The sequence below is a fragment of the Rhamphochromis sp. 'chilingali' genome (assembly GCF_963969265.1).
Source record: "Rhamphochromis sp. 'chilingali' genome assembly, chromosome: 15".
NCBI lineage: Eukaryota > Metazoa > Chordata > Actinopteri > Cichliformes > Cichlidae > Rhamphochromis > Rhamphochromis sp. 'chilingali'.
Window position 1 is genome coordinate 23,523,004 of NC_137942.1, and position 141,660 is coordinate 23,664,663.

Here is a 141,660-nt window from a genome sequence, read left to right on the forward strand (position 1 = left end):
ATGATGGTTCCTCGTCTCCCTCCTCTTTCTTGGGTTTCTGCTGCCTGAGGTATTCACTGAGCACTCGGTCAGTTGGGGCCATCTTCCCAATGTATTCTTGGATGTTCCTTGTCTCATCCTGGACTGTGGTGCTGACACTCACCAGTCCCCGGCCCCCTTCCTTCCGCTTAGCGTACAGCCTCAGGGTGCTGGACTTGGGGTGAAACCCTCCATGCATGGTCAGGAGCTTTCTTGTCTTTATGTCAGTGGCTTCTATCTCCTCCCTTGGCCAGCTTATTACCCCAGCAGGGTACCTGATCACGGGCAGGGCGTATGTGTTGATGGCCCGGATCTTGTTCTTACCATTCAGCTGACTCCTCAAGACTTGCCTGACCCTCTGCAGGTACTTGGTGGTTGCAGCCTTTCTAGCGGCCTCTTCATGGTTCCCATTTGCCTGCGGGATCCCCAGGTACTTGTAACTGTCCTCTATGTCTGCAATGTTGCCTTCTGGTAGTTCAATCCCCTCAGTTCTGACTACCTTCCCTCTCTTTGTTACCATCCGACTACACTTCTCCAGTCCGAACGACATTCCAATGTCATTGCTGTATAGCCTGGTAGTGTGGATCAGTGAATCGATGTCTCGTTCACTCTTGGCATACAGCTTGATGTCATCCATGTACAGGAGGTGGCTGACAACTGCTCCGTTCCGTAGTCGGTATCCGTAGCCAGTCTTGTTAATGATCTCACTGAGGGGGTTCAGGCCTATGCAGAACAGCAGTGGGGACAGAGCATCTCCTTGGTAGATCCCGCACTTGATGGTGACTTGTGCTATGGGCTTGGAGTTGGCCTCTAGTGTTGTACGCCACATCCCCATTGAGTTCCTGATGAAGGCTCTTAGGGTCCCATTGATCTTGTACAATTCTAGGCATTCCAGTATCCAGCTGTGGGGCATTGAGTCATAGGCCTTCTTGTAATCAATCCAGGCAGTGCACAGGTTGGTCAGTCTGGTCTTGCAGTCTCGGCTGATTGTTCTGTCTACCAGTAGCTGGTGTTTTACGCCTCTGGTATTCTTGCCAATTCCTTTCTGTGTCCCGCTCATGTATTGACCCATGTGCCTGTTCATCTTAGCCGATATGATGCCTGACAGGAGCTTCCATGTAGTACTGAGGCAGGTTATTGGTCGGTAGTTGGAGGGGACCGGTCCCTTCTTGGGGTCCTTGGGGATCAGGACCGTCCGGCCTTCAGTTAGCCATTCCGGGTGTCTCTCGTTAACTAGCAGCTGGTTCATTTGTGCTGCCAGACGCTCGTGGAGTGCAGTCAGCTTCTTCAGCCAGTAGGCGTGAACCATGTCGGGCCCTGGTGCTGTCCAACTCTTCATACTGGAGACCCTTTCTTGGATATCTGCCACTGTGATGGTTACTGGACCCTGTTCAGGGAGGTCGCTGTGGTCAGCCCTCAGATCCTCTAGCCACTGAGCATTGCCGTTATGGGTTGCATCCTTCTCCCATATGCTCTTCCAGTATTGCTCCGTCTCCAGCCTTGGTGGTGCTGTTCTCTTATTGTTCCCTTGCCACTGAGAGTACACCTTTGCTGGTTCTGTGGAGAACAGCTGGTTTATTCTCCTGCCTTCTATCTCTCTGGTGTACCTCCTCAAGCGGCTGGCCAAGGCTGTGAGTCTTTGCTTGGCAGTTTCCAAGGCCTCAGGTATGGACAGCTTGCTGTATTTCTTAGGCACCTTATTTGTCGCACCTTTCTGCAACTCCGTTAGTTGGCTAACCTCCCTCCGTGCTACTTTGATCTTGCCCTCTAGCCTCCTTCTCCATGGAGGGTACTGCCCCTTGTCGCTGTTCAACTTGTAGCCAAGCATCTCACTGATCACTGTTGCCGTATTGTAGATCAGCTTGTTAGTGTCGGTAATCGTGGTTGTAGGTATTGCCCGTAGTGCTGCATTAACATCATCTAGCAGACCTTCTGAGGGAACTTCACGTAATCTTGGTAACCGGCTACGCGGGATCCAGGTTTCAAGCTTGGCCATGATCCTATTTTTCAGGTCAGTTCCTCTCGCACTCAACGATCCTTCTCCTATCGCACTTGGGGCTATGTACCCAATCTCGGGTGGGGGTGATGATATCTCCCCCCTGACCTGGCGTCCTGACTCCTCCTTGCCGTAGCATTTGTGTTGTACCTCGTCAATCTCTAGCTGTGAGAGCAGTCCCTTCTTTCGAATGTTGGAACACTGAGCTACTAGTTGTTTCGCCGTCATTATATATATATATATATATATATATATATATATATATATATATATATATATATATATATATATATATACACACACATATATATAAATACAGAGACAATATAAATAAAATATACGAAGGGGATAAATAGAATAAATAGGAATAAAAATAAAAATACAAGTGAATTGCACATTTCAAGTATTGAGTCTATTGCACCGTTGACTATTTACAAAAGTATTGCACAAAAGGTATTGCACAGTGAGGTGAAGAGGCACTACAGCTTAGTTGTTCCCCCCTCCTTTGTCCTCCTGTTTCCCCTCCCTCTCCCCTCCAGGGAGGAGTTAAACAGTCTGATGGCGTGTGGGACAAAGGAGTTTTTAAGTCTGTTAGTTCTTGTCTTTGGGAGAATGTGTATGTATATATATATATATATATATATATATATATATATATATATATATATATATATATATATATATATATATATATATATATATATACATACTGTTCTCCACAATAGAGAAAAATTACAGAAAGTTCTTTCTTGATTGCATTAAAATTGAGTGCATCAGTTTTCATCTTTTAATATTAATTAAATGTTTATTTGTTTGTCAATTTTAATCCATCCTTCCAATAAAATTTATTAGAAAAAAGTGACACTTGGACAAAAAATTATGCTACATGCATTCACAATTTTAACATGAAACAGCAACCAATCCTCCAGACAGAATTCCAGAATCAGCAGTTTAGTATGAAAGAAAGAAAAGTATGAAAGAAAAAGTATATCTTTGGCTTAGATTTTTTAAAAATAGCCACAGCTGATGCTTGTCCAGGGTCTCTCTGGAGGGTAATTCCAGAGTTTTAGTGCAATGATAGCAAATGCATGAGCTCCATTTGAAATAAGCTTTAAATGCGGGATGCATATCCACCACATTTGCAGGCGCGAGACCATTTAAGGCTTGAAACACAAATAGTGCCAATTTATACCTGATTCTGTAACGTACAAAAAGCCTTCCAACACCGGAGTGATGTGAGCTCTCTTTTTTTGTCCCAGTCAGTAATGTGGCTGCAGCATTTTGGATAAGAAATGACTGACTAGCTCCGGTGTACAGTGCATTACATTACCCGTGTTTAGATACAACAGACATATATATAAAACCCTTTTCCAAATCAAGTTTAAGAAAAAGTTCTTTGTCTGGAGATTGCTGTTACCACAGCAAAATAGTGAAAACACAAAATTGAAAAACATCACCTTTTTGAACTTTAAGACCTCAGTACTACACAGGTATCAGCTATAACCTTATTTCAATATAGATTCATAGTATTAAATTTATTATTATTATTATTAAATAAATAAATTAAAAATAAATAAATGTTGTGTCTTTGTGATTTTAATAAATTAAAACTGAATTGAAATTAAGGCACAATTTCTTAAAAATATAATTCGACGGACAATGTTATTAATTCAAAATAAAAGCGTAAAAAAACACTAAAAACTGACCCGGATATACTGTATGAATAGCAGACTAGACTATTTGTTTCCGGTTTCCACTATCGAGTCTGACCCCCGGCTAGAGCAGAGGTCTGCTTCCCCCAGAAGACAAACTATCTTTGGTCCTTTTTTCCTGAGAAGTAGGTGGCTTAGATTTGTTTTGTTGTGTCTTTGTGTGGCTCGTTTATCCTCGCTCGCACAAACGTTTCAATGACCATATTTTGTCCATAAAGCTGGCTGAAAGTAAGGTCAGCGCTTGCTTCGGCAGCTAGTTAGCGTGTTGTGCTACAAAGAGATGTGACTTGATCCAGCCATTTTCTAAAGACTAGTGAGCCTCGGTATGTAACACGGCAACGCTTTCTTTTCGCTGATGAAACGATCCCATAACATGTGCCAGAAAACAGACTGCGAGCTTTAGTGTTTGCTTGGTTAGGTTTACACAGAGGCTAACGTGGCAGTCTGAGCTGACGCTGCAGCTGTGTTTTTACAGCGTGTGGCATGTTTGGTTTTCCACTTTAAAGGTTGGATTTTTACACGGATGAAGCCATTTCTAACTATCACTTCAGTCCTCTAATCATCTACCCTGTGCTCACCCTTTGCACAGGAGCAAGGGTATCCCCCTCCTCTCCATGTGTGATCCCTGATGGGCAGCTGGTCTCGCAGTGCGGTGCTGGAGCTCTACAGGGCGCTGCTCCGGGCAGGCCGACACCTTCAGTACACAGACCGGAATTACTATCGCCGCGCCGTGGCTCGCGAGTTTCGCCGCTGCCAGGCACTGACGGTCCCAGAAGATAAGGAGGAGGCCCTGAAAAGGGGCCGGTTCTTTCTCAGCAGCCGACTGGGTGGGCTTATGTAGGAGGAAGGGGATCAGGGGCCATCAGGTGGTGGGTTAAAGGTTGTCCGAAGGTACATCTTCCAGGTGGGTTTACACGTAAAACGTCAGGAGTAAACAGACATTCTTTGTAATGGTTTAGTTTGTAGGAAGTGATGTAAACAAGATCACATGGTGATGAGCTATCCACTGATTTCTTGGCTCTTCCCACCCTAGGCATCCTGACTCCACTTCTTTTTCTTTTTTTTTTTCCCAGTGCCAGGATGGCGGGGGTGAACGGAGACCGAAAAGGAAAGAAGGATGATAATGGGATTGGAACAGCTATTGACTTCATGCTTTCAAATGCCAAACTTGTGCTGGGGGTGGGAGGGGCAGCCATGCTTGGCATTGCAACACTAGCCGTCAAAAGAGTGAGTACTATCATGAAAAGTGTGTGTGTGTGTGTGGTGCGGGGGTGGACTAACTAATACCAATACAATGAATTTTATGTGCAGATGTATGATCGTGCCATAAGTGCTCCCACCAGCCCCACAAAGATGGAGCAGACAGGAAAGAGAAGCTGGGAGGAGCCTGCCTGGATGGGGTCGTCCCCGAGGGTTTTAAACCATGACATGAAGTCCACAGTTAGCAGGTCACTGCAGTCTCTGCCCACTTCTTCACATGCTTTTGAACCAGGTGAGGGGAAGCAAATTGTCCTTTAATTTATAACTTATATATGAGGTAGACTATCGGCCAGCTCTCATCTTTTTTTAAATGTTTTTGTATAATCTGCTGACAGACAGCCTGTTTGGAGGATTCTTGCTCTTCCTTTACAGTGGGTGCTGGCTCGTTTAAGTTTAGATACCCAGCTGTTTTATACTAATCTTTAATTGTAATGTTATAGAAACTGTAGAAGCCCCTTCAGTTAGTCTTCGTAGATTTAGTTCTGTCATATTAGAATATTTAGGGAACATAACCGTGCCACTCCCATCCTATTACACTTTTACCCATCGCTTCCTCCTGAAAGCGCAGATGAGGAAATCTCACAAAATCCTGCTGCACTTATTAAAACAATGCATCTGTAACTTGTTTTCTTCCCAGACTGTCTGCGAAGGGCTGTGGGTCGAGCTGCTGTGGGAAGAAGCGATGCCACCCGGTCGGATATGATGCGGGCCCGGATGCGTCTGTCTTTGCAAGAACACCTGTGGGAATTCTACCAAAATAATGTCAACATCCCTGCTGAGGAGCAGGCCATGGCCAGGAGGGCGGCGCTGGACATCTGCGCTGAGCTCAGAGTGTTTCTTCATGCCAAACTGCCTGACATGCCGCTCAGAGAGATGTACCTCAGTGGCAGTCTGTACGATGACCTTCAGGTAAGAGCGCTTATTTTTGGGATTGTTTTTTTCATAATGACACATTCATTTAATTGGAAACCATTCTCCCCTGTTCTGCCTCCAAGGTTGTAACAGCCGACCACGCCCAGCTCATGGTGCCTCTTGTCTTGGAGAAGAATCTGTGGTCGTCCATCCCCGGAGAGGACACGATCATGAATGTCCCAGGTTTCTGGCTTGTCCGTAGGGAGAATTTGGAATATTTCCCTCGGAGCAGCAGCTATTGGGACCGATGCATGGTCGGAGGTTATCTCTCCCCGAAATCAGTGCTTGAAGTCTTTGAGAAGCTTGTTGCAGGTTCTATTAACTGGCCAGCTATAGGGAGTGTCCTCGACTATATCATCCGTCCTGTGGTTCCCGCCGAAACGCTGACTCTGGAGGTACAGTACGAGACGGACAGGAAGCTGTATGTGGACTTCTTGCCTTTGCTCGTGATGGAGGATGGAACCTCACTGATTGCCAAACCGCACCGGTTTGCTGCAGAGCGCCACGAAAACCTGTGGCGGCAGAGCTTCCGCGTGGCCGAGACCGCGCGGCTCAGGGCACTAGATCAGGAGGATGGCGGCTGCCGCTGCACCTGCCTCAAAGTGGCGAAGGCTGTGTGCAAGCTCAACCCTGCCCTTCACAAGCTCAACTCCAGCCAGCTCACTAATACCATCCTGTTGCTCAGTGAAAAAGAAGGTGACTGGACTCAGGAAGCGCTGGCCGACCGCTTCCTTCAGCTGCTACGAGCGCTAGTGGGGCACTTGGAGGCTGGGAAGCTGCCGTGTGCCCTTAGCCCTAAAGTGAACTTGTTTTGTGAGCTGACTGATCAAGAAGTGGACGAGCTAGGGTATACCCTCTACTGTGCGCTGTCTGATCCCGGGGGACTGCTGAGAACTGCAGCACAGCCACCACACCTCTGAATGGTAACGCTGAGCTGTGACGAGGTTGAGGGAATAAAAACATGTGCATGGAATAATCCTCTCTTGTGCAACACATGCTCTCTTGATTAGTCATGGCCTCCTCTACATGCAGAGGCCCGTACACACAGTAGCAGTTACTCAAATGTTGGGGATATGTTAACATTAAAGACGTATCGTTGTGATCCAAATATTATTTTGATCTCAGAGAACAGAGGTGGTTTTTTGGTGCTGATGGCTCTCACTAAGGCCATTGTGTTAATGAAGTTAAGAATGGATGCACCATTATGGTCGAGTGTTGAGTTCCTGCAGAAGACTTGAAATGTGTTACACTTGAAGTCCAGTGTTTTAGGAATACAGACGTGTCCGATGCAGGTCAGGGTTACATGAACCGATTGCTAACTCAGTTTTTGGGATTTGATTCAAAGAACAGAGTGTAATGCTGCGTGTGTGTATGCCAACTCAAAAGTTAATAAATCGTTAATCATCCTGAATGACATCTGCGAGGAATCTTCATTAATACAGTGGCTGCTTTTTATTGTATGCTTTACGTTACCTCGGGTATGTGAAAACAGTCATTAAGTGTGTGTTTGGAACGTCTGCTGTTTGCATGTGTTAATATGGAACAGGTTTAAATACAGAGTTGTATGTCCATGTCTTGCTCCACACCGTTCAACCAAGGTAACTGATTTAAAGTTTACTATAAATAGAAAGAGGACATTTCTGGGTAGTCGCTGGTTGATGAAATTCCCCAAAAGGAGAAGTAAAAAAGAGGATTCATGTGATGATTGAATACAAAGTTGCTCTTTGTTTGCTTTTGCTCATCTCCAGACTCATGTTTGCTGCTTTAATCCACAGGTCTGATATGCTTTAATCCTAATTTTGTTCATTTTCTCTCATTACTAGTGTCCTGCTGTAAATTTGGAACAACGTTAGGCATTCAGGAGGACTGAAAGCGCTGTATCTCTTGGCCTTTGCTTTAATTTCCTGCTATTGCTCTAAACTATATCCAGTATGTGTTGCATTCACTTGCTCCATCTGGGCCTCCGTGTCTTTAGTAGCAGGATGGTTCTTTTGTGTTGGCAGTTTTTCCGCCGTTGTCCTCGTGCAATTTGAGAGTTAAAGAACAACAAACATGGTTTTAACCCGCAGGGGGTTTTGTTTGTCCTTTTGGTGTATTAGTCTCAGTATTAACTGAAGCCTCAGATCACAGTCAGAGTAGAGCCTGTTGTCTTTGTGTGCTTGCATATAAACCCTGATTAACTTGTCGGTGCCAGTCTGTTGTGTAAGTTGCCAGACACAGATTAGAGCAGCGCAAGTCCACATCAAGCAGGTCAAGAGGACGACTACTGTTTATCAGTACTGCCGCTGTGACACATAACAGATCTGTGTGCCTGTCAGATCGTCCTATATTTGACTAGATTACAGGTGCTAATGTTTTGGCTCATGATCTGATGCACAGGGATCTACCCATAGATCTTCAGTTATGTAACAGCAGCTGTAATAGCCAGGGTTTCTAAAGTGAAATTATTCTATCAGTTCATGGTCAGGTGACCGGTAGAGTAACTATTATAGCTGCCTCACTGACAAGTAGTCTCAAAAACAGTATTCAAAATATGTCATCCAAATAATCACATGACCGCTGTCTGCTGTCACTTTTAGCCTTAGAGTGAAGAAAATGCAGTGATATGGAGTAAGTGTCCCCTCAGTCCCCATCCCACTATTTGTATTGTGTACATAATGGAGGGGTCGTTTATAGTTCCGTTATGCGTCGAGTTAATAACCACTTGTGATGATGATGATGATAACAGTAACGGGGGGGGGAAATAAATATTTTTGTATTTATTGTACATTTGTAACCAAAAAGAGCGTCATATTTATTTGCACTGATGCAGGTTCAACATGTAATGTACTCCTTGTTGTGCTTCATTAAGTGCTTTGATCTGGATGTGTGGACAAAAAAATGACTACAGTAGATCTTCTTTCTCTGCAAATTAAGTGTCTTCCTTTGCTGACCTAGTTTATGCTATAAACAACTAGGGGAGTCACTGTGCCACATTTGTAATGTTGTAAACAAAACCCAAAGTAGATCACTACCTCTACCTTGTGGAGTGCATATTAGCCATAAACCATGTTGCATGCTATGTACTTTTCCCAGCTGTTTTTTTTTTGTTTTGTTTTGTTTTTTTCCCCCCCAAGCTGAACATTGAACAGTGCAGCTCTTTGTATACTACATTAAAAATGAAAATGACATTCTGCACCCTGTTGTTTTTGACTTAAAGCATATTGTGGTTCCACACTGATGGGTTACAACTAATAAACATGTCTCCCAAAAAAAGTGACAAAATATTTATTTATTTTAAAGTTTTATTTTGTCAAAAGTCAGTAATCAAATTCAAAAATGCATGTTACACAAATCCTCATATACACTGTATGGACAACAGCAGTGGGCCCCACCTTAAAGCATGGTGCTGTAATAGGATGGCTACCATTGCAACAAGGCAGCCTGGGGAATTCTTTCCTCCTAAATATTCTACAATCAGTTATAAGCGGTATTGCAAAGTGGAAATGTTTAGATACCTCAGAAAACAAGCCACAAAGAGTCAAACCATATAAAATTATAGGATGGGGTCACTGACAGCATTAAAGTTGCCATTGCTCTCCTGGCTCCGTAACTGTAGAGGTCCAAACCTCTGCTGGCGTTAACATGGGCACCAAAATTGTATGTTGGGAGCTTCATGGCATGGATTTCCAGCCGCTCCTGCAGGAGTAATGTGTAGGTAGCCCAGTACTTTTGTTCATATTATTGTGCTTTTTGTGTACAAAAGGTGTCGCACACTTCAAATCACACAAATTTAAACCATCCAAAGACATTGAAATGCACAGGTTTGCATAGTATTCTATAAAATATATGTTAAAGCTAAAAAAATCAAAAGTATTTAAACAGAGAAGTGTAAAAAATGGGTTGTAGTAGTCCCTTTGTTCACATCACTCCTTTGATTTGTGGTCATTAATGTAGCGTCCCTATTAGCTCACTGCAAATCATTTGGTGATAAATGAAAACCTCGTTTCTGCATGCAAATGTCAGATATCTCTGCAAATCAAATAAAGCAAGACTGTCGATGAAACTTTGCATTGCGGGACTTTTAAAGTGAAATTACTGTTAAAAAGGAGAAGTGCAGTATATCTTAAACTTTCATTGTCTACTTGGTAGGGGCGAACCCCACGCGATCAGCATTCCTGTCGAACACTGTGTAGTACTTCCCAATGAATACATCTCCCAGGATCCAGAGGGGTCCTGCAGGAGGTGGGATATCCATGGCCATAAAGCCTGACAGACAGATAGTCACACCCAGCTGAGACTCCTGCAAACAAGGGGAAAGATTTTACTCCTTACCCTCAGCAATCATCATCTTTGACCTCACTACCACTAAAGGACATGTGACAACTGATGATTGTTTCTTACAGTTTTTGGGCAATAATTACAAAAACTGTCATTAGATTTTATTATGACTTAAAAACACCACTTCTTATTGGTTTAAGTCAATACCTTCACGACATAATCCTCTCCGGTCAAGTTGAACGTCTTTCCTCCAATGTCGAAAGAGATAACGGGGAGAGTTGGAATCTTATTACACTCGATCAAGGCCTGAAGGGGACAGAAAATGTATGTCAAAATTAAGTTAAAAATCAAGGTGGAAAGATGCAGTGGGTGGCTTGTAATTACACACTCATCTTTACCTCTCCCATGAGCAGGGGGATCGCTCCAATGGCTTTCTGCAGTGCCTTGACTTCCTCCTTAGGACCCGTAATTAGGGACGTCCCTGTGTCAACGATAGCCTGGCAACCGGCTTTGCAAAGAGTCAGCTGGTTGCCAACATCAACTCTGTGGGGACGGTAAGAAGGAACCAGCATGGTGGGACCAAGAAAGAAGGGGCATGAGCTTATGTTCACTATCTGCTGTTCACCACACATTTAAACCCAACTTTCATCCGCCTACACATCCAACTGGCAAATCTCACATATGTCACACTGCTTATACTGCTTTAACTTACGCACAGCTGCTGCCCCTCTGCAAACTGTGTTGCTACCCACCTGCACCCTTCTATTCCCTATACCCTTAATGCATTTAATGTGCTCAGATCCACACTATGGAAACATATATTTCTGTAGGCAGAAATAATAACAATCTAACCTAATCTAATCTGAAATGTTTTTTTCCTGCATGCACGCTCACTTTGACGTCACGGATAGTATCCATGACAAACAGGGAACAGAAAGTCTGTCATGTGTCATGTGGACTATTCAACTTTTAAGAACAAAGCCACTCAGGTTCCTTCTCACCTGTTCATCCCGATCTGCCAGTAGGCCTTTCGTGTCACATTAACATAGTGCAGGTCTCCAGTGTAGTACTGCGGGTCTGTCCCTCCCAGCGTCAGCTCCCCTCCTACTTCTGCGGTCGGGTCTCTGGTGGAAGGTAAAAGTAAAAAGAAGCCATCGTGTTAGCAAAAAACACCAAACACATTTTCACAGCTGACTTCTCCACACAGTTTAAATAATACAGCAGTGTAAGGCTAAACTGTCAATTGCATACCAACCTGCTAATGTAGAAAGAGAAAATGTTCTGGGGGAGTAGCTTGGCAGCCATGGCCGTGTCAAACACCGGCATGACATCAGCTACAGATATTGAGGGGTAGCCCATGCCCAGCACCCCATCGAATCGCGCAAGGGCAAACGTGATCCCGGGCTGCTTCACCGCTTCTCCAAACTGCTGCCCAGGCACAGACAGACCTGCAACCTGCAATCCATGCCAAAGGAATAAGAGGGAATGGTTAATACACAATAAATGCTTCGAAGGAATGCCAGGAATGGTGTGATCACCAAAACTGAGAAATGCAGTCAAACAAAGAGCTTAGTGATAGTGACTGAGTGTTTCTCAAACTCACAGTGACAGTGTCCCCACTGATGAAGCCAGACAAGCTGCCCCTGCCATACTGGATGGAGAACTCTGTGCCATTCTTGACATATGTGCTCGACTTCTTTGAGTTGTAGCGGTGATGAAACCCTGATAAGAGAAAACCATCAATCATACTTAAAATTCATGGATTTGTTGGACTTCATACTCCTGCATACATGGGGAGCTGCCCAGTGAGCTGCTCCCAGGCCCCTGAGGGGCCCCTGCCATTATCCACCACATATGCTGTCAAATCTAAATGAGGATGTGGTTCCAATAAGTCAATAGCACTCTGTCTCTGACTGTTGAGTGCTATGTAAAAACCACAGTGTATTTTCATAAAATCTTGTGGAAAGGTGGTGCACAGGGCAGAGAAAGAACCCATCAAACTTTGGCATTAAAGTTACTAAAAGCTTTTGAATCTGAAGTCCTTTTTTCAAAAATGACAAATAAATAAATATTCAAACTCACAGCAGGCAATATCCAACACGGAGCAGTGAATGGAGGGGACCCACAGGTTGGAGGAGCCAGTGTCAAACAGCACAGTGAAGTTCTGTGGTGGGGTGCCAATACTTATAATCCCATAGTACTGAGACTAAGGAGACAAAACCGGGAAACAATGCAGTACCGACAAAGTTAAGCAGGATCGTGCAGGAGTTACTGCCAATATAACAGTTTGTCTTTCAGCTGTACTAGTTCTCAGCACAAAATTAATCTTAGCATTAATCTCAGACTTTTTTTTCCATCCCCCAAGTTATTTCAAATACAGGGCAAAGAAGAAAAGGGTGGGAAAACATGTGTTATCACAGGTGCTTAAGTCTAATATTTACTTAATTTAAAATCTCTCTCTCACAGGTTAAAATATGCGATTGACCCTTGAATAAGACCTGCACACTAACATTAGGTGTATTTACGTTCATGCATGAACTGTTAATTTGTAACTTTTAACTGAAGTGTCCTGCAGGTGATACATACATCCAAGAAGTTGGTCAGCCTTTCCACGGGCAGCTGTGGGGATGGAGCGCTGTCCGGTGATCCGGTGCTCTTCGCCAAAGCCCGCAGCTCATCCACGGACAACCCATTATCGCTCATCAGGCGGCGCAGGCTCCTTGTTTTATAAAGAGGAACTCTGCCATAACAAAACGAGATTTAATTAAAGGATGCGCGCGCGAGTTACGCGCGCAAAGATGCAGCTTCCTGGTGCTGTCCACACGGAAACCCTTCTCACACTGAAGCCTCTCAAGTGGACAAAACTGGCAGTAAATAATATTTTTAAGTACACCTGCGACAGGTGCTGCCTCAGACCGGAAAGGACAACAGCACGCGAGCATTCATGAATCCTTATTTAAAGTCAGAGGGACGGATAGCAATAGTAGCACGCGCAAGTTACATCACTACTGGCAGATAAATGTTATTTACCTCAGGATGGCGGTGCATTGTGCTAGCAGCAGCACCCCGGCCACACAAAATATCTGCAGTCGACTCATTTCTGACCTCCAGAGTAAAAGTCCACTTAATTTCCGAGACTAATGGACGCAGAAACGCGGAACCGTCTACTTCAACTGACGCACTAAAGCTGAGTGAAAGTACTTCGATAACATCCGCTCTCACTCGGCTTTGTCCGCTCTGCGGCTCCGCGGTTGGAGGGCAATAATGAAAAGGAAGCTGCCATTGGTTGAAGAGTGCGGCCGTCACTCAGAGCTACAAACAGGCGCACTAGGTGTGTGACGGGTCACGAGTTCTACTCTGCTCACTGCGCATTGCACAGATGTGTTAAAATAATGGAAAACGTCCCACAAAAAGCTCGGTGAATAATCTGTAAACATGCAGTTTGTTACTGGCTGTTGGTGAAAGGCTACTTTTGATGAGGCTCCTCAAACACAGACCTGACTAAATAGAGTTAGAGAGATGTGTGTGTCAATTGAGTTTCAAAAACATGGGCTCCTGCTGCAGTTTCATCTTTGGTAAAGGCACTGGTGTTTATAAGATAGTTGGTTTTTATAAATGCTTGACATGGCGAGTAGTATTCAGCCTGTGGTTTTTGATAAAATAGGGAAGTAACCAAGCCACGAGGACTCGATTTTTTTTCTTCTGCTGCTTTTAGAAAGTCATTCCACAGTGTCCAAATGACTGACCGCTGCTTTTAGAAGCTCACCATTTAAAGTCCTACTCAAATATGAATATGCACACTTTTGGCTTGTTTTCACTTAGGACTGTTACCTCACAGTTGAAATTGTTGGTTGGATACACTGTTTTAGGTATGTTCAAATATATTAAACATCCATGTAATTATTGGAGTAAAAGGGTAGCATTATTAGACACTTATCCCTACTGTTTATATAGGCAGGGATGTGATGATGTGTGGTGCCCAACAGCACGTCATATGACAGATAATTATATAACAAAATGGAAGTAGCTGTAATCTGTGATCTAAACCCGAGTCCTAAGGTGAACAGTCCAAAAACCAGTGGAGGCTGGGAAATGTGCAGGAGACAAAGAGACCTCATCCAGAGACAACTCAATATAAAAAGGGAAACACAGAACACCAACCACTTTATTAGGTACACCTCACTAGTATCAGTTTGGACCCCCTTTTGCGTTAACTTAATTTTTCATGCATTCAACAAGGTGCTGGAAACCTTCCTCAGAGATTCTGGTCTATATTAACATGACAGCATCACACAGTTGCTGCAGATTTACCAGCTGTATGTCCGTGATGTGAATTTCCCATTCCACTATAAACCAAAGATGTGCTATTGGATTAATATCTAGTGACAGCTGAGGCCATTTAAGTACAGTGAATTCATTGTCATGTTCAAGAAACCAGTTTGTGATGATTTGATTTGAGCTTCATGACAGATATTCAGCTGGAAACAGACATCAGATGATCGATACACTGTGTTGAAGAAGGGATGGACATGGTCAGCACACTACTCAGGCTGTTCAGTTTAACTGATGCTCAGTTGGTGTTGTGGGCCTCAAAGTGTGCCAAGAAAATATTCCCAACGTCAAAAGGTAAACCACCGAGCTTGAAGGCTAAACCGCCCACAGGGGCGAGCGGGGAATTTATATATATATATGATTCAGCTCTCGCCCCGGCGGGCGGTCTATCCTTCAATCTCAGGTCCTCTACCAGAGTTGTGGGAGCTTGAGGGTCCTGCGTAGTATCTTAGCTGTTCCTAGGACTGCGCTCTTCGGGACAGAGATCTTTGATGTTGTTCCTGGGATCTGCCGGAGCCACTCGCCTAGTTTGGGAGTTACCGCACCTAGTGCTCCGATTACCACCCTCCACATTTTTTCACACTCTTCTCTGAGCCTTGGTATTTCTCGAGCTTCTCGTGTTCCTTCTTCCTGATGTTGCTGTCATTTGGAACCGCTACATCGATCACTACGGTCGTCTTCTTCTGTTTGTCTACCACCACTATGTCCGGTTGGTTAGCCACCATCATTTTGTCCATCTGTATCTGAAAGACCCACAGGATCTTAGGTCGGTCATTCTCCAAACTGGCAGAAATCTGAGAGATCCCATGATGAAGCATGAGAAACAGTTGCTGTCAAAGCAGGTGCACAGCTGGCCTGTCAAACAAGTTTTAGATTAAATCCCCTGCACAGACAAGTGTGTTATCGACTGACAGGTATACAGGCATGGAAAAAAAAAAAAAAACTAAAATGGCCAACACACACACACACACAAACGGGTTTGAAAGTTGTCTTTAGGTTACTATCCAATTTTTCATCTGTCTAGAAACTGGATCCACCCACATATTTGCGCCTCCATCATGACGCTGGTGGGAGGAGCAGGCACTGTGGCGCGACAGGTGCTACCAGTACAGCATCCAGTGTGTTAAAATCCTTTAACACACTGGAGTCATGAAGGAAAATACAAGGAATAGCAGATAAAGTTACCTTCTAAACGGGAGCACGGTGGTAAGAATGGCCTTTTCTTGTGTTTATTTATTTTATTTTTATAGAATTAAAAGAATATTCTATAGAAAATATTAATATTATAGAACATTAAAAGGCCTAAAAGCTACATAATGTTACAAAGAAAATGTCACCATCACCAAGAGTTTGAGCATGAGTTGAAGAGCTATCACCTATATGCTGCAGCTTATACAGTTAAATACTCAGTTTAGTGTAAGATATAATAGATATAGTAAAACATAACTGGATCCCATGTTCCAATTATGTTTTGGAACATAATTGTTCATTCAAAGAAGATCTCACACATCTTTTTAACCAGACTGCAGATGTGTTTGCAGGTGTCGCACGCTTCCTGTAAAGGCTTCTGTTAGGAAAGACACATTCGTTTTTATCAGCGATGCAAGTCACACATAAGCTAACTTGTCATTGCATTCTAGGCATGTATTGTTTTTTCCTTGCACGAGTCTGATCATTTAACTGCATAACCCAACTTTTCTGCTATAACCCATGAGAAAACAAAACAAGTATTTATAGTCTAGCTGAGGAAGACAGTATAAAAGTATTAAATAATTACAGGAAAGCCGCGGTTTGCTGCAATTTGTCTGTAAAGATGGCCAGTTGCAAGTAGAGATTGCATTGGACTGGACTTGAAAATAGCTTTGCCTGAAACAGAGCTAATAAAGTCAGAGAAAATCATCTAAAATAATGTCTAATGCCATTATTAACGGCAGTGTCAGGTGTGGCTGAACATCAGGTCCTTAAAAATATGACATAACAAACTTTTTCATCTCTAATCTTGACACGTGTCTTTAAGATTCTTGCTAAATCTAGAATGAAGGCCTTCAGTGGTTCACTGCTGTTCTTATAAGTGTGTTTTCCTGAGATATCAACAAACCAATAATCCTGGAGAGGGCCATAAGTGCATAACTGGCCCATGATAGCTGCTAAAATCCAATCCATAGACAGCCACATCATATGCACATGTGTAGTCTTATATGTTGTAGAGGTGGAGCTGGGGAAAGGAAGGTATTAAGTTCGGTTTTTGAAAGATTGTCAGGAGATAAAATGTATAGAAACTGAACTTAAAAAAAAAAAAGGTAAAAAAAAAAATCCCTTCCTAGCAGTTCCTGGTTAACAGAAGAATTTCTTGTAACATCTAATTATGAGTTGTGTTTTCCTGACAAATCAACTAAACAAATAGGCATTCTTTTTCCCTTATCAAAAATAATGAGTTTTTTTTTTTTTTTTTCATTTCTGTCACACTTTAAACCCCAAAGTCATCCAGTCCCTGAAGGACAAATGACACAATGGAGTCAGCCAGCTCAGATGAAATCCAACAGCCTATCTACGAAGACCCGAACGCTTTACTGGTAAAAACTGATTCACATTAACCTCCTGCGTCCATGAACTGCTGAGTCTTTATTTTTTGGGTGTTCACACTTCTAATTTAAACATTGTATCTATTCTCTAGAAGAATTCTGAACATTTATAGCAGTATAAAAAAATGGAATTTTAGGCCTTGTATGTGAATAAACAAATCTTTCAGCTTTCCTTTAATTAAGCTCAATATTTTTGTAATTAAACTGTTGCTTGTACAGAATGCAATGATTTGCAAATCCTGTGAACCCATATTTTATTCACAAGAGGGCAAACTATCATGCTGCTGTCTTCTCTGAGGCAAAGTGGAAAACCTTTTTGTGGTCAGACGAATAGAAATTTGGAATTCTTTATGGATAACGTGGATGCCGTGTTCCCCAGACTGAAGAGGAACAGAACCATCCGCCTTGTTATCAGCACTCAGTTCAACAGTCTGCATTTCTAACGGGTTGCATTAGTGCCTATGGCATTGGCAGTCTGCACGTTTAGAAGGACAGCGTCGATGCTGAACGGGATGCACAGGTTTTAGAGCAACATATGCTCCCATCCAGAGTTTCCATGACATTTCAGCAGATAATGCTGAGCCACACATTGCATCTAATAGTGTACCATGACTTAGTAGTAGAAGAGTCCTGGTTGTGAACTTGCCTGCCTACAGTCAGACAACGTTTCATTCCCAAAAGTCTAGCAGACGTTTATGAAGAAGAGGAGCTGGTAAAAAACATGGCGCAATTTTTTTCTTAAAAATGGTATATTTCTCTGTTTAGACAGTTTTAAACAGTTTGAAAACAATTTGACTTTATGAGATTTCTCAATCATTGCATTCTGCATTTATTTGCATTTTACACAGGGTCCCTGCTTGTTTGGCACTGGAGTAGCAGATAACAAAATGCTAATTGCCTGCTATTTTTGACAGCCTGATGACACACATGAAGCTCAACCAGAAATTAAAGTCAAGCCTGTACCAGCACCCAGGTTGAAATTATATCAACAAACCAATAGCACCAGTAACAAAGCTGAGTCCTCCAATAAGGCTGGAAGCATAGCACCTACTGCGGTAAGTTGAGCTCTGTTTTTTTCACTTAATCACATATTGGCTCATAAAGATAGCAGATACTAATAAGTATGTATTGATTCATTTCCTCTTTTTTGTGACCAGACTTCCAGTGGATCCCCTGTGGGCTATAAGAGGCCTCAGCCTGCTCGCCCTGCTCCCAAACCACCAACCGATACTAAAAAAAATGCTGAAAAACCAGCAATCGCAGAAAGCGCTTCAAATGCTCATTCACCCGTGATGGTAGAAAAGTACTTTTATCTTTAGAAAGAATACTTGGGGAACTATGCGTCCTTGTGGGTTTTGTGACAAGGAAGCTAATGCCTTTTCATGGTTGTTAGACAAGCTCCATGAACATAAGACAAAAACACAAACTAAATGTGGACTTCTCAGAGTTGTGCTGATGTATTATATATAACAGGTCAGTGTTAAAACCACAGACCATATAGAAGAAAAGGTGTAGCCATTGTGACATCAGTCACTAGTTTTATTTTACTCCAGCTGGGGCCAGAATTGATCAAGATAGATATCATGCAGTGCTGGTAAAGACCAAAAACTCAGCTGGGAGGTGTTTAATGAGGTCACTGAACAAGCAAGCATCTATTTCTGTACATTTTCATGCCTTTTTGGAACCACATTAGTCACCACATGCAGGCTCCTAGAAAGACTGAAAGTTTAAGATACCATGAGTTGTATTCACTTTTCAAACTCACGGCCAAGCCTAACTTTTACATTCATTCTGTGCTAGTTACAAGAATCCAGAAAGTCACAGGAATAACTAATGGAGAACACAATCTGCATTTGATCAGGCCAAACCTTTGTTCCATTTAGTCCTTTTCTCGCTATCCCTTTGTGAATTTGGTAATGTCTTTGAATGTTTATCCTGTTCAAAGGTCCTCTTCTTCAATACGTCTCTGATATGATCCATAGCTGACTCAATGACTGGAAGCTTAAATTTTTAACCTGAAAGTTTTTCCTAATGCTCTTCCACAGCATTCCCACATAATCACTGTCTATTTGTAGATGTATTCTGTGATGACATTTAGAGTTTGTGGAGATGTCAATGGAAAATTGTACTTAGTAGTCAGTATAAGCTTTCAATGATATAAGTTTGCATGTGATAGAATACTGCATAATAACCTTTTGATGACTTAGACTGTTGTTCACTACAAGACTTGTTCTTCTCACAGCGATAATAAGAGCTGAACAAGCGGTTTCACTCCCTACCAGGAAGTGGAGAGAACATTTTTATCTTCACTCCCTAACAAGAAGAGGGGCCGCGTCCTTCAGAATCACACACACACATACACCTAACATACACAACCACATATGCACCTGCTCACGTATCAACATTCCACTGAACAAATGTATTCACTGTTGTATTATTCTTGTGTATAAATAAAGACAAGTGCAAGAACAGAGCGCACATCACAGGGCCCCCACTCTGATGTGAGCGCTCTCTGACCGCCCTTGCAAGTAAAAACTGCAGCGTGTGTTTCTCCACTCTCTGACTCTCCGCTGAAGAAGTGTCTTTTAGAATAAATCTCTTGACAGGAGACTGTATCTTTTTAATTCAAATGCTCTGACTGACTTTGATATTCCTGCCAGTCCAGAAAATTGTTTGAATTTATTGTAAATGCTACATGTATAATTTGCAATTTATTTTTCTGCCACAGACTCCAGATCTACACATTGAACAGGCTCCTCCTCCCCCTCCTCAGCCTCATCGTTTTCCAGCTTCCCACAGCAGTTATGGCCAGATGAGTTCATCAGCGAGTCAAAGATACGAGGTAAGGGCTCCATCGTCATCAAGATATTTCCCTCAGGTCATAAACGTAGAGTCAGACTTCTCTTCAACATCTGAATGTGCAATATATTATTTTCTAAGCTGGCGTTAAATTGTTATTAGAACAAAAATACATGCATGGAACCTGAATCTTTGTTGAATCAAATAGTATTATGCATTTTCATTTTCTTTCTTTCTTTCTTTCTTTTTTTTTAAAGAACACATCAGATCATCAATCCAGGCCTCCCTCTGCAGGCTCCACACATCTAACTCTTGTTTTTCCAGCTCTTTCTCAGGAATCACCAAACGTAAGTGAGCAAACTAAACTGCAAACTTAAAGTGATGCACTACAGAGAACGCTTCTCTGAGCTTCTCTGAACCTATACAAGCAAACATAGCGTTTTCACCGGTTTATAGATCTGTTCTTCATCTCCCTCCTGCTCCCCCATGCAGCTCTACGGCAGCCCATTAAATGTATGGGAACATTTTTGAAATTTAGCACAACAGTTGGTGACCGTCCCCTGATTAATTTCTCCAAGTTTCGTGTCAGTATCTTGAGCTACCAGCCAAAGCTGGTCAAAGCTGGACCTGTATTTAAACACATCCCTTTTGAAGCAAACGAGTTTCAGTTTGACTAAATTCGAATGAATAAGGTGGAGACACCCTCACACAGGAAATGAGATTATATTTCAGCAACTGTTTACATCTCTTGCCACAAAACTTTGTTTCTTGATCACTGGCTACAGTTGCCACGTCAACTTTGACCAGCTAAACTGCCTGGCTATTCACTGTTGCTTGCAACTATAGTCGAGATAATATTTTACCAGAGTTTTAGTAATATTGTGGCAATGTTGGTCCAACCCAGCAGTAAACAGCAGGAATACTCAGCTCTGTAAAATGTTGGACTACACTCAGATTTTTGTTCATACTCAAGCACATCATGCAACTACAACTTGAGAGGAAGTAGGTCGTTGATTCTCAGACCACAAACCGGACTAACAAACTTTTCTTTTCATCTCATCTCCAGGAATCCCCCAGCAGCAGCACTATCTCAGGGAGAAACTCTTCGCCTTTACGAGTATGAGAGTTGGTCCTTGGATGCACGCCATCACAGCGATTAACAGTGCAGAAAAGCATGCGCTCATCATTAAGAGATGGAATGACAGATAATAAAGACTTTACACCACACTTATATTACGTGTCGAGCACTGACAAGCACACTTTATCAAGGTCAACCCACAAAGGGAATTTTTGGGATTATTTTTAAGCATTAAGATTAGTAATAAAAATATTTCTTGTCTGTAAAAAACCTAATATGCCACTGGTTCCAGAAACGACTTCCTGATCCAACCTGTTCCATTTATTACTTTTGAAAAATGCTTTTTTATTTCCATTAGATCTGTTTTTATTCCCTTTTCTGGATTTGGTTTTGTCTTTGGAGGATTAATCTGTTGAAAGATCTGCTTCTGGTTAAATGCTAAATAAATGTGTAATTTGCACTTTATTTTTTGCCACAGAATCCAGATCTGCATATTAAACAGCCTCCTCCTCCCCCTCCTCGGCCTCATCGTTTTCAAAGTCCCCCCCAATATTATGAAACACAGTCTTCAGCGAGTCAGAGATACGAGGTAAGTGCTCCATGCTCGACAAGATATTTCCCTCATGTCATAAATGTAAAGACAGACTTCTCTGAGACATCTGAATGTGAATTGTAATATTTTCTAAGCTGGAGCTAAATAAGTATTACAATAAGAGGACATAAATAGGACCTGACTCTCTCTAGTTAAAATAGTATTATATGAAATATTTGTCTTATGTTAACTTTTTGTGTGTGACTAGAACAAGCCAGAATGTCAGTCCCCACCTTCCCCTGCAGGCTCCACACATCTAACTCCTGTCTCACAGGCTCGTTCTCAAGAATCACTGAACGTCACTGGAAACAACTACAATACACGGGTAAACTGCAAATTAAAAGTCATGCAATATGGATACAGACTTCTCTCGGGTTTCACAAACTAATGCTACACAGTGTTTATATGTTTTTACATTATCTCCCTCCTGCTCTACCATGCAGGTCCATAGCAGCTCACATATTTTTTTGTGAGTTAAAATTTCTGAAATTTGTCACAACAGCTGGTGACGGTCCACTGATTAACTTGTCCAAGTTTCAAGTCTGTACGTTGAGTTACCAGCTGATCGCTTTTAAAAAATATCTCTATGCTTCATCACGCTATAAAGTCACAGTTTTTTATTGAATTTCATAAGCCACAAATTCTTTTTCAAGCATTTACATTCAAGGCAACCGGCCTCTTTGAAGAAGTGGGCTTTCTTTCATGATCTGTACTGTTGAAAGGCCTGCCAGTCCTGAACACCAAGTCATTTTAAAACTAAGGCACTTGGATTTTATATCTAGTAGTATATATAAAATCTTCTTAAAAACGAAAGGTTTCTCCCACGCTAAGTCCAGATGAACAGAATCAACCTTTTTGGGACTACACAGACTTATCTCCCTAATCTGGACCCATTGTATAACATCAGTGACATAAATGTATAAACCCTGACATAAGAGGAAAAATCAGTTGAATTGGATTTCTCCTCTGTGTACCACGTCTGTGACTAGCAATAACACAACTGCGAGAGCCAAGCGGCTTTCACGGCTGGAAAATTTCCACAGCAGAGTCACCTGTGAAACTCATGGGAATAATAATGATCTTGAAGTTGATTATAACAATTTCCTGCTATGGAAATGGCTTATTTTATTTACCTGAACTGGAGTATTCCTGTTATAGGAAAGCTGACAACCAAAATATTATGTCCATTACAGAACACACCACCACAGCTTCCGCTGAACCCACCATCATCACATTCAGTGTCTGGAGGATCAGTGCACTCTGAGACACCTCGGTACCTCGAGATCCTTCAGGATGATTCAGATGAGTTGGTGAGAGAGACAGCGCGCTCTGCAGTTATACGACACGCACGCTTTATAATATACACATTTGGTTACTGTTATGGTAAAAAGGACATGGATGTAAGTCAGTTCATTGTTTTTACAAATGACAAGTTGGTGTTTGCAGACAAATGCATGACAAAGATCAGGGTTTTCCTGTAAAGTCTACCTGATCTTTTATCTAACTGTGATTTAGTACAATGTGATCTTTCCCTCGTCAGCGAGTGTTTTTCATATAAAAATGATCTGTTTTCCTCAGGACCTCAGCGGGCTATTGACCTGGTTCAACAGAATGATAAGTAAGGAAAAAATTTGTTTCATAATTGCCTTGAAAAAAGGCATTTTTATTCTTTCTTTTATTCCAAGAAGTAGTAATTAATGTAAAAAACATGAAAAAGATTTGTGAAAAATGATCCTTGCTAACACAGAGCATTATTATATTGTTATGTCCAGTTTATTGTATTCATTTCTGTGCAATCATTTCAGCGTCCTCTGATTCGTCTTTGTCACTCTATAGAGTGACAAAGAGGATGAAATGAGGTAACCAAAAACATGAAAATCTGCATAAGCGTGATGATGGAAGTCAGCGAGATAAGCTGTTGTGTACCTAATTACATGAGCTACAACTTTGTGTCTCTTCTGTCACTGCTCTTTGAAGCTCAATCAGTCAGAGATCCATGAATGTTGCAAAGGCTTGGCATCTCTACAATCTTCTAATGAGTAAACGAAAAGAAGACCTGCAGAAGATCATCACAGATTTCCATTCCATCTGTGAGAAGCTAAACAAGATCAAGAAGAACAACAAAAACATGGGTATTGCCGGAGGGACCACGGCTTCTGTGGGAGGGGTAGCTGCAGTGGTGGGGATCGTCCTAGCTCCGGTGACCATGGGTGCCTCGCTGATTGCGACAGCTGTCGGCGCTGGCATGATTGCATCTGCTGGAGGTATGGGCGCTCACGCCGCTATAGTCAGCAAGAAGATGGTGACGAGGACGGCAGTTGAGAAACTGGTAAATGACTACATGGAAGGTGTCGCTGATCTGGAACGCTGTCTAGATTATATTATCTTCACAGTGATGGAGCTGCGAAGGCACGGCATTGCTAGGTTAAAGAGTGCAGGCGCTCATCTGGATGCGGTGAGGATGTTATACATATTATGTGATGGAAAAAGCAACACAGACATTCATGGGGGGAGAGCTGCACAACCAGGTGGGACGTCATCTGAGAAATTACTTCAAGCTTTTACCAAGGAAATGGATCTTTATTTTACAGAAAAGAATGGTCAGAAGCTGAAGAAGTCAAATAAGAGCATTTTTTCGGGTAAAGTTTGCCTGCTGGTTGATGGTCTACAGGAAGGACTGGATCATCTGATTGACATGTGGAAAAAGTTATCTTGAATCAAAGACCACTGTGTTTGTCCTTTGTGTGTGTGTGTGTGTGTGTGTGTGTGTGTGTGTGTGTGTGTGTGTGTGTCAGTGTGACAGAGATGTGAAGTGTGTTTGACTTGACTCCTTTTTGATTGATTTGAAAGTTCCTGTACATTTACATCACTGTAAAAATGGAAATGCTTATGTTGGAGTCACTACTGAAGTCCTGATAACAATTATGATTAAATATATAAATTAACAAAAGTTACTCTTGTATGCATTTAATCGTGTGGTATCAATAAACAGTACTGCATCACCTGCAAAGTTGAGTATCAGTAATTACTTTTTATTTTTTTAGGACACCAGTCAGCGACAGTGGCTGCAGTGCAGAATACAAACAATGGCAGAAATCATAAGGTTATGCTGCAGAAGGATATCACACTCCTTGCTTTAGCTTTAGCTTCACAACATACACCTTGTTTTCTTCACCTCGCTACACCTGTGTTATGGTATAAAAAAAAGATGAATGTTTGACTCATTAAGCGCAGCACTCCCTCAGAATTCGGATAATCTCAAGGATCTTGGGGTTATTCAAAGAACCTTGTTCACCTTGTAGTTTTCTTACGGAACCTTTAATAGCTCAATTTAGGAAAAATAAAAAGGTTACTGGAGGAACCTCTATTAATGCTTGAGGGGCTCCTGCAGGAACCTTATTAAAATGCTTCCATCAAGATCCTTTTATAAAGTTCAGTGCAGGACTAACTGATGCTGAAGAGGCTGATAGTTGTATAGTTGTAATCATTCAAAATATAACAATTTCAAATCTCAATATTTTCATAATATAGATCACATGTGCATTATAGTGCCAAAAGCATTCACTTATCCATTGGATCACTGAATTCAGGTGATCCAGTCACTTTCATTTTCATAGGTGTATAAAATCAAGCACCCAGGCATGCAGACTGCTTCTTCAAACATTTGCTCTGTTTGCAAATGTAATTATGGTGTTGGGTCGTTTTTCAGGAGTTGGGTTCAGCCCCTTAGTTCCAGTGAAAGGAACCCTTAATGTTTCAGCACACCAAGAGATTTTTGACAATTTCATACTCCGACTTTGTGGGAACAGTTTGGGGATGCTCCTTTCCATAACTGCGCACCAGTGTACAAAGCAAGGCCCACAGAGACACGGATGAGCAAGTTTTTGTGGGATATCAAACGGGAGATATCACATGGAACCCTACAGATTAAGAATGGGAAGTCACTCAAGTTCATATACATGAGAAGGCAGATGAGTAAATACTTTTGGCAATATAGAGTACCTTTTATGCTGACATAATGCTTAACAGTTTACTAGCTTTAGGTGGCACACTTAGTTGAATGTTATGAGAAGAAAAGCATTGTCATTAACACCAGTCAGACCAGATAATTAATCATAAACGTCCCACCTGTGGGACCTACACCTTGTGGTGAACACTGTGTGGAATGAGCATGTGCAATCACATAGACACACAGATACAGACTAATGCAATCTAGCACAAACAGAGTGAGGAACTGCTTTTCCACTGAGCTGTGGCCTCCAGCAACCCTCACCCAATCCCACATACACTATAATAACCGTCAGGACTGTTATTACACTCTATAATCACTCCCTCTGGCATAATGATGTTTTTTTTTTATTTATTTGTTTTGGGGTTTTTTGTTACTATTTATTCTTTTTTGATGGGTATAGGAGGGATGCCAGTGGCACTTGTGTAACAACAGCACAGTTCATCCTTTTCAATTCTGTTAAAAAATTAACCACCCAAAAGTAGTTCTTTGAAAAAACCTTCCTGTTAGAGGAAACTTTATAATAAAGCTATTGCTATGTTATTATAACAATTAGTCAGTTAGTCGCTATCTATACAGATAAATGGCAGTTACGCTTATATATATTGAAAGATGTGGTATTAATAAATACTGCGTCACTTTCAGAAGTTTATTTTCAGTGACTACTTTTTCAGACAGACAGCAGACAGTGGGTGTGACGCGGATTGATAATGTGGGCACGGCGGATGCATATTGCCACTCCTTGCATCAGCTCTATATCGCGAACTGCTCACAACTATCGCCATTTTCCCTCCTGCGGAACAGACAACGAGCAGATATTGTTGGACACCGCGCTATTTGCCGAAATGGCAGTGTGAAATTGTGCCGCGACCCAGCAGCAGCCAGCAAAACAGTGCATCCAGCCAGTGCACTGAGTCACTTCTAATTCAGCAAAAATGTCGTAAGTATTATTTTTTAACATACCAGCTGTCGGGGACAACCGTCTGGCCTGGGAGCCGGTCTGACGAGTCTGCTGTTATGTTTTTAAATATATATATATATATATATATATATATATATATATATATATATATATATATATATATATATATACCATACAGTTATTTAATAGAACGCTAAACACCTTTATTTGAAACTATTAAATCAAATGACGACAAAACTGAAGTGACGCAACACGTGTTACTGTCACGATTTGTAACATTTGACGCAGTTTTCGCAAATAAGCTCGTAACATTGTATCTGTGAAAACGCTAAACCCTCTCTCACGCTGATTAATCAAACTTGTGTTCTCATGCCGGCCTCCGAGCGCCAACGTGGCACTCAGAAAATGGTTCGTTTCCTCTTTGTGTCAAAATGGCGGCTCGCTGCAGGCGGACTGAGAACAAAAGTGTAGCTGTTTTGTTTTTTTGTGGGGAGGGAGACGGACTCTTTGACCTCGCTTGCTAGCAGACTTACGTCAGAGTCATAAGACTGGGAGCTGCGCGGAAACACGTGATAGATCACTGGTATTGCAGTCTTGGGGGCAGTGTTGGTAAAAATTAAAAGAATTTGACTCAGGATGATTTTGTTTATACTTGGAACTTTCTTTTCTGTAATAAATGTGAAGTGTGTGTGTGTGTGTGTGTGTGTGTGTGTCTAAAATGGTGTTCAGGCATTCAAAAACATTTGTTCATCTTTCTGTCTTCAGGTCCTACGTGGAAACCCTCAGCACTGCTGCATTCGACAGCATAATAGAATTCGAAGCTACCCTAGCATTGTCACGCTCCCCATTTGTGACCAACAACAGCCATTATGACCATGATGATGACCAGCTCACAGTTTGGCCAGGAAGACATGGAGGCCCTTCTCTGGGGGCCTTCCTCTCCCATGGCTGACGCCATGGACTCGCTGTTTTTCCGCCCTGACAAAGAACAACAGAAAGGAGGAGGAAGCTTGGAGGGGGATGCTGAACCTGCTTCCCCCCTCACCTCCTCATCGCTGTCGTCTTCCTCTTCTCCTCCGCCCTTCTACTCCCCTCCTCCCTCTCCGCCGGCCCTCCTCCTCCATGGGGACAAAGTCGGGATGGAGTCTGATCTGCTCTTCCCTTTATTGGCCCACCCAGGTCAGCTGACGTGTAGCCAGGCGCTCTCAGGTGACGGCAAAGGTAACGACTTACTGTTGAGTAACACCTAAAAGTTCGGACACCTGATGTCAGAGTGTAACGAAGTATAAATTAATAGCTCATTCATGTTTTGCTTGCTCTGCCTCCACAGAGGATGCGCTCAGTGACTTGGACTGGATGGCCGAGAAGGTGGATCTTAGTGACCTTGACCTGGACTCGCTGATTGGCTCCTGCAGTCCTGCTGAAGAGTCTCACAGCTCTCCAGAAGACCTCCTGGCCTCCTTTGATTGCCCCATGGAGCTCGACTCCCTCCCCCTGCCAGCTCTCTCAACTCCTGTGCTCATGGATCCTCCCTCTGCTTCTCTTTCAAGTACACCGCCCCCTTCATCTTCCACTGTCTGTTCAGATACTGCTGTCATCACTGTGGATGATCCTGAATCCTGCATCGATGGGCAGGAGGTTCCTTCTTCTCCACTTTGTATCCCAGAGCCTCAAGAGGAGCTCGAAATCAAATCAGAGCCTACCTCCCCAGACCCTGAATCCCCCGTAGTAGAGTCTCCCTCCTCCCCTACCTTTACCCTGGACCTTGGCAGTGAAGTGGATGTGTCAGAGAGTGAGGTGAAGCCAGTGGTAGCCACTGTGGTCCCTCAGGTCCCAAAGCTTGTACTCTCACTCTCACCAACTCGCATCGTCCTCGTGCTTGCCCCGAAAAAGGAAGTCGGGATCACCACGGCCACCACGTCAAAGGTCATTTGTTGCTCCCCACCATCCTCCCCTCCAAAAACACCCTCCAGAAGCAGACCCTACCCGGAACCAAATTACAAAGCTAGTCCGCCCTCTCCTAGCACCACCAGTGTCAAGGTCAAGTCCCCACGCGGTGCAGGTGGACCTGAACGTGCAGCTGTGAGGCCTCCAAAAGACAAAAAACAGAAGAAGATGGAGCAGAACAAAACTGCTGCCACGCGCTACAGACAGAAGAAGAGAGCGGAGAAGGACGCCCTCGCTGACGAGCACGTGCTGTTGGAGAGGAAGAACCTAGAGCTGGCAGAGAAGGCCGAATCTATGGCCAGAGAGATCGAGTATCTCAAAGAACTGATGGAGGAAGTTCGAATGGCAAGGCTCAAGAAGGGTCTGAGTGCTGACCCCTAGTGGCAGGACCTAGCAGTGACTGATCATGCGTGATAGGAAGTGATGACTAGAAAGTGGGCTCAGTGGGTTTTATTTTTTTGAAAATGAATAACAGTATAGTTGAAGCTGCATCTGCACTGCATGACTTGGATGCACAAGAAAAGAAGTGTTTGTCAGATGATCACCTTTTATGTATCCAACACTGGTATTAAATATTGAATAGTCACGTAGAAGTAGAAGCAAGTAGTTGAAAATTAAGTAATCTTCTCCCAGTATAAACATATTTTATGTATGTATTTGCGTGTATTTGGACCTTGGTAACCTAGGAACTGACTTTTTAACTTTCAACTTGTCTATATTATATCACAACCAGACTACATGTATTCTCTCAATAAAGAGTAATAAAGTGCTTAAATGAATTGTGGCAGTTTTTCTTTTTGCATGATGTTGACAAGAGAATGCTTTAACATTAACCAGATGTTGAGTAGGAACTGGTGTTGGTTTCTGAGAATTCTTTCGTTAGTGTTTAATAAGTTTGACCTGAGTCTGAAGCATGAAAGTAATGTGGATGAATACTACAAATATTATCTGTTATCTAACTCCAAACAAGGCTGGTCGCTATCTCAGGGTTTTCTTTGAAGCAGAACTGAAGATAATGGGGCCCGCCTGATGGTCATGTTGTCAAAACGCATGATTATTCAAGTGACAGTCATGTGAAGTTAATTCTATTTATAAGTTTATAAAAACATCTGGGTGCTGCTTTATTTCCCAGTGCATAACAACACGTTTGATTGGGCAGATTTCTCTACACTGGATACTCTTAATGATACAACCCCAAAAGATGTAATAGTATGTTCAGTCCCTCTGCAGCTCATTAAGGTGGTTCAAAAGTTTATGCTGGTCATGAAATTGAGCATATTTTTATTTGTGCCAGTGTACAGGAGAGGGGGAGAAAAAAAAGTGAGAGTGCTGACTGGTGCTGACCTAGGCACAACTCGAATAATGTTACCCAACAGAAATGTGTGCATTCATCCTACGACGGGACCTAGGTGTGCGCTCTGTAATTGGCCTGGGCTCGTTTCCAGATAGCTCAGGGACTATTTACCATACCTCTCTGGACAAGCGCCAAAGTCACAGCAGTTCAGCACTAATAGGCAAAATATTCCTTACAGGCAAAAACCTTTGCTAACTTTGTGTAAATGCCCTCATTTTTCAAGAGTGAAGCAAGAATTATTAGACTCTCTTTTTGTCTGCCAATGCAAAACAGATCTGAAATTACCTTTTTTGCATTATTTTTTGAATAATCTCCTTTCCCAGTAATGCAAATATTACTCAAGTTGAAACAAACCGTTTCAGAGCTCATTTTTATCTGCCTTCATCTTCACATGCAGTATTTTGCTTACTACACTGCCACCTAGTGATGCTATCACCACACTACCAGATCCTCTCAGAGGTAAAACAGTGAGATCTTTTGTCTTCAAAGACAGGATTTGCATTTTTATTGAAATGACAGTTAAATAATAAGACGAAAGCCAAAAATACACAACAATATATCCATATCTTTTATTATCATTGTCTCAGGATGAACAAAGTACTGATGTTGCAATCTCCACATAAAGAGGGACCACAGAAAGGGACGTCACTTTGGCTACAGTAAAGTGGTAGAACTTACACAGTGCAAAAATGCTTCACTAAGAGCCTAAAATGGTACATTATTTTACACTGTTTACTACACTTTTGATATACTGAGGTGGTTTGGGACTCGCGGGACGTCCTCGTATTAAAATGTGAAAGTCATGCGTGTCACACTTAAGTGCTGCCGGTGGCCTATGTGGCTAGATGAAGCACAGAGGTTGCTGAAGCGTTGAGAGGGAGCAGTGCTGCGGTTTCATTTACAGGCTACATCATTTGTAGAAAATTCCATTTTACAGCATGGCAGTGCTATCGGTCACATATTATGTATTTGTTTTTATTTCAGAGGGTGAATTCTATTTTATCCCCTCCTTTTTCTTCTTTTCTTTTTTTTGCAGCTGTAAAGGTAGAAGGATGTGATGTGATACCAAAGAAATCGCTTATTCAAGCAAGAAGAACGAAGTGAGGTTGCCTTCAGCTCTATAGGCACTCATTTTTCCACATGCTATGTCTTAACATGCCTCTGATGGCTGTATATATTTATATATATATGTATGTATTTTTCTTTAAACTACTGATGTTTGATAGCTCAAGGATGTAGAAAAAGTTACAAGGTATTAAGAGCCCTATGAGAGCTTGAGTGGTTCATGAGGTTATGCTGTTTCTGTAGCATGCGAAAGCTTGATGTAGCCTATAGGATACTGCCCTGCTGCTACTGCTGCAGGGTGTGCTCCTGCTGTCTCGCTTTGATGCTGAGGCACGTAGCTGAATCTGCCTTGTCAATACACGCACTGAGTGCATGACCATAAGCAGCCAAGCAGAGCTGGCCCGGGTGCTCCACGGGGATCTGAGGCTGCGCTAAGTTTCGACACAGCCTTCTTTAAACTGTCTTCCCAGCTCCTCTTGAACATGAATGCAGAGGTGTGATAAAAATGACTTGCGCTTTTTAGCTGGTTCTTAAAGACTCACTCCCTTTAAGCTCCCGGTAAACTAAAACAAACACTCGGAGAAAGCCCCAAATTTGGATTAACATGTGACTCACGTCCACATTTAAGCAATCAACATTAATCTGCGTCTCTGTGGCTGTGCCAGATTTTGCCCCTTTTTAAATTAATCCAACTCAGACTCCCTGAGCAGCAGAGACGAATGCATTTTTAACGGAGATCATTTCAGTCTCACTAATGTGAGAGGCAAGCGTTACCTCCTGTTTTTAACATCTGAAGGTTGTGCGTGCACTTCCAGCACACTTTGTCCATGTTTGGATTTGGTATTAAGTAGCTTGCTTTCACTTGAGCTTTTTTCTTTTGCTTGTAAATCCTTTCTGATTCAAACTGATTGACATCAGAGGGAACAATCTTCCAAAACTTGCTAATGACACATGTGATCCCACCCTCAAATCTGACATTGCAGTTTTTTTTGTTTTGTTTTTTTAAACGTGTAGCTTTTTTGGTTTGGATTTTGCCGTTTTTTTGCAACACGTAATACAAAGTTGATCAGTGCGGACGGAATAAAGATTTACAAAGATTAGCAGCAGCTGACTTCTGTGGACATGCTCGCAGGCTCGGCGTGTGTTTTTGAGCTCAGGTCGCTCGAAGCAGGACATCTCTCCTGCTGTTCGGCATGAGGAGCTCGTCTTAAACGTCTCACTCTCCAGACCTACTCATCTGAACCCTTTGTTGTCCCTGAAACTCTTGAGAGTTAGAGAGGGATATCTCAATGAGATTTTAGTTTTATGAGGTGATGTTCATGCCCCGTTAAAAGGCTCACAAGGAGGAAAAAGACTTTTCCCTTTAGTCTGATTGTGTCACTGTAGCTGGCATCCCCGGCAGTCGTCCTCCGGTTCGGTGTTGTCAGAGGAGTAGGAGCTCTCCTCGCTCACTGTCAAATGCAACATCATTTTATTAGTGTGCATAATTTTCATAAGCAGATCAGCTGTGTACATATGTGTTTTTCAACTGCAACACGAGACAAAAGCCACTGAACATTAGCTATCGTTGCAAAATATATAGAAAAAAAGGACTTACACCACTCTGTCTGTATGGGAAGGAAGGCCTTGTCGCCGTTCTCTCTGATCATCTCTTCAATCTTGTCCAGCAGGACCGACACACTCCTGTCTTTGCCAGGCGTCTTACTGTCCAGTACGTGGTAATAGTTCCCACAGTATTCCAACAGTCTCTGCAACTCGCGTCCGCCTCTGAGGATGTGCTCCTCAATGGGCGTGCGTCCCAGCCAGTCACCACAGCTGAACAGCACCATGGTGTGGAGGCACGCGCTGTCGCCAAACAGAGTCTCTATGTGCGCCACAAGCGTTCGCCGCTTCCTGGCGGTGAGGGACGAGACGACGGGGAGGACCAGCAGCAGGGTGTGGGGTCCGGGCCGCAGGAGGGCAGCCCCGCGCTGGGACTCCTGGCGGATTCGCTTAGGGGTTCGCCTCACCGAGAACCAGTCCCAGCCCGGCGTGTCTACAATAGTGACCCGACGACCAGACACGAGCGCCTGCCGCCTGAGGCACAGCTCTGTCTCTTGTCCTGATTCAAAGTAGCGGCGGCCCAGGATGCAGTTCCCCACAGAGCTTTTTCCAACACCCTTCCAACCCAGCAACAGCAACCTCAGTTCTAAACAGAATGACGAGGACAGGATGAGAAATAGAAGAGTAGTCAGATAAACAAAGCGGAGAGAATGAAAACACTCTGAATAAAAAGCAACGCAAGCTCAACAGGAATGAGTAAGCAATTTGCTACAACACCATTTCGTGGGGTGGGGGTGGTTGGGGGGGGGGGGGGGGTTGTTTTCCCTAGGGTAGAATCGTGACACATGTGAATTCAACTCTCCTTCACCACATGACTCACTCAATTACACACCTCAGCACACACAAACGCTCATACCTCTGGGAGGTCCTCCGATCATCTGCTCCCTCTGTCGAGCGTGCTCCTCCATCCTCATCCTTTCTTCCTCCAGAGCTCTCCGGGCCTGTTCTTCCTCCAGTAAAATCAGCTCATTCACCTCAAAGTACCATCCTGCATTAAAGCACCCATAAATTATTCACCGAACTGTTGTGTGTCAGCTCTTAATACACATTAAATAAACAAGCACGAGTGAGGAGGGGGGAATATTAATGCACATTGCACATCTGGCTCTGTTACGATTATATCCAGGGTTTGAAGCCACATATAAAGCCTTTCAAGCCTTTTCATGGGAAGTCCATGTTTATTTTCAGCAACATCCCAGAATGCTGCTGGCAGAGACCGGTGTTAAATGCACCCGACTGCAGTTCTGACCACAAACATTTGTGGTATTGTGAACAAAATACAACAAAGGAAACTCTGAACAATAAAACGACGGCAGTTCCTTCCTCAAACATAAACACCACAGGATACAGGTGAAATAATCTGTGTCGTCTTTTATTTGTGTCGCTGGCTTCAACATTAATATAAATTCATGAAAAAACAAAACATAAACGTGTTTCATTTCCAGCATTTGAGATGTTTCCCTACTGTTTTTAATTAAAACTAGAATTAAAACGCTTCTCATCTCATGAACTCTACATGGTCTTTACTTTAATAAATCCAGCCAAACCTTGGTTGTCAGTGATCATTTCCTCCACTTTTTCCATCAGCTCGGGTACTTGTGTGTTTTCTTCTGTTTCTTTTCGAGTGTTATCAAAGGCGTGGTACCTGCAGGGGGGAAACCAGCTTTAAAAGGAGCATGACATTCAATTTATTTAGAACTACATAACAACTGCAGCATACAGTTTCCTTTTGCCCTGAAAGAAACTTTCCACAGTTTTCAAAAATGTCAGAATTGTTGTCTTACTGACAGCGTTGCTGTTGGTTGGTGACAAAACTGAACTGAAAATCAGGAACCTTTAGATCTTGAACCTTACATTCACTATAAGCTAAGCAGTCTCTGGTGCTGCCAGTTTGATGTTTAACACCAACTAAGCAATCCAGTGTGAACAGATGCAGACGTTTTAGCATGGCACTCTTCTATGTGGAGAGTTAAAAATCCACCATGAAGTAGTGACTAATCCACCCTGAAGCTTCATACACTCAGTTTTATTGTTATTGAAGCTTGCAGCCAAAGTTGACTGAAATGATACTGCTGGAGATGTTATCAGATTTGCACAACTGTTTTTTCCATAGGCAGCATGTTCAGCGTAAATCAGGTTTGAAGCACAACATCTGCAGCCGTTTCCCTTTGGGTTATCTATCAAACTCCTGCTGCACAGTCTAAACATTGAGTATCTTTTGAGAAACCAGAGGAGACATTGGGAAAAACGGGAAGATAGCAAACTGACGTTATACCTGCTTCCACATCTCTCCACCAGCCATTGCAAGGCCTCTCCAGTGTTTGCTATGTGCTCCTCAATAAAAAAACCCTTGGGCAGCTTGTCTATCCCGGTGAACAGGACCATGGAGTACCTCCAGGTCCCTCCCCCGAGGGCGCCGAGCTGCTCCTCCGCAGCCCTCCGCTCAGTCTCGGTGAAGGGCTGGGTGACCGACACCACCAGAAGGATAGCGTGCGGTCCCGGAGGGCAGAGAATGGCCCCCATGCACGGGCCCTCGCTGTCCAGACTCGGCGGCGGGCGGCGTGGGCTGTCTGACTCGGCCCCCGCGTTGTCGTTGTTGTCAGCTTCGGCGTCGTCGGCTGGGTCGGCCGGGATGGCCCACGGCGGGGTGTCGACCACGGTGACACGGCGGCCGTAGATCTCAGTGTGGCCCACGTTGCTGTGTGTAGTCTCCGTCCCACCATCAAAGACTTCATCTCCCAGGATGGTGTTGGCAGTGGAGGTCTTACCGGACCGTGGACCCCCGAGGAGCAGCAATCTGCGCTCTGGGGGATGGCGGGCCCGGGGCTCTCCTGTTGTAACACAGTGACATCAGAACGCTGCTTCTCTACTGAATTTGAGTACTCAAAGCGCTTTCTTACAACCCACTCTCACACACACAAGTGCTTTTTTTTTTTTTTTTTTTTTTTTTTTATAATTGGACATTCTCTCTCACACACACACACACACACACACACACACACACACACAGGTCGTTTCATATGTAAAAGTGAATTTTGCCAAACTGCTTAAAATACTTTTGTAAATTGCCTTTTTTTTTCTTAAAGAAATCTACCAGATCATGTGTAATTTTCATTGCAATATTAATCGCATTTAAATTAAAAGGGGATGGCAGTGAAACTTCTGGCGCTGTGATGTCTCTCTCGCGTTCTCGGGAAGTCCGAACTCCCGTGTGAACTTACGAAATACAGACTATCAAGTAAGGACTAGCGTACTCGATTATTGAGAAACAGCCATAATCTGATGGATGCATCAGAGGCAACTCGGGGTTCAGCATCTTGTCCAAAGGTGAAGGAGCCAGGGATCAAACCTAGGTAGAGGTATATACTTTTAACATTCTGTCTGAATAGATTTTGGATCTTAATTTGTTTAAACCCACTATTGAGTCTTCCTACTGTGTTTTGGAGATTGCTGCACCTCTGCATCCTTCACACTGCAATGCAATTCTACATTCCCCCCTTCTTTCCTGGCCTCCCTCCTTCCATTCCCTCTCTGCTCTCATCTTATCTGAGAAGCTTGCTACCTTATATCTCATCTCTTTCCCTGGCTCCTCGTTCATTCGCGTCTCTGTCCCGCTTTGGCTGATCTCCCAGCATCCCTCATCTTTTTATCTGTCCTCAGATTTCAGAAAAACAGAGGCAGACACACCACTCTGTCATGTGAACAAAAACATGACGCACTCTGAGTTTTGATTCTTCTTTTTTTCAAAGGCATCAGAGAAGTATTTGAATATCCAGAAGATGCTCAGAGGAGTGATGCGTGCTCCATGAGGAGGAGGTGGTGGAGGAGAGTATGAGATGCAGTGAGAAGTTTATTGATTAATGATGCTCACTGACTTTCCATGTATGCCACCAATCACAGAAGTTGACACGAGCAACAGTTTCCACCTCCAGCCGACGTTTGAGAAAGGATGCTGCTGTTAAAGTAAAGGTGATGATGTCGAGCTCGCTGTGAGGTGTCTGGCAAAATATTAAAAAGCCACTTACCGGTGTCAGAGGCAGAGGACACAGCAGCCATCTTGTGTGTAGAACCTCTGGCTTCCTCCTCCTCAGCCCCCCTCCTCCGTCTCCGTCTCACCTCCACGGTGCCTTCCTTTTTCGTGCCTCTTCAGAAAGCCACGGATGCGGAGCTCAAATGCTTCCCTGCTCTTGCTTTCACTCTAACCCTCATTCTGCTGCAGTGTAGTCACTCTATCTTCAGTTTCCTGCCCCTGCCTCTCTTCATTTCCTCATACTTAAACCTCTCCCTTCCTTCTTTTTTGTAATCTGTTTTCTTTCACACCCCCTTCACCTCACCGTGGCTCTTCCTAGTCTTTTTCTTTATGGATACATACATATATATATCCCCTCCGCTCCCAGTCCTCCTCCCCTTCCAGTACTCCTTTCTTTTGTCTTCTTTATCTGTCCGAGCTGAGGGAAAAGATTGTGCAATGCAGGAGACTGGAAGCCAAATCCACCCCTTCAGCAGCTGCTCCAATAAGATGTCTGTTCATTTTTTTGAGAGAAAACAGAGGAAGCTGTGCCTCCCACTCGCTTGTATCAGACGGCAGCAGCAGCAGCAGCAGCAGCAGTGTGGCACTGTATGCAGACTGCAGTCAGGTGGACAGACGGAAAGATGGATAGACAGAGAGAGAGAGTCAGTACTTTGTGCTCGGCTTACAGCTGGATGTGCTCCCCAGATGTTGCATCATGCATGAACACAGCTATTCATAATATATATGACGCCTCTAGACATGAGAGTATTGTGCGAGGCAGGAAGGGGGATTTATGCTGCATGAATACATTTAAATGTGATACAAGAAACGGCTTACATAATAAGTAAGAGCTTCTATAAATAGCAGATGACTGTAAGACGCTGTCCGATCGCTTTGGAGTCAAATCTTCGCCTCCTTAGAGTGGATACTGCCTGAAGAATACGACACGTTTAGCAGAAAAGTCATCCTGAATGTCTGAGCTCATCCTTGGCTCCTTACCAGTTGAATTATGTCCGCTATATGGGGAGGTACGTTCAGGGAACCTAGGGAAATCACGGAAGTCAGAAGGTTAAAAAAGAAGAAGCAACATTTGCTGTGTAGATTTTAAAGACGTGGGTGACAGTGCTAATATGACTCCAAACTCTTCGCTGACGTACTCGTGTTTATTGCAGCGATCATAACACGTTTTAAACGTTTTGTTGACGTATTTTCATGTATCGAGGCAAAGTTAGCGCTTCGACGTCCCAGCGTTTTTGAAGTCTGTACAGTCACGTCACACATTAAAAAAAGGACACCTTCCACTTGACCACGTGATCCTACCAGAAGTCGGCTGTTTAAAGGATGGTGATGTTCAAAGCATGAGATTAAAAGTGAACAGAGGACATTCAGACCCTGTTTTTTTTAAACAAACAAACAAAAAACAATTATTATAATGTGGGGAGAAGGATTTATCTCCATATCTGTAATCTGGGTCGAAGTAGGCCATAGATGGATGAAGGGGACTGACCTGTCTGGAGCAATAAACACTATAAGGTGAGCTCGTATTTAAGGAAATAAGAAAATGGGTTGGGATTTTCACTTTTTACAGATGGTGAAGTAATTTACTAAGAAATTTAGAGTTTGCTTACTGAAACTGTTGTCACGGTCCGGGTGCGCTGCTGGTAAATTACCACTGAGTTCTATATTCTTCGATGTCCGCCTCTGGGCGGAGCTGTGACCTCCTCACCTGTCCAACTCACCTGGAGCTAATCTGGGGCAATCTACTGAGGGTATTCAAGACCAGTTTTCCTGTCTCTTCGTCAGCTTACCCGGGTAGGTAACAGGCTCTCACGACTCATGTGCGCCCAAATCTATGTACTTACCTTTTCTTCCTTGTGCTACAGCTCTCTGGTTCCGCCACTCGGACACCGGATCACACTCACTGGATTAGTCGCCCAGCTTCACGCTCCCTCTCCCGGCAAAGATTTTCAATAGCGATGGCCAAATGAAGCTATCTGAAGCATTAGAACTTATGTTGAAAACCTGTTCATTACTTGAAGCTTTTCACACACAGTCGTGTTTGGTGACATCTGTTGGCCAAAAATATGAAGAGCCGCTGGAATCTACAGCAATAATGAACTGCTTTCTTATTGATTGCCTACATTACAGAGCTGACAGCTTCTGTTTGATATCATGCGATATCTAAATTATGTTATGTCTATTCTAATAATAACTAATTTTGTATAATATGCTATAACTTCTATAATTATAACTATATGTATCGTCAGTAGCGGTTTTTGATACGGGCGACACGGGCGGTTGCCCGGGGCGGCATCATGGTGGGGGGCGGCATCATGGTGGGGGGCGGCATCACGGGCATCGGCAAAAAAAAAAAAAAAGAAAAAAAAAAGATTACCCGTACTCATGCTGCCCCGATATCATGCCAGCGCATATCGGGAATGTCGAAGACACCGATTGGGTTTCCATCAACCATTTGCTGGGAGTAAGGGCGCCCTCGGTTTGCGAGGTGCGCCTGCTGCTTGCTGCACAGGGAGGAGAAGGCGGGGCGGCGGGGGATTCTCTGGCTGGCTGGAGCTGCATCTAATAACCAACTCGCAAAATAAAACAAAATAAAAACAAACCAACAAACATGAAAACACCAGACATTATGATGCAGGCTTATAATTTGCACCGATGTTTTTGGGTTTTTTTTCAAAATTCTATACGCAAAAAGTGAGCGCGGTGCGCCTGCTCGCTGCTGAAGTCAAAGTAAACTTTGTTATCTCTGCTCAACCCGTTCGCTCTGCAACTGCTACATACAGTTCAGTATATGGAGAGACGAGACGACGTGGCTCCAGTTACAGCAGTGCAAGTAAACAAACAATAAATATGAGAAGAGTAAGAAAATAAATATACACTTTAGGACCAGGGGTAAAGGGATCAATAACAATTTAAAATTTATAATTTACAGTTTGATGATTTAAAGCAAGGGCGTAGATTTGGCATGGACGGAAGGGACATGTCCCCACCAATAATTTGATCTCTTCGAGTAAAGAAAAACAAACCGGATAAAAAGAAAAAAAAAACGATCTGTCAACGTTTCATTCACCCAGCGGTGCAGAAAGACTTAAATTACGATCTCTACTGGAGTCCTACCTCATGTGACAAATATGGCCAATGTGATTGGCTGTGCCTTTCAGGGAGCTCTGTTTAGTTTTAGCAGCTGCAAGCCTGCGCTGCGAGGACCTGCAAGGAGGAGAGGAGGATGACAGCAAAAACGAAGAACCTGGATATAAGAAAGTATTTTTCAAAGAAACCTGTAAGTCACTTAAAGTCAAGTTCACTCATAAAATGTGTCCGTCATAATAACGTTACAGGCTACGCTAGGCTTTGGCCCACATCAGTCTAAAATTGTATGTAACAATGAATAACGTGTTTTGGAAACTAACTGCACAACAGTTAGTTTCCAATCCAAGCTCATAAATCCAAGTTCTCTCAGTCTCCCAGAGTAGCATTTCTAATTTTGATTGAAACTGTCAGAGAAAACGGCAGCCTCGAGCAAGCCAGGATATTAGTTTACAGAGGCTGTTAAAATTATATGCCTAACGTTAAAATGTAAAATGCTTAAAGGTAAAATGCTGTATGCCATGTCCACCACGAGAGACTGGACAGTATAGATGTAAAACCAATATGCCAGCAGTTTATCTCAGTTAACGAGAGGAGAAGGCATGTGTTTGGCTCCTTCACATAGTGGACATTGAGTTGTGTGGGGCACCAGTAATCCATGGCTGTTGCTGTAACAGTAGTTCATGTTTAGAATGAAAAATCCCAGCTCACTGATTTGATCGGGGCAATTATGGAAGCCCGTTTCCGCCACTAAAAAAAAAAAAAAAAAAAAAAGGATCCATAACTTAAAATTTCGAGTTATTTTCTCGAAATTTCGACATATTAACTCAAAATTTTGAGAAAAGCAACTCGAAATTTCGAGTTAGCGCTGCCAATCAGTAATCTACGTGAATGACGTCATTTCCATGTTACCCGGAAGCTGAAGCCCTCAGCTACAAATGCTACAGCTAAGCTACCGGTATTACATCCAGTCGTGAATGCACAGATTGCTGAGTGTTTTCAGTCTGGCTTCACAAATGATGAAATCCCTGTGTTATTAGCTGAATCACATGGTGTTACTATCAGCAAACATACTTTAATTTGTTGGGATCCGTTTTTGAGTGCGCGGTCCTGCGCCATATGCTTCCGGGTAACAAGAAAGCGACCTCATTCACGTATATTTTTGATTGGCAGAGCTAACTCGAAATTTTGAGAAAAGTAACTCGAAATTTCGAGTTATATTTCTCGAAATTTCGAGATAATAACTCGAAATTTCGAGTTATGGATACTAGCTTTTTTTTTTTTTTTTTTAGTGGCGGAAACGGGCTTCCATAGGGCAATAGTGCCTAAAATGTTGCATAATTTTGCTGCGAGATCTTTTACTTTGTGGTAATCTTAGAGTAGTTTTATAGACAAAAACCACCAGGTCATTCACTGTTCCCTTAGTGCTAATGTATCAGAGATGTTTGTGTACTATAACTGAAGTAATGTTGTTAAAGTCATATTCTTTTATTGTCATGACTGTATTTGAAGCTATTTTTATATGATACCTGATTTATATGGAATATGGCTGAAGTAAACTAAAGTCTAAAATTCTTAGTCATTTGTTTAATAGTAATTTAACATTATATAATTCACACAAAACTATGAATTGTAATTTTAAATGGTTTAAAAGCATGTAGACTAGCATATGTAGGCAAGTATATTTCTCCTTTTTTTAAAAATCAAGAAGCAAAGACAAAAAGGAAAAAAACAAAAACAAAAAAAACAGGGCAGGGTTTGGTGGTTGAATCATCCGTCCCCACCAATGCCAAAACCAAATCTACGCCCTCGATTTAAAGTCTCACACACAATCCGTCGAAAGGGGAGGGGGGCCTGCTTCTTCCAAATAGAGCACATTTCATTCATAATGTTGTAAATCCAAGCCCATTATGGATTTGTGATTTGAACCCTGGGTTGTGCGAAATCCCAGAAATAAACCCTAGACAAAGCAAATCTGTGAACTAAGGTCTAGGTCTGTTAGGTTATGTTGTGGTGATCCTCGGGTTGGGGGATGGGTGTTCATACTGGAGTGCAAAATTAAAACCAATGGAAGATGGACAAGAAAAGTTCTGAAGTAAAGTCTGCAACCTTTATAGAGCCCTATCAAGTCTCTTGGTCTTAACATACTGTTAGTATACAATAAAAAGAAATTGTGTATAAGTCAGAAAACATTTGGCAGTTCCAGAGTTGCATTTTATTAAAATAATAACAGAAAAAAAATTAAGGAACCCTGTATATAGCCTATACAACAAACAAAAATATAATGAAAAATCAAAAAATAAAATATATGAAATTGCATTTTTTGTGAGTGATTTAATATTAGATAAATGCAGCTGATAATCACAGATTTTTCACGAGTCTTATATGCTTGGGACAGCGCAACTACTTGCTGCCTTTCCTCTTCCTCCCATACACTGCAGACCTCACGTAGACAGCACATAATGATCAAAACTGGAGAAAAGGCAAGCAGACAGGCGTCTGGGCCAGCTCTGTCCTCGATTGTCTGCCACACACACACACACACACACACACACACACACACACACACACACACACACACACACACACACAAAATTTGGTCTCCAATTTAGTGAGCCTGACCTCCAGAGCTGCAAATATGCAACATGCCTTACAAGTGTTATTACCTAACAAGGCAGAGAAGTAGCAAAAGATCTGACACACTGATGAAAATACAGGAGCAACAAGTGAAGAAGCCACTGGCTCAACAACATAAGCTAGCAAATTCAAAAGGACAAAGTGAATGAATACCGTGAATATAATTACCAGGTGATTCAACGAATTTGACTTTTTGCTGGCAATGTGGACCAAGCTCTCATAACGTGCCAGAATATCTTTTGGAGCGACCTCAGAGCTGTGGCATCACTCGGCATCATTTCATGGACTCGCCATAAACAGCTGTGAGAGCTTGTCAGCTTGGTGCTGAGGCCACAAAGAAGAAGCAGAGCCGTTTCACATAGAGAAGTCTACGAGATCAAAGGCTGACTTGTTGGCAAAAAACTGGATTTAAATGACATGAAATAACACTGAGGTGTTATTTTCGCAGTCTAGTAGGGGCCGGTAATACAACTGAGGCTGTTTGCTATCAGCTTAGCAATGCAAGTCACTGTGTGACTTTTACCCAAACATCCTTTTCATTAACAGAAGAGCCAATACTGCAAATACATGTATTTATAATAAAACATGTATTTACATAAAAACGTATTTGCATTTGTAACTGTTGATAAATATCTTAAAAGTAAAGAACTGTATTATCAAGAGTCAAAAAGCTCCACATAAAAAGTTGTAAGCAGCTTATAAGTAAACTCTGAAAATGAATGAAACCCTGCAGGAAATGGTTCAGAATTCATTCTGTAACTACAAGCACTTTTGTTTTGCCAACTCTAAACTTTACGAGTTGCTTGTAGGAACTCTTCCTGTTTGTCATCATGTCTCTGTGTTCAATGTTCTCCTCCTCAGGCTCTGGGTCTGCCCATCACTGATGTTCAGATTGCAGAGATGGAGAGCCATGCAGAGGACATTGACTTTGCCGTGGCGGCTGAAGAAGAGCGAAAGCTGAGGCACGATGTCATGGCGCACGTCCACACCTTTGCACACTGCTGCCCCACAGCTGCTCCCATCATCCACCTCGGAGCTACGTCATGCTATGTGGGAGACAATACTGTAAGTATGACTATTGCATAAATAAACCCAGCAGTGATGAGTTTTGACTCTTTAAAGCTTCTCATGTTTGTCGTTTCTGTTCTTCAGGATCTCATTGCATTGCGTGATGGCTTCAACATCCTCTTGCCTAAGGTGAGACTCACCTGTTTGTCCAGAAATTCTATGAAAACAGTGCAAATGAATATATTAATATCAAACAAGCTTGTCGGCTAGTTTGTTTTTACAGTGAGTCCATTAATATTAAAAAAAAAAAAAAAAAAAAAAAAAACCTAACAGGACATTTTCAATGAATTCATGAAAAATTATATTTAAAGATTACAGGACAGGCATTGCAACATATTGGTTACATTTATTATGCATCTTCACTGCTTCTGGGAGCTAAAGATCAAAGCTGGCTGTTTGTAGCCCACGATGTAAAATAAGTTTGACACCCTGATTTGCATCATTAAAGGCTTGTTTTTCCTGCAGCTGGCCAGAGTCATCGACCGGCTGGCAAACTTTGCAGAGGAATACGCCGACCTCCCCACGCTCGGCTTTACACACTTCCAGTGAGTCCGACTGCAGCTGCAGTGTTTTCATAGGCCTTCATCAGACTGATGGAGCTGTCTAACTTTGATGTCAAAGGTGCACAAGGTGAGGAAATGTCTACATTTAGTGGTGGTTAAAGAAACTTGGGTCTTGAGCTCAGGATTTTCAAAAAGCTGATGTAACTGAGTCTAAACTTTATACTGTCGTCTGCTGTAGATCTGCACAGACATCCGTCTGCTGGCCAACCTAAAAGAGATCGAGGAACCTTTTAAGGAGCAGATTGGTACGTTCGCTCATTCAAAAGCACTTTTTCACCTGTTAAACTGTGCCTCAGCCTAAAGCTTTGCCCGCTCCTCTTCCAGGTTCCAGTGCTATGCCCTACAAGAGGAACCCCATGCGTGCAGAACGCTGCTGTAGCTTGGCTTGACATCTGATTGCGTTGATGGCCGACCCCCTGCAGACTGCCTCAGTGCAGTGGCTGGAGAGGACACTGGATGATAGCGCCAACAGGTCAGCCAACACAGACACACTTACACTGCTGTGAATTTGGTATGATGCAGTTCTCCTCTGTGAAGTAGATATCACATCAGTGTGGAAGCGTACAATAAATAGTAGTGAACAATGATTCTCAGTTACGAGTGTTGCTTCTGCATCATCAAGGTCTTCTTGTTAAAAAAATTTAAGACTTGAGAGGAACAAAGAATCCTATAACTGAGAGAACAAAAGCTTAACATTTTCCAATTGTATGGTAGTATGGAAGTAGTCAATTTGTTAGTTAAACATAACGTAAAAATAGCTGAAATATTAAATAAAGTTGAATAGTTCAATAGTTAAAAAAAAAAAAAAAAAGATAAACCAAGGTGAAACAGTTGTGTGTTCACTGCTAAATTAGTGCTAATATGATTTCCTTGCTCGCTAGTCTCAGTAACCGTGAATCGGTCCGCCGGGGTTTCCGCCCTTGGCCACTGCCCGGAAAACACTGCACCTGAGTCCTAAGGTGCCTCCTGCAGGTGGTGGACCTACAGAAGAGTGGGTCCATTTTTCCTCTTCGGGGTGTGCCCAGCCGGGCCCCATGGGCCAAAGCCCGGTCATGAGACACTTGCCCTCTGGCACCCTCCCCAGGACTGACTCCCAGGTTGGGGCTCCGGTAACCCTACCCTGGGCAGGGTGAACTCTTCCCTATATTTTTCCACTCATTGCCGTCAGCCGGACAAGGGTGGAGTGCCAGGGTCAGGGATGAGTTACTGCCCAAAGTGGAGGAGTTTAAGTATCTTGGGGTCTTGTTCACTAGTGACGGGAGAGGGGAGCAGGAGATTGACAAACGGATTGGTGCTGCAGTGATGTGGGAGCTGTAGCGGTCACATTACCAGCTACCATTTCTAAGGGTGGTTGGTCTCTCCCTTAGAGATAGGGTGAGTAGTGCGGCCATCCAGGAGGGGCTCAGAGAAGAGCCGCTGCTCCTCCACATTGAAAGGAGCCAGTTGAGGTGGTTCGGGCATCTGACTAGGATGCCTCCTGGGCGAGGTGTTCTGGGCATCTCCCACCATGAGGACGCCCTGGGGCAGACCCAGGACACACTGGAGAAATTATATCTCTGAGCTGCCTAAGAATAAGCTGGAGGAGGTAGCTGTGGAGAGGGAGGTCTGTGTTTCTCTGCTTAGGCTTCTACCCCCATGACCCGGCCCCGGATAAGTGGAAGAAGATTGATGGATGATTTTCCTGTTAGAAGAAGAAGTAGCTTAATTTAACAGGCCTATGGTTTTTGCCCACAGTAGCTTTTATGGAGTGCCACCGTGACTGCCCACTTTTATAGGGACTCTGGTTTTAAAAGTTAACATGGAAATCACATATTGAACATGTTTAAAAAAAAAAAAAAAAAAAAAAAAAAAGTTGGCTAAAAGTATTTATATCCTGGGTAATGTTAGATATATATTAGATTACAAGACAATGAGAATATTATATTTTTCATTGTTTCTACCCTATCTGAGCTATTGTGTTGAAGTATGGGGGAATACATACATGACTAATATGAAAGCATTATACTTATTACAGAAGAGAGCACTTCGAATTATGCATAATGTTAAATATAGAGAACACTAATAATTTGTTTATAAAATCGAAATTGTTAAAACTAGAAGACATAGTGAAATTACAGACTAACTATTATGTTTAGGGCAAAAAATAAACACTACCTCTTAAGTTAAAGTTTATTTGTATTGTGTTCAGAAAATGGGGACGGCAGAAGGAAGTTTTATTTTAAGCACCGGTTTGCTTGAACCACACAAAGGCAAATGTGTCCAACAGTCATAGGAATTCTCTCAGTGATCATCTTAAGTGTTGTATAAATGTTTCTCAATTTAAAATCTGCTATAAGAATAAAATGATAAACCAATATGAAGAAGTTGAAAAGAATAGAATTTAATTGTAGAAAAATGATCCTTTTAGTTTGATATTTAGTGGTATTGCTCATTGTTGAGTATATTGTTCTGTTTGCTTTGTTTTGTTATGTGCAGAAAATTGTCATAGTGTAATTTTGGTTGCCTACTTGTATTATCACAGATAGGGGGCAGGTATCAATAAGAATTTATTCTTCTTCCTGCTCCTTTTCATGCATGGAAACAGTGTTACTTTAATTGAAAGGAAGGTTGTGTATGGGAATGCATTACTGCTGTACCATGTGTGAAACAAAACAAAAAAAAAAAAAAAAAAAAAAAAAAAAAGTGGATTTCTCCTTCATATTTTCCACTGACACTTCAGGAAATCTTCCAGAGTTTTAGGCTTTGAACCAAGCCAAATAGCTAAGACATAAATCATGGCCATAAAGCAACAAAAGAGAAAACCTAAAGGGAAAAAAGAAAATAAATCAACAGTAAAAGACTATGGCTGTATCCCAATTCAGGGTCTGCAGCCTTAAAGTACGTATTTCAAGGCCGATTACGTCACAGCGGCGCGCCGAAGGCTGTCCCAATTAAAAGGCTGCTCGAAATGCGGCCCTGAAATGAGTCCTTCATTTCCCTGAATTTTAAGGCTGTGGCAGTGTAGACTTCGTGGCCCAACATATCCCAGAATGCATAGCACGGCGATGGGTGTGGATAAATTTGCAGAAAAAAAAAAAAAAAAAAAAACAAACTGCGGATGAGGGGCGGCCAAAGAGTACACTTTAAGTACTGAATATTATATACCTTATGTGCAAATGTTTAATAACGAAGAACATTAAACATTACTGTTGGCCACATGTCAGCAAAGTTATGTGACATTAGTGACGTTTGTACTAACTTGGTTTTAAAGCCTTTAAAATATACGCCGTTCAATAGCTGAGCTTAATCTTACAGAGAATGATCAAAGCTCATGTAGAAACAAATAAACAAATGAACAAAAGATTCTCCTTCATTTCTGTCAAACAAAGCTATGACACGTTTCCAGTGGTTCGTATCATGGTTGCTAGGCAACCTGAGCAGCGCAACAGAGGCTTTTTTTTTTTCTTTATTGACAAACAACAGTATCAGCGCAAAGGAGGCTAGACCGTCCCATTACACAAGCCTCGCACTTCCGGCCTTAGCGGTCTTTGAGTACGCGGCCCTTGAGGATGGTTGAGGCTGCGTACTTTAAGGCTGCAGACCCTGAATTGGGATACAGCCCATGTACATAATTGCGTTAATGGTTAAAGAACTACACATCCTACAATGCATTGCACATTGTTACCCAGGATTCAGTGGTTGAGTAAAAAGCTGTTACTTGTGATTACTGATGGTTTCTTTCCTCTCTTCTCTGCCTTGCTCCTGTGAAGGAGGATCTCCCTGCCCGAGTCCTTCCTGACAGCAGACATCGTCCTCAGCACGCTGCAGAACATCACAGAGGGTCTTGTGGTCTACCCCAAAGTCATTGAGAGACACATCCGCAATGAGCTGCCCTTCATGGCCACAGAGAACATTATTATGGCGATAGTGAAGGCAGGAGGCAACAGACAGGTAGGAGAGAATACCCTGTGAGTCAGAATGGACACAATAATTTGAACATAACTGGATGAATGCATTTTTGCTTAATCAGGAGAGATGGTTTACTGGGCAGAAAATGCCAGTGGTAACCAGAAATTCAGATGACTGAAATGAGATCATCTTACTGACTAGTAACCAGTGTTTTGACCATTTAAATGAAGAAGCTGATTACCAATAACCAGACCTGACATGGAGACCCAACAACATGGCTGTTAAAGTCAGCTCCACCTTAATGTTTCTGTGTTTTCCTGTGTCTCTGTTAGGTTTTGTATTGTTCATTGTCATTTATGCTTAGAAATATTTAACCATATATGCTTAAAGGTATATAATCAATTGTGTAGTGATAGGACTGATCTTTAGCAGGCTGTAAAGGCTTGGTGTGTATTCCACACTAGAATGCACACCCACAGTCTAGGAACATCAGAGAGGTCCTATCTTCTTTGTTGATATATGGTATAGCAAACACACGTATATCTCTTTAAGTATAAGAGCCTTTTGTTTAGATAGATCTGCTAGACGCCTGGCACCAGCTTTGGGGAGTCTTCACAGGGTCACATCTTGACCTCACACAAATCACACACACAGGCAAAGTACTCTTTGCCTGTGTTAATGAACCTATGCATATTCATGTAACCTCAATAAAAGGGCAGTGTTACGGGAGAACGGACGAGAGCAACTGGGGTCAAGCGAAGGAACGGCGCCTGTCCGGTCTCTCCCATGCACGAGAAACATGAAGAACTTTGCCTACCCGTGTCTTGCTTTGCTGTGTAATTATATTGTCTTCAACGTTCCAGCGGATAGGTTCAAGCTACAAACCTATCAGTCTCCTTCAGGAGTGCCATGAGAAAATCTGTGTTCTCTCCCAAGAGTCAGCAGCTGTGGTTAAACAGGAAGGTGGAGACAATGACCTGCTGGCCAGAATCCAGCGAGACCCCTACTTTGCACCCATTCTAGGGCAGCTGGATGCTTTGCTGGACCCCAAGACCTTTATTGGGCGTGCTCCACAACAGGTACAGCATGAACAGCCTTATTTTTGTTCAGTCTGACCACAGATGAATGTTTTCATCTAAGCCACAGCTCCCCTATTACTGCAGCTGTGCCTGCTGCCCCGCTTGGCGACGGTGACGACTGTTAAGAAACTAATGGTGTAAAATGTATTTTCTTCTTCCTGCTCCTCTCCTCCAGGTGTCAAAATTCCTGGCTGAAGTACGCCCCCTACTGGAGCCATTACAGCGCTGAATTGACAGCCTCTGTGTAACATGAGGCTGATATGGTGCTTTGAACATATATATGCTTTTGGCTGGGTGAAAAAAAAATAAAAATAAATTATGCTATGTCTATTGTAAAGTCAGTCCCTTCATTCACATCATTATATTGGTTTGCAATTATCTTAGTAATATAATTCATGAATGTCTTCACTTAAACCTAACACTGATGTTATGAAGCGTGCACATAACAGCATTGTGTGGTTTTTCAAAAATTGTTTCTTTAATATTAATTATGTTTCTCTTACTTTGAGTTACCTGGTTTGGGGAGGTGGCTGTTTTCTGTCTGGGCAAAAGGTGTTGCCAAGGGCTGAGGACTTTGTAAACACCTGTTCAGCAGGACCAACCAAGTGCTTGTGAGAAACGGGGGTGTTTTGTGTTTACTTACGTTATTCTGTGCTTAGTTAGTATTGGTGTTTGTTTATGTTTCTCCCTATTGTGTGTAAATGGTTTGGCCAAACCACTATAAAAGCTACCCTCCTGCGTCTTTGTGTTTAGGTCCGTTTGTGACTGAAGTTGTGTGATTACGTTTCTGTAAATTACTTTTTGTAGAGTTACATTTAGTTAACCTCTTTTATGGGCCAGGGGTCTGTTCTTCATACCTCGCTTACTACATCCAAGATCAAATCATCGCGCCAACTTTGAGCTCGCTATTCCGGTTCTCCGAACACACCTGTTGTTGACGATTAGTATAGCTGGATGAAGTAATGTGAGATCACTGGGTGGCTTAAAAGTGGCTACGCATCGATAGTAGAAACATTGATCGGCAACCCTTTGATTGGTCGGCAAAAATGTCGAAGGAGCGCGCTCAGTATTTTTCGGCAGCAGAGCAAGAACTCTTGATTGAGGGATTTCAGGAGTTTCAGAGTTCAATTAAAACGCAAGGGAACACTGCAAAGGCTGCAAAAGCAAGGAGAGAGGGCTGGCAGAAAGTTGCTGACAAATTAAACTCTTAAGTAATTTATTATATTACATTATGTCATATTATATTACATTATATCCTCTTTCACATTAGAGCCACAACAGGACCCACTAGAACATGGGAACAAGTAAAAGTGAAATATAAGAATATTCTACAGAATGGTAATATTTATCACTTATATTGCTTTTAGTCTCTTGAAAAGAGTCCCTGAAATAATCTGTTTGTTTGTTTATAACAGCAACCAAGAAAAGGGCAGAGCAAAAAAAAGACAGGTGGTGGTCCTGCACCCCCTCGTCAACAAGTTGGTTAAGTAAATAATACCCTCACGGGAATATCGATATCTCTCTATGAGCACACTGTCGCGCTGAGCTAAAGGATCCTGTCTATCCCGCAATGTACGCTGAATTCTGAAAACTCTCCTTATCAATCTTGCACCTTCCGCAATGGGTGGCTCGCGTAAACGGACAGGACATGGCTGCGACAGGCTTCCCAAATCCACCTTCGCTTTTATAGCCGTGGTCTCTCATCTTGATTACACGAAGTAATTTACTATTACTACTCTAAAATATGAATTACATCTGAAATAATCAAATACATGTACTATTAATCATTCTATTACATTTCCCTTTTTTTAGGAAATGACCTGTATGTATCTGTATGAAATCAATAAAAGAATCAAATACTGCATTATCTTTAGTTACATTGATAATATTTATTTATGGAAAAACAGTGGAAAAATATCGCTGTTGCTTTCGTATAAATGAAGCGGACATACCCGAGTGGCCGCGATCTAATCCTGTTTACATAAAGTAAACCTGCTCCCGAGCAAGTTTACGCTTACGGCTTTGTTGCTATGGCAGCAAGTCTTGGATCGCTTCGGGGAACCGAACGATCCAAGATCACGCGAAATCGTCAACAATCATATCCAGCTAAATTACTTAGCGAGGTACGAAGAACGCACCCCTGCTAATTATATTTTAAACTTCGTCTTTTTAAACTTTTTGGGGAGTTTTCCAGTCACCCAAGAGTTACGAGGCGCAGAATCATCGACAATGATAACCACATCCCCAGGAATGAAGTTCCGTCCGATTCTCTGCCACTTCTGACACTCCAAAAATCACCAAAGAAGCTGGAGAAGATATCGCTGTGAGAGCTGTGGTGACCCTCTTTGAGCCTGTACTCTCCATACATGTCATACAGTTTCCCTTTTCTCCTTATCTGAGAGGACCTCATAGGCTGCCCCCAAATCTGCAAACTTGTCCAGGGCTTGCGGGTCGTCTTGGTTTCTGTCGGGGTGTAACTGCAAAGCCAGCTTTCTGTAGGCCTTCTTGATGTCCCTGATTAATGCACTCTTGTATTCATTTGCATCAACAGCATTAACTAAAACGGCCATTTTAATCTCTGGATCATTTAAAGAGATCTTTCCAAAATCAAGGTTCACTGGCCAATTAATTTCTGGTTCAGCAAGAAACTTTGGCCCTGACAACCAGGAATCATCCTTGACAAACTTCTGTTTAAGGCTGTGAGGTTCTTTTCATTTGGAAGGAAAGATAAGCGCAGACAGAGTCCGGAGAGGTGTCCAAAAAGTGATTTATTAAACACACACTTATTATACAGTGTGGGGAGCCGGTCCTCTCCTCTCTGCCCCGTTACAGAAAGCTTTATAGCCATTATGACGTCAGGAGAATTCCTGGACCTCCTCAGCACAACAACACTCTCCCAGGCTTGAAACCAAATGTTTCCCATCATCGGTATCTGGGAACATAACCAATTGTGTAGACGAATGTGCAGTTTTGTGAGATTGTAGGTCCAAGCCAACGAAAGTTGACTGTCCTCAAATGACTTCGGCCTGCCTGGACCTGCAGGTCCGCTGGTGCTATTTGCATGATAGAGTATTATATCTAAAAGGTGTTTTATTCTGCGTGCTCTGGCAGATTTACTAAATGATAAATGATAATATTGATAATAAACTGATGATAAGTGATGCAGACTAATGAAGTACTGATGAAATAATGACAGTGCATATGAATGCTTGCTGTTCTACAGCCTTCCTATTATTTGGCATTTTTACCTGATTGCACCTAAAAGGTAAACCAATGTTGTAATGACCATCAACCAACTTAACAGAGTCCATCACTGACTTCATAAACTGCTGATCTTCTCTAGACAAAGCAAACTGCTCATCCTGAATACATTCTGGAAAATCAGCCTTTATTTGACGTTCCCACAGCTCATCCAATCTTGCCACGGAAATCCTATTGACACTCACATCAAAAATGTCAGTCTTACGATCCTCTCTGAGAGGACCAGCATAGTTTTTACTGCATAGGGACCTCCATCCTGACTTCTAACAACATCCCATGGCTCTAAAGCCTTGGGCACATTGGTCCTGATCAACAGGTCTACCCCAGAATTTATCTCCAGTATCTTAATATAGCGCAAATGTGGCCATCTATCGAGATCTTCCTGTCGGGGAATATTACATTGATGAACAGGCATGCTTTTCTGAGTAAATAAGTCAGGCAAGTCACAGTAGTGATCTAAATCCAAACCAGCTACTTCCAAATCTGAAACAACATAACTACTGACCATTTTCTCCTGACCCATTGTCCGCAAAAGAACGCCAGTTTTCCTTCCTGAAAGATTCAGCCTATTCATGAGCCCTTCAGTACAAAATGAAGCTGAACTCCCAGGATCTAGAAAAGCATAGGTTATCAGTGACTGATTACCTTTCTTGGCCTTCACTAACTGGTATTATGGACAGAGCACTATTTTGCTCACCAGCCCCAGTAACGCCACTGCTTTGCGCAGCACATGAAGGACCTTCATCTGGTGGTTCTCCCCCTCCTACAGTTTGCACTGAAACACTTTCCCTCTGCTTGGAGTGGATATGTAAGAGTGTGGGGTGTTTCTGTTTACAGACTTTACACAAGAGACGTTTCCTACAGTCCTTGCTTCTGTGCCCAATGCGCAGACAACCATAACACACACCATTCTCTTTCAAAAAAGATAATCTTTCACAGTGCAACTTTCTTTCAAACAAAGGACAAATCCAACATATGCCCTGCTCCACAAAACAAGCAAACCTTGGTCACAACTGAACCACTCTCTCGCCTCAATGCTGGCTCAATCTTCCCTTCCACCTTGGCCACTGTAGTAGCAAAACTACTCCGCTTAGCCTTAGGGTAAAACTGAGACTTAACATTCCTCGCCTCTTTTCTGATGGCTGGAGGATCCTGTATATCTCTAAACAATGGGTCACTTGCGATCTTAACTTGCCTTTCGACAAACTCAACAACATCGCAAAAAACCACTTTACGTTGAATCCTCTCCTGCAGATTGCACACAACATTCCTCCACTTATCCCTGAGCTTATAAGGCAACTTTTTATAACTGCTTGCATATTAGTTGAAGTTGAATTCTATTCTATTAGCAGAGACATCCAACTCATGCAAGGACTCAACGTCTCCCATTGCATTACAACATTGCCTTAATAAAAACCCATATCCCTGCAAAGCCTTCACATCATCAGATTTTATAGGTGGCCATTTATTGACCCTTTCAATGTAGGCAGCAGCAATTTTCAGCGAATTGCCAAAGTTTTCCTGGAGCAAAGATTTAGCTTTAGCATATCCATACTCAACAGGCATATACTGACAGCTTCTGACCATTTCTCTTGGATGGCCTCTAGTATATTGCTTGAGAAAATATAAACAATCCTTAGCACTGTGAGCTTGACTCTCCACCATGTGCTCAAACGCTCTCATAAATGTTTGATATTGCAAAGGATCACCATCAAAGAATTGAATGTCACGCCTTGGTAGCAAAAACAGACAGCTGCTCAGCCAATAAAGTTGTAATTTCATTTTGTTTCTTCAAAACTGACTAGATGATCATGACCCTCACCACCTTGCACTGTATGTGTAAGAGGTTTTGATTGTGCGTGAGACTGCGACATCATCCGATTAGTTGAAACTGCACCTGGAAATACTTGATGTAACTCCATCTCTGACTTTTCCAACAAAACGACCTTAGGCTGAGAAATATTTTTTAACCTTGGGCCTTACATCCAATACATGCGCTTGATGATCACTTGCATCAACACCCTGATATGGCTGCTCTGGTAACACAGGTTTGAACGTAGGAGCGTTAGGATTTAAAATGCCTAAACTCCTGTTCTCGTTCTAAATACGAATTCATTCCATCAGATTTACCATTAACAGCACTTGAGACTCGGGACATTTCAGAAGCTTTTAAAACATTCACCTTTGCTGCTGAGGCTGCTATTTCAGTTTCTAAGTCAAGAAGCTCCTTTCTTTTCTTAAGCTGCATTTCTTGTTCTTCCAAAGCATGCTTTTCTTTCAACAACCTCTGTCGAACAAGAAGGGCAGCCATGTCAGCTTCTGCCATTATGCGTGCTGACAAGGCAGATGAAACCATTGAGCCACTGAGTGATGATTTACTTTTCCTACAACTTCTGGTTCCAACATTAGAGATGCTTTCACTTGGATTAACATCATCTATCACAGCACCTTTACCAACATTCCCGGCGTGCCTAGAAGCACCAGAACCATTTCCAGCAGGTAATACATCAGAAGACTCAACACCAGGTGGATTTATATGTGGCAAATCAAGCTCAGACACCTGATTTTTACTCTGAGGGTTTCCCTTTGCATCATGAAGCCATTTCTTTATCTCTCCCATAAACTCAGTATTATGTGCTCGCACACTTATAAACCAAGCAGTTTGTTTTTCTTGAGGAAGCAAAGGAAGCAAGGTTTCATGCAGACGAGTTGCCTCATTAAGCAACACAGACAAATTCTCTAACTGAGCCTGAACAGTGGAAACGTTATCCTCAGATTGCTTTAATTCTTTAATAATCTTTATGACCTTTTTAATTTTATTAATCTTAGTGTGACGTTCTGTTTGAAGCCTTTCAATCTGATTCTCCAAAGCCTTAGTAGTTGGTTTCGGCTGTCTTTTCTTTCCATCCACATCACCACATTGTATTAATTGGTGTGTCTCCATTTTTTTTCAAAACAATACAAAATCCAAATGCTGAACTGCACCTATGCCACACAGCTTCATTCCAACACATCAACTTGATGACATTCCCTTCAATAAACCTTGGACACACAATTAACAGGAGCAATATCCCCCACTATCTGCCTATTAAACCTAACTAACTCAACCTAGTCTTCCGTACATACTAGCGGTGGGTATTTATGTACCTCCATACCGTCAGCTGTGAGGAAGACAAACTGTCTTAAACACAAACTGCGGCGGTACTCCCAAGCCAATGGCTTCAGCCGCCTGATGCACAATAACTAGAAAGTAAATCAGTACAACGCCTTGTGCAGCTGTACTGCTGAAACCTAACAGGGGAATAAGACTCCTGAAAGAAATCTGTTTTGTGTAGCCAAAGGCTTAATCTAAAAGCTGCGTGGACAAAGGCAACAGCAAATTATAAAACTCTCATCAATAAAACTCATCTATATATAAATAATCCAATAAAACCTACAAACTTTTCTGTTGACAATTTGTTGCGGCTCCTCCAACCTATGGCCGCGGCAGGCTAAACGTGAGGACACAGATGACGCGCAACAATAAACACATAAAATACACTTCTGTACCATTTGCTCCTTTTATTCCACATGCAACTGTCCAATATACAAATCATTGCCTGGGATTAACTATTAAACAAATGCACAGACTGCACAAACAAATAACTGCAACTCACCAATAACTGCACTAACTACTATGCCAAATTACAACTTGGTCTATGGCATCAATTAGTGCACAAATATACAAAAACCATCAAGTTACAGTTAAAATACATCAAAACAATTCAAGCTGCGGTGAACAGAAAGTTTTGCCTCATGCTCACCCTACCTTTCTGCTCATCAACATCAGGTGCTGTGAACAGGTGAGTGCAACCACATTTATCATCTACCACACCCATGAGACACGCCCCACACCCGTGCACCAATACAGTGAGTCCATTTAAACCAACCCACTTAGTCAAAAAAGGAACAACTCATATGGCTCCTACAAAATATATATATATATATATATATATATATATATATATATATATATATATATATATATATATATATATATATATATATATATATATATATATATGTTATAGTAGTGAGCTTGAACTCTGGGTCAAAGATTCAAGTTGCAGTTATTTATATTTCCTATCACCTTAAATCTTCACTCAAAGACAAGTATCTTTGACAGTGTATATATAGATGTATTATATATGAGAGACAAATATTGTTCATTTAATATGTTGGCATTATTACATTTGGCTCAATGCTTACATACATGTGTAAAAAGGAAAATGTACGAGCTGTGAAAACTGTTTCTGATAGAATGAAGAGTAGTCTGATATATTAAATATTCCTTTATTGGGTGAGAAAATCAGACCATGTCATAACTGCTTTAAGTCATCTGGGCAGAAAGTATACAAACACATAACATCCTTATAGAATATGATGTAACACTATAGATCAACTTACCTCAGAATATATAAAGCATATAAACAATTACAGCAATATGATGCAACAAACACAGCAGTGCTACTAATCCAAAATACTCAAAGCTTCATAGAACTGAAACAAACATTTATTTTTAGGTCCATTCTGCTGCTGATACATACTTTAGGTTTCTGAATGTTAAACTTGTTGCTGCCTTTCATAGTGCGTAACTTGAAGGCCCTGAGTACTTTCTCCCACACTGAAAACACTGGAATAATAAAATATTTTGAACATTACCTAATGAGACTGATTCAGGACAGGCAATTAGTTATTTTTAACTTTTCTAGCAGTCCTTCACAAACAGGGAACAGTCTGTCTATTCTCTCCATCTGTCAGCAGCTGCTGACTCTTCCTCCTCCTCTTCCTCACACACTGCTGAGTTTGTCCTGGTGGATCATCAGGGGTGCAAAGCCTCACAGATGATGTGCAGCAGTGTGTCCCTCAGTCTGTCTGCAGTTGTCACACATGGAAATCAAATGTGTGAGAAGCTGCAGGATTCAAACACAAGTGTAACTTATAAATACATGTTCATACTTTTATTACACAATCAGAAAGAAAGACAAAGAGAGAGAGTGCAGGACAGACAGACAGGTGACAGTCTCAGGTGTACACTGCTACAAAACAGCACGAGAGAAGGAGGATTTAGTGTTTGTGTTATTACGAGTGCTAAACAAGAAGAGTTCCCAGATGGTACAGTGGACACATGTGTGACTCCTGTGATTAAAGCATCTTTCTTTCAGCTTCACGAGTGAACCGCCAGCTCGTTCAAACACACGTTAAAGTCCGTTTGGCTCGACACCACCGAACAGAGGCAGCAATATAACAAAGCTAACATTAACAGTGCAGTGAATCCTGCTTGTGCCGTGATATTCAGGACAAGTAGCGGTTTTTGTTACGCGCGACACGGGCGGTTTCCTGGGGCGGCATCATGGTGGGGGGCGGTATCACGGGCATCGGCAAAAAATAAATAAATAAAAAAAATTACTCGTACTTATGCTGCCCCGACATCATGCCAGCGCATATTGGGAATGTTGTAGGCACCGATTGGGTTTCCATCAACCATTTGCTGGGAGTAAGGGCGCCCTCCGTTTGCGAGGTGCGCCTGCTGCTTGCTGCACAGGGAGGAGAGGGCGGGGCGGCGGGGGATTCTCCGGCTGGCTGGAGCAGCATCTAATAACCAACTCGCAAAATAAAACAAAATTAAAACAAACCAACAAACATGAAAACACCAGACATTATGATGCAGGCTTATAATTTGCACCGATGTTTTTTCAAAATTCTATATGCGAAAAGTGAGCGCGAGAGCCCTCGGTTCTTCCAAATAGAGCACATTTCATTCATAATGTTGTAAATCCAAGTCCATTATGGATTCATGATTTGAACCCTGGGTTGTACAAAACCCCAGAAATAAACCCTAGACAAAGCAAATCTGTGAACTAAGGTCTAGGTCTGTTAGGTTATGTTGTGGTGACCCTCGGGTTGGGGGATGGGTGTTCATACTGGAGTGCAAAATTAAAACCAATGGAAGATGGACAAGAAAAGTTCAAAGCCATCAGGTGCTCAGTTTAGAAAAAAGAGAAAAGAAGAGGAGGAGAAACGAGCAAAAGATACAGGTAAGCAGATGTGTCATTGGATAATGGCAGGTCATCCTGAAACAATGAGAATCAGAGGGAGTGTTTGCCCAGGGCGCCAAACAGGCTAGGACCGCCACTGGTATCAAACGCTTTGCAGAAATCTACAAATAAGATAAAGCTATCATCCCTACACAAATCTGCATAATCAATTAGGTCAAAAACAAGTCTAATGTTGTTGGATATGTGTCTGTTAGCCATAAAGAAAGTTTCATCAATAATATCATTCAAAACAGCTTTCAGTCTTTTGGCAAAGATCTGAGCTAGGATCTTATAATCATTATTAAGGAGGCAAATTGGCCTCCAATTGTCAATATAAGTGGGATCTTTCTTTGGCTTTGGGATTAGGGTTAACAGACCTTGTGATAAAGTGGGGGGAAGAGACTGATTTATAAGACTTTCAATGTATACATAAGAAGAAATGGAGCCAGTTGATCTGCAAAAGCAATGTAAAATTCAGAGGTTAAGCCATCGGTTCCTGGGGATTTATTAAGTTTAAGACGTTGAATAGCGGGCAGCACTTCACCAATAGATATCGGCCTATCACAGAAACTCAACTGATCTTCTGTTACTGTTCGCACATCAGGGATTTGTTCCATAAAGTTCAGACCAGCACTCTCATCAAACTCTGACTTGTATAAATCTTTATAAAAATTGGAGCAATAGGTGGAGACTTTTCGGGGGTCATCAGTTATAATACCGTCAATATTAAGTCTCCGAACAGAACTAAGTTTAGAATGAGATTTCTCTAATTTAACAAAGTAGGATGAGTGTTGTTCACCTTCTTCTAATCCTCTTCTCCTTGATCTCACAAAGGCTCCCTCTGCTTTCAGTTTATAGATATCATTTAACTTACTCTGTTGCAAAGCTAAGTCAGTTTTATCTTCTTCAGATAGGTTTTCTGGTGGGATCTGAGTGAGAGCAGATATCCTAGGAATTACATTAATTTCTTCATTTTTTCTTTGTTTTGCTGCAGATGAGCCATGCTCTCTTAAATATTTACCGGCTTCAAATTTAAAGACTTCCCAATTTTGACAGCAGAGATGACTGGTTAGGGCTTTATCCCAGAAACGTTTGATTAATGACAAAATATCTTCAATCACTTTTTCATGTTTTAGAAGGGAATTATTAAGTTTCCAGTAGCAGCTCAGTGATACCGCTTTGTGGTCCGTGAGTGGAGTTGGCATTATATTGGATATAACATTATTCCTATTTAAGCAATCAGATATTAACCAGAAGTCAATACGGGATTTAGAAGAGTTGGATTTGTTACTCCATGTAAATAGTCTGCCTTTAGGGTTTTTAATTCTCCAAATGTCTATTAAATGAAATTTTTGCATAAATGTATTTAAACAACAGGACAGAGAGTTATTTGAGCTAGGTGGCCATCTGTCTAGTGAAGGATCTGGAGCAATGTTAAAATCGCCTCCAACTAATAACAGGAGATTAGGATATTTGGATAACCAGAACAAAAAGCGTGTTTCAAGGGCATCCAATAACAAGTCATTATGAGACTTAGAATTAAAACCATACACACTGGCAAGAAGAAGAAGTGTACCATCAATGTTGACTATCATAGTGTCCTTCTGAGTCCATTTCAGAGTGCATAACGTTCCCATTAAATTTGTTCTTCAGAGTAATAACTCCTGTCAGTCAGTGGCATCAGTTCAGGACTTTTGCTGCGGTTGTAGTCATGTTCGGCAGTCACGGCATTCTTGGGGCTGGTTTTGGAGCCAGCTACACCCGTGTTTCTCTCCATTTCCTTGGTTGCTCCTTTGGTTAGACTTTTAAATTTCATGGGTGTTTCTTTTTCCTTCCTTTTGCTACCCTGAGTTGTTGGAAACCTCGCTGAGGTAACAAAGCTTTCCTGCTGTTAGCTGAGCTATCGCTTTGCAAAGAGGCTAGGGTCGCGAAAAAGTTCTTTGAAGTATGGTTCAGGAAGCCATTAGTTAGAAGTGCCGCATACGTGTACTGAATAAGATCAGTAGGATAACTCACTTGTGATTCAGAGAAAAAAACGACGGCTGAAAGGGAAGTAAAACTGCAAAATCCTGCTTAGCCACGGAGAAGAGCGTCTACCTCGGTCACCATCTTGGCCCCTCCCCAATACAACTGTAAGTTGGTACAACTACTCAGAGGAAGAGGAAGAAGGAGCGGGGCGGGGGGAAAGAAGTAGTGATGTGCGGATCGATTCTGAAATATCGATTCCTCCGATACCAATCCATACTTGCTTCATGCCCTGGGGGACGGGGCTGTGGCTCCCCCACACCCTCTAGCACATAGGTGTCAAACTCTGGCCCGCGGGCCAAATTTGGCCCGCAGCCTAATTACATTTGGCCCGCGAAGCCATACAAAATTACTATTAGAGCTGGCCTGCCAGTATTATACAGTGCATGTACTGCTAATACTACAATTCCCAGAAAACTGTTGTTGTTGTGGTGCGTCAGTCATGACAGGACCCATTAGCACCCTCTCCTCTGTTGACCATAGTCATAGCAACCATGCAAATACTGCCATGCTACCTATCCCAAAAGGGAAAAAAGAAATGCAGAAAACAGGAGCTTTCAGGACAGGTGGGAGAATATGATAAAATTTGATAAATGATAAAATGATATATACATATATACATATGCATATACATTTTTTATTTAAGAAATGAATTCCACTGATGTGTTATTTAATTGGAATTTTGATTTTGCATGTGTGCAATATTAAGTTATATATACATTTATATAAGTTATATATATTGTTTAGTATTAAGCTTTGCTTGTTCCATATTCAGTTTTTCAGCAAAACTTGTTTGAGTCCATAAGAAAAGATTCCTTGTTATATTTGGAGGAAGATTTTTTTTCAATAAATATTAATGTTAGCCCTCGACTTTGATCCAGTTTTGAATTTTGGCCCACTGTGTATTTGCAAAACCCGGTATTTGAGTTTGACACCCCTGCTCTAGCAGATCATTACATGAAGGAGCCTTTTAAAAACAAGCGCATCCATGCTCACAGGTGTACACACGGGTGCTCACACACCCTTTTTGGCTCCTACCCCAAAGCCCATGCGCTGTCGATTTTACGTGCTGCACAATAATGTTTAATATTTAGTATTTACTGTTATTTTCCCATGTTATATTCGTGATGTTGTTTATTGTATTGCTCTCGTTTTCTTCTGCTTGTTTTCTTTTTTCTTTCTCAACAGGTGACCCAGGTGATTGATATATGTATTTTTGTTGTCTGCTTATTTAGTTGGTTTTTGTTTTTTTTGCCCTTTATCCCTGTCCCTCTTCTCCACTGTTTTTTCCCCCTCTTCCTTTCTCCCTTTTCTTTTCCTCATTCAAGTCTGTCCCGTATCTAGCAAGTGAAAATGAAAAATAAATAAAATAAACAATAAAAGGTGAAACAAATACACCATTACAGCAAGGCTGGGATGGTCAATTTGGTAAAGTAAATCCGTTGGGCATCTTTCTTTGCCTTTAGACAATAATTCTGATGGCAAAAGAACCAAACGGGACAGGCAAAAAAAAAAAGAAAAGAAAAAGATACTAATAACGATTAGAGGGGTTGTTGACTCCTCCTCGATGTACAAGACCGTTTTCTTTTAGAGTTTCTGTCTGTCGACAGTTTTCTGCTACTGAGAAAACCTGTTGGAAAAGTAGCTCAAAAACTGAAGAAAAACTCTTTACTTTGGTCTGAGAAGGAGTGGCTGCACAAAACCAAAATACCTCACCGGGGTGTTTTAATGGTTTAAGTAGGACCGAGTTCTGAATATGTGCGCGGTGCTCTTTTCACTAAGGGATATTATTTTTTTAAACACATACAAGGATGTAGCTTGCCTCCACCAAGCGCTATATAAATGCAATCCGTTATTAGTCGGATAATCTTAAAGGTTTTTTATTGCGTCTGTAATATAAGAAAGCAAAATAAATCCGCTATTGTAAAAGCACACAAAACCAAAATTACCTCATCCGAGGGTGTTTTAATAAAATCATTCGGGGCTGATTTCTGAATATGTGTGTCACGGTCTGGCTGGCAGACGGTGGGGATGTGGGGAAAGGAGGACCCAAAACGCAGAATCTGCGATGCAAACAGTGCTCTTTATTTACAGTGAAAAGCTGTAAACACAATAACTCCCCGTTGCACGAGCACAGACGGAAGCACACACACGGGGTTGTGTGCGTGCTTCCGTCTGTGCTCGTGCTCCCCGCTGTTGTGTTTCCGCACACCCCGTGCGTGCTGCCTTTCTGGACCACTCTTCCTCCTGCAGGGAAACCGTAGAAGCAGCCGTCAACACTAACCCTCGGCGGGTATACAGCACTGACATATGCTGACACACTAACTTGGTACGATAACTCAATGATCCCGCGGCGGTGGGAGCTCCAACACTCTCCTAAGTAGCTCCCCCGACGAGCCTGATCACCAACAGGTGTGGCAGGAACTTCAGGTGTGGCCAGTCCTCCCGCAGGGCCACACCCATCAGGCCTGCAGGTGGCTGTGCTCCATCCTCCAGCCTCACCCGCAGACTTACACACGTACACACCCACACCCTGCCTATACAGGGACACAGACTAACACAGCATTGTGCAGAAAAACACACACATCACCAAAAAATAATAATACTAATAACAACAACAACAACAACGGTCAAAACTGCTCACGGACCCCCGAGTCCTCCAGAGCCGGGTCCGTGACAATGTGCGCGGCGCTTCTTTTTTGTACACATACAAGGATGTAGCCTGCCTCCACCAAGCGCTATATGAATGCAATCCGTTACTAGTCAGATAATCTTAAAGGTTTTATTGGGTCTGTAATATAAGAAAGCAAAATAAAGCCACTATTGAAAAAAGAAATAGTTATTTACTGTGGAAAAAAAGATCACATTGTCATAATAATGAAACAGAATTCTGACTGCTGTCTGTGGAAAACTAACTGCTGCTCTGTCTCTCTATACAGCACTGACTCAACAGAAATCTGCTGCGTCACCCCCATGCCTCAGGAACCCCTCCCTCTCTGATCCCCCCAGGAACCATACCCCTCCCCTCATGCTTATGGAACATATTACACACATCTGAAAACGACTAGACACTTCCGGAGTATTTCTGGTAAGGTCAAAAGGTCTAGGCTGAGGCCATCAATCATAAATATGTCCAATCTCGCCATTGCTGTTTATTGCAGCAACAGAAATGCTTTCCATACTGATTAAAAATGCTGAGTTTGGTAAGATATCTATCCTGGGTAAAGGATTTGGATTTGGGAATCAAAGCACCCCCAAAGATTTCTTACTTTTTTTGACAATATTTGCTGTTTGTGGGACACACTACTAAAATTATAAAAAGCATACAGTACATAATTGAGATGCAACATTTTAACAACAAAAGTTTAGATAACCCCTCCTCCCTCCCAAAATGGTTTGTTCCAGCTCGGCTCTCCCCTGCTCTGGCTCTAGCACCGTTGCTGCCAGAGAGATGGTGGCTGAGACGCAGCGAAGCGGAGGTGGAAGCACCTGCCTTAACACAGGACATATTAACTGCATTTAACCTTCAGTTACTCTTTATATAGTTAGGTAGGAGTCAGGCCATGTTTCTTTTTAGCTGAAAAACATTACACCCAGGTAACCTGCTGTGTTGAAAACGACTATGTTTGCTACCCTACAATCCGTCCTGCTCTGTAGTGAAATCAGCGACATTTGACCGTCCTGTTGCTCCCATTGAAATGTATATAGCCTATTTAAAGTCTGAAACTTAACACTGTCTGTAGCCTGCTGTTGTTACCACTGTCCTGTTTGAAATGGAATGAGAGAAACTGGTTAATTTGTCCTATGTGTATGTGCCGATATTGAACCCAAGGTACTAACTGCTAACTGGCTGGATGCCCATTAACCTTATAACTCCTGGTGTGTGTGTGTGTGTGTGTGTGTACAGAGAGACACCCAGATTCATAATGGATATGAGGAAGTTTTTTCAAAAAAAAAGGAGCCACATTTAGGTAAAAGTGTAAGATCAAATGATTCGTGAATAAAGGATAATGTTGATTCAATATTTATATCCTTTATTAGATGTACATGTGGTTTGGTTATTTGCCTTTTGGTTGAAAGTACACTGAGAGAGGACTTTTTTATTAGTGATCTTAATAGTATTTTCTAATCCAATTGAATACAATCTATTTGTGTATGATTGTCAGTCCAAAGAAAGAGAGAGGAAAGAGGGGAATGTACAAGGTCAGGAAAAACCAGGTAAGAAAACAGACAGGGAGTACTAACAGGCAAAACAGAAACTGTTAAACTGGCAAAGAAAAAAAAACAACAACTAATTTTACTCATGCAATCTGGAAGTTGTGTTCTCCCTATATTAAAGCTGCTATACAGAATCTGCAAAACAAACTGGGTTGTCAGCCCTGGCACTGCATTACCATATTGAGCTTCAGTCAGAGGAAGTCACGGTTGCCAAAAACCTTTTGAAGCTCAAGAGTGAGGCTGGTGCCATTCCAGATATGCTAACATTGTACAATCTTCTGGATAATCAGATCTTCCCCACACTGAAAACTGTTATTCAGGTTGCCCTAACAAAACCAGTTAGCAGCTGTAGCTGTGAGAGGTCATTTAGTGTCTTGAGTCAGCTCCATACCTGGCTGAGAAGGACCATGGGTCAAAGCAGACTCCAGCACCTGGCTGTGATGTCAGTTGAGAAAGAGATGCTTGAGAGACTTGACCACCAAAATGTGATAGACAGATTTGCCAACCTCAAGGTGAGGCGACATAGGTTAAAATAAAAGAAAAAAATCTGGAGAGCCATAGTAGTATCTGCAGTAAAGATCTTTTCATACATTGTATACATTGTACCATAGGCCAAGGTGTCTCAATTTTTCTAATTTTTTAATAATATTTTGTACATTTCAAGGACTCTTCTATTTTTGGAGTGTATTTTTTATGTATCTGCATTATATTATACATTCACTTTAAAAGTGAATCTCTGTCCAAAAAATGCACTCTGTTTACTTTTTACTCACTATGAGCATCATTCATTATTCTCCCACAATAATTAAGGTTGGGATATGTATTTTTTTCAAATTCCAATCCATTCTTCTTTTGCAGTAGTAGTCTTTAGCAGCATTTAAATAACCTTTATCAGATTTGATGGTTTTGTTACAGACTTTTCAAAAAAAGTGTTTTGCTTTTCTTTCCCAAATGTGGGGATTAAATTGTGTTAAAATGTACAAAACAGTGATGCCATGTTTTGTGACGAGGACCCAGGCACAGAGAGACTTGATGAATTTAAGAATCTTATGATTTAATAAAGAAATTTGCAGACTTGCACAGAGAGGGTAAAATTATGATGACTGATAATGGAGATGAAGACAACAGACGATGAGGACAGGGAGGAACAGGGGTTTAAATGCACCAAGGAGACAGTCAGAGGGAACTCGGGAGAACGGGAGACATTTAAGGATGCAGGGACTAACAGAGACAGGGAAGAAGTCTCATCATGACGAGTAAAGTTTACCTTGCCTGGATGGGCAGCTCTCTGGGTGCTCAGCACCCCCAAAGCTCTGATCCTAGAATCGCCCCTGGGGTTAAATCTGAAATTAAACAAATGGGAGATCTTACCCTTAACACTAGATTTACCATTGTTGTGAGTGCGCGCTAGTGATGTGCATTTATACAGCCGTATTTCGCACATGACTATGAAAGGCGGAAGAGAAAGTAGTTCCTTTGAATGTAGACAATCCGAATGTTATAGTTTCTTTCCACTGTGTTCCTGTTAATGATAAACTACAAATTTACTGTAAATTACTAAAATATCGATATTTTAATGTGAGAATTGATTCCAGAACATAAATGATTGGTATCGGAGGAATCGATATTTCAGGATCGATCCGCACATCACTACTTAATATCCTGTCGCTACCCCGCAGTGTTCACTTTTCTAGCAACCATGGCCGGAGCCGGAGAGCTGTCCAGCGAAGAAATGAACTACAACTTCAGCGACAAAAAGAAGTTCACCACCTGGAGGAAGCTGTGGATTTTCCTCGCCAAAGCGGAAAAGGTTTGATATAATGATCTGCTGATACAAGCTTATGAAAGAAGTCCGCGACCTTTACAGAGCCCTATCAAGTTTCCTGCTCTAAACATAGTTATAAGGAGGTCTTACGAGTCGTGTGGATGCTACCCGGTGCTGACTGAGCAGACTGTTACCGTCTTTGTCTGGAGGTCATAGGTCATATTTTAAATGAACATTTGGCTACGTCCACACGTACCCGGGTATTTTTGAAAATGCAGATTTTTCTATTTGCACCTTTTGTCCACACGTAAACGGCGTTTTCGGTCACTGAAAACGGAGATTTTTTTTTTAAACGCCTGCCAGGGTGGATATTTTCAAAAACTCAGTTTTTGCATTTAGGTGTGAATGAAGAAAACGGGAGAAAATGCAACATCAAAGTGTGCGCCATTTTTGACGTCACACTGTGCGCCACGTTATTTCGGTGAAATGAATTTCTACAATACTGTTAATTGTACTCTCTGCAGTGTCTAAATGCTTAAATATACACAGTTACTGCCCCTCTACACATAGGACTCGGTTCTGCTTCTATGCCCCATCTTTGTTTACTTCTAGACTTCTGATTGGCCAACATTTCTACACGGTAGGAATATATCGCCAACTGTTGCTTTGGCATGTTCCTAGCAGCGTTTTCCTTCATTTTTGCGTTTACGTGTGGACGGGATTATTTTTTTGAAAACGGAAAATCTGTTTTCAAAAATACCCGTCAACATTATTATGAGATTCTAAAATTGAAAATCTGCAGTTCGTATTTTCTATCGCAGAGTCACGTGAGCTTCGACACGCATGCGTACATGTTCTGAATCATTTGAACAGCTGCTGCTCTCTCGACAGCGAATGTTCCTGTGAACGAAAAGCTCTTCAAGTGGGAAAATTGGTAACAGTTACTCTGGCTAAATGCTGTTGTGTTTGTGCTCTCTTTTCTACTGAGGTTTTATTTGACCAGTCTGACCTATGACCCCTTTGACTGGACAGAGGTACTTTATTATCTGGAACCTTTCTGTACTGCTGTAGGAATCACGTGACTACGGTGTCCCAACAGAATACAGTCCAGTCTAATCAGCATATTGAGCGCCTGTGCCGCCTCATGAGGACAGCACATGATGATCAAAACTGGAGAAAAGAGATGCTAATAGACAGACTACTGACTAATGAACAGCAGGCTGTTTGCTATCAGCTTAGCAATGCAAGTCACTGACTTTTACCCAAACATCCTTTCCATCAACAGAAGAGCCAATACTGCAAATACATGTATTTATAATAAAACATGTATTTACATAAAAACGTATTTGCATTTGTAACTGTTGATAAATATCTTAAAAGTAAAGAACTGTATTATCAAGAGTCAAAAAGCTCCACATAAAAAGTTGTAAGCAGCTTATAAGTAAACTCTGAAAATGAATGAAACCCTGCAGGAAATGGTTCAGAATTCATTCTGTAACTACAAGCACTTTTGTTTTGCCAGCTCTAAACTTTACGAGTTGCTTGTAGGAACTCTTCCTGTTTGTCATCATGTCTCTGTGTTCAATGTTCTCCTCCTCAGGCTCTGGGTCTGCCCATCACTGATGCTCAGATTGCAGAGATGGAGAGCCATGCAGAGGACATTGACTTTGCCATGGCGGCTGAAGAAGAGCGAAAGCTGAGGCACGATGTCATGGCGCACGTCCACACCTTTGCACACTGCTGCCCCACAGCTGCTCCCATCATCCACCTCGGAGCTACGTCATGCTATGTGGGAGACAATACTGTAAGTAGGACTATTGCATAAATAAACCCAGCAGTGATGAGTTTTGACTCTTTAAAGCTTCTCATGTTTGTCATTTCTCTTCTTCAGGATCTCATTGCCTTGCGTGATGGCTTCAACATCCTCTTGCCTAAGGTGAGACTCACCTGTTTGTCCAGAAATTCTATGAAAACAGTGCAAATTAATATCAAACAAGCTTGTCGGCTAGTTTTTTGTTTTTACAGTGAGTCCATTAAAAAAAACAGGGCATTTTCATTGAATTGAATTCATGAAAAATTATATTTAAAGATTACAGGACAGGCTATCCAACATGTTGGTCACATTTATTATGCATCTTCACTGCTTCTGGGAGCTAAAGATCAAAGCTGGCTGTTTGTAGCCCACGATGTAAAATAAGTTTGACACCCTGATTTGATCATTAAAGGCTTGTTTTTCCTGCAGCTGGCCAGAGTCATCGACCGGCTGGCAAACTTTGCAGAGGAATACGCCGACCTCCCCACGCTCGGCTTTACACACTTCCAGTGAGTCCGACTGCAGCTGCAGTGTTTTCATAGGCCTTCATCAGACTGATGGAGCTGTCTAACTTTGATGTCAAACACACCCACTGTGCCCCTCTCCTGCTCTCTGTACAGGCCTGCCCAGTTGACCACAGTGGGGAAGCGAGCATGTCTGTGGCTGCAGGATTTGGTGATGGATGTGAGGAACCTGGAGCGAGCCCGCGATGATCTTCGTTTCCGTGGAGTCAAGGGGACCACAGGCACCCAGGCCAGCTTCCTGCAGCTCTTTCAAGGGGACCATGACAAGGTATAAACAACCATAAGAACCACGTGGGTGATTTCTGAAGTCCCACAGCACCGTATTGTGATGACTTTTTAATATCAGTTTTCCTTTTGTACCCCCAGGTGGAAGAGCTTGACAAGATGGTGACAGAGATGGCTGGCTTTAAGAAGTGAGTATCAAACTCCTGTCTCCAATGTTGACTGACATGTTTTTATAACATGGTCCAAGCAGGAACAGTTTGAAACACAGGCTATAACTCATTTGTTCCATTCTTATCCAGAGCCTACCTGGTGACTGGACAGACGTACAGTCGCAAAGTGGACGTAGACTGCCTGTCCACCCTCACTAGGTTGGGAGCTTCTGTGCACAAGGTGAGGAAATGTCTCCATTTAGTGGTGGTTAAAGAAACTTGGGCCTTGAGCTCAAGCTTTTCAAAAAGCTGATGTAACTGAGTCTAGGGCTGCACGATTAATCGTTAGAAAATCGCGATCTTGATTCATACTTATGTGCGATCTCATTTCCAAATGACAACGATTTAAAAAGGAAAAAAAAAAGACGACGACGATTGTATCGCATTTTGATCCGGGACGTAATCTGCATGAAAACAAGCGCTCACTCTTCCTGCTCAACAAATGACAAGGGCGGAGCCTTATACCACGTGATACAGAAGCTGTGCCGTGTGATGCTAAAATTAGCAGGGAAAAAACAGCGGAGTGCACGTCAGGGATGACGAGAAAGTGACAGGAGAAAATCCGTCCCGGTCAACCACCCAAACATCAATAGCGAGAACCTTATACAGCGCTTCCCTATACACATCGAACTCCCGCAGGCACAAAGAAATTACGGAGGCTATCACTTATCACCTGACCAAAGATATGGCTCCCATCAACACTGTGCAAAACGAGGGATTTAGGAAAATGATCAACACCCTAGACAAACGCTACACAGTGCCGTCCCGCAACTATTTTTCTATTGTTGCACTACCTGCTCTGTACACGCAGCGTCGAGCAACGGTGGAGACGGAATTTCAAGCAGTACAACAGTTTGCAGCAACAACAAAACGTGAGACATTTGTTGTTTTGATGTTTATTTATTGTTTTTATGTTCAGTCTCAACTGTTATGAAGTTGATGTGCAGTTAATAAGTGCAATAAATATTTATACTGGAAAAGAGAATTGTGAGAGAATCGTGATCTCAATTCCAAGCCAAAAAATCGTGATTATAATTTTATGCAAAATCGTGCAGCCCTACCTGAGTCTAAACTTTTTGCTGTCATCTGCTGTAGATCTGCACAGACATCCGCCTGCTGGCCAACCTAAAAGAGATCGAGGAACCTTTTGAGAAGGAGCAGATTGGTACGTTCGCTCATTCAAAAGCACTTTTTCACCTGTTAAACTGTGCCTCAGCCTAAAGCTTTGCCTGCTCCTCTTCCAGGTTCCAGTGCTATGCCCTACAAGAGGAACCCCATGTATGCAGAACGCTGCTATAGCTTGGCCCGACATCTGATTGCGTTGATGGCCGACCCCCTGCAGACTGCCTCAGTCCAGTGGCTGGAGAGGACACTGGATGATAGCGCCAACAGGTCAGCCAACACAGACACACTTACACTGCTGTGAATTTGGTATGATGCAGTTCTCCTCTGTGAAGTAGATATCACATCAGTGTGGAAGCGTACAATAAATAGTAGTGAACAATGATTCCCAATTACAGGGTTTGTACGGGTGCTTGAAATCCTTAAAAATGCTTGAATTTTAATATTGTCTTTTCAAGGTTTGAAAAGTGCTTGAACTTCAGATGTGGAGCTTAAACGTTCTTGAAACTGTATTTCACTCACCACAAATAACTCTGATTGAATAGTTTTCTTATCAGATAGAGAAATTAAATGAGTTGCAAAGTGTAAAAGCAACATTTCTCCGCCCGGGCTGCCGTGCACCTCTGCATGTCCGTTTCTAATGTGTGCCTCCGCCCCGCACAGTCAGGGATGAGTGCACTAACATGTTGGTGTTTTAATGATCGTTTGATGGAAAACGACAATGGCGGAGTTTGCGCTCTTGAGACACATGACAGGAGAGTCCTAGTTAATAATTTTCGAGAATGTATACATGACATATGCCAATTTTTTTTAAAACTATTATTATTTTGCTGGCTTTCAAATTTTCTGGAGAAATGATTGAAATGCACTGAGTGTAATGCAGTATGGCAGCGCTATTACAGTAGTTATGGCATTGTGATTTATGGAATATGCTGTAAACTTAGCTAACATTACTTGGCAGTAGCAGTAATGTGAGTTTCTTCACTCAAGTGAAAGCTTTAAACATTAGCCTGATACTTAACTAGCCAGCTTAAGGAAATAATGGTAATAAGAGGCACTGATCCATATGGGCACAAAGAATGGCCACTTTTTTGTGCTACTGAAGTTCCCTGGCTTTCATTTAATCTGTTTATTGTGAACACCTACACTGGCTTCAAGCTCAGACTGAGGTCTGTGGGGCACTATCAGCCACTGAGACAACAGACAAATATGTTTAATATATGAATATTTCATACTTTAAGGCTGCCTGTTTATTAAAGGGAGATGAACAATTCATTATGTTCAAAGCGTCTCCCAGTCAGTGCTGTTCTCCATGACTGTCTTACTGTGTATGATGTTATTAGCACAAACACTTTAAAGATAATCATTTAGGACTTTAACAATTATACAGACAACAATGTAGTTATACAATTTACAGTTAGTTTTATTGGGAATTCACTTTAACCTGTTAGGCCTCCAGGGGTTTTCTGAGCTTTCTGCTTGAAAATGAAATGACTAAAATAAATGGAGTATTTCTCCACAGTTACAAACTGTGTGTATGCAATCTTGCTATCAAAATAAAGCTAACACTTGTGAGATGTCATCAGAGGTGTAAATATTACTGCAGATGATACTATGTTATAAGTTACTGTGACTCAAACATAGAAAAAAATGATTTATTTTTATTTTTTTTATATCTCACACCTAATTAAAGTATTTTAAAGCATTTAACACCTTTGAAAATATGCTTTGGTTCACATTCAACCCCAGAAAATCATATATCAATATGGATATTACCTGTCCACAGATTCATGGTGAGGTAACTGCTCTTTAACGGTTTGGTGTCTTCACTTTGTTTGGTGGTTTTAGAAAATGGTCTGAAATTCAGGTTTCTGTGGACACTACTCATGTCAGCATTTATATTGTCTTATCCCTCCTCGTGTTAACCGATTAAACGCGATCTCCTCCCTTTTGCCCTCGTTTTGGGGGGCGTGAGTGCTTAACTAGTTAAAATAGGAGACAGATGTTTTTTTTTTTTTTTGTTTTTTTTTTTTGTTTTTTTTTTTGTTTTGTTTTTTTTGTGTAGCGTAGGACAAATGTCAATATCTGATGAGAAGACTTATTAATTTGGCCTTGCTGTGTATTATTGTGGTGTTTGGTGCAGTTTTTTTTATTTGGTGGGGTTGTTGTTGTTGTTTTTTTTTTTTCTTAAAGTGGAAATGAATATCTCTAACAAGTTGATTTGTTCACATTTGCACATCTTAATTTCTAAGAGAAATGTGTTTTTGTTTGTTTTTGAGTTTGTACACTGTATGCATTTAAGACGACCATTTCCTTTTTCAGTATTTTTGTGTGGTGCATTTTTCTGTTTTTAACAAAAGGGGAACAAAAGACATTTAATTTGACCTAAGATCGTTTGTTTTAATTAGCATGAATGCTTTTCAAGCATTCACAGTATTGTTCTTCTAATCTTTATTCTTCCATTTTATTATTTTATATTCCGTACTGTTTTGTTTTTTTTGTACTCCTACGCCTTCAAAACAGTTCAACTTAGAAAAACCATTCAAACACTATTAGATTCCTCTTCTTTTGGACATGACTGCTTCTATTCTCTTTTTTTAACATTTATATTTTTAATTTTATTCAACTTTTTTCAACCAAAATTTCCCATGTATTTCAATGGGGAGACCCTTCAAATTCTCCTTCAACACACTTCTATTTCAACTCTAACTACTTCCACATACGTTGACAAAGAGCCACCATTCAAACTTTGACTTCAGTTCCAGTTTAAGTTTCATGATGTTTTTTTCACCCGTTTCAGAGTTTATAATGGGTGTGTATGGGACGGAATGTTGGGGCTAGAGTGAGACAGCTCAACTGCTAGAGTGAGAGGAGGGGGGGGGGGGATTAATCTTAAAATCTTATCTCTAAACTGCTGCTGTGTCCACAGCGTTTGCTCTACAGCCACCATTTTACCCTCAAAACGTAGACAATGTTGTTCTCTGTCCAACACAGTGTCTTTCAAAGCTCAGATGTAAACCTTGTAAACTGTGTGGATCCAAGTGGAGGGCTCACATTTTAGTCATTCAGTGATTCAAAGAATAGGAACTTTTAATATTCATTCAGATGTTTTCTGACTCCAAATAGTCTTTTCTCATTTCTTAGGTTTATCTAATTTACATTTTAAACATTTTCAGCTCTTTTCCAACTTCTCTGTGGATGTCAGCTTTTAGCAGTTCAGCTTTTTTGTTTTTAATCTCATTCAACATTTTTAACTTAAGTAATTAATTCATTTCAGTGCATACATTAAGATTCAAGCATTCACACCGCAGTTTCTTCAGAAAATTCACTTTCTAGTTATTACATGGTCTTCCTAAGGTGGTGCTAAGTGAAACATGCATTAATTTTTTTTTTTTTTTTTTTTTGGTAATGTACTGGAAACGCTTTAAAATGGACCTAGAAAGTGCTTAAAGTGTTTGAATTTGACCCTAAAAAATGCATATGAACCCTGCAATTAGGAGTGAGTAGCCCAAGTGGAGTGCCACAGTGACTGCCCACTGTGGGGGGGATTTCTCCTTCATTTTCCCACTGACACTTAAGGAAATCCATGAGAGTTTGAGGCCTTGAACCAAGTCAAACAGCTAAGAGAGGAATTGTGGCCATAAAGGGAAAAAAGAAAAGAAATTAAGAGTAAAACACGATGTACATAATTGCGTTAATGGTTAAAGAACTACACATCCTACAATGCATTGCACATTGTTACCCAGGATTCAGTGGTTGAGTAAAAAGCTGTTACTTGTGATTACTGATGGTTTCTTTCCTCTCTTCTCTGCCTTGCTCCTGTGCAGGAGGATCTCCCTGCCAGAGTCCTTCCTGACAGCAGACATCATCCTCAGCACGCTGCAGAACATCACAGAGGGTCTTGTGGTCTACCCCAAAGTCATTGAGAGAGACATCCACCACGAGCTGCCCTTCATGGCCACAGAGAACAATATTATGGCGATAGTGAAGGCAGGAGGCAACAGACAGGTAGGAGAAAATACCCTGTGAGGAATTCTCCTCTGAGTCAGAATGGACACATTAATAATAGTTTTGAACATAACTGGATGAATGCATTTTTGCTTGATCAGGAGAGATGGTTTACTGGGCAGAAGATGCCAGTGGTAACCAGAAAAACAGATGACTGAAGTGAGATCATCTTACTGACTAGTAACCAGTGTTTTGACCATTTAAATGAAGAAGCTGATTACCAATAACCAGACCTGACATGGAGACCCAACAACATGGCTGTTAAAGTCAGCTCCACCTTAATGTTTCTGTGTTTTCCTGTGTCTCCTTCAGGAGTGTCACGAGAAAATCCGTGTTCTCTCCCAAGAGGCAGCAGCTGTGGTTAAACAGGAAGGTGGAGACGATGACCTGCTGGCCAGAATCCAGCGAGACCCCTACTTTGCACCCATTCTAGGGCAGCTGGATGCTTTGCTGGACCCCAAGACCTTTATTGGGCGTGCTCCACAGCAGGTACAGCATGAACAGCCTTATTTTTGTTCAGTCTGACAACAGATGAATGTTTTCAGCCAAGCTGCAGCTCCCCTATTACTGCAGCTGTGTCTGTTGACCCCCTTTGATGATGGTTTCTCTTCTTGTTCCTGCTCCTTCTTCAGGTGAAAACGTTCCTGGCTGAAGAAGTACGCCCCCTACTGGAGCCGTATAAGGCCAATATGGATGTCAAGGTTGAGCTTGTGCTTTAAAACATCAGTGATGTCTTAAGCTGGTTTTATGGTCGAGCAGAGTTTGCTGTCCACTCCACTCTAGGGACTGACCGTCTGTCTGCCTGGAGCGAGCTCTGTTGTCAGATGGAGGCAGCGCACAAAGTGTGTGGTACAACCAGCGTGTGGGCCGCTCTTGCTTGTACTGTTGTTGGTCAACCAGCCGCGGTGGAGAGTGAAGTTATAACAGATGAGATGAAGCGAGAGCATTAAAAACAGTAAAATGTCCACTGCAGCCACTGTGTGTTTTTTGTTTTTATCTTTGAAGTTTACACAGACGGGCCATGAGACCAGCATTACTCCCACTGACATGGGGAACACTTTGAGTGGCACATTTTGCAAATATTCTGAAGTAAATTCTGCGACCTTTAAATAGCCCTATCAAGTCCCCTGGTCTTAATAGACTGTTAGCACACAGTAAAAAGAAATGGTGTATAAGTCAGGAAACACTCGGCAGTTCCAGAGTTGCATTTTATCAAAATCATTTTTCATGAGTTTTTTTTAATATTAGATAAATGCAACTGATAAGCACAGATTTTTCATTCTTATATGCTTGGGTCAGCGCTAATGGTAGCAAAGCTCTTTCTCTGCAGGGGTCTGGAAAGGATTTTCCAGGGTGTGGAGCTGGGTCTCCAATTCAGTGAGCCTGACCTCCAGAACTGTAAATACACAACATTCCTTTCAAGTATCATTATTGCCTAACAAGGCAGAGAAGTAACAAAAGATCTGACACACTGATTACTGAGGAAAATACAGGACAAACAAGTGAAGGAGCCACTGGCTCAACTACAATCTGTGATAAGCTAGAAAATTCAAAAGGACAAAGTGAATGAATAATGTGAATATAATTACCAGGTGATTGAACAAGTTTGACTTTTTGCTGGCAATGTGGACCAAGCTCTCATAACGTGCCAGAGTATCTTTTGGAGCGACCTCAGAGCTGTGGCATCACTCGGCATCATTTCATGGACTCTCCATAAACAGCTGTGAGAGCTTGTCAGCTTGGTGCTGAGGCCACAAAGAAGAAGCAGAGCCGTTTCACATAGAGAAGTCTACGAGATCAAAGGCTGACTTGTTGGCAAAAATGGATTAAAATTACACGAAATAACACTGAGGTGTTATTTTTGCAGTCCAGTACAAGAGCACCTGGCTGCAGCCACTGGGAGCACCATATTGCGACCTCCACACTAACCGGAATCACGTAACTTCGAAATAAATTTGGTTCTAAGTGGGTTTTTTTTTTTTTTTTTTTTATAATTGTACAAACTAACAATTACAGCGCATATCTTACTAATTGAAAAGATATGTACACGTATAGGTGGTTAAGAACAAAGCAGCCATCGAACAAAAGAACACTATAGGTCAGAAATAAAATAAAGCAGCATACAAGTACATTAAGTGACCTTCAATATAAAAGTTAAAAAACAAAAGTACGCACACACAGTCTAGCTACATCAGTTGAAAAGCAGCATCAAAAATTCAAGTAAGGTGTGAGCTTTAAGTTACACTTGTCTAATGAAACCTTCAATAGAAGGACTTCATTTTTAAAGCCAGCAAAAATCGGAGTAATTTTCAAGAAGCGACATTTATGAATGAAAAATTTTGCAACTATAAATAAGTTAAGTTTTTTATTTTCTGTTTGTAGGCAAAATCTAATTACTTGAAAGGTTATAGAAGGGCGGTCAATATTTTTAGAGGTTAACCAGTACTGAAAATCATCCCAAAAAGATCTGGAACTTTCACATGAATACAAAAGGTGCTCTGTAAAGAGTGCATGCGTTCGTATCTACAGGGTGGGCCATTTATATGGATACACGGTAATAACATGGGAATGGTTGGTGATATTAAAGTCCTGTTTGTGGCACATTAGTATATGTGAGGGGGCAAACTCAAGATGGGTGGTGACCATGGTGGCCATTAAGAAGTCGGCCATCTTGGATACAGCTTTTGTTTTTTCAATAGGAAGAGGGCCATGTGACACATCAAACTTATTGGTAATGTCACAAGAAAAACAATGGTGTGCTTGCTATTGTTAAAGTGATTTTCTTTTGCTTTAGGTGGAATTGGAAAAGAAAGATACTTAGTCAAAAACCTCGAGTTCTAATCTTTAAACAAATATTTTCTTTTTAATTGAGAAGGAAAAAGTTGTTTGGTTAGAATTGTCCTTAAAAATGTATTATTGCATGCCTTTCCTTTAAATTGACGATCATCAATAATTAATGACGGTTCACGAATTATAGAGGAAGAATAGGTTAAACTGGCTTAAGCCATCTGAGTCATTGCAGGGGGAATGGCTTTCACAACTTCAATGAATTTACTTTGAGTACATGATAAGCCATAATTATCTATGAATTTATTGTACGATACTACATTGCCGTCATTGTCTAAAAGGTGTAAAACCGTCCAAATTCCATGATCCATCCAATTCTTATATAGTTCTATACTGTGTATTGTGTATTTTGTTGTACAGTTATTTTATTTTCAACTTTAATTTATATATCTTATCTTATTCTTTCCCAGTTAATTTTACCCTTCATTCTAATTTGTGTTGTACAGTTATTTCATTTATAACCTTAATTTTTTATATTTTATTCCTTCCTAGTTAAATTTACACTTTTTAATTTTTCATATTTATTTCCTATCTTATTCATAGCCTTTTCCTTTTTTTTTCTTTAGGTCACGAGCAGTTGTCTAAGCATTTCACTGCATATCGTACTGTGTATGACTGTGTATGTGACAAATAAAAATTTGAATTTGAATTTGATTCCTCGACTGATGTTAAATCGTTTAGACCAGGGGTCTGCAACCTTTAACACCCAAAGAGCCATTTGGACCCGGGTTCCACGCAAAAGAAAACACTGGGAGCCGCAAATACTTTTTGACATCTAAAATGAAGATAACACTGTATATATTGTTTTTTACCTTTATGCTTTGTGTGAACAACTAAGGTGTGTTACTTATGAAATCCATGAAGTGCTACAGAGAAAATTACATTTTATTTATGTAATTAACACATTTTGAACTCCTAAAGAAATATAACAAAAGGAAAGACACCCAGCTGAACTAAAATGATCCAGCAAATAAAAACTGTTGTGAGCCGCCACCCTTTGGGCTTTTGGAGCCTTGACCTGACTTTTAAAAAATAATTGGAAAAAAGCACTATGCTGCTAAAAGATGAAAAATAGATATTTGCAAAATTCTGCCTAAATATGTATTTTACCTGGTTAATGTGTGTGGAGGGCGTGGTCTGCAGCGCCACTGCAGGGGAGGCGGACGCACCTGAGCGGGACCCGCAATCACGCCTCGCCGCCTTAACATCTGTGCTATCTATGCTGTTGTGTTGGTATGTGTCGGGCTGTGAGCTGCAAAGCTACAGCCGGCTGTATGCGTACAGCAACCGTGTGTGAAAAGTGGTCAATAAAGAGATGCTGAAAAGTGTGTTTATACAAACATCGTCGGGTCTGCCGTGGTATGTTTACAATGGGACTTCTGCTCCTGAACCTCTGCGCACAGCGTCTGCAAATCCGGGCTGTACGAAGTCAGTTTCATCTTTACGCAGGACAGTAAGCTGTCATCTGTGAGGCGTGAGCGGTGTTTGTTTTTAACATAGTTCACGGTGGAGAATAGCTGCTGACATAATGTGGATCCGAAGATAATTGGCCTACCTGGGGTTGAAAGTCTCGATAAATGCACAGCGTTTCGGCAGGTATGTCGGGTTCCGCCAGTGTGACGCTTATTTTGAGCGATGAAAAAATAATAGAATATTATTTTATTTTTATATTTCAATCTCACAATAATCTTCCAGAACTACAAGTTAAAAAAGAGCTAACATAATCCATGATCCATGAATCCATGATCCAAGATGGCGCCGCGTATGGATGCCCTGGTGCTTCAGTGCGTTACTTCTGTTTTGTTTTTGTGCATAACTTCTGTGTCTGGGCACTCCTCTGGATATTCTTACACCAGAGAAGAGCTTCTTAACTAGGGCTGGGTATCGTCACTGATTTCTAGAATCGATTCAATTCCGATTCACAAGGTCCCGAATCGATTCGATCCACGATTCGATTTAATTCGATTTGATTCGATTCGATTCTGGGAAATTTTGACAGTCAGAAATATTATAATTCAGATCAGTACATTTACATATTTTTGTATCTATTAAAAGGAAGCTGACACACGCAAGACTTTATCAAAGGTGTGAGAATCACAGCAGATGCCTTTGTGTCAAAGTAGCTGAAGATAAAACACAGAAAAACATGTAGGTGATTTTCCTGTTCTGGGATTTTATAAAAATATTCTGCAGTACATCAAAAACGAAAGAAAACCATTAATCAACATATGAACATCACCTCTGAAGTTACAGCGGTTTTATTAGAGACACGGCTAAGCGTTTTGCATTTTGCTTAATTTTAAAAAGTTTAAATTTGTTCAATATTGAACGGCAGAAATTAGGTTTACTTTTCGGAAGTAAGTAAAAGGGAAAAAAAAACGTCGGCCGACAGCGCTGTAAACAACGGTAGACTTGTGTGTAACAAGCAAGCGAATAATGCAGAAAAGAGAGAGAGAGAGAGAGAGAGAGAGCTGTGCATGAAGTGTGATTTTTATCCTGAAAAGTCAGCAAAAGTCAGAGGGAATTCATGACGATGTTTATGTGAAGTGTGGTTTGGATCTTCTTTTGCTGCTGGTTCGGTCAATATTGTTTGGAGAGAGATAAAACTAACAGCCATATGATCAGCGCAAAAAGGGCGTAAACACACAGCGCGGACCCGCGGATCAGAATCAGCGAGCTGTCGGCTTTCAGCCCCGACCGTCAGCTGAGAAAAGCGACATCTAACTGATCCTGATCCGTCGGCGCTGTGTGTTTACGTCTTTGTGCAGAAGCCTGCACCTGCTCTCATTTACTGTCTTAGCTGTTTGGTGGTTGTTGAAATTTTGTGATCTTTCACCTGAGATTCTGGCATTTCGGGCAAAATAAATTTATATTAAAAAATCGATTCAGGATTTTAATGAATCGATTTTACGTTATCCAAGCTAGAATCGATTTTAATCGATAAATCGATTATAAAAACCCACCCCTATTCTTAACCACAGGACTACAACACCTGTGGATTTACTTCCAATATTTGTCGCATTTGCGGCAGATTTACTGCAGACTCTGATCAGGTAAGCGAGCCGGCGCACTCGTGCATCTGAGGAGACGTGGACTGCGAACTGCTCTTCCTGGGATCTTCCTTTCCAATGTACGCTCACTCAGGAATAAGATAGATGAGCTGGCCCTGATGAGAAGCATGAACAGAGACTTTGCCTCCTCCTGTGTCTTATGTTTTACGGAGTCGTGGCTCTGTGAGGACATCCCGGACAGCACGCTAAAGCTGGAGGGCTTTCATCTGCTGTGCACGGACCGGCAGGCCTCTCTCTCTGGTAAGACCAAAGGTGGAGGTGTCTGCTTCTACATTAATAGTGGCAGGTGCACAGATGTAACAATGATTGCTCAGCACTGCTCTTCCTCTCTGGAATACCTTTTTATTCACTGCAAGCCGTTTTATTCTCCGCGGGAGTTTGCTTCATTCATCCTGGCCGCTGTTTACATCCCGCCAGATGCGGATGCGCAGGCAGCTCAGAGCGCACTCGCGGAGCAGATACTGCACATGGAGCGGACATTCCCGGACTCTCTCATCATTGCTCTTGGGGACTTTAACAAAGCCAATCTGAGCCATGAGCTTCCCAAATACAAGCAGTATATTAAATGCCCGACCAGAGAGGAGAGGACATTAGACCACTGTTACAGCACGATCAGCGGGGCCTATCGTGCGGTGCCCCGCGCTTCACTCGGACTTTCTGACCACGTCATGATCCACCTAATCCCCGCGTACAGACAGAGGCTGAAGCTCTCCAAACCTGTCGTGAGGACCAAAAAACTGTGGAGCAACGAGGCTGTGGAGGAGCTTCGCACGTGTTTGGAGTCTACAGACTGGGACACAATGAAGGCTGCTTCTAACAGCTTGGACGAGTTTACGGACACTGTCACCTCCTATATCCACTTCTGTGAGGACAGCATTGTGCCATCACGGACCAGGGTGAGTTATAACAATGACAAACCCTGGTTTACTCCTAAACTCAAAAAGCTGTGGCTGGAAAAGAGAAAGGCGTTCAGAAGCAGAGACAGGGACTGCTACAGAGAGGCCAAGTACAGGTTCACTAAAGAAGTGGACATTGCTAAACATCAGCACTCTGAGAAGATGCAGCAGCAGATCTCAGAGAATGACTCGGCCTCTGTGTGGAAAGGTTTTAGGAATATCACCAACTACAAGCCTAAAATCCCCCACTCCACTGATGACTTGCTCTTGGCCAACTCCCTCAACGACTTTTACTGCCGTTTTGACGAGCCATCAGGCAGCCTTCACACCTCCAACGGCCCCAACAATAGAGGCACTTTGGACACTCATTCCCCCACCTCTCCCCCCTCCATAGAGCCATCACCACCTTCAAACACTTCACCTACAACACCCCCCTCCTCACCCCACACAAAAGAGGATTTCACACCACCTCCTCCCACCACAACTCTTCATATTTATGAAGCAGATGTGAGGAAGCAGTTTAAGAACCTGAATGCTCGGAAAGCTCCCGGCCCAGACGGCGTGTCTCCTGCCACCCTCAGACACTGTACAAACCAGCTGGCCCCAGTGTTTTCTGGCATTTTCAACTCCTCACTGCAGGCATGTCATGTGCCTGCCTGCTTCAAGTCCTCTACCATAATCCCTGTCCCCAAGAAACCTAGGATCACTGGACTAAATGACTACAGACCCGTGGCTCTGACATCTGTGGTCATGAAGTCATTTGAGCGCCTGGTTCTCTCCTATCTCAAGACCCTCACGGCCCCCCTCCTGGATCCCCTGCAGTTTGCATACAGAGCCAACAGATCTGTAGATGACGCCATCAACATGGCCCTACACTTCATCCTGCAGCATCTGGACTCCCCAGGAACCTACGCCAGGATCCTGTTTGTGGACTTCAGCTCTGCCTTCAACACCATCCTTCCAGACCATCTCCGAGGCAAGCTTTCCCAGATGAATGTGCCTGATCCCATCTGCCGGTGGATCACTGACTTCCTGACGGACAGGAAGCAGCATGTGAGGCTGGGAAAGAATGTCTCGGACTCCCGGACCATCAGCACCGGCTCCCCTCAGGGCTGTGTTCTTTCTCCTCTGCTCTTCTCCCTGTACACCAACTGCTGCACCTCCACCCACCAGTCTGTCAAGCTAATCAAGTTTGCAGATGACACCACCGTTATTGGACTCATTTCGGACGGGAATGAGTCCGCCTACAGGAGGGAGGTTGAACGTCTGGTGTCCTGGTGCAGCCACAACAACCTGGTGCTGAATGCCCAGAAGACAGTGGAGATTATTGTGGACTTCAGGAAGCACACAGCTCCACTCCCCCCCATCATCCTGTCTGACACCCCCATCACCTCTGTGGACTCATTCCGCTTCCTGGGTACCACCATCACTCAGGACCTGAAGTGGGAGCCCACCATCACCTCCGTCGTTAAGAAAGCCCAGCAGAGGATGTACTTCCTGAGGCAGCTGAAGAAATTCAACCTGCCAACACGGACGATGATGCAATTCTACACTGCAATCATCGAGTCCATCCTCACCTCCTTCATCACTGTGTGGTACGCTGGAGCCACTATCAGGGACAAACAGAGACTGCAGCATGTTGTGCGCTCTGCTGAGAAGGTGATTGGCTGCAGACTCCCATCTCTGCAGGACCTATACACCTCCAGGACACTGCGGCGTGCAGCTCGGATCTTAGCTGACCCTTCTCACCCTGGACACAGTCTGTTTGACCTGCTCCCCTCAGGCAGGAGGCTCCGGTCCATTCGCACCAGAACCTCTCGCCATAAGAACAGTTTCTTCCCCTCTGCTGTTGGACACATGAACAATAAACGTACGACTGTTCCCACCACTAACACATGACCCTACGCTGTGTTCACTGCATCATTCCATGTTTGGCACTGATCACCACCTGCACTCATGTATATATCATGTATATATCTATCTACTTAGCACTTTTAATTCTTATTCTTATTTTTATTTTCATGTCTATTTAAGCGTAATTTATGACAGTATGTTTGCACTGAAGCACCGCAGCAATTTCCTAATGTTGTAAACCTGCTCAACATTTGGCAATAAAACCCTTTCTGATTCCGATTCTGATTCTGATTCTGAAAATACACCTCAGCTAAATACTTCTAATTTATTTTCCCAAACCACGCGGAGCCGCGCTATAAGGACTAAAGAGCCGCATGTGGCTCCGGGGCCGCAGGTTGCCGACCCCTGGTTTAGACGTTCCAAAAGGTAAAGAAATAGAACTATTGATGTCAGAGTATAATAAAGAAATTAAATCTATGAATTTTTTTTACCAAAACCAAAATACTGTAAAGCTTTTAAAATGAAAGGATGTTCAACCGTATCAAATGCTTTATAAAAGTCTAAAAAAAGAATCACACCATCATCTTCAATTAAGTGATTATAATCCAGTAGATCTAAACCAATCTAATATTATTGTGGACAGAACGATTCTTAAGGAACTAATAATCTGATCTAATCCGTCCTTTAATCAGTTTGCAATAACATGAGCAAGAATTTTATAATCTGTATTCAATAGAGTAATTGGTCGTAGATTATCGATTAATCTTTTATCTTTACAAGGTTTGTGAATAAGGGAGATAAGACCCTGTTTCATTGTCGTTGCTAATGTTTCATTACTAATGATTTCCCTAATAGAAAAATTATTTTATTTCTTTCCGGAAGAATTTATAAAATATGGCAGTCAAGCCATCCTGACCAGGAGCTTTGTCCATTTTCAGTTTGTTTAAGGCTTGATCTAAGTCATCCACTGATATATCAGAATCATAAATTTCTCTGAATACAGAATTGATTTTTGGAATATAAGGTTCAATCTGATCAAAAAAAGTAAACGAATCAGTAATATTTATAAATAAATATTTAGATGAGTATAAATTAGAATAAAATTTATGTATTTCTTCTGCTATAGTCTTATGATTTGTGCATTCTTCCCCATTTAAAATTAATGTATTAATAGATTTCTTCTCTTGCCTCCATTTCTCCAGATTGTAGAAATATGAAGTACTTTTTTCACCTTCTTCTATCCATTTTGTACGAGCTCTAATGTATGCTCCACGAGCCTTTTTCTTGTATAAATCATCTAATTGAGCCTGTAAAGACAAAAAGGATTTCTTATCAGCCTCTGACATAAACTGTCTATTACAATAGTTATTTATATTGTAAAGTAATTTACTTTCAAATTCCTTTTGTTGTCTACTTTTCATTTTACTAAACGTAATTGAAAATTCTCTAACTTTAAATTTAAAAAATTCCCATCTGTGTGTGTAAGTACCAATTGGTCCATCATTGCAAATTTTATGGAGGAGCTCTTTAACTATTTTACAGTTTTTTTTTAATTGGTTTGGCGCAGTTTTCACAAGTAATTGGTACATTTTCAAAACTCTCAGTACTTATATCACAACATATCATCAAAAGTGCACCTTTTTCTTCACACCTCCTCTATTCACCCTGCTCACTCCTCCCCACCCCCAACAACAGCATCCAATACACACTCAACACAAGGCTCCAGTCTGTGTCTCTCAACCACCCAGGTTAGGAGGGAACTGAGGAGGATTAAAGCCAAGAAGGCAGCGGGCCCAGATGGCATCAGCTCGAGGGTCGTCAGGTCCTGCGCGGACCAACTGTGTGGGGTGATGGAGCACCTCTTCAACCTGAGCCTGAGGCTGGGAAGAGTCCCACAGCTCTGGAAAACCTCCTGTGTTGTACCAGTGCCAAAGACTTCACGCCCCAAGGACCTCAACAGCTACAGGCCGGTGGCTCTGGCATCCCCCCTGATGAAGACCCTGGAGCAGTTGGTCCTGGCTCAGCTTCGGCGCCTGGTGAGCTCATCATTGGACCCACTTCAGTTTGCCTACCAACCTGGCATTGGAGCGATGATGCCGTCATCCACCTCCTACATCGTTCCCTCTCTGTGAGAATTATGTTCTTTGATTTCTCCAGTGCCTTCAACACCATTCTTCCCACGGTCCTGAAGGACAAGCTGGAGAACTCTGGAGTGGACCATCACCTCACGACCTGGATTCTGGACTACCTCACCGACCGACCACAGTATGCAAGGGCTCAGGGCTGTATGTCGGACAGGGTCGTCTGCAGTACGGGGGCCCCACAGGGAACGGTCTGGCGCCGTTCCTCTTCACCATCAACACTGCAGACTTCTCCCACAACTCCACCCAGTGCTTCCTGCAGAAGTTCTCTGATGACTCTGCAATAGTCGGCCTCATCACTGATGGGGACGACAAGGAGTACAGAGGAATGACTCAAGACTTTGTGGACTGGTGCCAGCTGAACTACCTCCAGATTAACACTAGTAAAACCAAGGAGCTGGTGGTAGACTTCCGCAGGCACAAACATCCTCCACTGCAAACACTGAACATCCAAGGTATGGACATTGAGGCTGTGGACAGCTACAGGTACCTTGGTGTTCATCTGAACAACAAACTGGACTGGACTCATAACTCAGACGCCCTCTACAGGAAAGGGCAGAGCAGGCTGGACCTGCTGCGGAGACTCAGGTCATTTGGAGTGGAGGGCCCACTCCTGAAGACCTTCTATGACTCTGTGGTGGCCTCAGCAATCTTTTACGGTGTGGTCTGCTGGGGCGGCAGCATCTCTGCTGGGGACAGGAAGAGACTGAACAGGCTGATCTGAAGGGCCAGCTCTGTTCTAGGATGCCCTCTGGACCCAGTGGAGGTGGTGAGTGACAGGAGAACGGCGGCTAAGCTGTCATCCCTGTTGGACAACATCTCCCACCCCATGCAAGAGACTCTGACAGCACTGAGCAGCTCCTTCAGTGGGACGGAGAGATTTCGCAGGTCTTTCCTCCCCACTGCTGTCAGACTCCACAACAAAGACTTTTGCGGCTGATCAAACCCTCATACGTGCCATAAGACTGCTATATGTGCAATTCTTTCTCTGACAAAGTTGTATTTTTGTATTTTCTTACTCAGTTGTATATAGTATTGGTATTCTATTTTATTCTATTGTATATATTATTCTATTTTTATTCTATTATATATAGTATTTTATTTTTACTTTATTTTATTGCATTCCAGTGTTTTCTAATTTCTGCTGCATAACTTTGCACTTTTGCTGTAACAAAACAAATTTCCCACCTGTGGTACTAATAAAGGTCATCTTTATCTTTTATCTTTTCAAACATTTCAGCATGTTTTCAATTGTGTTAGTACAATACACATAATGACAAAATATCCTTTTCACTATACAAAATAAGTGTTTCATCTAAATAAATGTTTCGTTCACAGTTATTGCCTTTCATAATGTTATCACTATAAATTTTTTGATTTGCATCTCTTATTAGTCAGTTTAATACAGTTGTCTGTCATTTAATGCAACTGATCTTAATGTTTAATCAATGAATCATTCATTATGTCCATGGATTTTCAACTTGACTGATTGTTGTCTGGTCATTTGTAAGTTACACATTGCTGCAAGAGCTTTCAATCTAGAAATACTAATTGCTAATTGTTTCCCCCTGATCATCACAATTAGTTACCATATAAGTAGAACTGTGTTTGAGACTTTGCACTGTTCAAATATGGAGCAGGATAGACTTGTAGGGAGAGGAAACCTTCATCGAAGAGGTGGTGGTGCTCCTCGACAGAGAGGTGGTCTTCAGAGAAATGTAGGCAGAAGACAACCCACCATCATCTCTAATGAACTCTGGCCCATCATTGTTGACCATGTGGTTAACAGAGGCTTTACCATAGCTGAGGCTGCCAGGTTACAGCCTAATTTACAAAGGTCAACTGTCAGCTCTATCATCAGAACTTTTCGCCAAGAAAACCGGTATGTCTGCTATAGCAACTTCACTTCTAAAATATAGTACTCTATTGTATAGATGAACAACATGTAATTGTCAGTTTACAGTAATGTAATTTGTAATACTTCAATATTGACAGTATATGATTGTCCTCAGAATTAACAGGAAACAACCTGGTGGTGGTCGCCCACGTGTTTTGACTGACCAGCAGGAGTTGGCTGTGGTGGAAATGGTCAGGGCAAGGAATGACATACGGCTGTCTGAAATCAAACAGGCTATTGAGAACAGCAATGACACCTTTGCCAATGTGCCATCAATTAGCCTTCCAACCATTGCCCGGCTTTTGAAGAAGCCCCTAACCCTCAAGAAACTGACAACTATTAGTTGTAAAAAAAAAAAAAAAACTAACTAAACTAGAAAGTGCATTTTCTGAAGAAACTGCAGTGTGAATGCTTGAATCTGACTGTATGCACTGAAATGAATTAATTGCTGAATTTTAAGTTAAAAATGTTTAATGAGATGAAAAATACAGAAATTTGCACTTGAAAACAAAAAAGCTGAAGTGCTAAAAGCTGAAGTTTACACAGAAGAAGTTGGAAAATAGCCGAAAATGTTTTAAATGTAAATTAGAAAAACCTAAGAAATGAGAAAACACAATTTACAGTCAGAAAACATCTGAATGGATATTAAAAGTTCATACTCTTTAAATCACTGAATGACTAAAATGACTCAAATGTGATCCCTCCACTTGGATCCACACAGTGTAAAAGTTTACATTTCTGAGCTTTGAAAGACACTTTGTTGGAAAGAGAACAACGATGGTGACATTTTGAGGGTAAAATGATGGCTGTAGAGCAAACACTGTGGACACAGCAGCAGTTGAAAGAGCAGTGTTTAAATTGTGTTTTATTTTCAGGGTGAAGTTTAAGAGTAATAATACTGTGATCTGTCAACAAAATTTGGTTCTAAGTGTTTTTTAACACTCTGGGTTTAGTAAAAAAAAAAAAAAATCACCATCCCTTCAGCTTGTTCGTGGCCAAAAGTGTCCATGTGTTATGTATTTGTTTCTTTACATTTACTGCATAAAGGTTTTTTCATAAATATAAACTAGTCATTACTAGTACAATGCACTTGTTTGAAGACAACCTCAAAACTCACCACCACTACTGCAAATTATTGTACAGTGGTCCCTCACAATGATGCGGTTCACCTTTCGCGGACTGTTTCAATTATTTATTTATTTTTACAGTACATTGTGCGTTGATTGCTGTGGACCATTGTCAATCAACCTAGTACATTGTCTCCTGTACAGCAGCGGTCCCCAACAGGGCCACGGACAGTACCGGTCCGTTGAGTTGGTTTCCCTGGGTCTTTTCCCGTGTTGTGGTCGTGTGTTTTATTTTGAAAGAACTATTTACGCGTTACCATAGCGACCAGAGAGTATCAAGAAGCTGAGAGGAGGATGTTACTCTCAATGTTGTTGGCGCATTTCAGGAGGACGCTGTTGATACAGTTACACAAGTACACAGCCGAATTTGTGTTTATTATTGTATTTACAAAATACCACCGTTTTTGTTTGTATCATTTTATTTTGTTGTATTTATCTGCAACACCTTAAAGGCCGGTCCGTGAAAATATTGTCTGACATTAAACTGGTCCGTGTTGCAAAAAAGGTTGGGGACCACTGCTGTACACTCAGGGCTGGACTGGGACAAAAAATCGGCCTGGGCATTTCGACTAGAGACTGGCCCACCAGGTATTATAGGAAAAACCATAAAGCCTTTGAATGAAAACAAACGCTGTTGTCACAGTGATGTACACTGTCTTGTTGGTATATATGTATCAATCTAATAAACTTAAACCTACACCATCCTCCCTATTCTGGTATTCTAAACAGTACCCGAAAGTAGTCTGCTTGAGTTAACCTCCTGAACTATGTAGAACACATGGTGAAAACCTGAAATTAAGACAGAGAAGACTAGAGGTGAGACATGATCATTACTGATTACTGATGACAGATTTAGATATGTTTTCATAAACCATTCATTTGCCACATCTATAAACAGCATGGCAGGGCAAAATATTTTTTCTAACATGGCAACCTTTAAAAAGTGAAAGGAGACAGAAAGACAGGTGAGAAAGAAAAACTTAATTGACTTTTTGATGGCATTTTACACACAGTACTGGTACAGTATCTAGAAAATGTGGGGAAATGCTGGCATCATAAACAGTACTTAGCTACTTCTGAAGAAATTATGATGGGACCCTAAAAAAATTACTATGTACAATAATGGATTTCTATACATTTTACATCAGGTGAAAACGTTTGTTGTAAGATTCAGAGCAATAAACAAACAAGAGAGAAAAGCCGATCAGCTGATCACTGATCAGTTTCATGATTGAAGTAGAAACAGGAGAGGGAGGGCGAGAGACTGAGAGAAGAAGAGGCAGCTGTGCAGCAAAGACACAGAATAACTCCAGCTTTGTGTCTTTTTCATTGTAGCTGAATTACGGGACAAACTGTTCCTTTTCACCTCAATACTAAACGTGCAATATTTTCTCTGAATACGAAACGATTCCGTTTTTTACGGGACGGTTGGAAACTCTAATAACTAACCTTATAAATAAGATAAAACAAGTTCAACATCAGTAATATCATAGCACCCGCCCAGCAGTATAGAAACTCCGTCGTGCTAGCTAGTACGCAGTACGAGTTATTGTAACTAACTGTAAAAAGTCAGCACAACGAAAATAAACTCCACCTAAACTTGGTTTATATCTGACCCAGACAGACTGCAGGTCGTAACTTCTTACCTGAAGTTCAGTTCACCGCCTCGGGTCTCTGCTCCTCCTGCCTTTCTGTCATCCACCTGCCAGTGTGTTGCATCTGCTGGCCTCCACCACTTGCTAATGTTACTGAATCTGTAGAAACTCCGCAATAGCCACCACCAAACAATTGAGTTATTTTTACACATCTCCCTTCATCTGGCCAATCCACCACCTTTCAGTGTTTATACCGTTACGGAAAAAAACGAAGAAAAAAACCCCATCGGCCCATAAAAACAAAAAATCACCATCGGCCCACCGGGCAAATGCCCGGTATGCCCAATGGCCAGTCCAGCTATGCAGGAGGGTCAGATGAGTGGAGACTATTATTGAGTTTCCTGTTTCTGATGTGTGGGGGAGGTCTTATCATGGCACACATCTGGTTGCATGGGGGAAAACAAAAAACTCATCATCTAATAGAATATTGCTGATGTGTGAGGTGTGTGACTGGTGGATGAAAGTTTTGGAGATTTACTGATGCATTTTCCTTTGGTACCACGTTGAACCTGCAAATTAGTTGTGTTTTGATCTATCATTCTAAGAGAGTATGCTTAGACAACTTCTAAAAAGAGGCCTTCATATTTTTTGATTTTTAACAGTGCACTGAGATTTTTTGTTTGGCAATTTTCTCTTTTTCAAGCAGGCCTGCAAGATCGGAATCGAAAGCGCTACACAACCTGTTGAAGAATCGCAAGTGAGTTTCTCCAAAATTAAAATGGGCTCGGGAGAAAGCCACTTTTTTGGGACAATCAGAAAACAAGTCCCTGTCAAAAAGGATTCAGCGAGGTAATCCAGTCTAAATTTTTTTTTAATTTGAAATGGCGTCACTGCTGGCAGTAGAAACTTATTGCGTCACGAGAGGTTCTACTGTCAGCAAAAAAAAAAAAAAAAAAAATGGGGACTGACTGGACTGACAAAAGCTTGACTGACTTGACACCAGTATGCAAGATTGCACCTCCACCCAGAGTGACAAAAGGGTGGATGTATGTATGTATGTTTCTTTTTACAGGAGCGGAAAGGTGATAGCAACAGGTTGCATGGGCTTTTGGGCCGTGCTGACTGAAGCTTTTAATTGCCACTTTCTGTGTCTGTGAATTTACCAGCAGTGTGTTATTCATGAACTTGTATTGTTTACAATGCAAATGTCACTGTGAGAAAGTGTGCATACAGATGCGCTGCGCTAACATCTACATCACTTTTTCCACAGCAAAGGGTTAATCGTGGGATCTAATCACATGATCTACAGCAGGACACACCACTGGCTAATGTTTTTTTCTTACGACGGGGCCTGGAGTGAAGCTACCCCAGGGGAGAGGTCCTGGAATTTTTAAGAGACAATGCGCAACTTTATTGTGCATATCTAATTGTGTTAAGTTAACATATGGTAAAAGAGGGTTTTCCGGGGAGCTTTCATTTTTAAATTGCAGAGACTGTGACATGAGGAATATGGAAGAAGAGACTGGGGTGCAAATGCAGACCATGACTGGGAGAGAAGGCTTCAAGAGGACCAGTGAGAAGCAGGGACCATCTCCAGGACAACTGACAAACGACAGTGGGCTGCACCACTGGGCTTCCAAAAGATTGTCACGAGGAGATTTTGAACAGCAAAATCTTAAAATAAAATGAAAGAGTTTCTACATTGACGTTGAGGAAGACTACAGGAGTGTACGACTTGCTCTGCTCCTAATCTACAGCCGCGTTGGAACAGAAATCGAGGGATGGAGAGAGCATGCCAAGCTCCAAAGGTGACAGCACAGATCAGTGTTGGAATTATGACTCTGTAAATGGCACAGACACCAGGAGCCATGACCATGACTGGGAATGACCACCTAATGCTGTCTCACTTTGCCATGCAAAGTACTTTGACACTCTGGAGAAGGCCTTTCCTCTGTGTCATTGTTGTTGCCATTTGCATGTGAGAGCTTAGATTGTGGGAATGATTAAAGATGAACAAAGGGTGGTGGGAGAAAAGTGAAGTGAGGATACACAGTGTGAAACTCCTTTAAGTGAACAATAATGTTGATGTGATATACAGAATGTCAGGAAAGAAATTCTGGTATTAATGTGATTCTTTGATTTAAGAATCAAAGGGTGGGATTGTATAGGAATTTATTTTACTTATGTATTAATCACATTATTTTATTGTATGATGCCTTGGTGCCACTGGATTTTAACATGTCTCACACTCATACAGTAAGACAAATGGTGGGGGTCTAGTAAGGAAGTTGGGGGAAGCAGACAACTCCACAGGAAGAATCTTTTGTGTCTTTAAGGACTCTGGTAGGTAGCAAGAGAGCGTGAACCTTAAGGTGTGAAACAGCTGTGTACTGTCTTTTGTTCCTGGAGAAGGTATTTAACTGAGAGCCATGCTAGGCTCAGGGAGACTGCTGACCGTCTGCCCCACGGTCATGCAGGCTCTCCACCAACTTGGTTGTCTGTTTCTTTGTGTTTTGATTAAAGAATGTTAGCTACCGCTCACCGCTCGTCTGCAGGCTTTATTTAATCGAAAACTTCCACAACAGCAGTCAACCTCTTTTTATTTTGCGCTCTCACTTCCTTTTAATGTCATTCTTTAGTTCCAATGTCTTTAAATACTAGGGGCTTAAGAGACAGTGTTAAAAGAAGATCAATATTTTTGTTCTGTAAAAATGTAAATGTATACTGCTACAAGAAACACACTCTGTGGAGACAGATGAAAATTTTTGGTCTAGTCAGTGTGGGGAAAGAATAATTTTTTGTCACGGTACGAACAAATCAGCTGGGGTAGCCTTACTATTTAAAAACTTTCGTAATAAAATTGAAACTCATAGGAAAGACAGTCTGGGCCATTGGCTAATTTGTGTACTCAAAGTGGATAATAGCTTTTTGATCTTATGTAATGTTTATGTACAACAATGTAGCTCAGAACAAACTTTTATTAACTGAGATCACCAGTCACCTAAAAGAACTATTCACAAATACTCCACAAACAATCTTATATTAGGTGGAGATTACAATATGGTTCATGACGAATGGCTTGATAGATCACCCTCTAAATTCCATTCCCATCATATAAATTCATTTTTACACAACTTCTGTCTAAATCTCAACCTAATAGATCCTTGGAGATTAGCAAACCCACTTGTTCCGTCCTTTTCGTGGTTCAAGCCTGATGGTTCGGCTAAATCGCGTATCGATTTCTGGCTAATCTCAGACAGTTTAATGCAGAATAGTGTAGATGTGGGTGTCTCAGCTGCGCCTTTAACCGACCACTGTGTGACACATTTCAGTGTTACTCCTCAAATTAAAAACTCTCATAATAAAGGTTACTGGAAGTTTAACTCATCCCTGCTTACCAATGAAAATTTTAGTAACGAAATACTTTGACAACTAGAACTTATTTCAACTAATGAAAACATAAGTTCTTACACAGAAAAGTGGGAATTCTTTAAGTTTCAAGTATGTTAAATCTCAATTAAACACAGTAAAATAATAGCTCATCAGAATAAGCAAAAAGAAACTGAAGTTATCAGAGAATTTAATCACATCTGCTCGAAACCCTTTTTTAATGATAATGACAAACAACGTAGAAGTATTCTACAGTCTTCTTTAGACGATATTTATACTAAAAAGGCTAAAGGAGCATATCTGAGATCCCGAGCCAAGTGGATGGAGGATGGCGAAAAAAGTACAGCATATTTCTGTAGATTAGAAAAGATAAGACAAGAGAGAAACGCCAAAAATAGTCTATCAATTGATAGTCGGCTATGCACTCACCCTCAATTAGTATCTAAAGAAATCTTTACCTTTTACAGTAATTTGTACTCCTCTTCATACTCTAGACCAGACCTTCCCAAAGTGTGGGGCCCGCCCCCTAGGGGGGGGCGCAGAGCCATTGCAGGGGGGGCGCGGCATGAAAAGGGCAATAAAAAACAAAAAACGCTAGGACACTGCTAGCACGAGGCGCCTCTACAAACGCAAAGCAGGAGATGAAGCATAGCTGAATATGTTTCCAAACCAACTTCATTCTAAGCCAAAGACTAGAAAATATGGTGAAGCATATCTTCCCTTTGGTTTCACCTGCACAAGTGCCGAGGTGAAACCAAACCAGTGCCAGGTCTCCCCTGCAGAATTGGTTTTCCAAGCATCGGGAGCAGCGCTGGGCTGTTCAAATCACGGACAAACAGTATCCCACATTCTTGATTTTTAGTTCACAAACACTTGTTGTAATGACTAACTACTCCTGACATTTTGGAGATGTTAGCTCTTTATACAGTGAAGTTACAGTGGGATACAAATAACATCAGGCTGATCCTGCCACGATTTGTTTCCCCGGTTCAAATCACGGACAAACAGCATCCAACAGTTGCGCGAACATTTTTCTTGTAAAACAAGGGGGGCCCAGCAAAAAAAGTTTGGGAACCACTGCTCTAGACCATTGGCTGAGGCAGTTTTTCAATCTATCAAACACCTGATTCCTAAATTTGATGAAAATTTTAAAAAGACCTGTGAGGGCAAAATTACCTTTGAAGAGTTAGATAAAGCCTTAAGTGCTTTACCCAAAGATAAAGGCCCAGGTTGTGATGGTTTGACCAGTAACTTTTACAAACATTTTTGGGTTCATATTAGAACCCTTGTGTTTGGAATGCTTACAGAAATATTAGAAAATGGTTCTCTCACACACACTATGAAACAATGTGTAATTACACTCATACCAAAACCTGGGAAAGATCCGACTCTTCTTGATAATTTAAGACCAATTACTCTATTAAATAATGATTATAAACTTCTAACACATATTTTTGCAAACAGGTTAAAATCAGGCATAACTCAAATTATTTCTGACACTCAGTCTGGATTTATAAAAGGCCGCTCAATCCATAATAATATCCGCCTTATTTTGGACTTGATTGACTACAACTACCTAATTGAAACCAAGGTTTTGTCCTATTTTTAGATTTTTACAAAGCCTTCGACATGATAGAGCATGAATTTATGTTTCAAGCCCTTGATTTGTTCGGTTTTGGAAGTAACTTCATTAATGTAATCAAATTGCTGTATAGAGATACTAACAGTTCAGTGTGTCTTCCACGTGGCACCTCACAAAGATTTAGGATCTGCAAAGGAATAAAACAAGCATGTCCAATCTCGCCATTGCTGTTTATTGCAGCAACTGAAATGCTTTCCATACTGATTAAAAATGCTGAGTTTGGTAAGATATCTATCCTGGGTAAAGAGCTCTCCATCAGCCAGTTAGCTGATGATACAACCATTTTTCTAAATAACCTGAATGAAATCCCCAAAATTCTGCAGATTATTGAAACTTTCTCAAAAGCTTCAGGGTTAAATCTGAATTTAAACAAATGTGAGATCTTACCCTTAACACTAGATTTACCATTGTTGTGAGTGCGCGCTAGTGATGTGCGGATCGATCCTGAAATATCGATTCCTCCGATACCAATCATTTATGTTCTAGAATCAATTCTCACATTAAAATATTGATATTTTAGTAATTTACAGTAAATTTGTAGTTTATCATTAACAGGAACACAGTGGAAAGAAACTATAACATTCGGATTGTCTACACTCAAAGGAACTACTTCCTCTTCCGCCTTTCATAGTCATGTGCGAAATACGGCTGTATAAATGTGGAGGAATCGATATTTCAGGATCGATCCGCACATCACTACTTAAGATCCTGTCGCTACCCGCCGGTCCGTAGCCTCACAGTGTTCACTTTTCTAGCAACCATGGCCGGAGGCGAAGAGATGAATAAGTATCGCTCACCTCTGGTGTCCAGATACGCCAGCAAAGAAATAAGCTACAACTTCAGCGAGAAAAAGAAGTTCATCACCTGGAGGAAGCTGTGGATTTTCCTCGCCAAAGCTGAGAAGGTTTGATATAATGATCTGCTGCTACAAGCTTATGAAAGAAGTCCGCGACCTTTATCAAGTTTCCTGCTCTAAACATAGTTATAAGGAGGTCTTACGAGTCGTGTGGATGCTACCCGGTGCTGACTGAGCAGACTGCTACCGTACAGTAATCAGTGTCTTTGTCTGGAAGTCATAGGTCATATTTTAAATGAACATTTGGCTGTGTCCACACGTACTCGGGTGTTTTTGAAAACGGAGATTTTTCTATGCGTTTGCACCTTTTGTCCACACGAAAACGGCGTTTTCGGTCATTGAAAACTGAGATTTTATTTGCGTGTGGACGAGGAAAACCGACAGAACACAGCGTCAAAGGTGTGCGCCACGTTATTGTTTCGGGAAACTGAATTTCAACAATCATGTTACTGTTAATTGTACTCTCTGCAGTGTCTAAATGCTTAAATATACACAGTTACTGCCCCTCTACACATAGGACTCGGTTCTGCTTCTATGCCCCATCTTTGTTTACTTCTAGACTTCTGATTGGCCAACATTTCTACACGGTAGGAATATATCGCCAACTGTTGCTTTGGCATGTTCCTAGCAGCGTTTTCCTTCATTTTTGCGTTTACGTGTGGACGGGATTACTTTTTAAAACGGAAAATCTCGTTTTCAAAAATACCCGTCAACATTATTATGAGATTCTAAAATTGAAACTCTGCAGTTCGTATTTTCTATCGCAGAGCCACGTGAGCTTCGACACGCATGCGTACATGTTCTGAATCATTTGAACAGCTGCTGCTCTCTCGACAGCGAATGTTCCTGTGAACGAAAAGCTCTTCAAGTGGGAAAATTGGTAACAGTTACTCTGGCTAAATGCTGTTGTGTTTGTGCTCTCTTTTCTACTGAGGTTTTATTTGACCAGTCTGACCTATGACCCCTTTGACTGGACAGAGGTACTTTATTATCTGGAACCTTTCTGTACTGCTGTAGGAATCACGTGACTACGGTGTCCCAACAGAATACAGTCCAGTCTAATCAGCATATTGAGCGCCTGTGCCTCCTCATGAGGACAGCACATGATGATCAAAACTGGAGAAAAGAGATGCTAATAGACAGACTACTGACTAATGAACAGCAGGCTGTTTGCTATCAGCTTAGCAATGCAAGTCACTGACTTTTACCCAAACATCCTTTCCATCAACAGAAGAGCCAATACTGCAAATATGTGTATTTATAATAAAACATGTATTTACATAAAAACGTATTTGCATTTGTAACTGTTGATAAATATCTTAAAAGTAAAGAACTGTATTATCAAGAGTCAAAAAGCTCCACATAAAAAGTTGTAAGCAGCTTATAAGTAAACTCTGAAAATGAATGAAACCCTGCAGGAAATGGTTCAGAATTCATTCTGTAACTACAAGCACTTTTGTTTTGCCAGCTCTAAACTTTACGAGTTGCTTGTAGGAACTCTTCCTGTTTGTCATCATGTCTCTGTGTTCAATGTTCTCCTCCTCAGGCTCTGGGTCTGCCCATCACTGATGCTCAGATTGCAGAGATGGAGAGCCATGCAGAGGACATTGACTCTGCCATGGCGGCTGAAGAAGAGCGAAAGCTGAGGCACGATGTCATGGCGCACGTCCACACCTTTGCACACTGCTGCCCCACAGCTGCTCCCATCATCCACCTCGGAGCTATGTCATGCTATGTGGGAGACAATACTGTAAGTATGACTATTGCATAAATAAACCCAGCAGTGATGAGTTTTGACTCTTTAAAGCTTCTCATGTTTGTCGTTTCTCTTCTTCAGGATCTCATTGCATTGCGTGATGGCTTCAACATCCTCTTGTCTAAGGTGAGACTCACCTGTTTGTCCAGAAATTCTATGAAAACAGTGCAAATGAATATATTAATATCAAACAAGCTTGTCAGCTAGTTTTTTGTTTTTACAGTGAGTCCATTTAAAAAAAACAGGGCATTTTCATTGAATTGAATTCATGAAAAAATATATTTAAAGATGACAGGATAGGCTATCCAACATGTTGGTCACATTTATTATGCATCTTCACTGCTTCTGGGAGCTAAAGATCAAAGCTGGCTGTTTGTAGCCCACGATGTAAAATAAGTTTGACACCCTGATTTGATCATTAAAGGCTTGTTTTTCCTGCAGCTGGCCAGAGTCATCGACCGGCTGGCAAACTTTGCAGAGGAATACGCCGACCTCCCCACGCTCGGCTATACACACTTCCAGTGAGTCCGACTGCAGCTGCAGTGTTTTCATAGGCCTTCATCAGACTGATGGAGCTGTCTAACTTTGATGTCAAACACACCCACTGTGCCCCTCTCCTCCTCTCTGTACAGGCCTGCCCAGTTGACCACAGTGGGGAAGCGAGCATGTCTGTGGCTGCAGGATTTGGTGATGGATGTGAGGAACCTGGAGCGAGCCCGCGATGATCTACGTTTCCGTGGAGTCAAGGGGACCACAGGCACCCAGGCCACCTTCCTGCAGCTCTTTCAAGGGGACCATGACAAGGTATAAACAACCATAAGAACCACGTGGGTGATTTCTGAAGTCTCACAGCACCGTATTGTGATGACTTTTTAATGTCAGTTTTCCTTTTGTGCCACCAGGTGGTAGAGCTTGACAAGATGGTGACAGAGATGGCTGGCTTTAAGAAGTGAGTATCAAACTCCTGTCTCCAATGTTGACTGACATGTTTTTATAACATGGTCCAAGCAGGAACAGTTTGAAACACAGGCTATAACTCATTTGTTCCATTCTTATCCAGAGCCTACCTGGTGACTGGACAGACGTACAGTCATGAAGTGGACATACACTGCCTCGCCAGGCTCGCTAGTTTGGGAGCTTCTGTGCACAAGGTGAGGAAATGTCTCCATTTAGTGGTGGTTAAAGAAACTTGGGTCTTGAGCTCAGGATTTTCAAAAAGCTGATGTAACTGAGTCTAAACTTTTGCTGTCATCTGCTGTAGATCTGCACAGACATCCGCCTGCTGGCCAACCTAAAAGAGATCGAGGAACCTTTTGAGAAGGAGCAGATTGGTACGTTCGCTCATTCAAAAGCACTTTTTGCCTGTTAAACTGTGCCTCAGCCTAAAGCTTTGCCCGCTCCTCTTCCAGGTTCCAGTGCTATGCCCTACAAGAGGAACCCCATGCGTGCAGAACGCTGCTGTAGCTTGGCCCGACATCTGATTGCGTTGATGGCCGACCCCCTGCAGACTGACTCAGTCCAGTGGCTGGAGAGCACACTGGATGACAGCGCCAACAGGTCAGCCCACACAGACACTTACACTGCTGTGAATTTGGTATGATGCAGTTCTCCTCTGTAAGGTATTACAGTAGTTATGGCATTGTGATTTATGAAATATGCTGTAAACTTAGCTAACATTACTTGGCAGTAGCAGTAATGTGAGTTACTTCACTCAAGTGAAAGCTTTAAACATTAGCCTGATACTTAACTAGCCAGCTTAAGGAAATGATGGTAATAAGAGGCACTGATCCATATGGGCACAAAGAATGGCCACTTTTTTGTGCTACTGAAGTTCCCTGGCTTTCATTTAATCTGTTTATTGTGAACACCTACACATTAAACAACTTAAAAATGATAAATGGCTTCAAGCTCAGACTGAGGTCTGTGGGGCACTATCAGCCACTGAGACAACAAACAAATATGTTTAATATATGAATATTTCATACTCTAAGGCTGCCTGTTTATTAAAGCAGTGGTTCCCAGACTTTTTTTGCTAGGCCCCCCTTTGTTTTACAAGAAAAATGTTCGTGCCCCTCCCCCGCACGCACTCATCCTCCAACCCCACACACCCTTATTTTGCTCCATTGCAGTTTATTTCACACCTCAAACATCTAGTAAACAGTTAAGCAAATAAAAGTAAAAAATTACAGGTAGTAAGGAAATAAACTACTAACTCTTTTATGCTACGTGCACTCATACAGTTATTTTTGAAAACGCAGCTGTTTCGTCCACAAGTAAACGGCGTTTGGAATCATCGAAAACAGATTTTTTTTTTTTTTTTTTTAACACCCATTTTTTGGGTTTACGTGTGGACGAGGAATACAGAGTTTGTCACGCAACGTCAAAGGTATGTGCCTTTTGTCACATCACGCAGTGTGCTACGTTATTGTTTTTTGTTTATTTTTTTTGTGAGGAGACTGTTTTTAAAAGGGAATTTCTCCTTCATTTTTCCCACTGACACTTCAGGAAATCCATGAGAGTTTGAGGCCTTGAACAAAGCCAAACAGCTAAGAGAGGAATTGTGGCCATAAAGGGAAAAAAGAAAAGAAAGCAAGAGTAAAAGACGATGTACATAATTGCGTTAATGGTTAAAGAACTACACATCCTACAATGCATTGCACATTGTTACCCAGGATTCAGTGGTTGAGTAAAAAGCTGTTACTTGTGATTACTGATGGTTTCTTTCCTCTCTTCTCTGCCTTGCTCCTGTGCAGGAGGATCTCCCTGCCCGAGTCCTTCCTGACAGCAGACATCATCCTCAGCACACTGCAGAACATCACAGAGGGTCTTGTGGTCTACCCCAAAGTCATCGAGAGACACATCCGCCACGAGCTGCCCTTCATGGCCACAGAGAATATTATTATGGCGATAGTGAAGGCAGGAGGCAACAGACAGGTAGGAGAAAATACCCTGTGAGGAATTCTCCTCTGAGTCAGAATGGACACATTAATAGTTTTGAACATAACTGGATGAATGCATTTTTGCTTGATCAGGAGAGATGGTTTACTGGGCAGAAGATGCCAGTGGTAACCAGAAAAACAGATGACTGAAGTGAGATCATCTTACTGACTAGTAACCAGTGTTTTGACCATTTAAATGAAGAAGCTGATTACCAATAACCAGACCTGACATGGAGACCTAACAACATGGCTGTTAAAGTCAGCTCCACCTTAATGTTTCTGTGTTTTCCTGTGTCTCCTTCAGGAGTGTCACGAGAAAATCCGTGTTCTCTCCCAAGAGGCAGCAGCTGTGGTTAAACTGGAAGGTGGAGACAATGACCTGCTGGCCAGAATCCAACGAGACCCCTACTTTGCACCCATTCTAGGGCAGCTGGAGGCTTTGCTGGACCCCAAGACCTTTATTGGGCGTGCTCCACAGCAGGTACAGCATGAACAGCCTTATTTTTGTTCAGTCTGACAACAGATGAATGTTTACAGCCAAGCTGCAGCTCCCCTATTACTGCAGCTGTGTCTGTTGACCCCCTTTGATGATAGTTTGTTTTCTTGTTCCTGCTCCTCTTCTTCAGGTGAAAACGTTCCTGGCTGAAGAAGTACGCCCCCTACTGGAGCCGTATAAGGCCAATATGGACGTCAAGGTTGAGCTTGTGCTTTAAAACATCAGTGATGTCTTAAGCTGGTTTTATGGTCGAGCAGAGTTTGCTGTCCACTCCACTCTAGGGACTGACCGTCTGTCTGCCTGGAGCGAGCTCTGTTGTCAGATGGAGGCAGCGCACAAAGTGTGTGGTACAACCAGCGTGTGGGCCGCTCTTGCTTGTACTGTTGTTGGTCAACCAGCCGCGGTGGAGAGTGAAGTTATAACAGATGAGATGAAGCGAGAGCATTAAAAACAGTAAAATGTCCACTGCAGCCACTGTGTGTTGTTTTTTATCTTTGAAGTTTACACAGACGGGCCATGAGACCAGCATTACTCACACTTAGGGCTGGGTATCGTCACTGATTTCTAGAATCGATTCGGATTCACAAGGTCCTGCTTCAATTCTATTTAAATCTGGGAAATTTTGCCTCAGACAGTCAGAAATGTTATTATTCGGATCAGTACATTTACATATTTTTGTATCTATAAAAATGATGCTGACACTCGCAAGACTTTATCAAAGGTGTAAGCATCACAGCAGATGCATTTGTGTCAAAGTAGCTGAAGATAAAACACGAAGGTGATTTTTCTGGCCTGGGATTTCATAAAAATATTCTGCAGTACATCAAAAACGAAAGAAAACCATTAATCAACATGAACATTACCTCTGAAGTTACGGCGGTTTTATTAGAGACACGGCTGAGCGTTTTGCATTTTGCATAATTTTAAAAAGTTTACATTTGTTCAGAAGCCTATTGAACAGCACAAATTACTTTTTCTTTTCGGAAGTAAGTAAAAGGGAAAGAAAAGCGCCCGACAGCGCTGTAAACAACGGTAGACTTGTGCGTAACAAGCAAGGGAATAATGCAGAAAAACGATTATTAGACGGGAAACTGTTCAAGTATACTGAGAGAGCTGTGCATGAAGTGTGGTGGAAGGAAAAACAGCAAAAGTAAGAGGGAGTCCATGACGATGTTTATGTGAAGCTTAGTTTGGATCTTCTTTTGCTGCTGGTTCGGTCAATATTGTTTGGAGAGAGATAAAACTAACAGCTTTAGAATCACCGCAAACAGGGCGTAAACACAAAGCGCGGACCCGCCGAAACAGAATCGGCGAGCTGTCGGCTTTCAGCCCCGACCGTGTCCGTGCCGTCAGGTAAGAAAGGCGACATCTCACTGATTCTGATGTTTCGGCGGGTCCGCGCTTTGTGTTTACGCCCTTTTTGCCTTTCTGCTCTCATTTACTATTTTAGCTGTTTGGTGGTTCTTGAAATTTTGTGAGGTTTAACCTGAGATTCTGGCGTTTCGGGCAAAATAAATTTATATTTAAAAAATCGATTCAGGATTTTAATGAATCGATATCACATTATCAAAGCCAGAATCTATTTTAATCGATAAATCTATTATCAAAACCCACCCCTACTCACACTGACATGGGGAACACTTTGAGTGGCACATTTTGCAAATATTCTGAAGTAAATTCTGCGACCTTTAAATAGCCCTATCAAGTCTCCTGGTCTTAATAGACTGTTAGCACACAGTAAAAAGAAATGTTGTATAAGTCATGAAACACTCGGCAGTTCCAGAGTTGCATTTTATTAAAATAATATCAAGAAAAAAAATCATAAAGAACCCCATGTGTATATACCTATACAGCAATACACTGAAAATCTGAAGAAAAAAAAAATGGGTGAAATTGCTTTTTTTTTTTTTTTGTGTGAGTGGTAAGAGATGTATTCTTAAACACTTCTTCAGTTGAGAATCAGAGAGGAGAAACACACAGGTTTTCTTGCTAGCAAGGGCAGCACAGAGCACTCACACTGAGAGTGAGAGCTCTGAGACTCGCAGCTCTGAGACTGCCCTGGTCTTTATTTATACATCAGTAGCACTGTTGCCGCACAGCAAGAAGGTCCTGAGTTCAATTCCACCATCAGGCCGGGGTCTTTCTGTGTGGAGTTTGCATGTTCTCCCCGTGTTTGCGTGGGTTCTCTCCGGGTACTCCGGCTTCCTCCCACCGTCCAAAGACATGCAGCTTGTGGGGATAGGTTAATTGGATAATTCAAATTGCCACTAGGTGTGAATGTGCGAGTGAATCTGAGTGTGAATGGTTGTCTGTCCCTATGTGTTAGCCCTGCGACAGACTGGCGACCTGTCCAGGGTGTACCCCGCCTTTCGCCCTATGACAGCTGGGATAGGCTCCAGCGCCCCCCGCGACCCTGAAGAGGATAAGCGGAAGCGAATGGATGGATGGGTGTTTGTTCCTTACATCGAAGTGTGTGTGTGTGTGTGTGTGTGTGTGGGGGGTCAGAATGTGACCCCACAACGACTTCACTAAACCTGCTTCCCTGAAAGTCCAGTACCGTTTCAGATAAAAAGGTGATAAAGTCCTAATGGTTTCATAAATCTTCCTAATTATTATTATTTTTTTCATATAAGCATCAGGGACAAGGCTGTCTTGCAATTGTTGAGGTCCCTAGTGTGCGCCCTATTTCTTCCAGGATCACTCTTCATTTGTAGGTTTTAGTGGACTCTTAGTCCTGTGAAGTGGTTTTCATGGGCCAAAAGCATTGTATTCCAAGATCTGGGAGATTGTAGAAATGAGCAGTAACCCCCTTCTTGCCATCTTTCCAGAAATATCAGTGATCTGGAAGCTGTTACGCTTACTTACAACAGCAGCAGTACTTTCTGCACCTGCATAAAGTCTAGGACACATTTACTAACGTGTTGCAGCTTTGAATCTTTTAATATATATTTTGTTAATATTTTGGCTATGGTGTCTTGTTATGAAATATATAGAAGAGTAACAGTGTTAGCATGTGGTCAAAGTTAAGTTTGACTGGGAAAGTCAAAGCTCAATAGTCTGTATCAACAAAAACTCACTGCAGCCTGTGTAATATTTGATACGTCATATTATATTCCAGTCTATCTTGCAAATACATATTTGCATTGCAAATGTCATGCACAAACACACACAACTATTAGATCCTTAAGATCAAACCTGTGTCATTCTTTTGGTCCACTGCAGTGTAGTAGTCAAAAAGAAAGAAGTGAAGTGGCCACAAATGGCCAGGATAGAGCCCAGAGGGTTAATTTGTAAAATGTCTAAAAATATTGATTACAGGATAATACATTAATGTTAATAGCAACTGTAAGCTTTTTATTTTGAAGTTACAAGTATAAACAATGCTGTTACATTTACACTAAAAATATTTTACTATAAGTATGGACATAAAACAAGTGAACAACATCTTATAATAAGCTTAATTTGGAATTCTGTACACTGCAATAAAAAAAACCCACAACAACAAATAAAAAACAAACAAACAGCCAGTGCCTTCATCTGTCCATTAAGTGTCAAACATCGCATTGACCCGTAGTCTCTGCTCGTCAGCACATTTAAAAAGAGCTCCATGTCCTCTGCAAACTGAAAAACAAAGAGGAAAAAGTCCCTCTACACAAAAACACTGCAGATGACAGGCCAGGCAAACATCTATTGACTTGTTTGAATGCCTCCTCATCATGTGAGCCTTGAAGTTTTTTGTAAGAAGACTAAGACCACAGTGAGAGCATTTCATTTTCATGGACTTTCCACAAGCCGCAGTTTCATTTAGCACAGACGGTAGAGCACATGAATGTTCTGCTGGAGAGAAGACATCGAGAGGGAGATGGGGCTCCACAGAGAGTTCAGTGGGGAGCAGTCCTGAATGCTGACATGACAATAATTGCCTTGCCATATCCCCACGCTGTATGACTGTCATGTTACAGACAGGGCAGTGAAAGTGCACCAGCACATCATTTTGTCTGTAAGAGAGAAAAAAGAAAAAAAACAACAACATGTAATTTAAATGTAGTTGTATAGAATGCTGTCAGTTTATCTAACAATCAGATTGTACATATTAACAAAAATATCCAAGCCATTCTCAATAATGAAAGCAAAATGCTATGGATCACAAGAGCTGTCAAGAAAAAAATATTCAATGAAAACACTTTTTTCTCTTGCTGATGAATCCACTGAACTGTACAATGTGAAAAGCAACTTTTAAGTCAACAAAGAGACTGCAAAGGTGCTGAAAAGAAGTGCATATTTATAACTTTAACTATGAGTTATATTTAATACCAACATACCTTTAAAGGCAAAGCATTTTTAATGTGTCCATTTATATGCTCCTCGATCTTTGCCCTGACAGGGCTGAAAGCGGGGCACAGATGGCAGTGAAAGAGTCTTCTGCAACACGTGGTGCATTCCTGCAATTCTGGCTTGGTGGCAGAATTCCAAATTGATATGTGCATCTAAAACAGAGAAAAACAGATGAACACCATATACACATTTAAATTCAGGTTTTAGCAAAAATAACACGTTACAGTTAGCATGTAAGAGATTGAAAATTCTTTACAAAAACATAATTTACAAGACACTTTTATTTGTGACATACGTATCTATTGACATATAACAGACAATTTAACAAAGGCTAACTAAAATCTGGGCAATAAAAAAGCAGAACAGAATGGAATAGAGAATATTAGTATTTATAAATGTATAAATCTCTTTGTGACAAACTTTACAGTGTTGATGCAGGTGGAATGAGAGACATGAGTAAAGCGCAATATGCAGTAAATGGAACAATGTGCATTGATGTCAGATAGTGAAAAGCAGTGAAGTGAATTTATTCAGTAACAAGCAAAAATCAAATACGTTTGAAAGGGACCACTAAATGCTAACCAGAGGTGTCAAAAGTACACGCATTCCTTACTAAAGTTTAGATACCTCGGGGGTATGACGGTTGTTGTAACGCTAACAAAGTGCCAACGTAATCAGTGTAAGCAAAGTAGATGATTCCTAGAATTATATAATTATTAACGGCGAATTTATACATGGAAGACTCTGCACCAACCTTTACGATCGATTTGCAAGGTTAATGATCCTTGCAGTAGTGATGGGTCGTTCGCGAACGAAATGGCTCTTAGAGCCGCCTCTTTGAAGTGAACGACGGGAGCCGGCTCCTTATTGGGAGCCGTGGGGGTTTGTATTCTTTCTCTTGCCCTCTCACTAACCTTTTTCGCTTCACGCCACGTGAGCCTTGTGTTTGCGCTGAGCAGAGGGGGGAGGGGCGGTAGTTACACTCACAGTAGCAGTAGAACACGAACAGAGCAGGAGGGAGAGAGAGAAAGAGAGCAACAACAAGAGACAACCTAGTCAATTTGGAAAGGTACAGTAAAGAAAATGAGTGAAGCAACCAAGAAAACAAGCAAAATCTGGAACCACTTCAATTTTATTGACAGTACAAAGGCAGAGTGTAGAGTCTGCAAGAAAATAATTTCATATAGAGCTGGCTCCACAAACAATATGCATAGGCACCTGAGAACTGTCCACCCATCAGTGCAATGGGGAAAAAAACCCACAGTCAGTTGAGGGCGATATAAATGAAGGTGCTAGTGTGTCTACTGCAACTGTTGCTGCTCCTTCTTCTGCTGCAGTAACTGAAGCGTCATGCAGTATACCACCTAAACCAAGCCAGAGTTCAATGAGACAGTTTTTGCAGAAGTCAGAGACCCCAGCAAGACAGAACACAATTGATGAAGAACTGGCAAAAATTATAGCACTTGATTTCCAACCATTTTCTGTTGTGGATGATAAGGGATTCAGGACTTTTATACATGCACTGAATCCGACGTATGTAATTCCAAGCAGGAAGGCTCTCTCCCCAAAAAAAAAAAAAAAAATCATCCCAGGCATATATGAAAGAGAACGTGCATCACTTCCAGAGAGGGTTAAAAAAGCCACAGCAGTGTGTCTAACAACTGACAGCTGGACATCCCAAACCACCACATCCTTCTTGTTAGTTACATGTCACTTTATTGAAAATTATAAAATGGTATCCTGTCTTCTGGATTGTTTTGAGTTCAGTGACAGACACACTTCTGAGAACTTAGCAGAAGAGCTGCTCAAAGTGGCAAAAGAGTGGGATGTGGAAAAGAAAGTGGTTTGCTGTGTTACTGACAATGCAGCTAACATAACAAAAGCAATTAAAATCCTGAAATGGACCCACCACCCATGTCTTGCGCACACAATTAACCTTGTTGTGAGAGATGCTTTGAAGGTGATGAAGCCAGCTGTGGACAAAGTGAAGGCAATAGTGGAATTTTTCCACAGGAGCACAACAGCCACACACAAGCTCAAATCTACCCAACAACAGATGGGCATGCCTGAGCTAAAGCTCTAACAAGAATGTATCACAAGGTGGAACTCAACCTTTCATATGCTAAAACGGATTCTGGAGTCCAAGGATGCAGTCATCTCTACCCTGGCAGTTATCAATGGACCGGTCGACCCTCTGAGCCATGAGGAATGGGAGGTACTACAGGAGGCATGCAGTGTTTTGGAGCCATTTGAGCAGGTCACCATGGAGATCAGTGCAGACAGGTGAGTGTGCAAATGTTATTGTATTATTATTATTATTAGTAGTAGTAGTAGTAGTAGTAGTAGTTAGTTGCATTGCTGGTTGCATTGCTGGTATGAAAAGTAGATTAGACATGATCATAAATAATAATAATATACTGCTGAATTTTAAATACAGCATAATTTTGAAACTTGTTATGTACTCTTTTTTTCAGCCATGTCACAGCCTCCAAAATGTTAATCCTGTGCAAGGGTCTGCAGAGAGTGACAGCTGAACACCAAACCAGAGTAACTACTGGAAAAGTGAAAGAGTTGGTGGATGCTCTCTGTGCATCCATGGACAGAAAATTCCACAGAATGGAATATAATGCTGTTCTCTCTGAAACCACCATTCTTGATCCAAGAAGCTGGTCTTTAATGACAACAGAGCGGTGGATGAAGCTCTTCAGAGAATAACTGCAGCAGCAAGATCCAGCCAACCAACTCCACTGCCAGGGAACCAAGAGGGAGAAGAGGATGAACAAGCTGTTTGGAGGTTCTTTGAAGAACGAGCAAGTAGAGACACTACCAGAAGGAATCCCTCAGCAGATGTAATACTGGAAGTGAGATCCTACATTGATGAGCCCCTTTGCCAGAGAAGTGCAGATCCACTGAGCTGGTGGGAGACAAAGGCTTATACTTATCCACGTCTTACCCAGGTGATGACACAGAGACTTTGCATTGTAGCAACATCAGTCCCCTCAGAGAGAATCTTCTCCAAAACAGGACAGATAATGAATGACAGAAGAAACCGGATCAGCTCCTCAAAGCTAAGGCACTTGATATTCCTGAATGCCAACCTTTCCGTCAATTAAAGATCTGGTTGTTCATTTTTTATTTTTGTTTTGCATATTTTAATTGATATTTTATTGTGTTGTGTAGTGTTTTGTGTTCTTTTGTTTTGAATTGGTTTAAAAGGGAAAAAGCTGAAAATTTAAAAGGAAAAAAGTTGAATTGTAAATAGTTGGTTTTTGTACTTATAATTTATTTACTTTCTTTACATTTTGTGTGCTGTGAATAAATACAAGAATACTTATATGATAAACATTTATAAATAAAAAAGACATTTTTTATATTAGTAGTTCATTGTGTGCATGATTTTATATTGTTGTTAATACCGTATTTTCACGACCATAAGGCGCACTGTGCTAAAAGGCGCAGTCTCAGTTATGTGTGCCATTACTGTATTTAACACACACATAAGGCGCACTGGACCATAGGGCGCATACAAGTACCGTATGCGTATTTAAAAATAAAGCGGGAGCAAACCTGAATTCGGTACCTTACTCACATTTCTATTGCCGGTAATCGTCATCATCAACAACACACAAGCATACAAGTGTGCATATTTAAAAATAAAGCAGGAGCAAAACTGAGTTTGGTACTCACATTTTTATTACCAATAATCGTCATCATCAACAACACACAAGCATACAAGTGTGCGTATTTAAAAATAAAGCAGGAGCAAAACAAAGTTTGGTACTCACATTTTTATCATCAATCAAACCCATCGAAGTCCTCATCCTCTGTGTCTGAATTGAACAGCTGCGCTAAATCTCCATCAAACATGCCAGGTTCACTGTCTTCACTGTCAGAGTCACTTTCCGTGCCGTGCGGCTCCTCGGAAACGATGCCGGCTTTTGCGAAAGCTCGAACAACAGTGCCAGCAGACATGTTAGCCCAAGCATCTACAATCCATTGGCAAATTGTGGCGTAACTCGCCCGGCGCTGCCTTCCACTCTTAGTGAAACTGCGTGGAAAAAACCACCTGGTCTCCTTACATACACCTCCCTCAGCCACTCTTTCATCATTTCCTCATCCATCCAGCCCTTTTCATTTGCCTTAATGATGATTTCTGCTGGAAACTTCTCTTTAGGCAAAGTCTTTCGCTTAAAAATCACCATAGGCGGCAGTTTCTGTCCATTAGCATGGCAGCCAAGCACAACAGTAAAAGAAGACTTTTCATACCCCGTTGTGCGTATCGCTACCGTGCTGGTCCCCTTCTTCTCCACAGTGTGACTCACCGGGATGTCAAAAGTGAGCGGGACCTCGTCCATGTTTGTGATGTGGCTGGGCTGGATGTTTTTGTCGCCGATGTGTTTGCTGCAGTAGGAGCGGAAGATGGCCAGCTTTTCCTTATAATCCGCTGGAAGTTGCTGCGCTACCGTAGTCCTGGTCCGGATGGAAAAATGGCACCGTTTCATAAAACGAAAGCACCAAGACGGACCTCCTTGGAAATGTTCAATGTTCATCTCTTCAGCTAGTGAAACTGCTTTTAGCCGAATGGTGACCGTCGAAACGCTTCTCCCGCTCGCTCTTTGCTCGATGATTCACCGCTCGAGTCTTTCCTCCAACTCGGGCCACCTCGCCTTATGTCCGCGGAAACTCAGCTGCGTTTTCTTGACCTGCCGGAGCTTGTTTTCCAGCTTCCTCCATTTGCGAACCATCGATTCGTTAATCTTAAATTCTCTCACCGCTGCTCGATTTCCATGTTCCTCCGCGTAGCTGATGGCCTTCAGTTTAAACTGTGCTTCGTAAGCGTGTCTCTTTGCCATTTTCAGGGTTGTTAAAACAACGATGTCCTGCATAATGCACATACCTGTTCTTTTATACAGGTATGTGCGATTGTCCCGGTATATACGATCAACGCCCACACTTCACCCTTTAACGTTCTCATGGTGTTCTCTACTACGTCCTCCTTACAACACATAGGGCGCACCGCGCTATAGGGCGCGCCGCACTTTTTGAAGAAAATCTAAGACTTTTAAGTGCGCCTTATGGTCGTGAAAATACGGTAATAAATTACTTAAAGCAACAAAACAACCTGAATCAGAATCAGAATCAGAATCGTGTTTATTGACCAAGTATATGTGCAGACACATACAGGGAATTTGGTTCCGGTAAATGGTGGCTCTCAAGCACAGTAATGTAAATCACACACACACACACTCCTGAAGAGCCGGTTCTCTAAAAAGAGCCGGAAATCCCATCACTAGTCGCTACCCGGCCTGTAGCCGCACAGTGTTCACTTTTCTAGCAACCATGGCTGGAGCCGAAGAGATGAATAGGTATCGCTCACCTCTGGTGTCCAGATACGCCAGCAAAGAAATGAGCTACAACTTCAGCGAGAAAAAGTTCACCACCTGGAGGAAGCTGGATTTTTCTCGCAAAAGCTGAGAAAGTTTGATATAATGATCTGCTGATACAAGCTTATAAAAGAAGTCCGCGACCTTTATCAAGTTTCCTGCTCTAAACATAGTTATAAGGAGGTCTTACAAGTCGTGTGGATGCTACGCGGTGCTGACTGAGCAGACTGCTACCGTACAGTAATCAGTGTCTTTGTCTGGAAGTCATAGGTCATATTTTAAATGAACATTTGGCTACGTCCACACTGTTACGTTCCCCTGAGGGGTCTAGGCAGTGAGGGGGAAGTAACAAAATGTAAGTCAAAAAGAGAGCAGCTCACTAGCTGCAAACAGCACACACGCACACAGTTCACTAGCTGCAAACACCACGCACACAGCTCACTAGCTGTAACCACTCACATGGCACTCTGGGCAGAGCTCACCTTTCCCTGGGCTTAAATCTCTTTAATTACTGACGAGAGTCAGCTGCACAAAAGGGAAAAGGTGGCACCTCAGGCAGAAGAGGTAGTGGGACACGCCCACACAGGTATTTTTGAAAACTGAGATTTTTCTATGCGTTTGCACCTTTTGTCCACACGTAAACAGCGTTTTCAGTCACTGAAAACTGAGATTTTTAAAAACGCCTGCCAGGGTGGATATTTTCGAAAACTCAGTTTTTGTATTTATGTGTGGATGAGGAAAACTGAGAAAAAGGTGTGCGCCATTTTTGACGTCACACTGTGCGCCACGTTATTTTCGGTGAAATGAATTTCTACAATACTGTTAATTGTACTCTCTGCAGTGTTTAAATGCTTACATATATACACACACAGTTACTGTCCCTCCACACACAGGACTCGGTTCTGCTTCTATGCCCCATCTTTGTTTACTATTTCCCGCCGAGGCTTCTAGACTTCTGATTGGCCAACATTTCTATCGCCAACTGTTGCTTTGGCATGTTCCTAGCAGCGTTTCCCTTCATTTTTGGGTTTACGTGTGGACGGGATTACTTTTTAAAACGGAAAATCTCGTTTTCAAAAATACCCGTCAACATTATTACGAGATTCTAAAATTGAAACTCTGCAGTTTGTATTTTCCATCGCAGAGCCACGTGAGCTTCGACACGCATGCGTACATGTTCTGAGTCATTGGAACAGCTGCTGCTCTCTCGACAGCGAATGTTACTGTGAACGAAAAGCTCTTCAAGTGGGAAAATTATTAACAGTAACTGTGGCTAAATGCTGTTGTGTTTGTGCTCTCTTCTCTACTGAGGTTTTATTTGACCAGTCTGACCTATGACTCCTTTGACTGGAGAGAGGTACTTGATTATCTGGAACCTTTCTGTACTGCTGTAGGAATCACGTGCCTCCTCACGAGGACAGCACATGATGATCAAAACTGGAGAAAAGACAGGCTGACAGGCTGACTAATGACTAATAAACAGCAGGCTGTTTTTTATCAGCTTAGCAATGCAAGTCACTGTGACTTTTACCCAAACATCCTTTCCATCAACAGAAGAGCCAATACTGCAAATATGTGTATTTATAATAAAACATGTATTTACATAAAAACGTATTTGCATTTGTAACTGTTGATAAATATCTTAAAAGTAAAGAACTGTATTATCAAGAGTCAAAAAGCTCCACATAAAAAGCTTATAAGTAAACTCTGAAAATGAATGAAACCCTGCAGGAAATGGTTCAGAATTCATTCTGTAACTACAAGCACTTTTGTTTTGCCAGCTCTAAACTTTACGAGTTGCTTGTAGGAACTCTTCCTGTTTGTCATCATGTCTCTGTGTTCAATGTTCTCCTCCTCAGGCTCTGGGTCTGCCCATCACTGATGCTCAGATTGCAGAGATGGAGAGCCATGCAGAGGACATTGACTTTGCCGTGGCGGCTGAAGAAGAGCGAAAGCTGAGGCACGATGTCATGGCGCACGTCCACACCTTTGCACACTGCTGCCCCACAGCTGCTCCCATCATCCACCTCGGAGCTACGTCATGCTATGTGGGAGACAATACTGTAAGTATGACTATTGCATAAATAAACCCAGCAGTGATGAGTTTTGACTCTTTAAAGCTTCTCATGTTTGTCGTTTCTGTTCTTCAGGATCTCATTGCATTGCGTGATGGCTTCAACATCCTCTTGCCTAAGGTGAGACTCACCTGTTTGTCCAGAAATTCTATGAAAACAGTGCAAATTAATATCAAGCTTATTTTTTGTTTTTACAGTGAGTCCATTAAAAAAAAACTAACAGGACATTTTCATTGAATACATGAAAAATTATATTGAAAGATGACAGGACAGGCTATCCAACATATTGGTCACATTTATTACGCATCTTCACTGCTTCTGGGAGCTAAAGATCAAAGTTGGCTGTTTGTAGCCCACGATGTAAAATAAGTTTGACACCCTGATTTGATCATTAAAGGCTTGTTTTTCCTGCAGCTGGCCAGAGTCATCGACCGGCTGGCAAACTTTGCAGAGGAATATGCCAACCTCCCCACGCTCGGCTTTACACACTTCCAGTGAGTCCGACTGCAGCTGCAGTGTTTTCATAGGCCTTCATCAGACTGATGGAGCTGTCTAACTTTGATGTCAAACACACCCACTGTGCCCCTCTCCTCCTCTCTGTACAGGCCTGCCCAGTTGACCACAGTGGGGAAGCGAGCGTGTCTGTGGCTGCAGGATTTGGTGATGGATGTGAGGAACCTGGAGCGAGCCCGCGATGATCTTCGTTCCCGTGGAGTCAAGGGGACCACAGGCACCCAGGCCAGCTTCCTGCAGCTCTTTCAAGGGGACCATGACAAGGTATAAACAACCATAAGAACCATGTGGGTGATTTCTGAAGTCCCACAGCACCGTATTGTGATGACTTTTTAATGTCAGTTTTCCTTTTGTGCCACCAGGTGGTAGAGCTTGACAAGATGGTGACAGAGATGGCTGGCTTTAAGAGGTGAGTATCAAACTCCTGTCTCCAATGTTGACTGACATGTTTTTATAACATGGTCCAAGCAGGAACAGTTTGAAACACTGGCTATAACTAATTTGTTCCATTCTTATCCAGAGCCTACCTGGTGACTGGGCACGCTCGCTGGTTTGGGAGTTTCTGTGCACAAGGTGAGGAAATATCTCTATGTAGTGGTGGTTAAAGAAACCTGGGTCTTGAGCTTCAAAAAGCTGATCTAACAGAGTGTACACTTTATGCTGTTATCTGCTGTAGATCTGCACAGACATCCACCTGCTGGCCAACCTAAAAGAGATCGAGGAACCTTTTGAGAAGGAGCAGATTGGTACGTTCGCTCATTCAAAAGCACTTTTCGCCTGTTAAACTGTGCCTCAGCCTAAAGCTTTGCCCGCTCCTCTTCCAGGTTCCAGTGCTATGCCCTACAAGAGGAACCCCATGCATGCAGAACGCTGCTGTAGCTTGGCCCGACATCTGATTGCGTTGATGGCCGATCCCCTGCAGACTGCCTCAGTCCAGTGGCTGGAGAGGACACTGGATGACAGCGCCAACAGGTCAGCCAACACAGACACACTTACACTGCTGTGAATTTGGTATGATGCAGTTCTCCTCTGTGAAGTAGATATCACATCAGTGTGGAAGCGTACAATAAATAGTAGTGAACAATGATTCCCAATTACAGGGTTTGTACAGGTGCTTGAAATCCTTAAAAATGCTTGAATTTTAATATTGTCTTTTCAAGGTTTGAAAAGTGCTTGAACTTCAGATGTGGAGCTTAAACGTTCTTGAAACTGTATTTCACTCACCACAAATAACTCTGAATAGTTTTCTTATCAGATAGAGAAATTAAATGAGTTGCAAAGTGTAAAAGCAACATTTCTCCGCCCGGGCTGCCGTGCACCTCTGCATGTCAGTCCGTTTCTAATGTCTGACTCCGCCCCGCACAGTCAGGGATGAGTGCACTAACATGTTGGTGTTTTAATGATCGTTTGATGGAAAACGACAATGGCGGAGTTTGCGCTCTTGAGACACATGACAGGAGAGTCCTAGTAAATAATTTTCGAGAATGTATACATGACGCATGCTAATTTTTAAAACTATTATTATTTTGCTGGCTATCAAATTTTCTGGAGAAATAATTGAAATGCACTGAGTGTAATGCAGTATGGCAGCGCTATTACAGTAGGTAGTTATGGCACTATCAGCCACTGAGACAACAAACAAATATGTGTTAATATATGAATATTTCATACTTTAAGGCTGCCTGTTTATTAAAGCAGTGGTTCCCAGACTTTTTTTTGCTAGGCTCCCCTTTGTTTTACAAGAAAAATGTTCGTGCCCCTCCCCCGCACGCACTCATCCTCCAACCACACACACCCATATTTTGCTCCAGTGCACTTTATTTCACACCTCAAACATTTAGTAAACAGTTAAGCAAATACAAGTAATCTGCAATAAATTACAGGTAGTAAGGAAATAAACTACTAACTCTTTTGCGCTACGTGCACTCATACACGGGTATTTTTGAAAATGCAGCTGTTTTGTCCACAAGTAAACGGCGTTTGGAATCACCGAGAACGGAGATTTTTTTAAAACTCCTTTTTTGCGTTTAAGTGTGGACGAGGAATACAGAGTTCGTCACGCAATGTCAATGGTATGTGCCTTTTTTCACGTCACGCTGTGCGCCACGTTATTGTTTACATGAGATGAATAGCAGAATGGCAGATAGATTAACAGTATTTTGTCTCTGACTATCTTCAGGTTTTACAGGCTTACATATACACACACAGTTACTGTCGATCCATTTAGAAAGGCAGAGGCGTCACGGTGTGATTATTTTACGTGTAGCTGGTTTGTTTTTTTGTTTGTTTGTTTTTCCTGTGTAATAATATTACACAGTGTAATAATATTACACAGGAAATATTATTTTCTTGTGTAATAATATTCAACATTTCACAAGCGCATGGCACAACACAGAAGAGCCACCTCCACAGGACAAGACTCAGCAGTCCATCTGCAGCTTAAGGATAAAGGACACTCTTTCGAGGATGCCAATGTTCACATTTTGGACAGAGAGGACAGATGATTTGAAAGAGGAGTGAAAGAAGCCATCTATGTCCACTGTGAGCGACCATCTTTGAACAGAGGTGGTGGTTTACGACACCAACTCTCTGCCATCTATAATCCAGTTTTGAGTTCCCTTCCCAGACGCCTTAACGCCCACTCACATCCTGGGCCATCTGATCCCAGGAATTCGCATGATAAGGTGGGGCCAGGTTTCACCCGAACTCACCCGAAACCCTGGCTGATTGGGACCCACACCCAGTTTCACACCTTGGCTCAGGCGATTAGAGGATCATCAGGGGGTCCTTTTGTCCCTCTGTGGGGGGATACTCCCACTAGGTTTATATCTGGGACTCTCCACCATTTGACCTTAGAACTGAAGAAGCTTCTCGGATGAGAGGTGAAATGTCTTCAAGTAACTTAAAGAAGTCCAGACGCTTTTCTTTGCAAGCTCCTTTGACTACGATGACCTGGATGACTGAGAACCTTCACAGAAATATTCAACATTGCTATCAATACATTTTTCAAAAAATGGCTCTCTGTGCAAAATGGGTTTAAACACATAAACAGCTGTGGGATCCTGTTTGTCTGTGATTTGAACCGGGGGAACAAATTGTGGCAGGATCAGCCTGATATTATTTGTATCCCACACTAACTTTACTGTATAAAGAGATAACATCTCCAAAATATCAGGAGTAGTTAGTCATTACAACAAGTGTTTGTGAATTAAAAATCAAGAATGTGGGATACTGTTTGTCCGTGATTTGAACAGCCCAGCGCTGCTCCCGACAAAGGGAAAGCCAATTCTGCAGGGGAGACCTACCTTGGCACTTGTGCAGGTGAAGCCAAAGGGAAGATATGCTTCACCATATTTTCTAGTCTTTGGCTTAGAATGAAGCCAAAAGACTAGAATGAATATGTTTCCATTCCATAGCTGAATGGAAACATATTCAGCTATGCTTCATCTCCTGCTTTGTATTTCTGTAGGCGCCCCGTGCTAGCAGTGTCCTAGCGGTTTTTTTTTTTTGTTTGTTTGGTTCCCCCCCTTTTCATACCGCGCCCCACACTTTAGGATGGTCTGTATTAAAGGGAGATGAACAATTCATTATGTTCAAAGCGTCTCCCAGTCAGTGCTGTTCTCCATGACTGTCTTACTGTGCATGATGTTATTAGCACAAACACTTTAAAGATAATCATTTAGGACTTTAACAATAATACAGACAACAGTGTAGTTAAACAATTTACAGTTAGTTTTATTGGGAATTCACTTTAACCTGTTAGGCCTCCAGGGGTTTTCTGAGCTTTCTGCTTGAAAATTTAATGACTAAAATAAATGGAGTATTTCTCCACAGTTACAAACTGTGTATGCAATCTTGCTATCAAAATAAAGCTAACACTTGTGAGATGTCATCAGAGGTGTAAATATTACTGCAGATGATACTATGTTATAAGTTACTGTGACTCAAACATAGAAAAAAAATGATTTTTTTTTTATATCTCACACCTAATTAAAGTATTTTAAAGCATTTAACACCTTTGAAAATATGCTTTGGTTCACATTCAACTCCAGAAAATCATATATCAATATGGATATTACCTGTCCACAGATTCATGGTGAGGTAACTGCTCTTTTAACTGTTTGGTGTCTTCGCTTTGTTTGGTGGTTTTAGAAAATGGTCTGAAATTCGAGTTTCTGTGGACACTACTCATGTCAGCATTTATATTGTCTTATCCCTCCTCGTGTTAACCGATTAAACGCGATCTCCTCCCTTTTGCCCTCGTTTTTGGGGGCGTGAGTGCTTAACTAGTTAAAATAGGAGACAGATGTTTTTTTTTTTTTTGTGTAGCGTAGGACAAATGTCAATATCTGATGAGAAGACTTATTAATTTGGCCTTGCTGTGTATTATTGTGATGTTTGGTGCAGTTTTTTTGTTTGGTGGGGTTGTTGTTGTTGTTGTTGTTTTTTTTTTTTTTTCTTAAAGTGGAAATGAATATCTCTAACAAGTTGATTTGTTCACATTTGCACATCTTAATTTCTAAGAGAAATGTGTTTTTGTTTTTTTTGAGTTTGTACACTGTATGCATTTAAGACGACCATTTCCTTTTTCAGTATTTTTGTGTGGTGCATTTTTCTGTTTTTAACAAAAGGGGAACAAAAGACATTTAATTTGACCTAAGATGATTTATTTTAATTTTTACATGATCTTCCTAAGGTGATGTTAAGTGAAACATGCGTCATTGAATTTTATTTTGGTAATGTACTGGAAATGCTTGAAAATGGACCTAGAAAGTGCTTAAAAAATGCTTGAATTTGACCCTGAAAAATGCATATGAACCCTGCAATTAGGAGTGAGTAGCCCAAGTGGAGTGCCACAGTGACTGCCCACTTTTTTTTAAGTGGATTTCTCCTTCATTTTTCCCACTGACACTTCAGGAAATCCATGAGAGTTTGAGGCCTTGAACAAAGCCAAACAGCTATGAGCGGAATTGTGGCCATAAAGGGAAAATGGAAGAAAACCTAAAGGGGGGAAAAAAGAAAAGAAAGCAAGAGTAAAAGACGATGTACATAATTGCGTTAATGGTTAAAGAACTACACATCCTACAATGCATTGCACATTGTTACCCAGGATTCAGTGGTTGAGTAAAAAGCTGTTACTTGTGATTACTGATGGTTTCTTTCCTCTCTTCTCTGCCTTGCTCCTGTGCAGGAGGATCTCCCTGCCCGAGTCCTTCCTGACAGCAGACATCATCCTCAGCACACTGCAGAACATCACAGAGGGTCTTGTGGTCTACCCCAAAGTCATCAAGAGACACATCCGCCACGAGCTGCCCTTCATGGCCACAGAGAACATTATCATGGCGATAGTGAAGGCAGGAGGCAACAGACAGGTAGGAGAAAATGCCCTGTGAGGAATTCTCCTCTGAGTCAGAATGGACACAATAATAAAAGTTTTGAACATAACTGGATGAATGCATTTTTGCTTAATCAGGAGAGATGGTTTACTGGGCAGAAAATGCCAGTGGTAACCAGAAAAACAGATGACTGAAGTGAGCTCATCTTACTGACTAGTAACCAGTGTTTTGACCATTTAAATGAAGAAGCTGATTACCAATAACCAGACCTGACATGGAGACCTAACAACATGGCTGTTAAAGTCAGCTCCACCTTAATGTTTCTGCTTTTTCCTGTGTCTCCTTCAGGAGTGCCACGAGAAAATCCGTGTTCTCTCCCAAGAGGCAGCAGCTGTGGTCAAACTGGAAGGTGGAGACAATGACCTGCTGGCCAGAATCCAGCGAGACCCCTACTTTGCACCCATTCTAGGGCAGCTGGATGCTTTGCTGGACCCCAAGACCTTTATTGGGCGTGCTCCACAACAGGTACAGCATGAACAGCCTTATTTTTGTTCAGTCTGACAACAGATGAATGTTTTCATCTAAGCCACAGCTCCCCTATTACTGCAGCTGTGTCTGCTGCTGCCCCCCTTGATGATAGGTTTTTTTTCTTGTTCCTGCTCCTCTTCTTCAGGTGTCAAAGTTCCTGGCTGAAGAAGTACGCCCCCTACTGGAGCCATACAAGTCTAATATGAACGTCAAGGTTGACCTTGTGGTTTCAACAGTGACGGGCAAATGAAGCTATCTGAAGTATTGAAGGTTATATTGAAAAACTGTTCATTACTCAAAGCTTTTCACACACTGTTGTTTGGTGACATCTGGTGGCCAAAAATATGAAGAGCGGCTTGAATCTACAACTTATAATGAACTGATTCATTATGATTGGCCACTTTACAGCGCTGAATTGACAGCCTCTGTGTAACATGAGGCTGATATGGTGCTTTGAACATATATAATGCTTTTGGCTGGGTGAAAAAAAAATGCTATGCTAACCTTCATGAGGGCATCTGCAACTTGAACACGGAAGTCAAGAAGTGGCATATACTTCTTCTCCTGCTTCTGGGTGAGATGACGGCGATAGAGGAGCCAGCCATTGACCAATGATAGGTCAATCAAGTAGTACAAGATGCGCAGGTACCAACAACTTGGGCGGATGTCAATGTGATAGAGAGCTGCAAACATGTCTGCTAAGTCTACTCCTCCCATATTGTGGTTGTACACCTTGACAATGTGGGGTCTGTCCACTTCCACATATTCCTTCTTCTCTTTCGACCACCTTCTGCATCTCTCAACAGGTTCAGGGCCAATGAAGGATGATGCCAGTAAAACTGCCTTGTTATCATACCACTTCACGATGGACTTCCCACTTGTCTTTTCATATTTCACTTCATACGCACCACGCACATCCTTTGAGAGTTCCTTGTCACTTTTGAGGGTACATCCACGGAGACGGTTACGATTGATGGTAGAAGCTGTTAGAATTCCCATTTTCTTCAGTTCCACAACGAGTTCAGGGGAAGTGAACCAGTTGTCAAAGAAGCACTTGTAGTTTAGACCTTTTGGAACTTCTGACACGAGACGAAGCACAACTTCTCCGGCAACACCAAGTCCACGCTCATTGGTCACAGTCCCTTTTCCAGTGTATACTTCAAAGTCATAGACTAGTCCAGTGACACCTGCACAAGTAAAGACCTTGATTCCCCATTTTTGCGGCTTTTTCTTGATATACTGTTTCATTCCAATCTTTCCTTTGAAGGGGATCATCAGCTCATCAATGGAGTGGTTCTCTTCTCTTCAGTTCTGGGCCATTCTTCATAGCTGCATACAGGTTAGATTGGTGAGAAATATGTTCAAACACGGATTTGTCCATGAACTGATCACTTTGGACTTGGTATTTCGTCTGGTGGAGGTGAGAATGCAGGTCCTCGGAATGAAGAGTCTATGTCAGCTGCTGCGGGTTTCCTCTGCCTGGTTCCGCTCCTTGTTGACAGGAGCTGAGCCTTGCTGAGGTGCATTGTCATCTGGGACCTCAGTGTCACTGTCTGCATGTATGAATTTCAACATCAAGGTGGTTGGGATTAGCTTTTGCTATTGCTGCCAGTGGCTCATCATCATCAAGGCTGGAGTCAGACTCGTATGCTTCAGGAGTATCCTCAAAATCTGGATCAGCAATTTTATCATCTGAAATGGATTCTGTGTCAGATAAAGCCCCATCAGGAAGGCAAATCAACTCAATGGCTTCCCTCACTGAGTAAAATTTTCGTCTGCCTGCCATAACACACTGCAAATCCTGCAAATAGAGTATTCTGTAAGATAGTTTGCCAAAAAATGCCTTAACACATTGATCTGTAGTAATATATGTGCCATGGAATTAGGCTACATCAGTTTTCATTACTGCACAGTAAAATGAACATCATATTGTGCCATTGTTTTTGATCAAATCTGCCTCAGATTGTTTGTAACTTCACTCTAAATTATTTAATTTTCCAAAGGATATACCCTCAGTGACACCTCAAAGTAATATGTAAACATTGGTGATATGAAAATAACCCTAGTATGAACTGTTGCTCAAAATATAGGCAAACTATTAGATAAAGCATGTGGCATCCAGTGGTACCTATCTGGCCACACATTGCAAATCTGCTACGTTGAAATAAAGCTGCCCCAGGGGAAAAATCAAGAAGAGATAAAATCCACTAATTGGCATTTACTGTATCTATATACACTCATGATTCTTCTGATGCAGTTTTGGTTTCAAATTAATGGAGGTTGATAGTGATACTTACATGAAATTGACGCCAAGAAAATCAGTGTCAGTGAACCCAAGGAAGCAGACGTGTTGGAAGTGGGATAACACTGCCATCTGGTGAGCAAGTGGGAAACTTTTTGTTGCTAATGCACAACCAAGTCCTGCAGTGGTACTTCTGAGTAAAAAAATCTCATAAAATATGTATGTGGGGTAATCAGGTTGTTAGTTTTTAACTGTTGCAAATCAGCAACGTCTGCCTCGAGAGGGTTAATCTTTTTCTCTTCCACAGCATGTCTTCATCCTGTCTTCCTTCTCTCACCCCAACCGGTCGCAGAGGATGGCCGCCCCTCCCTGAGCCTGGTTCTGCTGCACGTTTCTTCCTGTTAAAAGGGAGTTTTTCCTTCCCACTGTCGCCAAAGTGCTTGCTCATAGGGGGGTCATATGATTGTTGGGTTTTTCTCTGTATGTATTATTGTAGGCTCTACCTTACATTATAAAGCACCTTGAGGTGACTGCTGTTGTGATTTGGCCGTATATAAATAAAATTGAATTGAATTGAAAATTGAATATAAATAGTTTTTCAAACAACAAACAACAAATTTTATTTTCCAAAATAACAACAACAGAAGGTAGTTGTTTCAAATTTTTCTTGAATATTATACGTATTAAAAAAAGCTCAAGACACTACAATAGGCCAGCAGGAAGAAATTCACACATTGAAGGAAGCTGTAGATCCACATATGATAAAGCTGAAATTTTTGTTGAAATAGTCCTGATTTATCTGTTTCTTTTGGGGACACTCGGCAGTTCCAGAGTTGCATTTTATTAAAATAATAATAAGAAAAAAAAATAAGGAACCCCGTGTATACCCTATACAACAATACACTGAAAATTTGACAAATAAAATAGATGAAATTGCATTTTTTGTGAGTTATTTAATATTAGATAAATGCAACTGATAAGCACAGATTTTTCATCATTCTTATATGCTTGGGTCAGCGGTAATGGTAGCAAAGCTGTCTTTGCCTGCAGGGGTGCGGAAAGGATTTTCCAGGGTGCGGAGCTGGGTCTCCAATTTAGTGAGCCTGACCTCCAGAGCTGCAAATATGCAATATGCCTTAAAAGTATCATTATTACCTAACGAGGCAGAGAAGTAGCGAAAGATCTGACACACTGAGCATTGAGGAAAATACAGGAGCAACAAGTGAAGGAGCCACTGGCTCAACTACAATCTATAATAAGCTAGAAAATTCAAAAGGACAAAGTGAATAAATAATGTGAATATAATTGCCAAGTGATTCAACGAGTTTGACTTTTTGCTGGCAATGTGGACCAAGCTCTCATAATGTGCCAGAATATCTTTCTGGAGCTGTGGCATCACCCTCAGATGCCACAGCATCTTGTGGCATCATTTCATGGACTCACCATAAACAGCTGTGAGAGTGCCACTAGGGATGCCACAGCTTGGTGCTGAGGGCACAAAGAAGAAGCAGAGCCGTTTCACATAGAAAAGTCTACGAGATCAAAGGCTGACTTCTTGGCACAAAATGCATTCAAATTACACGAAATAAGGTAGGTGTTACTTTCGCAGTCCACTAGGGGCCAGTAATGCAACTGTAAGTTTGTTCAACTGCTATAAAGAACCCCAGAGGAAGAAGAAAAAGAGCGGGGCGGGGGAAAGAAGCTGAAGACCCTGTCGCTACCCTGCAGTGTTCACTTTTCTAGCAACCATGGCCGGAGCCGAAGAGATTAATAAGTATCGCTCACCTCTGGTGTCCAGATACGCCAGCAAAGAAATGAGCTACAACTTCAGCGACAAAAAGAAGTTCACCACCTGGAGGAAGCTGTGGATTTTCCTCGCCAAAGCTGAAAAGGTTTGATATAGTCCGCGACCTTTACAGAGCCTTATCAAGTTTCCTGCTCTAAACATAGTTATAAGGAGGTCTTAAGAGTCGTGCGCATGCTACCCGGTGCTGACTGAGCAGACTGCTACCATACAGTAATCAGTGTCTTTGTCTGGAAGTCATAGGTCATATTTTAAATGAACATCTGTCAACATTATTATGAGATTCTATAATTGAAAATCTGCAGTTTGTATTTTCCCATCGCAGAGCCATCGTGAGCTTCGACACGCATGCGTACATGTTCTGAATTATTTGAACAGCTGCTGCTCTCTCGACAGCGAATGTTCCTGTGATGAACGAAAAGCTCTTCAAGTGGGAAAATTAGTAACAGTTACTCTGGCTAAATGCTGTTGTGTTTGTGGTGTCTTCTCTACTGAGGTTTTTTTTTTTTTTGACCTGTCTGACCTATGACCTATGATATTTGCAACTTTTCATATTTAAAACACAATGTTAAATCTAAATGTTAAATATTAAATCTAAATGTGTAGGCTAACATGCAAATTTATTGTATGGATCAACGGAAATACCAAAATAAAAGCTTTCCGAAAACCTCCGGTGCAAAAGTGTGCCGGTAGTGGTCAGACACGTTCTCACTCCCTAAGCCTAATATTTTACGCTAGGTGACAAATCGTCAACATTATATGCTTTCTGGTACCCAACACGTTCCTACATGACGGCATCGGAAAAAGGAGAGCACATGAGAACCGTTTGGACTCAATCTACACATGTTCGTTCATTTTCTGAAAATCGCTTTGGAAAACACTATTTTACATCATTTAACAGCTAGTTATGGTTAGGGATAAGTTTGGTTTAGGGCTGGAACACATAGCTGGAACGTCTATTACGACGGGACCGTCATTCCACTGGAATTCAGCCATAACCCGGTGGGAAAATTAGTAACAGTTAATCTGGCTAAATGCTGTTGTGTTTGTGCTCTCTTCTCTACTGAGGTTTTATTTGACCAGTCTGACCTATGACCCCTTTGACTGGAGCGAGGTACTCGATTATCTGGAACCAATCTGTAGTGCTGTAGGAATCACGTGACTACGGTGTCCCAACAGAATACAGTCCAGTCTAATCAGCATATTGAGCGCCTGTGCCTCCTCACGAGGACAGCACATGATGATCAAAACTGGAGAAAAGACATGCTGACAGACTGACTAATAAACAGCAGGCTGTTTGCTATCAGCTTAGCAATGCAAGTCACAGTGTGACTTTTACCCAAACGTCCTTTTCATCAACAGAAGAGCCAATGCTGCAAATATGTGTATTTATAATAAAACTTGTATTTATATAAAAACATATATTTCCATTTGTAACTGTTAATAAATGAATATCTTAAAAGTAAAAAACTGTATTATCAAGAGTCAAAAAGCTCCACCTCCATTCCTGTTTGTCATCATGTCTCTGTGTTCAATGTTCTCCTCCTCAGGCTCTGGGTCTGCCCATCACTGATGCTCAGATTGCAGAGATGGAGAGCCATGCAGAGGACATTGACTTTGCCATGGCAGCTGAAGAAGAGCGAAAGCTGAGGCACGATGTCATGGCGCACGTCCACACCTTTGCACACTGCTGCCCCACAGCTGCTCCCATCATCCACCTCGGAGCTACGTCATGCTATGTGGGAGACAATACTGTAAGTAGGACTATTGCATAAATAAACCCAGCAGTGATGAGTTTTGACTCTTTAAAGCTTCTCATGTTTGTCGTTTCTCTTCTTCAGGATCTCATTGCATTGCGTGATGGCTTCAACATCCTCTTGCCTAAGGTGAGACTCACCTGTTTGTCCAGAAATTCTATGAAAACAGTGCAAATGAATATATTAATATCAAACAAGCTTGTCAGCTAGTTTTTTGTTTTTACAGTGAGTCCATTTAAAAAAAACTAACAGGACATTTTCATTGAATTCATGAAAAAATATATTTAAAGATGACAGGACAGGCTATCCAACATGTTGGTTACATTTATTACGCATCTTCACTGCTTCTGGGAGCTAAAGATCAAAGCTGGCTGTTTGTAGCCCACGATGTAAAATAAGTTTGACACCCTGATTTGATCATTAAAGGCTTGTTTTTCCTGCAGCTGGCCAGAGTCATCGACCGGCTGGCAAACTTTGCAGAGGAATACGCCGACCTCCCCACGCTCGGCTTTACACACTTCCAGTGAGTCCGACTGCAGCTGCAGTGTTTTCATAGGCCTTCATCAGACTGATGGAGCGGTCTAACTTTGATGTCAAACACACCCACTGTGCCCCTCTCCTCCTCTCTGTACAGGCCTGCCCAGTTGACCACAGTGGGGAAGCGAGCGTGTCTGTGGCTGCAGGATTTGGTGATGGATGTGAGGAACCTGGAGCGAGCCCGCGATGATCTACGTTTCCGTGGAGTCAAGGGGACCACAGGCACCCAGGCCAGCTTCCTGCAGCTCTTTCAAGGGGACCATGACAAGGTATAAACAACCATAAGAACCACGTGGGTGCTTTCTGAAGTCCCACAGCACCGTATTGTGATGACTTTTTAATGTCAGTTTTCCTTTTGTACCACCAGGTGGTAGAGCTTGACAAGATGGTGACAGAGATGGCTGGCTTTAAGAAGTGAGTATCAAACTCCTGTCTCCAATGTTGACTGACATGTTTTTATAACATGGTCCAAGTAGGAACAGTTTGAAACACAGGCTATAACTCATTTGTTCCATTCTTATCCAGAGCCTACCTGGTGACTGGACAGACGTACAGTCGCAAAGTGGACATAGACTGCCTGTCCAGGCTCGCTAGTTTGGGAGCTTCTGTGCACAAGGTGAGGAAATGTCTACATTTAGTGGTGGTTAAAGAAACTTGGGTCTTGAGCTCAGGATTTTCAAAAAGCTGATGTAACTGAGTCTAAACTTTATACTGTCGTCTGCTATAGATCTGCACAGACATCCGCCTGCTGGCCAACCTAAAAGAGATCGAGGAACCTTTTGAGAAGGAGCAGATTGGTACGTTCGCTCATTCAAAAGCACTTTTTACCTGTTAAACTGTGCCTCAGCCTAAAGCTTTGCCTGCTCCTCTTCCAGGTTCCAGTGCTATGCCCTACAAGAGGAACCCCATGCGTGCAGAACGCTGCTGTAGCTTGGCCCGACATCTGATTGCGTTGATGGCCGACCCCCTGCAGACTGCCTCAGTCCAGTGGCTGGAGAGGACACTGGATGACAGCGCCAACAGGTCAGCCCACAAAGACACACTTACACTGCTGTGAATTTGGTATGATGCAGTTCTCCTCTGTGAAGTAGATATTACATCAGTGTGGAAGTATACAATAAATAGTAGTGAACAATGATTCCCAATTACAGGATTTGTACGGGTGCTTGAAATCCTTAAAAATGCTTGAATTTTAAAATTTTTCCAGGTCAAGTTATATAAGAATCAGTCCATTCACTGTCTGAACAGAGTTTCGTCATGTTACTTTTGCACTTTTTTGCATGTTCTGGCACATGTTGTTATTACATGGCTTGATTAAGGTACACATTAGGCTGATATCTGGGGCCAGAGCTGAAACTGTTCTTGGCCAGCAGTGTGTCTACAACTGGCCCGTGGCTGCACACCACCTATGGATGGCCCACACACCACAAAGAATGACTGCCTTTTTGGTGGCCCAGCTCAGGTTTGCCAGAGGTAATCCACACATGGGCCAGCACAGGACCACCAGTGTGTATGCAACTGGCCTTGTGCTGGCCCATGTGTGGGCCACCTCTGGCAAACCAGGTCTGGTCCACCAAAGGGCCGTCATTCTTTGTGGTATTCGGGCCATGTGTAAGTACATTGTGTGGGCCTGATCCGGGCCATACCAATTTTGCTATGTGGGATTATGTTCAAAGCCTGTTCCAGTCAGTGCTGTTCTCCATGACTGTCTTACTGTGCATGATGTTATTAGCACAAACACTTTAAAGATAATCATTTAGGACTTTAACAATAATACAGACAACAATGTAGTTAAACAACTTACAGTTAGTTTTATTGAGAATTAACTTTAACCTGTTAGGCCTCCAGGGGTTTTCTGAGCTTTTTTTTTTGTTTGTTTCTTCAAGTGGAGATGAATATCTTTACAAGTTGATTTGTTCACATTTGCACATCTTAATTATTAAGAGAAATGTTTTTTTTTTTTTTGTTTTTTTTTTGAGTTTGTACACTATATGCATATAACACAACCATTTCCTTTCTCAGTATTTTTATGCAGTGTGTTTTTCTCTATTTTAAAGGGGGGAAAAAAAGGACATTTAAGTTGACCTAAGACAGATCTTCCCAAAGTGTGGGGCCCGCAGAGCCATTGCAGGGGGGGCGCGGTATGAAAAGCAAAAAAAAAACCAAAAAAAAAACCCAACACTTGGACACTGCTAGCAGGGGGCGCCCACACTAACGCAAAGCAGGAGATGAAGCATCGCTGAATATGTTTTCCCACGCTGGGCTCTCCAAATCACAGACAAACAGTATCCCACAGCTGTTTATGTGTTTAAACCCATTTTGCACAGAGAGGCTTTTTTGAAAAATGTATTGATAGCAATGTTGAATATTATTACACAGGAAAAAAACAAACCAGCGACACGTAAAATAATCACACCGTGACGCCTCTGCCTTTCTAAATGGATCGACAGTAACTGTGTGTGTATATGTAAGCCTGTAAAACCTGAAGATAGTCAGAGACAAAATACTGTTAATCTATCTGCCATTCTGCTATTCATCTCATGTAAACAATAACGTGGCGCACAGCGTGACGTGAAAAAAGGCACATACCATTGACATTGCGTGACGAACTCTGTATTCCTCGTCCACACTTAAACGCAAAAAAGGAGTTTTAAAAAAATCTCTGTTCTCGGTGATTCCAAACGCCGTTTACTTGTGGACAAAACAGCTGCGTTTTCAAAAATACCCGTGTATGAGTGCACGTAGCGCAAAAGAGTTAGTAGTTTATTTCCTTACTACCTGTAATTTATTGCAGATTACTTGTATTTGCTTAATTGTTTACTAAATATTTGAGGTGTGAAAGAAAAACGCAATGGAGCAAAATAAGGGTGTGTGTGGTTGGAGGATGTGTTTATGCGTGTGCACGAGAAGGGGGGGGGGGGGGGGTCGCGAACATTTTTCTTGTCAAACAAAGGGGACCTAGCAAAAAAAGTTTGGGAACCACTGACCTAAGATGATTTGTTTTAATTTTTACATGGTCTTACTAAGGTGATGCTAAGTGAAACATGCATTATTTTATTTAATTTTTTTTGGTAATCTACTGGAAAAGCTTGAAAATGGACCTTGAAAGTGCTTGAATTGGACCCTGAAAAATGCATATGAACCCTGCACTTAGGAGTGGGTGTCCCAAGTGGAGGGCCACAGTGACTGTCCACTTTTTTTAAGGAGACTGTTTTTAAAAGTGGATTTCTCCTTCATTTTTTCCACTGACTCTTCAGGAAATCCATGAGAGTTTGAGGCCTTGAACAAAGCCAAACAGCTAAGAGAGGAATTGTGGCCATGAAGGGAAAATGGAAGAAAACCTAAAGGGGGGAAAAAGAAAAGAAAGCAAGAGTAAAAGACGATGTACATAATTGCGTTAATGGTTAAAGAACTACACATCCTACAATGCATTGCACATTGTTACCCAGGATTCAGTGGTTGAGTAAAAAGCTGTTACTTGTGATTACTGATGGTTTCTTTCCTCTCTTCTCTGCCTTGCTCCTGTGCAGGAGGATCTCCCTGCCCGAGTCCTTCCTGACAGCAGACATCATCCTCAGCACACTGCAGAACATCACAGAGGGTCTTGTGGTCTACCCCAAAGTCATTGAGAGACACATCCACCACGAGCTGCCCTTCATGGCCACAGAGAACATTATTATGGCGATAGTGAAGGCAGGAGGCAACAGACAGGTAGGAGAAAATGCCCTGTGAGGAATTCTCCTCTGTGAGTCAGAATGGACACAATAACAATTTGAACATAACTGGATGAATGCATTTTTGCTTGATCAGGAGAGATGGTTTACTGGGCAGAAAATGCCAGCGGTAACCAGAAAAACAGATGACTGAAGTGAGCTCATCTTACTGACTAGTAACCAGTGTTTTGACCATTTAAATGAAGAAGCTGATTACCAATAACCAGACCTGACATGGAGACCTAACAACATGGCTGTTAAAGTCAGCTCCACCTTAATGTTTCTGTTTTTTCCTGTGTCTCCTTCAGGAGTGCCACGAGAAAATCCGTGTTCTCTCCCAAGAGGCAGCAGCTGTGGTTAAACAGGAAGGTGGAGACAATGACCTGCTGGCCAGAATCCAACGAGACCCCTACTTTGCACCCATTCTAGGGCAGCTGGAGGCTTTGCTGGACCCCAAGACCTTTATTGGGCGTGCTCCACAGCAGGTACAGCATGAACAGCCTTATTTTTGTTCAGTCTGACAACAGATGAATGTTTTCAGCCAAGCTGCAGCTCCCCTATTACTGCAGCTGTGTCTGTTGACCCCCTTGATGATAGTTTGTTTTCTTGTTCCTGCTCCTCTTCTTCAGGTGAAAACGTTCCTGGCTGAAGAAGTACGCCCCCTACTGGAGCCGTATAAGGCCAATATGGACGTCAAGGTTGAGCTTGTGCTTTAAAACATCAGTGATGTCTTGAGCTGGTTTTATGGTCGAGCAGAGTTTGCTGTCCACTCCACTCTAGGGACTGACCGTCTGTCTGCCTGGAGCGAGCTCTGTTGTCAGATGGAGGCAGCGCACAAAGTGTGTGGTACAACCAGCGTGTGGGCCGCTCTTGCTTGTACTGTTGTTGGTCAACCAGCCGCGGTGGAGAGTGAAGTTATAACAGATGAGATGAAGCGAGACCGATTTAAAAACAATAAAATGGGGGGGGGGGGCGGCTATCCATAACATGAAATTTCAAGTTGTGTATTTCAAACTAATTTCAAGCTAAAATTTAGTCATGGCTCTGCCAATCAGGAAGGTCTGTTGAAGGTATGTTGTGCTTTTCTATTTTTTTTATTTTTTTTTGGTTACCGGGAAGAAGAAGGTGGAAAGCATCAGCTGCACAATACTCCAGCTGCTGGTCATTAATGAGTTAACCACTGTGTATTTTCACACTGGATTTACAACTGATGAAATCTTGTGTTGCTAAAAGAATCACATGACATTATCAGCACAACAGTAATTTGTTCTTGTTGACTATACATTGATAGGCAACTGGTGCTATTGCAACCTGCCTGGTTGTTTCATTTGTCATTGACGCAGTATTATTGTTTGCTTGAAATAAATAAAACATAAATGCTAAAACTGTTTGGGGTGAATTTATTAAAGCTATGCCCTCTTTATAGATGGGAAGCAAACGTTCTGAGTGCATGATGGGGTTTAACAACATTCGTCATCAGCTGTATCCTTTTGTGTCCAAATCTATCATAACACTGACTCGAAGTCCTTTAAACAGATGAAGTCAAGTTGCTTTATCTCACACTCCACTACATAATTTGCCAGTAATCCATTTTTTGTGTCTATTATGCATTTTTTGACTTGTTCATCACCATAATAATGTTCTCTGTGGCCATGAAGGGCAGCTCGTGGCGGATGTGTCTCTCGGTGACTTTGGGGTAGACCACAAGACCCTCTGTGATGTTCTGCAGTGTGGTGAGGATGATGTCTGCTGTCAGAAAGGACTTGGGCAGGGAGATCCTCCTGCACAGGAGCAAGGCAGAGAAGAGAGGAAAGAAACCATCAGTAACGACAAGTAACAGCTTTTTACTCAACCACTGAATCCTGGGTAACATTGGGCGACCTTGGCTCAGGAATCGCATCTGTAACCGGAAGGTCGCCGGTTCGATCCCTGGGCTCTCTGTCCTGGTCGTTGTGTCCTTGGGCAAGACACTTTACCCTACTTGCCTACTGGTGTTGGCCAGAGGGGCCGATGGCACGATATGGCAGCCTCGCTTCTGTCAGTCTGCCCCAGGGCAGCTGTGGCTACAACTGTAGCTGCCTCCACCAGTGTATGAATGTGAGAGTGAATGAATAGTGGTATTGTAAAGCGCTTTGGGTGCCTAGAAAAGCGCTATATAAATCCAATCCATTATTATTATTATTATTATTATTATTATTATTATTGTGCAATAAACACTGTATCACAATCATGAGTCTTAATTGTAGAGATTTACACCAACTCTGGACTCCATATTCATCAACACAATCTATCATGACGTCATTTGAAGCTCAGCCAAGCATGTCTCACTTATAGCTGGTTAAATGTTTTAGTTATAATCTCACCACTTCAACCAGTAATCTACTACTTCCAGCTGGTAAACCATTTAACAGCTTTGAGTGACCAAATTCACCTTTCATGATGTTTACTTAATAAATAAAACAGTGTTTGCACTTTTATCTTGCTTTTAGTTAATGTTAACCCATATTGCCACTCATAGCTATACTTTTAGCAAATCATACTTTTTTCTTTTTTTTTTTAACCACCCAGTCATGGTTTATTTAACCAATACCATTTTCAAATTTGTTGACTTTCACTCAGGTGTTCAAACATTTTTTACAGTAGAGAAAATTTCTTCATGTAAAACCTGGCTAACGCAGAAGCTAAACTTGAGCTACCTAATCCTAATTAAGAATCATTGTTCCCTACTTATTGTATGTGTCTACATTAATGCAACATCTTTTTCAAAGTTCAGAGTTATAGCATCACATCAAATTCACAGCTGTGTAAATGTGTCCGTAGTATCTGTACAGTCAGGACCTGGTAGCATGCACATGATTATTAAGACCTCCTTTATTCTCTGCAGACCCAAGAAAAAAGACATGTGGACTGCATCATATTTTCCTACACTCTCATCTGGTTGGGGCTTCCTTTTCTTGATTTCTGGAGAGAACGTATTTATCAGTTCCTCGGTCAAAAGGAGTTTGAACTCCAGGTACTGGGAGGAGTTCTTTTTAGAATTTCAAAGTTCTCTCTGAAGCCACGAGTTGGAGTAAAAGCTTCGCATGTTTGTTGTTTGTTTTCTTCTGAATCTCATTGCACTGCATGATGGTTTCAGCATTCTCTTGTCTTAAGGTAAGACTCACCTGTTTGCCCAGAAGTCACACAGGTGAGTTTGACATCCAGTTATGCATCCCTTAGATTTTGGAGTAGCAACAGCAGTATTCTTTCTTCTTCTTTTTTCTCCTGACAAAAACAAGACGATAGTTAAATACTAATGTACGAGGACAAAACCTGTGATGAAACTATCGCTGATTTAAAAAAGAGGTGAGAATGTTCTACAGGGATGAGATCCAATCAGAATTGAAAGTGTGTAGAGAAGCGGGGTGATTTTAGAAGTTAGCCATGCACAATTTGATCTGTTGCCAACAAACAGGGTGGTGGAAACTCCTATGCTCCCAGTTTCTCATGAAAAGTTGCCTACCATAGCAGTATAGTTTTGCAACATGGCATTTGGGTCTTCTAACTAAAATAGGAACATAAATAGCACCATCATTGCCAGACCTGGCTCACATCTGGTTGACATACACCCTGCCATGACACCAGTCAGTCAGAAGTGCCAGCTTGATGCCGGATCTGGGCCAGACCTGTTTTCTATGAGCCTGGGCCACATAAACCAAACCAAAATCGGCCAGATGTGGCATGCCATTACACAAACAGTGCCATCTACGCCAGGCCTGGCCCATATCTGGATGACATACCACTTACCATGCCAGAAGTCAGCCAGCAGTGCCAGGTTGACTCCAGCTCCGGGCCAGACCTGTCTGCTATGTGGGTTCAGGAGTGCCATGAGATGATCATGTTCAAGAGGCAGCAGCTGTGGTTAAACAGGAAGGTGGAGACAATGACCTGCTGGCCAGAATCCAGCGAGACCCCTACTTTGCACCCATTCTAGGGCAGCTGGATGCTTTGCTGGACCCCAAGACCTTTATTGGGCGTGCTCCACAGCAGGTACAGCACAAAAAGCCTTATTTTTATTCAGATTCTGGCAACAGATGAATGTTTTCAGCCAAGCTGCAGCTCTCCTATTACTGCAGCTGTGTCTGCTGCCCCCTTGGTGACTGTGAGGACTGTTAACAAACTAATGGTATAAAAATGTTTTTTTTTCTCCCTGCTCTTCATCTTCAGGTGGCAAAGTTCCTGGCTGAAGAAGTACGCCCCCTACTGGAGCCATATGAAGCTAATTTGCACGTCAAGGTTGAGCTTGTGGTTTAAATCCTCTGCAGTCAGGGGATGTGCCAGCGTGTCTCATGACTGATTAAAGATTTTTATTATTTTATTATGTTATTTTATTTATTACTTATTTATTTTGTCCATTTCAACTGTTTTTTTTTTAAATGACAAAAACCAACAAAACAAACAAACAAAAAATACATATATCAATCACCTGGATCACCTGTTGAGAAAGGAAAAAAAGAGAAAACAAGCAACAACAAAAAAGAGAGCAATATAATAAACAACATCACGATGATCTATGTGAATATAACAGTAAATACTAAATATTGAATATTATTGTAAGATCGACAGCACACAGTGTGCTTTGAGGTAGGAGCCAAAAAGGGTGTAGTTTGTGTGAGCACCCGTGTGTACACCTGTGAGCATGAGCGCACTTGTATGTAACAGGTTCCTTCATGTAATGATCTGCTAGAGGGTGTGTGTGTGTGGGGGGGGGGGGCACAGCCCCGTCCTCCAGGGCGTGAAGCAGGTATGGAGGAGATCAAGACTCCAGACATCCAGAGGCCCCCAGAACACAAGAGACCAAGGAAGACCAACAGAGGGGCAGCTGCGCCACTGTCCCAGTAAGAGCTGAGGAGAGTCCCAGATGAGGGGTCACTCAGCAGCTGTGGAGCAGAAGCCAGGGGGGGTTGCAGTGACGCGCCCATGAGCTCCGCCGGCAGCCAGCTGCGCCAGAGTGACCGAGCCCCAGGCCGAAAAGCCAAGGGCACCCCGAAGGGGCCCTAGCGAGCCCCAGGCTCCAGGCCCCTACAAGCAGCGACCAGGAGTGAGCCGGTGCGTACCTGGACGCCCATCCCTGGACACAAAGAACCACCGATGTCTGAGGGCATCTGGAGACATACATAAATAGACACTGTACACACAATCACACTCCCCAAGCGTAGTCTATAACCCAGGTCTAGGTACCCTTGCCCCTGGAGGGGGAAACTACACCCAGACCCAGGTAGTGTTACCCTCTTCCCTGGGGTGGAGAGAAGCAGACCACCCCGACTTCCGCAGCAGCAGGGAGGCCCCACAATCAGACGGCCAACTCCTCCTCCTAGCCCCCCCGCCCCAACAGGCAACAGAGAATGGGGTTGTGTGAAGACTCCAAACCTCCCTCAGCCCGCTCATATGTAGTGTTGATGCATGTGTGTTCTAAGGTGCATTTAAAACCCAGGAGGGCATGGAGCTACCTGCCCGAGAGCAGCAGGTAAGCGCATAGCCCCTCCTGATAGCCCTCAATGTCTACGTGTATTTAAAATTGAGTAATACACATCACATATTCTCCATAACCAGTGTGATCGTATTTGCTGAATGTTGTTGGAGAAAGTTGAGTCATGATTTTGATTGTGCAATGTCATGGAATAGCGTCCAATATGTCATGTCCTAGGGTCATTATGGGAGTGGTGAAGTTACTGAGTTACTATTTAAAAGCTAACAGAGAGCTACCATTCAACCTGCAATCAGTCATCCCTCATCACAGAGTGAGTATAAATGCCTCCTCTTTCACTCATTGTTACTCTAACTTAATGTTTTGGTGTTGTAAAACTGTTACTTTTAGCCACGCCTTCTGCTGTAGTCGATATGTTCTTTAATAGGTTTCTTTTTTACAGTTCAAACTTTGTTTTGTAGAGAAGGTTGCTTTGATTTTGTTGTATCTATCTCCACATGCTCTATAGCAGCATGCAGCTGTGGGCATTGCTCCCCGTCTGCCTGGCTTTCTTTGGCACTGCAGGCATTTGGACTGTGTGAGTGTTTCATTTCCTTTCTTAACTCACTTCTCATAAAATGTTTTACCTTATTTCTCAAACCCAAACACATTGGCAGTGGTCTTTATTCAGACCTCTTGTCTGTGTAAATCAGTACAGCAAATGTGGACGTATTCACAACCCATGTGTTGTGCTGGTGTCAATAAATGCAACTATTCATGCCTTGAGGTTGAGCTCAGTCATGCCTCTGTGAAAAGCTGTGGGCAAGCAAACTGATAAAGACATAAAACATGCAGTATAGGTTATCTATAAGGTTTGTCTTCAGTTTAAAGTACATATTTAGCTTAGGATAGGTGCCTAAAGGTACTTTATATTAAACATCTTGCTTCCACGCCTGCAGGATTTGCACTACATCTCTCTGTGAACTTTCATTTTTATGTTAGCTATACAATTGTTGATTAAAATATATTTTATAAGATGTGTTCCAATCTAACCAAGACCACATTAAAACTAAAAATAAGAAATATTACATGTTTTTTCTTGTAGTATATGCATGTGTTAGGTATCCCTCAGTTAGTTATTTAGTTGATTACCACCATGTTGGACCAACTTTTACTCTCAGAACTGCCTAGGGTCTTCATGGTATAGATGCATTACACATTAGCTTTAGCACTAACACACTAACTGCAACAGTTTAGCTAATATAAATTATATTGCTAAAAGTATTTACACGTTTAGCTTCACATTCATGTGAACTTGACTGATATCCCATTTTTAATCCATAGGTTTTAAAATGATGTTGGCCCACCCTTTGCAGCTATAACAGCTTCAACACTCCAGGAAGTCTCTCCATGTTTATGTGAATTTTTGAGCATTTTTCTTTTTTTTTGTGTCCCGTTTGGATCTATAGCCATCAGAATTGTTGTCTTAAGGCCATGAAAGATGCCAAGCGGATTTATTTTACCAAGTGGATCATCATGGCCTTGCCATATTGGTCCATTTGATTGACCTTTATTATAATTATGAATTTATTTTATTTTCAGTTGCTACAAACGGGACAGACATGACTGGGGGATAGGACAGGGAGAAAGAATGAAAGAAAGAGAGGGAGAGAAAGAAAACCAAAGGGGAGAAGAGACGGTGAGAAGGGGGGAAGAAAGAAAAAAAAACAAACAAACAAAAAAAAAAAACACCTGGGTCACCTGTATGGAGAAAAAAAAACAGAAGAGAAAGCAAACAACAAAGAGCAACATAATAAGAAAAAACAGCACCATCACAATAAACTAGCTAGCAGTAGATACTAAATAATAAACGATATTGTGCAGCACGCAAGATAGACAGCGCACAATGTGCTTTGAGGCAGCAGCCAAGAAAGGTGTAGTCCGCGTCTGTGAATACCCGTGTGTACACCTGTGTGCATACCTGTGTGGATCAGCATGCTTGTATTCCAAAGGTTTCTCCATGTAATGATCTGCTAGGGAGTGTGGGGAGCCACAGCCCCGCTTCCAGGGTATGAAGCAGGTATGGAGGAGATCAAAACTCCAGACATCCAGAGGCCCCCAGAACACAAGAGACCAAGGAAGACCAACAGACGGGCAGCCGCGCCACTGTCCCAGTAAGAGCTGAGGAGAGTCCCAGATGAGGGCTCACTCAGCAGCCGCGGGAGCAGAAGCCAGGGGTAGTTGCAGTGACGCGCCTGTAAGCTCCGCCGGCAGCCAGCTGTGCCTGAGTGACCGAGCCCCAGGCCGAGAGGCCGGGGGCACCCCACCTCCGAAGTGGCCCGAGCGAGCCCCAGGCTCCAGGCCCCGATAAGCGGCCACCAAGGAGTGAGCCGGTGTGTACCCGGACGCCCACCCCCAGACACCATTTTTCTAGAAGCACATTTGTGAGGTCAGACACTGATGTTGGACGAGAAGCCCTGGCTTGCAGTCCCTGATCGAATTCATCCCAAAGGTGTTCTGTTGGGTTGAGGTCAGGACTCCTGTCAGGCCAGATATGTTCTTCCACAGCAAACTCGCTCACCCATGTCTTTATGGACTGTGCTTCGTAAACTGGTGTGCAGTCAAGTTGGAACAGGAACCATCCCCAAACTGTTTACACAAAGTTGGGACCATGAAACTGTCCAAAATGTCCTGGTATGCTGATGCATTATGAGTTTCCTTCAATGGAACTAAGGGCCTGAGACCAACTCCTGAATAACTATGCCATAATCAAAACCACCAAACTTTGCACCTGGCACATTGCAGTCACAGTCGTTCTGCTGGCATCTGCCAAACCCAGACTTGTCCATCAGATTGCCAGACGGAGAAGTGTGATTCGTGTCTCTAGAGAACATGTCCTCATGTCCTTATGTTATATTAAATTCTCTCACAAATGTTTGTAGAAGCAGTCTGCCTGCCCAGGTGCTTGATTTTTTTCTACTCGGTCCTGGTGGTTTTCAGGTGTTTACACATCTGTCTGTGTGTGCACTGAGTTTAACATGAGAGCATGACAACTATAAGGGAAAATGACTAAACTTATCAGATTTGGGGATGACATTAAAATGAAGACTGTGCAAGAGCTTGGCATGGTCACAAGCAGTTTTACTCAAGTTTGGGAATCTGCAATAATAAGTATGCTTGGCTTCTCAAACAGTTATATATGTATATAAAAAATGTTTAATCATATCCTTGCAAAGGCACAAACATTCAGCAGTCACCAACAGCCTTATTTCTTTCCATCAGATTTGCAGTAGCTGTAACAAATGGATCAGTCAACCTAACAGAGGGAATCCCGTACATCAGGTCGGTGTAAATCCTTTCTGTTCCAAGAGCCGAGTACAGAATAAAGGACTTAAACTGAAATAACGGTGAACTGGCAGGCTGCTGTCGTCATGTTCACAGCCTTAAAGGAACCTCGTGATTCACTAATTTGTCTTTCTGCTGCTAGCCAGTGTGGCACTTCCAACCCACAGAGCTGTCTCTTCTCCCAGGTCTGCAACATCTGCTGCTTTTTAGGTAAAAATTATTCAAATAAATATCCCAATATAGAGGAAGAGTGCTTGCTATCTGATTTCATTTAAATTCAACAGCAGCTGCCATTTGTCAGAGCTGTAGTTTCACTTTGATTCTCTGCAGCTTTGGTCATTTTTCGCTCGTTTCGTAACCACCTTATGTCCGTGTTTCTCAGCCCTGTGGGTCGTGGCGATCCGTTTCCAGCAGGTCAGAGACTATGGTGATCACGGAAAAGGCAACATTGCCAGCATTGTTTTAGGATTCACCTCCTCCATATCGATCTCCGTCACCGGGAACTTCCAGGTAGCACTTTTATCTTGTGAACTTGTTTTACTCTGTTAAAGATTAAAACTTTATCCGTGAAAAATAACATGAAGATGACTGTATGCTAATCAAACTCTCCACTCCCCTCTGCTTGTCCTGTGTAGCAATCAGTTTTAATGATTATTCACACTGTGGGAGCAGTCCTGGCTTTCTTCCTTGGCCTGGCCTACTTCTGGGTACAGCTGTATCTAACTTATCGGGCTCAACCATCGCAGGACCGATGGTGGGTGGGGCCTGTCAGGGCGACCTTCTGCATCATCTGTACCGTCACGGTTATTGTTAGTATCCTTCCTGTCTTCAAACTCCTTCATGCAATCCAAGATAATGCTTTTGCCCATAGTAAGAATATTCAGTTGTGGAGAATTTTTAAATTTGTATTTATTTATTTATTTATTTTAATTTTTTTTACATTTTAAGAACATTTTCAGTTATTTTAATTTTAAAGAATATGTCCAGAATGAGCTACCTATTTCTATATCACCTAACTTCAAAATATATCTATTAAATTAAGATTTTTCTTTAGTTTTTTTTTAAAACTTATTGTTAATGCAACTATCCAGTTGTCCAACCACATGGTTGCCACTTAATGTATTTAGAAGACACGGTAAAGACAACCTGTAAAGTTCAAACTGAGCATCAGAAAGGGGAAAAATGGCGATTTAAATGTCTTTGAACATTGAATTGTTGTTGTCGCCAAACATGCTTGTTTGAGTATTTCGGAACCGCTGATCTGCTAAGAATAGGAAACTGAGGGTATGATTCACGTGGCTCACCAAAGATAGACAACAGAAGACTGAAAAAAACGTTGTCTGGTCTCAATTTCTGTTTCTATTCAAATGGTAGGGTCAGAAATTGGCACAAATAACGTCAAAGTGTGGCCCAATTCTTCTTTGTATCAAAGGTTCAGGCTGCTGGTGATGTAATGGTTTCTGTTGCTACACTTTGGGCCCATTAGTATCAAATGACCATCATTTGAATCCTACAGTCTACCCTTTTTCACCACAGCGTACTAATTTTCACTTTATCCTACCAGTGCCATGTCACGAAGCTCAAATCATCAAAAATTGGTTTGTTCAACCAATTCTCTCAAAACACATGAACAATCACCAGATCTCAATAAAATAAAGCACCACTGCATGTTGAGGAAAGGGACATTTACATCATGGATGTGCAAATGACAAATCTGCAGCCACTGTGTGATGCTGTCACGTCAATATGGAAATCTGTACTATGAATACAATTTAAGCGGATAAAATGGGTCCAACCCAGTACTTGCAAGGTGTACCTAATAGAGTGGCCAGTGAGTGTTGATACGTTTGTTTTAACACTGTATTTCTAGTGCATTGCAATAAGTGTTGAGGACCGCTGTAGATTCATGAAAAAATACTGATACATGCAGTATTTGCTGTGACTGTGGTTTCCCATTTCTTTGAACTTTTTTAAATGACTGAATTCTCATTGAGCTCATATTGAACCGTACTGTGTGAAGAGCTATTTCTCACATGCATTTTAAATGAGCCCTCTCACTGCTGTGACTATACATCCCTATACACAGACAGTGTTTGGGCTGAGAATAAACACTATAGTGTCTGAAAGCATCAATGAAGCAGCAACTAGTGTTAGGCTTACTATTGAATTTACTCTGATGTGCGGTTGTTCAGCATCGTGCTCCTTAACTGCTCTTCTCTCCTTCAGTGTCCATTTTCCACATCACAGGCTTTTCCTCTGGAGCTGCTGCGTGTGAATGGATTCTGGTGATGTCGTTCTTCTGCCTCTTTGGCCTTTTTGCAGCCGAGTTCAGACACATCGACTGCCACAGCCTCACCGTACAGAAGCAAATGTTTACGAATGACCGCAGCCACGCATCAATAGAAATGAATGGTTATGTTATAAATACAATTAGCTAAAAACACTGTACTGGATCTGTGTGCTAGTACACATGGTTCAGAATGCATTATGTTCGGTCATTATATATAGAACTGCTTTTTAATTTATTTGCATGTTTTCCATTTTGAAGACTCAGTACGGCAGATCTGTTTCATGATCTATGACAGCATCTTTTGGTGTGATTCATCATGTTTATGTCATTACTATCATTAGTAAATTATTTTACTATTACACAGTCAACTACCATACGGGCAGCATTTTCTATTTATAAATTTTTAGAAGAATTTCAAATAAATAACTTGGGTACAGAGACGCGTGTCTATCCTTTTATTATTTTGAAAATTTTGTGAATGCTAGTTTTAGGTTTTGTTCTCGTGTTAAATACAGAAAATAGACAAAAATCAGGTACTTCTTCGTCCCATACAGCAATAACCACAGACTAACACATGATGGCGCTGTTTAACAATCTTAATCTGCTACAACAGCCTCTACATGATCCCTCTCTTATTATTTAAGCCACTTCTTAAAATCATTCATATACCCTCTTTTCCTCTCTTGCGTTTTCTTATTTTCATCTTCATGATGTGAAATCAACTGGTGATTGCACGCAGTGAAAACCAGTGAACATCAGCTCTTTTTCTGCAGCATTGTCCACCTGTCAGCTGGAGGAAGCTTTAAAAGGAGGATGGCGGTATGGAGGAAATGTTGAGTTATTGAGAAAACGAGAGAAACAAAGGCCTTCATATGGCGTAACACACGAGAGAGTACTGTAAGATACATTTAAAATGGTTCATTCTTGAGTTTTACCTGCACTTTAAACTTCCTTTTTTATAATTGTCAGAAACACCACCGGCCAGCGGGGGTGCTGTTGAGCATTTCTGGCTGCTGATCATTGGGCCGCTGGGAAAATGCACCTCTGGTGGCATGCCAACATGTTTTTTTGTAAGATACCTCCAATTTAGAAGGAGGTTTCGCATTCACTGCAATTTGTCAAGGCTATTTGCAGCGGGCAAAACAATGAAGCTCTCATAGCTGATGCTGATAGTGGGAGAGGTCCTACTCTTGGCTCCAGCATGCAAACTCTTTCTCTCATCCAAGTTCTTTATTTATTTTAGAATATTATCTCAGGGTCTGTTGGTAACATCTTGGTCGTGCTTTGTGAACATCAACATATCTAATTTTGTTTGTATCTTTATTTATGTCAACAAAAAATCACTAGGGGTATGGTCGAGATGGGAATAGTGGGCCCCCGGTGTCCTGCTATGTTTCGGGAGCATTCTTTCACATACTCCACACTGTGTGATGTAACCAGAGGGGGGCTTTGATGAGCGGGCACAGGGAGCAGACGGACAAGCCCGGAATTCTATGGGAATTTTTCAAAGTGCTGTTCATTACCAGTGTTCCTGCTGCAGGCAGCATGCAGGGTTTGAACATTACAGTCTCATGATCAGGGCAGATTAGAAAGAAGATTTAACTTCCTGACATTACTCCAAAGTGCATGATTTAAAATAAGTTCACCCCTTATGCCGGTCTTTTTCTGCTTATGCTGAAATAACAAAAATGCTCTTGAGTTCTTGCTGCTTATAATAAGGAATTCAGAAGGAGGCCTTTTGGTGCCAAAACACCCTTAACCCTGCTGTTTTCATTAGTGAGTATAAAAGGCTCCTGATAAAGTAATAAA

At 42.0% G+C, this 141,660-nt stretch overlaps 10 protein-coding genes, 2 long non-coding RNA genes and 1 pseudogene across 15 annotated transcripts; 9 read left to right on the forward strand and 4 right to left on the reverse strand.

Moving 5' to 3' along the window:
* Positions 1-4,489: 4,489 nt before the first annotated feature.
* On the forward strand, positions 4,490-9,021 carry mief1 (mitochondrial elongation factor 1). The gene is made up of 5 exons (XM_080905995.1): positions 4,490-4,630; positions 4,800-4,953; positions 5,038-5,218; positions 5,624-5,895; positions 5,982-9,021. Exons 2-5 carry the CDS (start codon positions 4,807-4,809, stop codon positions 6,816-6,818), a joined length of 1,437 nt encoding a protein of 478 aa, XP_080762121.1. The 5' UTR covers positions 4,490-4,630; positions 4,800-4,806; the 3' UTR covers positions 6,819-9,021.
* Positions 9,022-9,170: 149 nt separating this feature from the next.
* On the reverse strand, positions 9,171-13,385 carry napsa (napsin A aspartic peptidase). The gene is made up of 9 exons (XM_080905996.1): positions 13,189-13,385; positions 12,745-12,898; positions 12,241-12,364; positions 11,762-11,880; positions 11,414-11,613; positions 11,160-11,282; positions 10,557-10,701; positions 10,366-10,464; positions 9,171-10,180 (listed from the first exon to the last, which is right to left on the reverse strand). The coding sequence occupies exons 1-9, from the start codon at positions 13,254-13,256 to the stop codon at positions 10,019-10,021; spliced, it is 1,194 nt and encodes a 397-aa protein (XP_080762122.1). The 5' UTR covers positions 13,257-13,385; the 3' UTR covers positions 9,171-10,018.
* Positions 13,386-15,559: 2,174 nt separating this feature from the next.
* On the forward strand, positions 15,560-23,680 carry LOC308412133 (uncharacterized protein). Of its 3 annotated transcripts, XM_080906265.1 has the most exons (13): positions 15,560-15,696; positions 16,971-17,063; positions 17,987-18,127; positions 18,230-18,367; positions 19,801-19,914; positions 20,129-20,218; positions 20,938-20,988; positions 21,428-21,538; positions 21,750-21,866; positions 22,735-22,851; positions 23,120-23,159; positions 23,347-23,400; positions 23,519-23,655. In XM_080906265.1, the coding sequence occupies exons 2-12, from the start codon at positions 17,001-17,003 to the stop codon at positions 23,397-23,399; spliced, it is 1,035 nt and encodes a 344-aa protein (XP_080762391.1). In that variant the 5' UTR covers positions 15,560-15,696; positions 16,971-17,000; the 3' UTR covers position 23,400; positions 23,519-23,655. The 3 variants fall into 3 exon arrangements, with proteins under 3 accessions (XP_080762391.1, XP_080762392.1, XP_080762390.1); XM_080906266.1 differs by lacking the exon at positions 23,347-23,400 and having other exon boundaries at positions 23,519-23,680; XM_080906264.1 differs by having other exon boundaries at positions 23,120-23,657.
* Positions 23,681-26,296: 2,616 nt separating this feature from the next.
* atf4b (activating transcription factor 4b) lies at positions 26,297-29,198 on the forward strand. The gene is made up of 3 exons (XM_080906263.1): positions 26,297-26,490; positions 27,238-27,693; positions 27,803-29,198. The coding sequence occupies exons 2-3, from the start codon at positions 27,342-27,344 to the stop codon at positions 28,798-28,800; spliced, it is 1,350 nt and encodes a 449-aa protein (XP_080762389.1). The 5' UTR covers positions 26,297-26,490; positions 27,238-27,341; the 3' UTR covers positions 28,801-29,198.
* Positions 29,199-30,326: 1,128 nt separating this feature from the next.
* Positions 30,327-38,460, reverse strand: LOC308411653 (GTPase IMAP family member 8). Its single transcript, XM_080905624.1, has 8 exons — positions 38,081-38,460; positions 37,290-37,495; positions 36,466-37,067; positions 34,716-35,271; positions 33,988-34,085; positions 33,297-33,428; positions 32,436-33,026; positions 30,327-32,289 (listed from the first exon to the last, which is right to left on the reverse strand). Exons 3-8 carry the CDS (start codon positions 36,494-36,496, stop codon positions 32,216-32,218), a joined length of 1,482 nt encoding a protein of 493 aa, XP_080761750.1. The 5' UTR covers positions 36,497-37,067; positions 37,290-37,495; positions 38,081-38,460; the 3' UTR covers positions 30,327-32,215.
* A 1,225-nt stretch (positions 38,461-39,685) lies between these two features.
* Positions 39,686-56,021, forward strand: LOC308411787 (adenylosuccinate lyase-like; annotated as a pseudogene). The gene is made up of 10 exons (XR_013974704.1): positions 39,686-39,750; positions 43,056-43,259; positions 43,347-43,391; positions 43,728-43,807; positions 43,862-43,892; positions 44,004-44,070; positions 44,150-44,297; positions 47,575-47,755; positions 48,616-48,792; positions 48,968-56,021. The product of XR_013974704.1 is annotated as an adenylosuccinate lyase-like (transcript).
* Positions 56,022-56,369: 348 nt separating this feature from the next.
* Positions 56,370-60,271, reverse strand: LOC308410820. Its single transcript, XR_013974266.1, has 2 exons — positions 59,707-60,271; positions 56,370-57,005 (listed from the first exon to the last, which is right to left on the reverse strand). It is a non-coding gene; the product is annotated as an uncharacterized lncRNA (long non-coding RNA).
* Positions 60,272-66,052: 5,781 nt separating this feature from the next.
* Positions 66,053-75,004, forward strand: LOC308410819 (adenylosuccinate lyase-like). The gene is made up of 12 exons (XM_080904464.1): positions 66,053-66,183; positions 67,739-67,942; positions 68,030-68,074; positions 68,381-68,460; positions 68,572-68,743; positions 68,842-68,888; positions 69,000-69,090; positions 70,005-70,074; positions 70,154-70,301; positions 73,859-74,039; positions 74,352-74,528; positions 74,672-75,004. Exons 1-12 carry the CDS (start codon positions 66,073-66,075, stop codon positions 74,756-74,758), a joined length of 1,413 nt encoding a protein of 470 aa, XP_080760590.1. The 5' UTR covers positions 66,053-66,072; the 3' UTR covers positions 74,759-75,004.
* Positions 75,005-95,145: 20,141 nt separating this feature from the next.
* Positions 95,146-101,009, forward strand: LOC308410868 (adenylosuccinate lyase-like). Its single transcript, XM_080904523.1, has 12 exons — positions 95,146-95,403; positions 96,902-97,105; positions 97,193-97,237; positions 97,553-97,632; positions 97,744-97,915; positions 98,014-98,060; positions 98,172-98,262; positions 98,373-98,442; positions 98,521-98,668; positions 99,865-100,045; positions 100,355-100,531; positions 100,677-101,009. Exons 1-12 carry the CDS (start codon positions 95,260-95,262, stop codon positions 100,761-100,763), a joined length of 1,446 nt encoding a protein of 481 aa, XP_080760649.1. The 5' UTR covers positions 95,146-95,259; the 3' UTR covers positions 100,764-101,009.
* Positions 101,010-104,387: 3,378 nt separating this feature from the next.
* LOC308411996 lies at positions 104,388-105,729 on the reverse strand. The gene is made up of 3 exons (XR_013974513.1): positions 105,636-105,729; positions 104,869-105,033; positions 104,388-104,544 (listed from the first exon to the last, which is right to left on the reverse strand). It is a non-coding gene; the product is annotated as an uncharacterized lncRNA (long non-coding RNA).
* Positions 105,730-111,869: 6,140 nt separating this feature from the next.
* LOC308411788 (adenylosuccinate lyase-like) lies at positions 111,870-118,967 on the forward strand (the record flags this gene model as incomplete). The annotated part of the gene is made up of 11 exons (XM_080905815.1): positions 111,870-112,328; positions 112,416-112,460; positions 112,755-112,834; positions 112,946-113,117; positions 113,216-113,262; positions 113,374-113,383; positions 113,530-113,599; positions 113,678-113,825; positions 118,045-118,225; positions 118,538-118,714; positions 118,863-118,967. Exons 1-11 carry the CDS (start codon positions 112,164-112,166, stop codon positions 118,965-118,967), a joined length of 1,200 nt encoding a protein of 399 aa, XP_080761941.1. The 5' UTR covers positions 111,870-112,163.
* A 3,698-nt stretch (positions 118,968-122,665) lies between these two features.
* Positions 122,666-130,155, forward strand: LOC308410869 (adenylosuccinate lyase-like). Its single transcript, XM_080904524.1, has 12 exons — positions 122,666-122,851; positions 124,314-124,517; positions 124,605-124,649; positions 124,964-125,043; positions 125,155-125,326; positions 125,425-125,471; positions 125,583-125,673; positions 125,785-125,854; positions 125,933-126,080; positions 128,588-128,768; positions 129,079-129,255; positions 129,400-130,155. The coding sequence occupies exons 1-12, from the start codon at positions 122,708-122,710 to the stop codon at positions 129,484-129,486; spliced, it is 1,446 nt and encodes a 481-aa protein (XP_080760650.1). The 5' UTR covers positions 122,666-122,707; the 3' UTR covers positions 129,487-130,155.
* A 4,594-nt stretch (positions 130,156-134,749) lies between these two features.
* tmem150b (transmembrane protein 150B) lies at positions 134,750-140,180 on the forward strand (the record flags this gene model as incomplete). Its single annotated transcript, XM_080906068.1, has 6 exons — positions 134,750-134,814; positions 137,499-137,562; positions 137,708-137,771; positions 137,944-138,071; positions 138,197-138,374; positions 139,788-140,180. The coding sequence occupies 6 exons, from the start codon at positions 134,750-134,752 to the stop codon at positions 139,997-139,999; spliced, it is 711 nt and encodes a 236-aa protein (XP_080762194.1). The 3' UTR covers positions 140,000-140,180.
* Between the last annotated feature and the right edge of the window lie 1,480 nt (positions 140,181-141,660).

Coding starts and splice junctions, on each gene's coding strand:
- mief1 (XM_080905995.1), top strand. CDS start 4,807: ATGGCGGGGGTGAACGGAGACCGAAAAGGAAAGAAGGATGATAATGGG. Junction 4,954..5,037: donor CAACACTAGCCGTCAAAAGA/GTGAGTACTATC, acceptor TTTTATGTGCAG/ATGTATGATCGTGCCATAAG. Junction 5,219..5,623: donor TTCACATGCTTTTGAACCAG/GTGAGGGGAAGC, acceptor TTTTCTTCCCAG/ACTGTCTGCGAAGGGCTGTG.
- napsa (XM_080905996.1), bottom strand. CDS start 13,256: ATGAGTCGACTGCAGATATTTTGTGTGGCCGGGGTGCTGCTGCTAGCA. Junction 12,899..13,188: donor CAATGCACCGCCATCCTGAG/GTAAATAACATT, acceptor TTGTTATGGCAG/AGTTCCTCTTTATAAAACAA. Junction 10,181..10,365: donor GAGAGGATTATGTCGTGAAG/GTATTGACTTAA, acceptor CCTTGTTTGCAG/GAGTCTCAGCTGGGTGTGAC.
- LOC308412133 (XM_080906264.1), top strand. CDS start 17,001: ATGGAGTCAGCCAGCTCAGATGAAATCCAACAGCCTATCTACGAAGAC. Junction 21,867..22,734: donor GAAACAACTACAATACACGG/GTAAACTGCAAA, acceptor TGTCCATTACAG/AACACACCACCACAGCTTCC. Junction 22,852..23,119: donor AGGATGATTCAGATGAGTTG/GTGAGAGAGACA, acceptor TGTTTTCCTCAG/GACCTCAGCGGGCTATTGAC.
- atf4b (XM_080906263.1), top strand. CDS start 27,342: ATGACCATGATGATGACCAGCTCACAGTTTGGCCAGGAAGACATGGAG. Junction 27,694..27,802: donor GCTCTCAGGTGACGGCAAAG/GTAACGACTTAC, acceptor CTGCCTCCACAG/AGGATGCGCTCAGTGACTTG.
- LOC308411653 (XM_080905624.1), bottom strand. CDS start 36,496: ATGGCTGCTGTGTCCTCTGCCTCTGACACCG. Junction 35,272..36,465: donor GTCCTCTGCCTCTGACACCG/GTAAGTGGCTTT, acceptor GTGTTACAACAG/GAGAGCCCCGGGCCCGCCAT. Junction 33,429..33,987: donor AATGATCACTGACAACCAAG/GTTTGGCTGGAT, acceptor GCTTTAATGCAG/GATGGTACTTTGAGGTGAAT.
- LOC308410819 (XM_080904464.1), top strand. CDS start 66,073: ATGGCCGGAGCCGGAGAGCTGTCCAGCGAAGAAATGAACTACAACTTC. Junction 66,184..67,738: donor TCCTCGCCAAAGCGGAAAAG/GTTTGATATAAT, acceptor TCTCCTCCTCAG/GCTCTGGGTCTGCCCATCAC. Junction 70,302..73,858: donor CTGGATGATAGCGCCAACAG/GTCAGCCAACAC, acceptor GCTCCTGTGCAG/GAGGATCTCCCTGCCAGAGT.
- LOC308410868 (XM_080904523.1), top strand. CDS start 95,260: ATGGCCGGAGGCGAAGAGATGAATAAGTATCGCTCACCTCTGGTGTCC. Junction 97,916..98,013: donor TTCAAGGGGACCATGACAAG/GTATAAACAACC, acceptor TTGTGCCACCAG/GTGGTAGAGCTTGACAAGAT. Junction 100,532..100,676: donor TTGGGCGTGCTCCACAGCAG/GTACAGCATGAA, acceptor CCTCTTCTTCAG/GTGAAAACGTTCCTGGCTGA.
- LOC308410869 (XM_080904524.1), top strand. CDS start 122,708: ATGGCCGGAGCCGAAGAGATTAATAAGTATCGCTCACCTCTGGTGTCC. Junction 124,518..124,604: donor GCTATGTGGGAGACAATACT/GTAAGTAGGACT, acceptor TCTCTTCTTCAG/GATCTCATTGCATTGCGTGA. Junction 125,674..125,784: donor TGGGAGCTTCTGTGCACAAG/GTGAGGAAATGT, acceptor CGTCTGCTATAG/ATCTGCACAGACATCCGCCT.